This window comes from Pygocentrus nattereri, chromosome 6 (assembly GCF_015220715.1).
Source record: "Pygocentrus nattereri isolate fPygNat1 chromosome 6, fPygNat1.pri, whole genome shotgun sequence".
Lineage (NCBI taxonomy): Eukaryota > Metazoa > Chordata > Actinopteri > Characiformes > Serrasalmidae > Pygocentrus > Pygocentrus nattereri.
The window spans coordinates 19,854,497-19,998,675 of record NC_051216.1 but is presented as its reverse complement, the minus strand read 5'-3'; the positions used below and the strand labels follow the sequence as shown (position 1 = coordinate 19,998,675).

The 144,179-nt window shown below is 39.7% G+C and overlaps 1 protein-coding gene across 4 annotated transcripts; it reads right to left on the bottom strand.

The window, feature by feature from the left end:
• Positions 1 to 57,401: 57,401 nt before the first annotated feature.
• On the bottom strand, positions 57,402 to 115,879 carry fign (fidgetin). 4 transcript variants are annotated; one of them, XM_037538954.1, is made up of 3 exons: positions 115,674 to 115,879; positions 114,606 to 114,781; positions 57,402 to 63,217 (listed from the first exon to the last, which is right to left on the bottom strand). In XM_037538954.1, the coding sequence occupies exons 2-3, from the start codon at positions 114,628 to 114,630 to the stop codon at positions 60,984 to 60,986; spliced, it is 2,259 nt and encodes a 752-aa protein (XP_037394851.1). In that variant the 5' UTR covers positions 114,631 to 114,781; positions 115,674 to 115,879; the 3' UTR covers positions 57,402 to 60,983. The 4 variants fall into 4 exon arrangements, with proteins under 4 accessions (XP_037394851.1, XP_037394852.1, XP_017547735.1 ...); XM_037538955.1 differs by lacking the exon at positions 115,674 to 115,879 and adding an exon at positions 115,384 to 115,543; XM_017692246.2 differs by lacking the exon at positions 114,606 to 114,781.
• Between the last annotated feature and the right edge of the window lie 28,300 nt (positions 115,880 to 144,179).

Below are 144,179 nucleotides of genomic sequence, written 5' to 3'. Positions count from 1 at the left end.
GATATTGTATATCATATGCCAAAAAGCAATGGTTCTAGTAATTTTAGCCAGAACTGACCATTCTGATGTCCATAATTTGACTATTTCTTCCAAAATCAGTGGTTTAAATGGAGTTTGTCTCCCTTTGCTGCAGTAACAGCCTCTGCTCTTCTGGGAAGGCTTTATGCTTATGTTTAGTGTTTTCCCTAGGCATTTTTTTTCAGGTTAGGTGGTAGACTAGGGATGTTGTGTATATGTGGTGTCATAAAAGACGTGTGGGGCCAGAGTGGCATCATCACTTTTTTTATTTTATCTTTCTATGCTTTCATTTTCAAGAAGTGCAGTTCTGTTATTAAGGAGTTAATTAGTCAGGTAGTTTTAATCAGAAGAATTAATGTGTGACTGAATGCCTGGCATTTCATATTGATTCAAAGAATAACTACATATATTTCTATGGATAAGGATAGTGTTAATGGTTTTTAAACCACAACTATATACTGTTTGAACAAGTCGGCAGGAAAACTCAAATAGATCCCCAATTATTAGTGTGAAGAATGTTATAAATGGCTACTTTAGGACAGTTGCTATGTTTGCAAACATCCAGAAGGGAGTGCTCACACTGGTTTTACTCATTGAAAAAATTAAAGATGAAACACTATTTTTCAGTTTCATCGTAGTCCTTATAGGGAAGTCTGTTCACCCTGCAACGTCTTTGCAACGTTTATTTCCAACCATACAAGACCAGGCTCCTGTCTCTTTGAACAGGAAGAGACCAAAGTACTCAAAACTGAAGGTCAAATTACTGTTTTAAAAACAGATATGAACTTACCAGTGAAATCCTGCAAACATCCTTTGAATAGTTTGTAGAATTTGACTCAACAATGCATAAAAAACATGATTTTTTGGCTTGTTTTCGCTGCTGTGCTTGTGCAGATCTTCATGGTCGCATCTCCATTGCTAGCGCTACAAAATCATTAATCCTCTCAGGCCAGCAGCATAACCTGCAAGCTGATTGACTTTTTTTAAATGAAGGGCAGGTATTTCTTTGCAAAGTTGTGCATGTTGAACATTACAAGCTTTTTAACTGATATTTTAACCAGTAACCGGCCTGCTTGTTACATGTTTTATTTTATCCCCATTCAGCAGTACAACACTATACTTAAATAAAATCATCTTCATCGTTAACTATTGAGCAGAGAATCCCAGACGACCCTGTCTCTATCCCCTGCAACTTCCTTCAGCTCATTCCCAGGGACTCCAAGCTGCTCCCAGCCGCTCCCTCCAGCGGGCCCTAGGACAACCCCAGGGTCTTGTTCTGGTAGGCCGTGTCTGGTACACCCCCACCGAGAGGCGTCTAGGGGCATCCAGATCAGATGCCCGAACCATCTCAGCTGGCTCTTTTTAATGCGGAGGAGTAGCGACTCTACTCTGAACTCCTCCCGGATGACTGAGCTCACATAGAGTGTAGCCCGCCACCCTGCAAAGAAAGCTAATTTCTGCTGCTTGTATTTGCGATCTCGTTCCTTCGGTCACTACCCACAGCTCATGACCATAGGTGAGGGTCGGGATGTAGAAAGATTGGTAAACAGATAGCTTTGCCTTATGGCTCAGCTCCCTCTTCACCACTAATGTCTGGTACAGTGACCGCATTACCGCTGCCGCCTGTCCCAGCCTGTGGCCGATCTCATGATCCCTCTTCCCATGACTTGTGAACAAGACCCCAAGATACTTAATCTCCTCCACCTGTGGCAAGTCCTTTCCCCTTACCTGGAGTGGGCATGCCATCCTTTTCCAGGCTGTCCATAGACTTGGAGGTGCTGATCTGCATACCAACCTCTTCACACTCCAGTGAGCGCTGGAGGCATCCATGTGAACCAGCTAAAAGAACATCATCTGCAAACAGCAGAGATGCCACCCTCCACACATAACGCCCTCCTGACCTTGGCTACGCCATGACACTCTGTCCATGAATATCGCAAACAGGAGTGGAGCCAGGGCACAACCCTGGTGGAGTCCAACACCAACACTGAATTAATGCCGAGTATATGAACACAGCTCTCACTCCGGGAGTACAGAGATCGAATGGCCAGGAGTAGTAGTCCCAGCACCCCATACTCCCGGAGGACCTCCTACAAGATATCTTAAGGAACACAGTCGTAAGCCTTCTCCAAACCCACAAAACACATGTAGACTGGGTTGGCAAACTCCCCTGCCCCCTCAACAGTCTGTGAGAGAGTGAAAAGCTGGTCCATTGTTCCATGGCCAGGACGGAATCTGCATTGTTCCTCCTGAATCTGAGGTTTAAGTATCGGTCGAAGTCTCCTTTTTTAGCACCTTGGCATAGACTTTCCTAGGGAGACTGAGCAGCGTGATACCCCGATAGTTGGCAAACACCCTCCAGTCCCCTTTTTTAAAAATAGGGACCACCACCCTGGTCTGCCAGTCCAAGGGTACTGTTCCTGAACTCCATGCAATGTTGCAGAGGTGTGTTAGCCACGACAGCCCCACAATATCCAAAGCCTTAAGCATCTTCAGACGAATCTCATCCAACCCTTGTGCCTTGCCACTGTGGAGCTTGCCAACTACCTCAGTGACCTCCACCAGGGAAATGGAGCTTGACATGCCAGAACCCTCTGGCCCTGACTCCTGTAAGGAAGGCATTTCTCCTGGATTAAGCTCCATCCACTGACCAACAATATCCTCATTTGAAGTCAGTTTCTCCACCCTTGCCGAATACAGCTTGGGCACAGCCACCCCGACTGCTCCTGAATTGCTGGACAGTTGTCCAGAACTTCCTTCAGGCCGAACAAAAGTCTTTTTCCATGGCTTCGCCAAAATCCTCCCATGCCCTGGATTTTGCTTCTGCCACCATTGTGGCTGCCATCTTTTTTGCCTGTCGGTACCTATCTGCTGAGTTGGGAGTCCTTCAGGCCATTTAGTCCCTAAAAGCCTCTTTCTTCACCTTGATGGCCTCCCTCACCACCGGTGTCCACCAGGGGGTTCTTGGGTTACCACCCCAACAGGCACCCACAAGCTTTTGGCCACAGCTATGCCTGGCAGCTTCAACAAAGCAGGTTTTGAACAGGGTCTATTCAGACTCCATGTCCCCTACCTCTTCCGGGATATGAGAAAAGCTCTCCCGGAGGTGGGAGTTGAAATCATTCCCAACAGGGGCCTCCAACTGTCGTTCCCAGCACACCCTCACTTTTCACTTGGGCCTACCAGGTCTGACCATCAGTCTTCCCTGCCATCTGATCCAACTTACCACCAGATGGTGATCAGTTGACAGCTCAGCACCTCTCCTCATCCAAGTGTCCAGAACATATGGTCCCAAGTCAGAGGAAACAACAGCAAAGTCGATCATTGACCTTTGACTCAAGGAGCTCTGGTACCATGTGCACTTATGAACTTCCTTGTGTTCGAACTTGTTGTTTGTTATGAACAGTCCATGCCTGGCACAGAAGTCCAATAACAATTAAACATTCAGGTTTAGATTGGGCAGGCCGTTCTTACCAGTCACGCCTCTCCTGATCTCCCAGTCATTGCCAACATGAGCATTGAAGTCTCCCAGTAATACTATGGAGTCTGTAGGTGGGACCCTTTCCAGAACCCCGCCCACTCGCTCCAAGAAGGCAGAATATTCCAACCTGTTGTTTGATGCATAAACACACACAACAGGTCAGAGTTTTCCTCTCTGCAATTTTAATTTACATTGAGGCGACCCTCTCGTCCATCGGGACAAACTTCAACTGCACAGCCGCCAGCTGAGGACTCGTGACTATCCCCACACCCGCCCGGTGCCTCTCACCCTGTGCAACCCCTGAGTAGGAGAGGGACCAACCCCTATCCAGGAGTTTGGTTCCAGAGCCAACACTGTGGGTGGAGGTGAGCCCAACTTTATCTAGTTGGTACCTCTCAACCTCCTGCACAAGCTCTGGCTCCTTCCCACCAGTGAGATTACATTCCACATACCAAGAGCCAGTTTCTGCCGCAGGGGCCTAGGCCACCAAGGGCCTCCCCGCAATGTCCCACTGCCTATACAGCACTGCACCACTCCCCCATGCTGGACCTTGCAGGTGGTGGGCCCTCATGGTCTCCCCATGTTGCCTCTTCAGACTAAGCCCAGCCAGGTTACATGGGCTGCCCAGCCACCAGGTGCTCGCAGAGGCAAGCTTCCCCCAGGCCTGGCTCCAAGGGTAAGTCCCAGTGACCCTCTCCCAGGCAGGGTACACAAGTGTCTGTGTTTGTTTTTCATGGAGTTTTTGGATCAAGTTAGTCTTGGTCTTCACTTCAGATCTGTGCGCCCTTGGAGACCCTAACAGGAGCATATTGCTCCCGACGACTTAGCTCTGAAAATCCCTAGACCACACAAGCTCTATAAATAAAATCACCCCAAACTAATATTTCAGTTTGTAGAAAAACTTACGTAAAAATTCTGGTACAAACCAGCTCGACTCTTTCACAACATTGCTATGTCACACTGCTATATGTAATCGGGTGTGGGCACAAGTGAGTTCAGAATTTTGTGCATCATGTTAAAAAACAGAATGAAGATTTTACTATGCTAAAAATGAGCTCATACCATACAAAAAACAAATGCTACATCATTTCATCCAAGTTGGATCACAGGGGTTTGTAGGCCGCCTGGATTGGTTTATCTCAGTGTAAACCCTTATGTTGGAACATTACTGTGAGGATTTGATTACATTAAGCCACACAATAGTCAGTGAGGTCAACTAATGATGTTGTATATTTAATTCTGGATGCAATGGTTGCACCTTAAAGTAGCTAAATTGTGTCTGAACACTTTTGAACATAGAGTGTACTTTATATATCCTCAGTGGGATTTTGGGTACAACATGGTAGAACATAGAACATTATATACAGGATATGTACTCATTATTAAACATTTTAAACATCAGTCTACAAATAAGGCAAAGTCAAGAAGGCAGTGTGAACCTAAACAATTTCATTATGTGTGTGGAAAATGGGATCTGTGGTGAAAAAGCTTCCTCTCAATGCTTGCCTTCTCTCTGTGGGTTTGAGGAACGCTCTGTGAGACAGTGGAATCTGTAGGGTGGAGTAATGATGATGATCCTAAATCCTGTTCTGGGTATGAAAAGTCGCAAACAAATGGGTTTCATATACAGCCAAGAGATTAAACAACTTTATTTCACCTGTTTGAGTTCTTTTCCACTGAAAAAATGTGCTGTGATCTTTTAATGGAGGAAGCTTGGCTTTGGTTTAATTAAATGTGTTGTTTTTGTCATTATGGATTACTAATGACATGCTGCTTCTGTTGTATTTCTTGCAGTGCCTCTATTTTGTAGTGTGTGTGTATATGTCAGAGAGAGAGAGGGAGAGAGCCAAATTTAATTGGTGTTGGTGGAGACTTGATTCTGTAAGGCAGAACAACTGCTCATCACAGAAATCTAATAGGATAATAGTCACAGCTTTCAAGCTGCCACTGAAATAATTTTGTTGAGTTATTGTCAGGGTTTACTGGTACAGCCGCAATCAGCTTAATGCTGTGTGGCGCTATCCAGGCAGGGAACTCTCATGCCAATTAATGCAACTTCTGGGTTCTGGTCCCTCCCGCTGGTAGATTCCCATACACTGCTGATTGTTTTTGGCCACAGAAGCCCAGGCTCCCTCGTTAAGGCCACAGCAGCATAGCTGGCCAGCCAGGTCTGGGCCTGTTACTGTGTGCGCGGATTGTCAGCAATTAGCTGAGGCATGGAGGCAGTGGGGTGATGGGACGGGGCATGGCCATTACCATGCATGAGCCAGTGTCGGCCTACACACAGCCTGAGAAACCTGACAATGTTTGTTAACCCTGGAGGTCAGAGGTGATTCATTTCTGTTGACAGAAAACAAGATTTATATAATTCAGATCGATATCATCACTGGTACTCTCATTGGACTGAATGGGTGACTCTCTATCAGCTTAACATGACACTAATGCGTGTGCATATTTACGTCTTTACATGTTGCTTTATCCACCCCTAATGCAGGCAGTGATAAATCTTTAGGCAGGGCTATGTCGAAGGTGGCGAGAGACAATTTGGCCTTAATTTGTCTGAGGAGTCATACCGACATGGCAGGGCCACTGGTGCTGCTGTTGTGTGTGTGATGGCCGATCAGTCTTCTCCTTCCTCTGCGCTCTTTTATCAGCAGCTCGACGTGTCTCAGCCTTCGAGAAAAGAATCAGTAATTTGCATCCTTCAGGCAGGAATCAGGAGGACTAATAGCAATGCTGCTCTCCATGACTGTGCGTAGTAAATTAGAGTGAGTGTCACTCGCAGATAGCCGTACAACCACCGTGCTTCATGGCACAAGCATTCCTCTGGCACAAGCTCCTTTATGCGCCGGACCTGCGCCTGTGATTTCATTAACACCACTTGTCAGCCGAACACAATGGGGCACACACCTGGCAGTGTGTTGGCGCAAATGGATGCAGACAAATAGGCTACGCACATACACCGTACTGTACATTACAAACAAAAACCACATGCTGCCCTCCATGCAGCAGCGTACAATAATGTACAATGTGTTTAATTTCCTCCACGCTCAGCGCAGGGGAAATTGGACCATGTGCTGACAGACGCACGCTATTCTCCGTGTATTGAACAGGCAACACAATGGGAGAATGCAGCCTCATGCCAAACTCTATTCTAAAGGGTCTGCTCTCCAATTGATTAGAAGGCTTGTGAAACAAACGCTGGAGACAGAAGAGGGAGCACGGTGCTGGTAACAGCTGGGCATGGTGCCAGAGGCAGCGCTGGCGCGCTGTTGGCCCACCTCTGTGCCAACATCGCGGTGACAGGCATGAATGGGACGGGCAGGAGGATGCCTCAGAGTCATCCTCTCTCCCAGAGTACAGCCCATGCCAAGCCGTCAGAGCTCTTAACAGACATGCCAAAGACCAGAGAGTTGGCTTTGCTGCTTCAGTGTCCGCACTAAGCCAGATTCAGGCTGGCTCTCAGCTGTAGCAGCATCTGGGCATGCAAGGGATTTTAAGATACACCTTCTATTAGTAACCAGCTGAGGCATGAAACTCAACTGAGGTATCTCTCACACTCAATCAATCAATCAATCAATTACTGTGTGCACTGAGCTGCATTACTACCTAGTGTTAGTAATTCTTAAAGCTTTCCTATCCCTATTGATTTGCAGTAAAATCAGCCAATCCAGCCAAACCTTGGCTCTGTCATCAAGGACTGTGCATCTACATCAGCAAAAGTGCTTTCAATATAAATCCTAAAGAGCAAGCTCAGAAACTGGACACTTCCCTTTAATATATTGACTTATCCTACTACCTAATCTGCATTTCCTGGACAACATGTGTTTTCAGACAGATTTTAAGTATGTAAGTGTAGTATGTTAATGTAAACTGTTTAAATCATTGTGGATTATCTATAAAGTGTAAAAAGTAAAATATCTTACATGGTAGCCAATGCTTATTTGGAACAGCCCTCAACTGAATTTGCACCTACATATGTCTTTGAGGGGCAAAGTTAGAGAGTATTTTTTCTGTATGCTCTCTTTATGTTTCCAGTGAAATGTCCAAGATTTGCTGCCCAAGTAAGGCACAGAATCAGGTTGGGGTAAGTAATTTATGAATAATATAATTTGAGTTGGGTAATGTAACAGAGAATGTTTCTATTAGATGAACAGTCAATTATTCTACATGTTTTCATATTAAAGCTGCACTGTGTATGATTTTTTGTTAAAATGGAAAGAATTAGCATTACTGAGACAAACAGAATACGCTAAAATATTATGTCCATATAGTGCTGCTAATATTTTTTGGAGGACACTATATTGCCAAAAATATTTGCTCTTCTGCCTTCATATGCATATGAAAGTGAGTGAGATCCCATTCTTAATCCAACTTCAACTCTTCTGGGAAGGTTTTCCACAAGGGTTAAGAGTGTGTTTATGGGAATTTGTGAAGATTCTTCCAGAAGCGCATTTGTGAGGTCAGACACTGATGTTAGATGAGAAGGCCATAATCCCCCCTCCACCAAACTTTACACTTGGCACAGTGCAATCAGACAAGTACCGTTCTCCTGGCAACCGTCAAACCCAGATTCGTCCATCGGATTGCCAGATAGAGAAGCATGATTTGTCAATCCAGAGAACACGTCTCCACTGCTCTAGAGTCCAGTGGCGGCATGTTTTACACCACTGCATTTGATGCTTTGAATTGCGCTTGGTGATGTAAGGCTTGGATGCAGCTGCTTGGGCTTGGAAACTCATTCCACAAAGCTTTCTACATGGTTCTTGAGCTAATCTGAAGGTCACATGACCCCACGCTGTCATTTTACGTGGCCTACCACTTTGTGGCTGAGTTGCTGTCATTCCCAATTGCTTCCACTTTATTATAATACCACTGACAGTTGACTGTGGAATATTTAGTAGTGAGGAAATTTCATGACTGGACTGGTTGCACACGTGGCATCCTATCAGGGTAACATGCTGGAATTCACTGAGCTCCTGAGTACAATGTTTTGTAAATGTTTGTAGAAGCAGCCTAGGTGCTTGGTTTTATACACCTTTGGCCATGGAAGTGGCCAGGAAACACCTGAATTCAGTGGTATGGTTGGATGAGTGAATACTTTTAGAAGTATAGCGTACTTCCTAATGCATTAACGTCACACTCACAGGCTGAAAAAAAGATCTCAAGGCTCAATGTTTAGGTGTCAAATGCAAAATCTACATTATACTGGTGAAGATATTGTGACAATAGTAGATACTTCACTCATGTTCCACATAACACATCTTTTACTAAGTTTTGCTAAGTTCTCTTTGAATAATATTTCCATATGCTTGCAATCATTAGATTCATCCACTCAGCAGGGAGTGAGGGGTTTGATGCAGTTACACGTTTCCGCCATTGAGGTGGAATCCCCTGATGTTCCTTATTGCAGCTTTGAAACAGAGTGAAATAGAATAACTACAAAGTGAGAGTATTCCAGAAAAAAAAGTATTCGATAATTATAATAGCATTTCACTTAAGCAGTGTGTAATAAATAACCCTTATAAATTGTTTCTACTTCAGTGGTCCTGACTGCATTAAAACGCCTTGGTGTAAGACAAAGCCAGAATGGACTGCTGAAGTTGTTTGTCAAATGAGTGCCATTTTTACTGCTGTTATCACATCCTGTCGTAAACAAAAATACAGTAAACAAAAATGTTACAGAGCTGTAACCTTTTGCCTTGCAAACGTTTTTCATTAGAATGTCACTGAATACTCTAAATACAAAGTTAAGGAGTCGAAATGCAGTTGCTATGTGCAAGCTAACACTTCTGCTCATTGACTTGGCATCATATAATTAACAACTTCAGCAAAATACCCCACACAAACCAAAAAGCTTTGTCAATTGTGGTAGTTTATGCTATTTCGGTCCTGTCCAAAATAAAAAAAAAAGTCTGGACCAAACAACGTAGGTGTGAAAGCATGCTTAGAAAAGAACACAGTGTCACATAAGTAAAATGAAGACAAGAAAGAAAATATAACTGCGAAAAAGCTTGAAATTGCCTAAAGAGGGATGGGATCACTGCTTTGGTAAAGAAGTGATCTGAATTCATCTGATGTGTTCTCTGAGTAATCAAGGGAATTTAAAAATATAAAGCCACACACAGTGATGCATGCATGAAGATATTAGTTGATTAACAATCAGTCATCATCCATTAGAGGCTACAACTTTAACAGACAAAGATTACTCTCTGACCATCAATTTAATCACACATTACATCTGTGACAGAGAATGTGATACAAATGAATCATGCAGCACTTAAAATATTGATTGCACGTATTAGCCCTGGGGTCACAACGGGAGCTGAAGCACAACTCAGGGCTCCGAGAGGCCAGCGGCACTCTGTAATGGGGGCCAGACACAAACACTTTCTGACTACACTTGAGTTTGCAATCTATGATTAGTGGCCACTTCAAAGTGTGTGCATGCTTCTGCTCTCTCTCTCTCTCTCTCTCTCTCTCTCTCTCTCTCTCTCTCTCGTTCTCTCGTTGTAGCCAGTAAAGTAAAAGTTGGTGATTGGATAAATAGTACTAGATTACTGTGCTAGAAAATGAAAGCATATGCACAATTTGCATTTTAATGAGCTAGTGAGCACTGTAAATAAATAGCAGTGGAAACACAGCAGCTAGCCTCCCATAAACAACAGCAGCTTGGGTCTGTCATTGTTACCAAGCAGCCTTTTCATTATGGCAAATGTATTGTTGTGCATATACTATAAATGCGTTCAAACTAACAATGTGATCTGTTTTTCTAATAGCAGCCAGTGCATATGGGTAAATGCTGAGGTAACTGCAGCAAGTAGGCTATAGTTCAAACTTGCTCATTGTTCCAGCAACATGTTTCTGTTCATTTGGAAGATGTCATGCATCAATACGCCATGCATGAAATTAATGCATGGTGAACAAGATGTGCAGTGTGCCTAAAAAAAACGTTGTTCAATTAAATGAAAACTAATGGCATCCCATACAACAAAGGATATCAGTGCATACATATACTGACACTCAACCATGATGCCTCTAATTCACTGGTGCTTCATGCTATGCAATTTAGCTAATGCATTTTCTCTTGCTCTTTAAAACACATTCACATTCATATTTGCCATCATAATCTCTATGACAGAAGTCATTAATTATGGTCGTCAGATGATCCTTGTTTCTTCACAACATCTCTGATTAAAATTTCACACATTGCAGCGATGTGCGCCAGAGCCACAAGCTGTGAAATGTCCCTCTGCAGTCAATGAGCTTGAATTCTTATTCTTCAGAGATTCCTCAAGCATGAAAAAGATGACTTGCGATCCGCGACAGTCAAATCAAAGCTCTTAAGTGGCTGAGGAAAAGCTTTATTTACATGCTGATGGTAATATATCTCTGCTACGTGTTCATTAAAATATTGTGCAAATGAGGGAACAACAAAGCAATAACTTCTCTCCTTATACATCAGTTCAAATTTCATATTTGGGGAGTTTAATTAAGCAATAGATTATGTTTTGAAGGGAGTGTTGGGCCTAATGAATCCCATGAGACGACCGATAAACACTGCAATAGTATCAAAGCATTCGTCTCTTTAATGGATGGGAAAATTATGAATGTAAATGGACTTGAGCTTTTCTTTCCAGTGCTCGTGGGAATGTTTACTAGATAAAGATGACACTTATGTAACCTGCATTATACACGTTTTACTTATTCATTTATTTGGTGATTGTTTTTAATATGTGTGCTATTTTAGGTTGCTAATGACAGTTTCAAGGACAAACACTGCTGAAGTTGTGCAGCGCATCATGTTGAAATGAGCACATGAAATGTAAAGATAAGGAAGGTGATTTTGGTGAGATTCTTAAAACCATTAGAGCTAACCCTATCAACATAGGCCTAGTTGCAGAAACATGGCTGACATCTCTCTTGTCCTTACACTGAATCGAAAAATGTGTAGTAGCTGTAACCAAAATAATAAATAAATATATAAACAAAAACAAGTGAAGGGAAACCATTTTCTCAACCTTTCACTTGTGTTTGCCTTTCAGTGTTAAAGGTCCTATATCCTGCATTTTAATTTTTTTTTGTATTTCATTTTTCCACTGGGTCCACTTATGGCATCTATGTGTATTTAGTTTCCAAATGTTGTCTTAATTATTTTGTACATAATCATTTTCCAACCTCTCTTCATCCCGCAGAATTAAAAAGATTGATATATCAGCCCTCTCTCACAAGAACCGTGTATCTGCATTTTTTATGTTTTTCATTTTTATAGTTACCCTTTGCCTTGTATCAAAATTTCATAATGAAAGGACCAACATAAATTGTCCAAAATTATATGAACTTCTATTAAAAGTTAAAATACTTCTTTCTTTCTACTGTAAAGTTATCATTTGGGAGATACAGCAACAGTACATAAATTACCTATGTTGTGATTGGCTGCACTGTTTTGTGCCTTATTTAAAAAGCAGTTCGGGGTAACACTTCATATAATTAGCATGAATGGCTGGAGCTAACCTGCAGTAGACTGAATAGGCAAATGTATGTGGTTTGGTTTTTCATGACATCACAAAAACAATGAATTCAAAACAGGCTGTAGTTAATTTTCACATATTGACTCAAACTGTATCTCATATACTGTATTCGTATCTAATGCTATATCAAGCTTTCTTATTTTACAAAGTGAGGAAAGTTTACTTTGGCTTTAATTCTTTGCTAATAGAACCCAGTAACACTTCATTGATTAACGTAAGCCTTTGTATGGCGCAAAAATAATCCATACACAGCATCTCACCAGTGCACACTGTACAAATAATTACACTGCACCTCAGCTAATGATCGCACTTCATTAAGGGCATCTGGAGTAAAACTCGTCATTTCGTACAGATGCTAAAGCCTTCATCAAAGCCTAACCCACTGCACTGTGACTAATATTTTCTTGGCTCTGCACCTTTACCAAACAGAACAATAAGGTCCACACCTCAGTTTGAATCCATCCTGCAATTTCTGAAACAGTGGAGTCAGTGAACCCTGCAGCACAGTGTGATGGAAGTGTGCAGTATGTGCCTCACATCCAGCCCTCTCAGACGTGAACGTTGTTTATCTCTGTAATGTCCAGTTGATTGTGAATCTCCCCGAGCCTCCGCAGCACCTGCTGTGCTCAGCAGAGTGGAGAAGCCAGGGCCAGTTGAGTGGTGGTCAGTAGCTGTCAATCACTGTGGCAGGGATCAGCTAGCTGCCGTCCGTCTGCAGCTCCAGGTTAGACTGCAGGCTCTCCCCACTCTGCTTGGGCTGGATATGATATAGTTGAAATGCTCCTAATGGATTTGGTTGAAGTTTTTGATTTTGATCTCTTCAGATATTGCACCCGACGAAATCTTTGCTTGACAAGCGATATAAAAATAAACGTATCCTGTCCTGCTCATTTTTGACAATCACAGTTGATTTGTTTGGGAGCCAGTCGTACACATTTTCATATTTTTCCTTGTTCTACTCATAAGGGAAGATTTTCTCAGGATTGGGCATGGCAGGTGTGTTCTAATTGTGCATTTCTGAGGTGTTCATGCTGCTGGGTAGACAGTGTGAAATGTACCGTTTGTACACAGGGTTCATAAGCAAGAGAGAGGGAGCCTGAAGAAGTGAACCAAGGCAATCTATTCTCTACCCGCTGTGGCCCCACAAACAGCAAACTCTCAGCTGGTGAAAACACGCACACAGCCTAAACATATGACCATGTTTTTCTGTCCTCTTCTTCTTCTCTCTCTCTCTCTCTCTTGCTCTCTCTCTCTCTCTTGCTCGCTCTCTCGCTCTCTCACTGCCTCTCTCTCCCTCTCTCTCACAAAACACACACACATACTCAAACAAACAATACACACTCTCCCTCACACCCGGCCACAAACACATTGATTACCTCATCTGTACAGAGATGGAAAGCCACTAGCTGCTATTTACTTGAACGGAGGTAAACAGAAGGGCTGACAGTAGACTTGTCCTGGTTGTTTCGTTTGTGCACTGCCCTCTCTGCCGCCGTTCCCTGACCCCTGCCTTCATCTAATTTCCACCATCACATTCAGATCAGACGGCCAGCGGTCAGCCTCATTAGAGCCAATGTTTTAAATCACCTCTCGTGTGGCTGTGCAGCGGCCTGCGCCCGCTCTCTCCTGAATCATCAGCATTTAGATTTGGCTCTGGTGATTGCAGCTGCTGGTGGTAATACATTAAGGGACTGAGACGGCCAGCCACGCCGGGATGAAAGCACCTTTCCCCATTTGCACTAAGTTTCACTGCACATTCTTAGGCATGTAGCCCCCTAATTAAGGCAATGGTTTTGGCTGTTGTCATATTCAGTTGGGGCAATTTAGCCTGTGTTGTACTACAGCGTGGTTTTATAGAATACATACACACACACACACACACACACACACACACACACACACACACACACACACACACATATATATATATATATATATATATATATATATATATATATATAGAGAGAGAGAGAGAGAGAGAGAGAGAGAGAGAGAAGGATAGATGGTGAAATGTTAAATGATGTCATGGAACTGGGGAATTTAAAGAACTGATTCTAGTTTGGTTAGAGGCAGAAAAAGAGCAGGGCTCATTTTAAGCCTCCCAGGCTATGGAGCCAAGCGGGACTGCTCTCAGCCTGCGCTTCAGATGACAAACGCAGACATTCAATTTGAGATGATCGACTGAACATACTAAATGAGATATTATGAAAATAGTCATTCAGCTAGTGAAATGGCATTGTTAAAGAAACAGCAAAAAAAGATTACTTCCATTGAATCTCTTATGCAGTTGAATGTGGAGCTGAGTGCTTTTAGCATGCTGAGGTTGATTTCAAGCAAAGGTTTATGGTTCAAGCAAAGGTTTACAATGAGTGCATGCATATATGTGTATATATATATATATATATATATATATATATGTGTGTGTGTGTGTGTGTGTGTGTGTGTGTGTATGTATTCTATAAAACCACTGAAATCAACAAAAAGCTGCGACCATTATGTGGAAAATCTGGACGTCAGTCTGTGTTGGTCAGTGTCTTTAGCTTGAGAGAAAGAGTGATCATGTCTTTGTCCAGATGAGCTCCAGTTGCCCCCTCCCAACTCTCTCTCGCAGGGTCTCAGGGCTGGGAGGGCCTCAGAGCCTCATGGGGATGCATGGGGGGTGGATTATGGAGAGTAGGCTTCCCCCAGCTTGCTGCCTCAGGCCTGGTCGGTGCCTGCTACCTCTGCCAGCAGCCCATGGAGCAACCCACCAAGCAGCCAGAGAGCAAAGAGGCACTGGGGACTCCTCTAATTGTCCATGCTCTCGGCAGCTCTTGAGCATCACAGCATGAAACGTGGACTCCCCCCTCCACCCCCCACAGTCCTACTCCTCCTCTCCCAGTCCCACAGCAGGCCTGCTCTTCCTCTCCTTCTTCCTCTTCTTCTTCTCTCTCTCTTACTCTTTCGCCCCCCCTCCCCTTTTAAGAGATAGACCGTTTGGTTTGAGGTTCTTAGGGACCAGAGCCCGCAAGTCCACCTGGAGATAGTGGAGAAGAGCCCAGAAATACTGCAATCAATATGGCGGTGTGCCAGTGCCATCTCAGAATAACAAGGTCAGAGCCTCTTCATGCTACTGCTGCTGCTGCTCACTGTACCACCCATAGGAGAACATTTCCATACCTCACTTTCTTTTCTGTTCCTCTTTTTTCAGTTTTTCTCCAAACTTGCAACAAATTGTTCCAAATTAATGGCAAGCAATGTGGTACCAGTATGAAATTTAACAAAAGAAGGGTTTAGACATGTATGTATTTAGACCAGTATGTGGCCCTGTGCTTATAATCTTCACTCTCCTTACCACATATCCTGTATATTAGAATCATGGTAGAATTTTAGTGAAACACTATAAATATAGTTTCATATAGTTGCTCTCTAGCCATTTGTCATAATTTTAAAAATGATAACAGCTGGCACATAAGGAAATTGGTATTATTTTCTAATAGCAATGACATTTTTTGTATCAAGCCCATTCTCAACAACATATGTCAAAAAATCTTTTAAATGTTTACTCCTATGTCTTCTCTTATATCTTGTATCTTGTATATATCTTTTATATTCAATTTGGATCAAATTAAAACTCACAGCAATGTTTCAACATTTCTTTTGTAAAACCTTCCCAGAAGAGCAGAGGTTGTTAGTGCAGCAAAGGGGATAAACTAAATAAAGAGCAGAGGATGCACATGAGATAAGTGATGTTTTTATCTGGTTAGAAGCTTCACATAGCATTTGCTTATATATGTTTTTTTTTCTTCACGTGTGGATGAGAGTAAGGATATTAAAAAAAGATTTTAGCCTCCAGGCTCGCCTGCATGTTTGGAAGTTGCATAACTAAAATACAACCATTTTTCAATACAACTACCAGAGGCTAACTGTGCTTTTTTGATGACACACCCCAACTCAGAAATTCAAGGCTCATTGAAAGTGTTTTCCACAATTGAATATAATATTCTACTGCTGTCCATGTGCGCTCATCGACTTGAAAGCGGGATTAATACATGCTAGCTAGTCCCCTTTAAGCTGTAACTAGACCCCTCCTAAAATGAAATTCTGGCTATGCCACTGGTCCATGTAAATGTTTATGGGACTGAGAAATGGAGAGAAAAGGTTAAACTGAGGTTTATAGTATTGCTAGTGAGTGTTGTGTTGGGTGATGGGCAAAGGTTGATGTGGCCACCCATTTTAAGACTTCATAAACATTTGGAGAGACTTCCTGCTAAACTCAGGAGTTTATCCTCCACTGGATGACTGCTGGTATAGCAGTGGCTTCGGAAATATCACAGATATCACTGCATTTCTACCTGACAGTCCACGCACAAACAGGCCGAGGCTGGCCTGTGTGCTGACATGGCGCTCTATTGCGGCTCTGCTCAGATTGTGTGCACTGATCTGAGACTATTCCATGAATAGTCAGTACATCAGCAGGAGCACAAACCATTGTTTCCCAGCACTACAAACCCCCCTTAGTGATTTATTTATTATATCAACAATCATATTCAGGAATATGGAGCTGTGAGGGTCAGCTTGCTGTGGCCACATGAGTGTGTGAGTGGGGGTATGTGGGTATATGTGTGGATATGTGTATGAGTGTGTGTTTGATCACCGATGCGTGTTATTTGGAGTGAAAATGAAGAACTGTGTGGTGTGATTGTCTTGGAAGCACATGGAACTCACTGAGTGGGTAAGCTAGAAATGAACAGTAGTGGACAGTAACGAAGTAAATGTAATTCATTACTGTACTTAAGTAGTTTTTTCCTGTACTTTACTGAAGTATTTCCATTTTGGGTGACTTTTTACTTCAAATATCTTACTTTTTACTGCACTACATTATGTGAAGCCTGTCATTTCTTTTGGTTTATGTGTGTATAAAAAAACAACATGTCAAAAGGAAAGAAGCATGAAGCAAGAACACCAGTCAGGGTACAGCACACACTTTGTTTTGACCTTGTTTTGACCTGTTGGACATACCGACCCAGTGCAAGCATACGGTTCAATGTCATTGCAGCAGTGTAAAATTTTGGGAGTGTCTATTCCAACATAAATGATGGAATTAACCTAACTTTGTGCAAATAGACCACAATAAAGAAATATGTACACACATGCAGTCACATCCTGTGACTGGAATGTGTCTTTTTTTCTGAATTTATACAAACACTTTCATTTCATGGTAAATTTGCTAGTTTATGTTTATGAACAGAGACCTACATATGCAATATAGTAAAGTAAAATTCATTTGTGTTTTTTTTAACATAAACTTGTAACTAAGTTACAAATAAACCTTAAACTGAAACTTTGCTTGTTCACAAAAGGTTCTTTCCCAGCCATGTCATTCTACCTAATGCAAATTGCCTTCAGTGTTTTGTGCTTATGATACTTTTAATAGACATCAGTGATCAGTGACTCAATGATGAAATTCTATTAAAAGACTGTTTTACCAAGAGAGACACTAGAGTATTTTCACCTAAAATGAGTTAATGAAGCAAGAGTTACAAAATTGTTAATAGGACATTAGAACCATAATTAATCTTTTGGTACTTTTACTTTCAATACTTGAGTATATTTGAAGGCAAATACACTGCTCAAAAAAATAAAGGGAACACTCAAATAACACATCCTAGATCTGAATGAATGAAATATTCTCATTGAATTCTTTGTTCTGTACAAAGTTGAATGTGCTGTCAAAAAAAAATCACACAAAAATCATCAATGGAAATCAAATTTATTAACCAACGGAGGCCTGGATTTGGAGTCACACACAAAATTAAAGTGGAAAAACACACTACAGGCTGATCCAACTTTGATGTGATGTCCTTAAAACAAGTCAAAATGAGGCTCAGTATTGTGTGTGGCCTCCACATGCCTGTATGACCTCCCTACAACGCCTGGGCATGATGAGGTGGCGGATGGTCTCCTGAGGGATCTCCTCCCAGACCTGGACTAAAGCATCTGGCAACTCCTGGACAGTCTGTGGTGCAACCGTCGATCGTTGGTGGATGGAGCGAGACATGATGTCCCAGATGTTCTCAATTGGATTCAGGTCTGGGGAACAGGCGGGCCAGTCCATAGCTTCAATGCCTTCATCTTGCAGGAACTGCTGACACACTCCAGCTACATGAGGTCTAGCATTGTCCTGCATTAGGAGGAACTCAGTGCCAACCGCACCAGCATATGGTCTCACAAGTGGTCTGAGGATCTCATCTCGGTACCTAATGGCAGTCAGGCTACCCCTGGCGAGCACATGGAGGGCTGTGAGCACAACCCCCATCTGTGGACAACGGGCCCTCATACCATCCTCATGGAGTCGGTTTCTAACCGTTTGTGCAGACACATGCACATTTGTGGCCTGCTGGAGGTCATTTTGCAGGGCTCTGGCAGTGCTCCTCCTGTTCCTCCTTGCACAAAGGCAGAGGTAGCGGTCCTGCTGCTGGGTTGTTGCCCTCCTACGGCCACCTCCACATCTCCTGGTGTACTGGCCTGTCTCCTGGTAGCGCCTCCAGCCTCTGGACACTACGCTGACAGACACAACAAACCTTCTTGCCACAGCTCTCATTGATGTGCCATCCTGGATGAGCTGCACTGCCTGACCATTTGTGTGGGTTGTAGAGTCCGTCTCATGCTACCACGAGTGTGAAAGCATCACCAACATTCAAAAGTGACCAAAACATCAGCCAGAAAGCATAGGTACTGAGAAGTGGTCTGTGGTCCCCATCTGCAGAACCACTCCTTTATTGAGTGTGTCTTGCTAATTGCCAGTAATTTCCACCTGTTGTCTATTCCATTTGCACAACAGCATGTGAAATTGATTGCCAATCAGTGTTGCTTCCTAAGTGGACAGTTTGATTTCACAGAAGTTTGATTTACTTGGAGTTATATTGTGTTGTTTAAGTGTTCCCATTATTTTTTTGAGCAGTGTACTTTTATACTTTTACTCAAGTTGAGGTCTAGAGTAAGGACTTCTGCTTTTACTGCAGTAATATTTTACCTTGGGCATCTCTACTTTAACTTAAGTACATGATTTGTGTACTTCGTCCACCACTGGAAATGAATGTGTGACTTTATTTACGTAAGGGTTGATCTCTTATATAGTTAAATTCCTCAGTGTGTGTGACACTTGCTCAGTTGCTCAGGGTCTGGCTTCCTCTGCTTTTTGGTGCACTGTGAAAAATGATTAGATGTTACTAAGAAAGTAATCTGGTTGCCTTAATATTTCAAGTTCATTGAACATCTAATAATAAGTTAAAAGAATAATAACCTGTATTTGACATTTGACAAGTCTTTTGTTGTTCAGTTTTTAGATGATTTGCAAAATGAGCTGGTCTTTACATTGTGTGGAACTTACATGTTGTATGGACCAGATGCGGCAAGAAGTAGCAGCAAATCATAGTAACATCATGCTGCCAACAGAAAAGCAGAGAATGATAGTGTTCAAAATACAAGACAAGATCATGGTGAATATTTTATTTTATTTAACCTTTGCTTAACAGGGTAGTCACATTGAGATTAAAAAATCTCTATTCAAAGTGAGCCCTGGCCGAAAAAGCAGCACATAAAAATTAAGACATAAAATGTTAAAACATAGAGCAAATAATACAATAAAAGCAATAAAAGTAAACTTAAAACACCACTGAAGGTGAAGATGGATTAATTACAGGTGCAGACATAATGTTTATAATTGCACAGATTACTGTTTATCTGTTGAAAGTGTTGAATCCAACCTACCCTACTGAATGTAAGGGATGTAATCTGAAAACTTTCCATTACTTAAAGATTGCTCTGAAAATATAGGTGAGTTTGTTGGACCTCCCATTCAGACTTTTCACAAGATTTTGGAGTGTGTCTATGTAAATTTGTGTCCATTTAGTCAAACGAGCATTTCTGAGGAAAGGCACTGATGTTGGAGGAGAAGGCATGGCTCTTAATTGACGTTTCATTTCTTCACAGAGGTGTTCAGTCGGGTTGAGGACAGGACTTTGTACAGACCACTGGATTTCCTTCACACCAGACTTGTCCAACCATGTCTTTATGGATCTCCATTTGTGCACAGGGGCACAGTTGTGCTGGCCTACCCTTAACCTTTTACCTCAACATTGGAAGCATATAATTGTCTAAAATGTCTCTTTGTTTTGTAGCATTAACAATGCTCTTCACTAGAACTATGGGGCTGAGTCTAAACCCTGAAAAACAGCCCCAGCCCATTATTCCTCATCCACCAAACTTTACTGTTGGCACTGTTGGTATTTAGGTAGTGTTCTCTTGAAATCCGCCAAACCCAGATTCATCAGTCAGACTACCAGATAGTGAAACGTGATTCATCACTCCAGAGAACATGTTTCCACTGCTCCAGAGTCCAGTGGCAGCATACTATACAAAACTGCAGCCAACACATGGTATAGCACATAGTGAAGTTAGGCTTGTGTTCATGCTGCTTGGCCAAGGAAATATATTCATGTAGCTTTTGACACACATTCCTTGTGTTGATATTGCTTCCAGACTTTGAGAGGCAGTTTGGAGCTCTGTAGTGAGTGATTCAACAAAGGATAGGAAATTTCTGTGTGCTTTGTGCTTTAGCACTTGATAGCCCCACTTAGGAGTTTGTATGGGCTAGTGCTTTGGGTATATGTGATATATGTAATATGATATAATAAAGGACATGTAATATATATTCAAATAAACCTTTCAATAAGGTGGCTCTTACTTAACCCAAGGCAAACTGAAAAACTACAGTTTGAAGAAAGAATAAGTCACATGGGTCCTCTGCTCTCTGAATTTTCTGGTCACAAGTATTTACATTTATAGCATTTAGCAGTCTCTCTTATCCAGAAAGTGCTTTGTCTACCTAGAGAAAGTATATTTGCTAGTTACAAATAAGTTAGAGAGAAACATAGTCCTGATCTCAGATATTGCTCAGATATAGAATCAAAAGCGCATGTTCATACCTAGAAAAAAGGAACATAATTAAACACAACACATTGCAATACATTTCAATAAGTGCAGTACATATTTTACAATAAATATTTAACTCAGTGCTCACTTAAGTGCTGTAAAAATGAAAATGAAATGAAAAAGATGAAAATCTACAAGAGTTTAAATGACTAAAAATTGTTTCCTGGACAAAAACAAACAAAATGATCTTTTAGCAAGATATATCACTTGTTTGCATTATTAAAAGGAAGGAAACCCACACCAGTGTTTGCATTTGTAAGTTGTGCATACATGAACCAGAATGCCTTAAACATACAAACATATGTTACATAAAATGGCATGCTTTGACTCTCAAAGTGCTGTCAAATTAAACGGCCAGTACCCATTTGTTGAATAATAGGTTAAATGCATGTAAATAAGCCACATATATATATACTGTATTTTAATACTTCTAGTTGATTTACAGAAGTTTACAAAACATTTCACAGATATCTGCATTTATTTAAATGGTTGTTATTGTCATTACTACGGTAAAATACTATGTCAGTCAACTAGTAAAAGTGCTGAATTACAGTAGAAGTCTTTTTTGTTTTGTTTTTTTTTTCTTTTCTTTTCAGGTTTTTACCATCATTGAGAAAACATATTTTTACCATTACTGGGATTTTGTTTAGGGGGTTTGTTTAACTCTTTTATAGTGTAGAGAATGTTCATTAAAAGTCCCAATACTTCAGGTAGGCTGTGGAAATAACCAAACCAAACCAAACCAAAAACATGCTATGTGAGTGTCCTTGTTTTAATGAAATCCTGCTTATGTTTGATCAAATCGTATCACTAGAATGCCAAAACACCAAAAAATATTGAGGCTATTAGACTTGTTCTAAAATGTGAATATTTATTCTTGAAGTTTGAGCTATCTGAAAGTATGAGTGAACATGCAGTTCAAACTGAGGTCGGGTGCAGCTCGGGTGCTTTTGCCATCACCACTGATCCCCAGAGAGGCTCTTCCACACCGGAGGCCCTGAATAGCTGACACCAACCCAAATTAGACAGCCCATATCTTCTCATACTGCACTTATTGTCAGACTCTTTTTTTTTAAAGAAGGCACAGGACCTAAAATACAACAGGCTCCAAATGCTGGTCATGCCAGGAGTAGGCCAGGAAGAGGACAAGCAGACAATACCCGCTAACTGCTGTGTGACAGGCTAATTATTGGCTTACTGTTGTAAAATTCTCTCTACATAGGTCACTTGGACAGTGTAATTAAAAATGCATTACAGAATCTTTTTATTGAAGCAATTAAATCAAAAAAGCAAAAAGTAATTAAGCTTGGAGGTAATGATAGTGTTAGTCAACAGCATTTATTGCGGAGATGAGTGGTGTTTGCCTTGCCTCTTAATGCGTTCTGTGGCCGTATTTACAGGCAGCGATTTGATGAATGTGTCACGCAAGCTTTCAGTAAGAGCCAATTATGTTGATAATGTCAAATTTTGAGCAAAATTAGTTCTACAGCCGTATTGTCATCCAGGAGGTAATTGTGTGCAGACTCCAAGCGTGATTCCCATCGCCAGTGTACTTCACTACATTACGCCATTTAAAGATACTGTAGCACAATTTGTGCCACCCAGTTTATAATTACATTAAATTGCTTGTCTTATCAGCGCTTAAAGAGTTCGGATTATCAGAGACCGCGCTGTATGGACTATGCCAAATTCCTTCCAGACTCTTGCCCACAGCCTGTACAAAGAACAGAAGAAGAGAGAAGATAATATTCTGAGGTTAAAAACCACAATTTCCTCTTTAAAGAGGGTCTCCAGTTAAAGGAGCCATCATATTAAAACAGCCAAGCTTTGTGAAGTAAAGCGGCAGGGCTCAGGCCTTTTTAGACATATTAAGATCCACTTGACTTTCAGTGTAGCTGACTTCTCATGCCAACATATACATGGAGCTGACGCATCGTCCCCACACATCTCCTCCCAATTGTGTCAGGTAACTGCATTCAGATGATATGGTAATGGGGAAGGAGTTGTTGGGGGTGGAGGTTTGCTGTCCTAGTTAGCATATGGAACAACTGCAAAGCTAGACCCTAATTAGAATTCTATGCGCGCATTTATGAACAGCACAATAATAATTTAATTGTCAGAAAAAAAAGGTCTATTAGGGTCAAATTTGTAGCTTCAAGGAGGAGGTAATAACCCCAGCCAAGATGAAGGTGGCAACAAAAGACTTAAACCAACCTGTGCACCTTCTAACCTAGACTCATCACTATGTCTAGTGGCAGAACGTTTGAAATTAAAAGCATTAAATAATACAGCCAAACCATAATGATGCGGTTCTACTGTCCATTGGAGAGAAAAATGTCTGTGCGTTCGTGTCCTTGAGGGAAGCTCAGAGTGTACGCTTGTAAGAGTAATATTCTGCAGACATAAAGTGGCCTGAGGCTGCTGTCCACTACATAGAGAGAAATCCTGATCCCTGTGTTTACAATCAGCCCTATCAGTAATAGCACTTTTATCCTACAGTCTGCATTACACAATACCACAGGTGCTTAACGGAGCTGCTACATTGCTACAGGGGAGGAAAAATAGCATCGGGACTTTTCTCTGCTCTGTAAATTCATGAGTATCAGTTTAGTCCTGCTGGCTAAAATGGCCAAATATTTCCTGAGAATTATCCTGGCTTCATGGGTGCATTAATGTGCATGAAGGAATACAATGCATTTTCAAATTTCTCAGTGAAAAAAGCAATATTTCTTCATAATTGCTTTCATATATTTTAAAACAAAACAAAAAAATACTACAAGTGAAAATCGAACTTAATCAATTACATGGAATAGAGATCCAAAAGGATTGTCAGCATGTTGTGTAAATAAAGCCTACAGCATTACATAAAAGCAAATTGCATAAACAGAATACTGCATTGCATACAGGACATGCTACTTAACTAGAGCATACCTGTAAATTTTTGTACAGTCATTATTGCACTGCATTTCTCATCTCAGGTTATAGATATCACAGACTGTTGTATTTTTTTTTTCTATTTGTATATATGCCTGTAGATAGGATCTGGTTTATTTATTCTTGTTATATGTGTACACCCGTTTACGGTTACTGTATAGTGTTGTGTGTCTGCTACTGCTACTGGCTGCTAAATTTCCTTCGGGATCAATAAAGTATCTATCTATCTATCTATCTATCTATCTATCTATCTATCTATCTATCTATCTATCTATCTATCTATCTATCTATCTATCTATCTATCATACAGAATTACGAACAGCATACAGCATAAACAATACTGCTTTACATCTATAAGGATAAGGCATAATAATAATGCAGAGAAACAGAGCATAAGATCTTATATACAAAGAGTGCTGCATAAAAGCAGGCTAAGTAATCACATTACTGTCTTACAGGGAGCACTGCATAAATAGATCATGCTATGTTACATACATAGAAAACTGTATAAAGTGCTCTGTTCTTGGAAGTACTGCATAAACGCAGTATTATACAGAGTGCAGTGCATGAATTGAGCTGCTTCACTGCATGAAGAGCACACTGCAGAACATACTACTCCCAAAGTGGCTCTAAACAAGCTCATTGTGTTCATTCAGCACTGGTAATTTTACCATGATGGGATTTCATAAATCCACAAGGACAGGCCAACTAATACACTATGGTATATGTGTATATTGTATATATCAGGCCTTACACTATTTTGAACCATGACCATGCTAAGGGTACATGGTCAGCCCTAGATGCTTTGACCCACATTTTTGCATTCAATTTGTAAAATGTGTAATATAAGTGTTGACTTCAATGTTGAAGCTGTTTTGTAGCTTATAGAGCTTTTAACTGACTGCATAGCAGGGTTCTCCTGTCCAGTGGAGGGCTAGCCACCTTACACAAACACATGAGAGAACAACAGCTCCCTGCTTTTCCTTTTGTTCCTATCCCTTTGTCTTGTCATTGAGATTGTGAACAGCAGAGGGCAGCTTAAATACATACATATGTACTTCCTAACATCATACGCACACTGCAGCTTGGCCTCCTTTACATGTCCAAGTTGGCCCACGGCTAGAGATGCCCCGGCTGAAAGTCTAGCAGCAACAGACGAGCAGTTTGATTGACAGTAACGGCCCAGTGACAGGGCAAGAAGTCAGCTATAAGAGATGTTATGAAACTGGGGAATTTCACCAGGTCCCATTCTGTTTCATGTTTTTTGGGGCTTTGTGTGTCTTTTACAAAAACCTATTATAACATCTCACGACAGCCCAAGTTCATGCCAACTAAGCAAAGCCCACATAATGTGTTGTGTTTCAAAAGGAGCCATCAAAGTGAACTACTGTCTAAGGAATGAAAGTGAGTGAGGTGACTAGGAAATAAAGTGACAAGATTTACTAGAGCACTGGTACACTAAAAATCTTTTGATGTTGCATTTAAAGGAAATACATGTTTAAACATCAAATGACTTAATAGCAAACAAAAGGCTAACAGTTGTAAAAGTTACTGGGATATTAGGACACTCAACACTTCCAATAAACCTAAACATCACACTAAAACAAACCATGTGTACAAATTTAGTAGTGTAGGTGTTACTAACGGTTAACTAACTGGGACTGGGAGCTAACAAAAGCTTCTCACCATCTTACACTTCTTACTGATTAAACACTCCAGAGTTTAGAACATATTTAAATGCATCTGTATACAAATGTTGCTGTGGTTGGCAGCAATTTTGTTTTTTGAGTTTTGTTGTTATGTTGTCATGCATTCTCTGCACAATGCTAATCCAAGTAGATGTAGTCCTGATTTCTTTTATTATTATTTTCTTATCAATTGTGTATCTGTGTGTCAGCATTGACAGATATGTGAGAAATCAGTTCATCCCTCTTGTGCACCTATATCTGACTTTGACAATGTAGCAGTAAGCTAACTGCTAACTGGCTGGCAAACAGTCTAAAAGTTAACCAAACTTTTTGACAACGCATTACATAACATTTAAAAACAGAAAAAAGTAATATATACCAATGCTAACTGTATATCTGGTCTGCACCATGTTTTACTAACTACTAACTAATTAAAGTAGCTTTGACTAACTTGCTTTGAATCACATTTTTGATTTCAACATTTTTTAATGTAAAATATGAACTGATTTTTAATAAGGTAAAGCAAAGCAAAAAAAAAGATAAAATAAATTTACCAGATTCCACATGTGTGATGTGCGTACACCCACTAGGGCAGTGCCCTCTTTAGTACCTTTTATTAAGGAACGTAATTGCATCACATTCTATTGTAGTTATATGTTTTAAGTCTCGTGGACTCCATACACCCTCTTTTCACTGCATGCTTTTTATTTTATTGTTCTTTTTTAATGTTATGAAAATGTACAAATACATACCTTTTCCTTGGACAAAACTTATTTAAGGTACACAGTTGGACCTTAAAACCACTCTTGTACTTTTGAGGCTACATTTACATTGTACCTTGATGCACAGAAAATGTAGTGCTTTTTTCTGACTAATGGATTGTTAACTTTATTATTGTTGGAGTGGTTGCTCCCTCTTTATCTAAGGGTTTTGGTTTGGTTTGCAGTGCATTGTGAGATAGTTTAGGGCGCATGTCGTCTGGATTTCGAGGTGTTGGAGGGGTAAATATTACAGTGCACTGGTGTAATGGGTCGCTCTAGAAGGCTCATTGGTTAGTTTTATATATACGGGAGAGCGGCTCGGTAAGTGAAACGCTTTGTAAGCCGCTGCTCGCGCAGTTGCGTCCTCGAGCCGGCGCGGGTGCGCGTGCCTCTGCTTCTCTCGGCTGAAGATGAATCTGGCGACGCGGGGCTGCGCGCTCTATCAGTGTCACGCGCCCGGCGGTGGTCCCCCTCCCCCCCCCCAAACCGGGTACCAACCGCTGCCCGGAATTATCCTTCAGCAGCAAAAGCCCTGCTTTAAATAAACAGCGCGCTCAGCGGCCGCCCATCCATCTTAAAGAGTGAGCGCCACTTACTCAGAGCCCGCGAGCCGAGCACTTTACAACAGACACACAGGACACGCGCGAGGAGCCACCGCGAGCCCAACGCTGCTTTATACATCTTAATAAAGAACTAACAACTCAGCTATTAACAGTTTAAGTGCGTCCCACGTGAGGAAAACAGTCAGACTCGTCGTTTAATCAAAGTGATCAGTGTTGTTTTTTTATATGTACAATAGGCCAACCACATTACAGAAAACACAGTCCAGCGTTATTATCCGAGCAAATAAATTAGCTCAAAAATAAACTCCACTCTTTTCACCTTTTATTAGGCTATTAAGATAAAATATTGTCTCATAAAATCTGTTTATCTCTCCCTGTATGTTTCGATTTTTTACTAGATGCTGAGGCATTATTTTGTTATTCTAATATTTGAATACTTCTAATTTAAGCATTAACCACATTAAACAAATGCCCAGCAGTCCACAAATGTAAGCAGACTTGAAGGAAAGGAAACAGAAACTGTGCATTTTGTCACTTTCAAGTAAACACAGCATGGAATTATAGTTAAATGTACATTTTTAATCAAGCTTCATACTTTAGTATTTAGATATTTAATGGCTGAAGAATATAATGTGTGGGGGGTGCATGTGTGTGCATAGTGGAGGCGGGAGGCTCATTTGCAAAGATGACATTTGATTTGTAACTTTTTAACAGGCCTACTATTAGGTAAAAGAGTATTTTTGTTTCGTGTGACTGGGTAACGTTTGCTGATAATAAAGTGCTAATAGCAACACAATTGATTGGTTAGCTCCACCAGTCATTAGTGAGGGGGGTGTGGTGGAGAACATGGCAGTAAAATTATAGTGTTCTCCCAGTCCAGCAGCATTAGTCATAGGCTCGCCTGCTCTATGGGAGGGGCTAGAAGGGCCAGACCACCACATCTGACAGCAGCTTCAAAAAAACCACAGGAGGGAACCCTGTTAATTAGACATTTATGAACATAACACTTAGTTCACTTCAGTCAGAAGATCCATTTCTAGATATCTTAATTTGCTAAAGGTAGTAGAAGTCCCTCTAATTGAGCTGTGGAAAAGCTGCTCAGATACTCGCACCACTCGTGGCTTTGTAGATATGCCGTGACTCAGTTTACTATTTATTAAAGCAGATTAACTCATAATACACTGTTTTGAGGAGTGGTGTTAATGTATTTAGTGGTATATGCTGAACTTGTTTATTAGGTAGGTTCACATGTTTTCATGCTCCAAAGCCTTTGTTATGTGTCTTAACAGAAGAGTAGTGAAATTTCAGAAATGTCTCCTTCTTTAAAAACAATCTGATTACTTACGCATGGTCTGGGATGCTGTGTTAATTGCCTGTTCTTGGGATAGTGCATAAAATAATGAGTGTCCCGCATGAGAGAAGCTGGTCAGGATGCCCTCAGCCTGCTGCAGAACGTGATTTCCACAGCCCGACCCTCACTCAATTTACCAAAGCGCTTTTGCCGCACGTTTTGTTTAATGGTGGGAGATAATGCAGTGCGAGTTCTGTGATATTAACGCAAATGAAAAGAGCATGAATTCACAGTGCATAGAAATTAAGCAGCAATATGAAAGCTATAAATCACCTTAAAAGGAACCCACCTGGAATAGCTCCTGATTAGGAGTTAAATAAAATGACCCAGAATTCTAGACCTTTAGTCAAGCTCATGTGAAAAGCAGGCGCCAAGATCCTTTTCTCTCTCTCCCCCATCACAGCTAAGAACACTTTCTAGCCCAAATACGTACTTATTAAGTTCCCCAAGTTCAATCTGAAATGAGTTTGTAATTAACAAGTAAAGCCAAAGCTTTAAAATGTCAAATGCATTGTATTTCTATATCTCGGAATTTCTGAGGGGAGGACGGAATGGCGTGTGTTTCACAGCAGTCTTGATAAGAAGCTTACACCAAGAGAATCTCAACATAGATCATTCCGCTAACGACTTTGGTGGCCAGTAGTTAAATTGGTTTCACCCTCCTATTTGGGGCCTATTGGAGCGATATCTTTGAATGGTAAGCAGTTTAGCTCATCTGAAAAGAGGAGGTTGATGCAAATGAACTCAATTTCTGCCTGTTTTGTTTAATGTTTAACATTACACGTTCTCTTAAATCTCTTCCAAGTGCACTTTAGACGTTATACACCGGCACAGATTATCAAAGCTTAGGCTCTCCTATCTTCCCATATATTTAGTCTTAAACCCCTCATTGCATACCAAGGACACTGGAACATAGTATCTGATAATTCCATGCATTCATTACATTAATGAATCTAATATGAATAACTGTCCCTCCACCTCCCCCTCGCATCAAGCTTAACTCATTAGCATAGTCATTAATATTAATATCAATGCAGATTTGTTTTTAGGCGTAGGCCTACAATGTATAGACTATATAAAAGCAAGCATCTTCTTAATCAGTAAGTTGTATTGTGGCATCTGGCAATTTACACAAAACCGTATAGCAGAGCATGGCTCAGAGAAATAAAACAGTGTTATTAATCCTTCAGAAAGAATATGACTGGTATGCAGATGAATGTTAAGGAGCAGCCACATGTCTGAGGAGGCACGGGAGGAATGGTTTGAGCCCTCTGACTCATTGGCTGGAACCGTCACTGTTCACACAAAGCAGCACCTCCATTCTCTGTGGGTAATCAGAAATGCCAGATGTGGTTTAGTTAAAATACAGAAAACATGCAAACGTTATTTCCCTTTGTGGTTGACTCACCTTCACTAGTGCTTTTAGTTTACAACCCCAATTCCAATGAAGTTGTGTAAAACATAAATAAAAACAGAATACGATGATTTGCAAATCCTTTTCAACCTATATTCAATTGAATACACTACAAAGACGAGATATTTAATGTTCAGACGGATAAACTTTATTGTTTTTTGCAAATATTCACTCATTTTGAATTTGATGCCTGCAACACATTCCAAAGAAGTTGGGACAGGGGCAACAAAAGACTGGGAAAGTTGAGGAATGCTCAAAAAACACCTGTTCAGGACATTCCACAGGTGAACAGGTTAATTGGAAACAGGTGAGTGTCATGATTGGGTATAAAGGGAGCATCCTTGAAAGGCTCAGTCATTCACAAGCAAGGATGAGGCGAGGTTCACTACTTTGTGAACAACTGTGTGAGCAAATAGTCCAACAGTTTAAGAATGTTTTTCAACGTGCAATTACTAGGAATTTAGGGATTTCATCATCTACAGTCCATAATATCATTAAAAGATTCAGAGAATCTGGAGAAATCTCTGCAAGTAAGCGGCAAGGCAGAAAACCAACATTGAATGCCCGTGACCTTTGATCCCTCAGGCGGAACTGCGTTAAAAACTGACATCATTCTGTAACGAATATTATCACATGGGAACACTTCAGAAAACTACTGTCAGTGAACACAGTTCGTCGCTCCGTCTACAAGTGCAAGTTAAAACTCTGCCATGCAAAGCGAAAGCCATATATCAACACCACCCAGAAACACCGCTGGCTTCTCTGGGCCCAAGCTCATCTGAGATGGACTGACGCAAAGTGGAAAAGTGTCCTGTGGTCTGACGAGTCCACATTTCAAATTGTTTTTGGAAATAATGGACGTTGTGTCCTCCGGGCCAGAGAGGAAAAGGACTGTCCAGTTTGTTATCAGTGCAAAGTAAACATGCCCCTCTCCCAACTTTTTTGGAACGTGTTGCAGGCATCAAATTCAAAATGAGTGAATATTTGCAAAAAACAATAAAGTTTAGTCATTAAATATCTTGTCTTTGTAGTGTATTCAATTGAATATAGGTTGAAAAGGATTCGCAAATCATCGTATTCTGTTTTTATTTATGTTTTACACAACATCCCAACTTCATTGGAATTGGGATTATACCTTGCAAAAAGGATGAAGTTAAATGTTTTGTAATTCTTCATTTTGTTGATGTGTGGGTGCATGTGTAGGAGTGCATGTGGGTGCAGGCATGTTCGCATTTCTTTGTGTGTGTGTGTGTTTTGCCCCAAGTCTGCTTAAGCTTGCAGCTGTCAGGTGAAATTTAAAGGGCCCTTTTTGGTTCTCATTCTTTAGCTTAGCTTTCCCAGAGAGACATCTAAAATCACTTACAGGGACAAACTGTTTGGTCAAAGCAAGCTCACAAAGCCTCGGAGCAGCTGTTTTTTCAGTCAATCAATTCATTGCAACCATCTGGGAGAAAGAACTCTTTACAAACATGATGTTAAGAAGTGGCTTAGTTGTATTACAGTAGTATAAAATTCGCTTCCCACACATTCATATCACACAGCACAACATTTTGGATGAATGGTGTCTGTTTAGGTTGAGAGAAAACAGAATTCAGGCCAGTCTCTTCATAATCAAAGGAATTTGAAAGAGCCATCTGTTTTTTACATGGTTTGTCTCTGTGTATGTAAGTTTGGTCTCTCTAATACTGAGGATATCATTTACATGGAATCATATGATTGATGTGCAAAATGGATATTGTGATTCTTTTGCCATATTTTATGTTTATGTAATAGGGAGCAGACACATGAGCATATTCCAAGGAATAGTGAAATTCACAATATTAATTTCTTGTTCCTAATTTGCAATGTTTATCCCTAGATGTGCCTTTACTGAACTTACATTTCCTAAATGGTGATGATAAAGCACTGAGAACTAGATTGGTATACTGTATGTTATATATCATGACCAAAACGTCCTGTCTTCAAAAAGATCACTTTTCAAGAGAAGTTAAAAAAAACAACATTTAAAATGAAAGTTAATGGAAAATAATTTATGTCAATTTTGGACCATTTCTACTGCAGCATTCCTTATCTTTTAATGGAAGTTGATGTAAAGAGGTTCTATTCCAAGTGAATGTGAAGATTTTCTGATGGCCCAATCATTATGAAATATTCATATAATGTAAAGGACAGCTGCTGTGTTAAAATGATGTAGAAACATAAAGATCTACAAAAATGGAGATACATGTTTTACTTTGCACTTATATATAATCATGATGTATATAAATATCAATTCAGGTGATAAATGTCAAAATGAAGAAATTACAATAGTTTCTAATACTACTAATACTTCTACAACTTGACTTTTTGGCTGTTCTAGGTGAAATACCTAGTTCTATGAATCTATGTTTAATTTCAAGCTTGTAACAGTCATTTTTATAAATTTTACCTTGCATATAGTAGTTCTACAGTGACTTCTTCAGTAAAGAGTCTTGCCGCTGTTTTTAACGTCTGACTGAAATGATTTGGTTAGGCTACCACTTTCATCTCTGTCTAATGAAAACCTCTAAAATGGGTTTTCAATGCAAGTTAATATAAATAGATTTTATTCCATGCAATTTTGGAATATTTCTGTTTGTCCATTCATCATCAAAGTTTCTCACAATGTAAAGGGCAGCTGCTGTGGTCAAAAAAAACGATAAAAAGAAATACATATGTTTTAGAACAATGTTTAGAGTTCACAAGTCTTCGAAAACTGAATAATCCTCGTGATTTTTAAATAAAACAGTCTGATGTTGTATGTAAGCTTGGTTAAAGTTATCACTTGCCAAAAACGTATAAAAGCTGCAACAGCCTGTTTTGAATTTATATGAATTTGTGATGTCAGATGACATAAGTCAAACTTATGAATTCATATATATGTACAGATGTTTATCTTACCCGTTGACATCAATACAGGCCAGTGCAGACCAGCCAATCATAACAGACCTAATTTATAAATATGTCAATCTTAAATGCACAGCAACAAAGCAGCCTGTTTAATTTTTGAGATAAATGACCTTTTGGTACATAAACCTAAACAGTTTGGTAAAAAAGAAAAGGGAAATGCAGAATGGGCCTGTTCAGAAATCTCACTATACAATACTGCTTTTCAGTTGTCAGTATAATTAATTGATATGCATACTCATTGTTCATTAATTTCACATGACATGTGAAACACAACTTTAAGGGATTTTTCAACATCACATTTTCAGAGCCAAATTCTCCCAAGCTTCATTCTGCAGTGATGATCAGAGAGGAGGGTGGTGTAGTCTTGTAGTCAGGAGGCTGGTTGGTACCATCCTGTGCTTTGGTCTGGAGGTCTGTCACAGTCCGCTCTGTTTCTGGTGGCCACACACACACACACACACACACACACACACACACGTGGAGGTCAGAGCTGTCACTCAGAGGGCACTGTCAAATCTTAGCCAGCCCTGTCTGAAGTGGGAGGGCCCCTCCCAGCTGTTTCCCATCAGCTGGATCCCCCCCAGCTGGGTAAAGAAGAAATAGTCACTGATCTGAATAAGAAACAAATCATCACTGTCAGAAACAAAACCTTATGCCTCCATTTTTTTTCTTTTTTTACATAATTTATAGAAATAGAAATGGTCCAAAATTGCTTAGAATAAATATTTTACATAAAAGTCTGCAAGGTGTTGTTCTGAAATGTGAAGACAGAAACAGCAATAGTAAAAATAAAATACATGCAACTGTAAAAACCACGGTATCTCATACTGCAGTACAAAGCAAAGTACACTGTAATAATAACTTTTTGCAAAATTTTTAAAGATATGCTTTTGAAACCAAAGCAGTCTTGCTTGTACAAGAAAATATTGTTCTAAAAACACATTGCACTGTTAAATATGTGAAATATATCAGTACATTGACATGGATCGTTGTGGAATACTTCATAATTTGAGAACATTGAATAAGGAATAAGCTGCCTCAATTAAAAATGCAAAATATAAAATGATTATTTTTGTATAATAGTCACCCTGAGTCTTCAGGGCAATCTTACACTGCCATCATCCACCCCAAAACGTCACAGTATTTCTAACCCTCTCATAACGACGTATATTAAATGTGACGGTTGGCTTTATTCAATTCAGAACACTTGTACCTCATGGAAGAGAAATGAATCATCCCTGACTTCACAATAGCAAAGCCCAGAGACAAGGCGGGCCTCAACCATCCAATGCAAATTACTCCAATTTGCAATCTTGTATTCTGCGGGAGACCATTGCTAAATGGTCAGGCTAGCTAGTCACAGATATTAAAATAAATTATGTCTAATTTGAATTTTAGTCACGCTACATTAACTAATAGAAAGTTATTAACATTTCAAGAGAGAGAAAAAAAAGCTTTTGCCTGCAAAATTAACAGTGGCTGCGCTGACCTGTGCGGCACACGGACTGATCACTGTAATGACAGCGTAATGGCATATTTACATTAAAATCTCTGTAGCTAATATGGGATTCAGAATGGGACGCTAAGTCAAGGATTATTTGGTCTGGCCTGCTGGCCTCTCCTAGAGTATTGCTCTCCGACTTCAATCCACAGAAACTTCTCATTTCATGACTATTTATACGAGCAGCCTCTGCGGCCTAGCGCCCCCTCCCTCAGCCTAATATGTTCTTTAGTGCGTATCTTTTATCTTCCTTCCTCTCCTCTCTTTTCTCCCTTCCTCTGTCTTTAAAGGCAATTATCATCACGCTGCATGCGTGTCAGAATCCTGCTCTTCTTGCGTCTACTTGGAGGAGTCTCGTTAGATGAATGGAATTCCTTACAGAGAGTGACGGCTGTTCAATCCTAAGACACCCCTCCCCAAACCACATATCCTAGTTTGGGCTTTTAGAAAAGAAGTTTTTTTTTCTTTTTTCTTCGTTCATTTGGCTTTGACTGCTCTCATTCTTGCGCTCTTTTATCCGTAGTGTTATTTTAAGGGCTAAGGGCTGTTAAACAGCTCTGAAATGATGGGAAGCTTTCAAACCTCCCTCTTTCTCACAATTGATTTCTCATTTGAGGTTTTAAGATGCTGCTATGAAAGACGCTGTGATCTATATTATTGCCAAAATACTTGAAGCAGAGAAGCTCGTCAAAGCAGGCTGATATGTTGGCAGGATTTGCAGTGTGTGTTGTGAGCATGACCTGCACATTTAAATTCAGAGGCGAATAGACAGACGCGAGGTCTTTAAAGAATAGTCCTGATTTTCTTGATTTAAAAATATATATATTTAGGGTTTTGTGATTTGATGAAACTGAAGGGGTTACTTGGTAAGGAAAAGGTTATCATACAAAGTGTTGTAGAGTATAAGAAAGGAAGAAAAGAGAGAAAACATCACAGGACGGGCTGCAGAGCTGACAGGATCCACTGACAGTGAAACATCCCCGCTGGCCCCCTGCATGAGGGCAGCATATCAAACACACAAGCATGCATGCATGGATACTCGCACTTCACATGCCTCAGCATTAAAAATATTTTTCATCACATTAAAACTTTTTGCCTTTATTTGTCTATTATTAGTTCCCAACTACTTATGACATTCTGTATGTGTCAAACACATTGCTATACTCTCTGGCTCTGTGGTACAGGGGCTTTTAACATAAGAAAAAGTGACATATATGTCCACGCAGATGAATGTGAATTTATTGCAACACAATAGATAACACAGTGCAAGAATGGCTACTTGTGCATTCTGCAAAGCCAGTTTCATATAGTCAAACACATGACTGCTTCTGATTTGCTTATCTGTCCTCATTTAGAACAGGTTCCCCCATGCTCTTTGTAAGATGGCATTTCAAAATAAATCTATTATAGGGGGCTGTGCACCCATGGCTGCTGTTCCTCGCTATCTGCCTTTGACATTCTGCAGGTGGGGCTGGGCAGAGGGGGGGATGTGTATTTAAAAATGCTAAATGACATCTAATGTTTGCGTGGTAGCTTGTTCCTCAGACCCCGAACGTAGCTGACCATCTGCTGATCTGGTCAGATGAGCAGAGAGCTGGCAGCAGTGCCCAGACTCTGGAGAGAAGAGGAGTGGGGGATAGGAAGAGGGGGAGAATGAGGAAGAGAAGAGATTAGAGAGAGGTTGATAGTAAGACAGTAAAATGCAAGAGAGGAGAAGGAAAAAGAGAAGGGGAAAGGAGAAATGAATGGATCAGAGGTTGATTGAAAACAGTAAGATGTAAGCGGAGAAAGGAGGAGAACGTAGTAGTAAAGAAGAGCACAAAGAGGAGTAGATGAGTGGACAGAGGGAAGAAGGATAGGAAAAGAAAGGAGTACAGAGAAGAAGAAAGAAAAAAGAATAGGACTAGAGACTGTGATGGTTAATGAAGAAAGAAGGAGAAAAGAGAAAGAAGTAGAAGAGAAATGAGAGTGCATAGGAACAGGAGAACATGAAGAGGACAGGAATTAAGATGAGATCATAACAGAAGAGAAGAGTAAAGAAGCAAAGAGAAGATGAAAAGGAAGGAGGGAGGAAATGTGTAAAATAGAGTGGAAGACAGTAAGAGAAGTAAGGAGGAGAGGACAAAAGGAAAAAGGTGTAGAGAAGAAAAGGAACAGAGAAATAGAGAAAATTCTAAAAGTGAGAAGAGGAAAAAGGAGAGAACATGGAAAAAATATGAGTAGATATGAGAAGAGTGGAGAAAAGTAGGGAGGAGATGAGAGAATCGAACAGAGGAGTAAGGAGGAGAGGACAAAGGAAGAAAGGAGAGGTAAAATGAGAGAAGAATGGGGGAAATTACACAGTTGTTAGTAGTAAGACAGGGATAAAGGAGAAGAGAGACAGGGATGTCAAATGGAGGAGAAGAGAAGGGAAGAGAGGAGGACGTGTGCAGTGGGATTTGTTGAGAAGTTCAGTATTATGTAGTCTCTCTGTAGAGCAGCAGAGAGGTGGCTTCTGTAAAGAATAGCAATCCAGCCATGGGGTGAAAACAGGTTGTCTCCAAAGCAGCAAGGCTCAGTGACATTACAGATGAAATCACTTCAGAAAACACTGGAAATTAATATAATAATGAAGCGGAGAGTGGCCATTAGGATGGCGTAATGTGGCTCAGGAGAGCAGTGATAGATGTCCAGCAGCTCCAGGCCCCTATTTGCACACAGGCTTCACAGTGGTGGCTGTTATTAGACCGGTACAGGAGGCACAGCGAGGGAGGGTGAGAGGGGAGAGAAGGGGGGTGTGGGGGGGTGGGGGTTGGTTTTGAGGTAGGCTTTTATTAGTCTGCCTTCCACAAAGCACGTCTCACCCTGTCACCAACTCCACTACACATGTTTTAGTGCGTTTTCACTGCTAAACGTCCCCCTCCATAAACTCCAATAATATCCCCCTCTTCATCATCAAACTGGAAGCCGTATCAGTTTGTCTGTGCTTCTCTAGCCATTTCCCTATAAAGCGCTACTTATATATGGCTTTCACACCTTCAAACATAGATTTACTCCCCTGCTCCTCTCTCTCACTCTCTCTCTCTCTCTCTCTCACACATACACACACACACACACACACACACACACACCCACACACACACTCTCGCTCTCTCCCTCCTCCTTTGCTCTTCTTTTGACAGCACTATTGCATTCTCCCTCTTTTTATCTCTGCACGTTTTAGGAGAATGAATTGGCCGCCGCTGTCACCGGGCTCTGGCCGAGAATTCATTTTTGTGGGTCAAGTGTTTCAGAATGTCATCTTTGACAGGAACTATCCAACAAAATGAATACAGGCACAGACCTTGGCTCCTCTCATCCCTTCATCACCCAACACACAAACACACAGGCCCCTTCAGAGCACCCATGACCATTAGCTGGCAGAAAATATGCAGGATTTTTTTTTGTTCACTAGAAACACTGAGCAGCTTCTGAATTACAGCAACATTACAAAGGACAAAAGAGTGATGGGAAGACAGTGGCTCTGGTGCACCGGCTGTAACCTTTTCGCTTCCACCAGCTTTGAAGCTGAGCTAAACACTTTCTGAAGAATTCCCCTCTTTGATTTTGGACTAAATCTCTCTCGGAAGATGCACTCCTCTTTCCTGCTAATTTGCTTTCACAGAGTCTTTTTCAGCCCCCTCAGTGCTCCTAATGAAGTTGATGTGCGGCAGTGATTTAAGCGCACAGAATGACGTATTAGGCCCAACGTAGCTAATGGAAAGCAATCATGTCGGACATGGCTGCTGGATGCTGAGCGTTCAATAAGTGAGCAGCAGCAGAATGGCTCCCAGCGAACAGGAGGCAGGGGGGCTTCTGAGGAGTGGCTTGCGCTCTAATGCGATCCGACTATAACGGACAATCTATTTACAGTGGGCTCTGGGGAGCTAATAAACAAATGTTGAGTAATTTCAGCCAGCAGTAATTACCCTTGCAGCTGACAAGGAGAGTGTGATCGTTTCTCCTTCACCCCACGCTCTGAGCAGGAGGCACGGAGAAGCCAGAGCAGGGGACCCACGCTGCAATGTGCATGTGGGCTTCCAGCCAACAGCCAGCCCTGCAAGATCACTTACTGAAGAACTAGCCTACAGTCTATAGTATCAATGCATCTAGCAATGAAAACAGACCAGACTGAACTTTTATTGTGAATCCGCAGATGCGTTGTGCTTTCTCTGCTTTTCAGAGATGACCTGTGTAATTTTCTTCCATGAGGCTGTTAAAGAATTAAGTGGGCTGGTTCGCTTAACATGAACATCAACAAGAACTACCACTGTTGAACGAACCAAGTTGGCGACAACTCATAGTAATTCCAACCTGTATTTTGAGTGGAGGTTGTAGTCTTAAACAGATTCCTAAATGGTTCTTGGCCAGCATGTATAGTTTTAGAACCTTTTCTTTTAAAAGAATTCTTTAAAGAAACATCGACTGAAATGATCTTCAGATAGATTTATCTCAAATAACTCTTTTTTTCCAAGAGCATAAATGGCCGATCACCTGGGCTATCCCTGACCAGAGAGTCAGATTGAGAGCTGGCCATCCCAAGAGCTGTCTTTCCTTCTCTTGCTGTTCACTGGTGAGGCCACAAAATAGATTTTTATGTAAATTCCTCTCTATTGATTACTGTGCCTCTCATCGAATGGCCAGGGGTTTGTGGAATGCACATGTAATTAGATTATGTGATAATCATTACAGCATAAACATTGCTGGATAAACCTGTTAAAACCCGTTACATGTATCTGCAGGGCAATCTGGCAGTAACAAACTAGAAAAAAAGCATCTGAAATCCATCTAATCTATCTTTCTCTCTCTCTCTCTGTAGTTTTGGATGGAATAATAAGCTGTAGATGACGTGACAGGACAATATGATCCGCTGACAGATGGACAGAATGGCCGGTGAGTGGCTCTCTCTCTCTCACAGACAGGCAGATGTCCCGCGTCTGGGCACGGGAGCGGGCTGGGGGACAGGGAGAGCAGCCGGCCGCTGAAACGAGGAGGCTGCAACTCGAGCGCTCCTCGGGGGGTTTGACTGGTCATTTGATGTCCAGCACAAGGGCAGTGTGTGATGGTGAATGAGCTCAGGGAGAAAGGCCGACGCGGCAGTCTGTTGCAAAGCTGGGCTAGCAGGAGAGAGGGACAGAGGGGGGCAAGTTGTGGGGGGGTGGTGTTGGGGAGAGAAAAAGATCCAGACACTTTCTTGAGTGTTTTTTTTTTTTCTCCTTTATTCTGCCTGACAGAGACAAAAAGTTGCACACACAGGACATCTGCAGTGGGCATGAAGACAAAGCAGCAAGAATCTATACATTGAGTGCAATGCATGTGCAGTACAGTGTGCGGTTTGAAAAGCTTTGTTTTGAACCTTGGTTTTGCAGATCAAAAGGCACTTATGTTTCAAGGTCAGCACTGTTATTCAAACACAAGTACAAAATGCTGAAAAAATACTCATCCTGTTTAGTGCAGTATAAAGAACCTGTACCATCACTCTGCACATCATTAGAAAATATGTGAAGAGCATTCTCAGGCTGTTCAGTCCAAATAATTGTATTTTGGAATGTCCACTCTGATAGAAGAAGACGTGTTGAGTGTATAAAGTCTGACTCATTCCTTGCATTACACTTTTAAAAATAAAGGTTCCTAAGTGGATATACAGTTGTAAGAAAAACCTTCAAATGATGTAAAAAGGTTCTTCACTCTTAAAGGGACCATATGCAACTTTTTAATATTCAAGTTTCAAGTTTATTTGTATAGCGCTTTTTACAACAATGTTGTCACAAAGCAGCTTTACAGAAGTTTGAAAACATACAGTTACAACATATATCCCCCACTGAGCAAGCCAGAGGCGATGGTGGTAAGACTGTGGCAAAACTCCCTCAGACTGGAGGAAGAAACCTTGGGAGGAACCAAGACTCACAAGGGGAGACCCATCCTCCTCTGGTCAAACAGTATTTACTAATAAGCTAAATACCAAATAAAAGCTAAGAGGATCTCTGAACACTGGATGGTAAAGCTTTAGAAACTGCACTGGTCTTTATGAAAAGTGGGCGTGAGCTGAAACAGTCCCATCCTATCTCAATGCTGATACATCTGGATGGCACAGTGATGTAATTGAGGGTGCTGCAGTTAGCACAAATGAACAGGAGAGCGGGTTGGTGATAGGTGAGGAGGAGGCCCTGATGGTCAGTCTTCCAAATAATATAATTTTTATTAGTAACTGATAGGCCATTTCAGCCCCATAAAATGTAAATACTAAAGTACTTAAAGCTATTTTTAAATACCTATATACAATATCCAACTCTTATTTCAATCATATAGACCTCTAAAAAGTGCTTTGAAAGGTCCTTTAGGTAAAAAAAAAACATTTTTATGGAATTGCTCCAACATTTTTTATTTTTAGCAGTGTACGCTGCATGCTGTGACTGACTCTCTGTTTTAGGTTGCACTTCCTTGACTTAAGCTGCATTGCAAGATGTTTCATTAGCGTGCACTGTACGATTGTTTGCTTTTGGTTGCACTGTATGGTGCTTTGCATTAGGATGCAAAAATACACATCTAGGAGAATACATAAACAAACACACATAAAATACACAGGCATGACAATCATAGGTCAATCAGTTTGTCATGTACAACTATTACAGACATTGACTGACAACATGCATTGTAATTAGTGGAGCAAGAATTATGACTCTTTATATGTTGTTGCACAATATTTTTGTTTATATTAGGTTGTATTAAATAACCATGTTAGACTGTATTATATAACTCATTGCAATAGGTTACACTGTATGACTTGGTAAAGTAGGTTGTGACTCTACATTTTGGATGCATTAATCTTTGCATTAAGTTGAGCTGTATAACTGTTAACATTAGGTTGCAGTAAATAGCTTTGCATGAGGTTGAACTTCATGACTGTGCAATAAGTTGCACTTTGTGACACTTTGCATTAAGGTGCACTGCATCTTTCTTTGTATTAGGTTGCACTGTAAGACTCAGACTGCTGTTTTGCAGAGTAGGTACCAGAGTATCAGGCAGTATTATGTACCAGAGGCCGAATCCGCATTTAAATAGTGCGGCTAAATGTCACTGCTAAGCTCCCATCCAGCAGGCAGGCAGGTGCAGGGCAGCGAGCCGGGCGGTGTGGGGTGGTCTTTGATTGCCTGAGAGGGGCTGAGATGAGAAGAAGGCCAGCCGGGAGGGAAGCGGATGTGCAGCCGACTCTAACTCCACAGCTCCCGCTCTGTAATTAATCGCCAGTGATCGGAGGTGCGGTCCTGCCGCCCCGTATAAAAGGCCCTCTCTCCCTCACGGCCCAACCCGCGGTCAGCAGACGTTAGGTAACATTAACCGCCTGTGCCGCTACCGCCGCTGTTTCATTGAGGAGGGATGGAGAGAGGGGAAGTGAGAGAAAGAAAGAGTGAGAGAGAGGGAGGGAGGGAGACGGAAAGCTCCAGAAGGGGCTGGGAGCCCCTGGAGCCAACACGCATGAAACTGTGCCTGTGTACCTTTCATCTTAGCCGAGATTTGGAGAGGGTTCAGACCGCCGAGGCTCCTTAATTCTCACTAATTCATTTGCGCTCCAGATTCACTTGGCTGCGGATAACCTGAGAATGATAATGAACTGGAGAGAGCCGGAGCACGGACCCCTCGCCTTTGAATGTGCCTGCGTGGATTGAGGGAATCTTTCTCTTTGAATCTCGCAAGGGGAGAAGAATCTTATTAGTGTCTGTCATGAGATGTCCTCACCATGGAGTTGGGAGGTTTTAACTGTTTAGCACTCGCTGTAACATGCACACACACAGGTTTGTTCTGAATACAGTGTCAGGACATGGGGTGATATGTATGTCCCATTTATTACATGTAAATATATATATATATATATATATATATATATATATATATATATATATACACACATATACATACATACATACATATATATATATATATATATATATATATATATATATATATATATATATATATATATATATATGTAATAAGAATGTAATTACCTATACGTAACAAAAAATGATCCAACCTGACCTATAAATCTAATCTTAACCTTAACCTCAGTAGCCATAATCCTGTGCCCTGAAAATGTATGAAAACAAACATACACACACACAAAACACACTCTTATGCCCAAACTACCAGAGCAAAAATAAAGCTCCGCAAAACTGTGGGCGAGTTGAACTGGAGCCCGTTGATGTCGACGCGAGGAAAGCAATCCATCCGAATGTTGATCACCATTTCAAAATCATATTCTCCAATGAATATTTATCACTTTAGAGACGTGTGAATTTTCAATCAATAGATTTTACCCACCAGCAGAAAGACGCTATTTTTTTTTTCCACTCAACACCAACCTACATCCAAATAATACATAATCATTACTGAAGAGAAGCCTCACATTTACATTTATGGATTGAAACGCCACAGTTTTCCATAACTAAACACAAGCGCGAGAGTCTCTCCCCTCTCATGCTTAGAGAAGGAAGGAGGCTGTATCATCATGTTTTACTCATCTGCAATTCATCAGGAACACTCAACATAGAACAGTAGAAACATTTAAATTGCACAAACCTGGCTTTGAGTCTTAGAGTTAATAATAAGCCATAGAATCCTTGTGAATACAACCCCCGGCCCACATCTAGGAGGATGAAATAATGTATTCCACTACGGATTCTGGCCTGGTTACAAAATGATTGAAGGAAAGCACGGTGTAAAGATGTCTTGGAGGCAACTGCAGGTTTAGCAGAAGAATTTGGGAGAAAGTTTTTATGAAAATAAAATTGGCATTTTTATAAGCAGAGCCGATGCATTATGTATTGTAAAATAGAATAAAATCTATTTAAAGGTTTGAGTTTTTTCTTCTTTTGCCAGACGTTGGTAATAGCATTAATTCAATAACATTGAATTACATTGTGAACATTAAACACCCCATTGTTCCTCTGTCAGCCTGTGTCGGTGCAGCAGGGAACTGCATAACTAAATACAGATCAATGGCACATAATAGCTCTCCAATCCCCATCAATACTCAATTAATGAAAAGCATGGGGAAAATATCAACCAAACAGCACTCCAAAACAGTGAGTAATGATTGCAACGCTACCACTTTACGGCCCTGGAAAGGCCCGGCAGGACTCCGTACATGGTGCTGGTGTGGGAGTTCTGATGATAAACAGAAAGATTCAGTGCAGATTTACGGGGTGGGGGAGTTTGGAGAGTGGACGGCTGATTGGTGAGGAGAGGCAGGGAAAAGCCTCCATGGTACTGCACTGTTCTCTTTTTTACTCAAATAAAAGTGAACTTAATTTGTGGTGCTGTCTGGAGAATTTCAAAGGCAAGGGTTCCCCCACCCCCTTCTCTTGCCCTTCCTCTCTCTGGACAGGCTTTTACTGTGCGGTGGATCAGACCGCACTACATAAGGGCTGGCACACTGCAGTGCTGCCTAACCCATCTCCTTCTGTGTAACACAATGAGTGCATGATGAAAACCTTGTACAAATATTTGAACTGTTGTCTTGACAGTTAGTTGGGAGTAATTTTTCACTGTTATATTTTAGAATAACTACAATCTGAAAACAATAATAACTGAAGCCAGTCCTAAATTCTGCTTTCTTCTTGTATTTTAGTTTTTCCCATGTAGGGGATTAGCTATAGTATTATAAGGGGTGAACCTCCGAAAAAAATGAAAAAAATAAATAAATAAATAAAATAAATAAATAAATGCACGTTTTAATTACAAGCACAGGATATTTTACCTAAGTTAGCAATAATACACAGGGGAAGCCAGTCAACGGGGCCTTTTTATTTAGTGAGAAATGAAAGGGGGTTCCATTCAACTATTTCCATTTAAAGCTAGTCTACAGATACATTCACTGTTATATAGTTACTTTTATGTAGATTATGCTTAATTAGTGCATTTCACAATAGAATGTTTTTCACAGGGCTCACTGTATTAAATGGCACCAAAAGGTTTGTTTTTAACTTAAAAGAAAGCAAACGCATGTATAGTAAGATACTATAGAACGTTAACTGCAGTCTGTCGTTTGTGTTTAATAATGCTAGTAATAAGGTCAGTATGAATTGGCTTATGACCAGTTTACACTTTGAACACTTTTCTGGCATCCATATACAGTCCATATCATAGTTGTTAATGACACTGATGTTAAAGACTGTTAGTTTAGTATTTTTATGTTTCCTGTACTCCAGCACAGTTGCAGTATATCAAAGGTTAGCTCTGAGTTTAGCTTAGAGCTAGCCAGAAAATCTACATACATTTGGTGCTTGGCAGGTGTTAATTGTTGTGATGAAGCCAGTGAGCTAACCACCTGTGAACAGCTAATAAAACAGTGCAGAACTAGCAAGAAATTAGAGTTGAATCAGGTCCACCTTATCTCTTTGATTTTGAGAACAGCTGTTGTATATTCTGAGAACATAAAGCTGCCTGCTTTTCTTTTTTTCTTCTCTTTAGTCCACTCTGTGTGTGTTTAACACATAAGTGAGGTAATGTCTGTTCCACCTGCTGATAAATAACAATAGGTCTCTGAAGAATCAGAATCCAGCGATTTGTGCATAGGTCACATTGAAAAAAATGGTCTATTAACCATTAAACTAACTGCGAATTCACCCCCCACATCATATAGCAGTGACTACATGGTTATGTTAAAGTAACACCATGATTTAATATGAATGGGTTCTTTTTTCCTTTTTTTTGTGTATTTAGGGTAGGTTGAATTATCTACCTGACTGCCACTTGACTACACCTGCTGCCCTGAGGTTCATTTATAACATTTATTTAGTTTTAATGCCAGATTAATTTTACCTAACCAAATTTCTAACCTGTATCACTTATAATCCCTTTAATTAAACAGTCTGTTTTTCTGCCTTAAGAGTGATATATGTAAATACGTTCTGTTCTGATTGACTGCCCTGTATTACAGAAAGTAGTAGCTGACTTAATTGTGAATGAGCAGGTCCGGGTGCTGTAAAGAAGGCAGTTATATGTAAATATCTTGGTTTTGTGACATCACAAAAACAACAAAATCAAAACAGTATGGTTTTGTACATCAGATTGCTTATATGAACATGCTTAAAACATGATGAAGTTAATTTAAAGAGACATTTAACCCTTTACACTCTCAGAAACAATGGTACTAACTTGTCACTAGGGCAGTACCCCTCTTGTCACTGTGGTGAGACCCTCAAGGGTACATCTCAGGACCTTTAGTTTTCTAAGTATTGACTCCACACACCTTGTATCATCTCCAGGCTTTTTATTTTATTATTCTGTTTTAAAAAATTATGCTGTATATACCTTTCACCTGGAAGAATTTATTAAGGTGCCCAATTGGACCTTAAAACCACTGTTTTACCTTTGAGGGTACATTTACATTGTTTGTACCTTGATGAACAAAAAATGCACCTATGCACCTGCACAATATCTTTATTTCTAACACTGTATAAGGGCCCTTGTGTGGGTTTGTCACCCATGTTAATTTCATAATAGTTCCTGAAGTTTATAATAGTTGCTGGATAATGAGTACTAAGATTAATAACTGAATAATATGCTTATATTTTAGGAAAAGCATACAAAAGAAGCTGTCTGAGACCACGAAAAGTATTTGATCAAAGCAAATATCAAGCATAACCATTTTGTTCTGAATAAGGAAGTGGTTATCCCTCATCTGTTAATACTTTATTAATGCCTTATTATTGTATTTCATGATGCATCAAAGGGATCAGTGTTTTGGGTACCAGTAAATGAGTGCATGTGTGTGTGTGTGTGTGTGTGTGTGTGTGTGTGTGTGTGTGTGTGTGCGCAAAGCTCTCACCTGTAGCACTCAGTTTGTGCAGCTCTCCTGAGATTCTGACAAGTCAAAAAATAAATCCCCTCTCTACTCTGGGTGGAAAATTCAGCACAGAAGTGTCTGTAATCAATAAAGAGACGAGTGCGGCTGGGTGATTTACGCTCCATGGCCCAGTGGTTTATGTACAAAGAAAAGCACGGATCCCTCCACGGGCAGCAGCCATAATGGAGGCCTCTCAATCTTAATGGATGGCTTCGATTGTCACGCTTGTTGTAGCAGTATTCAAAAGTGCTATCCGATCAGGCCGCGAGACAGCAGCGAGCAGACGGATGATTAGGTGCTGCAAACGAGGCTTATCGCCAGGGGAAATTGATGACTCAATACAGGAGAAGATGGACGACTTCATTTGTGTCATATAAAGAGGCCCAGCGCTGAATCAGTCATAACAGAGTTATGATTGAGCTTAAAGGGAAGTATTTGTGATATCATTACATCCAGATCCACTTCTCCTCCTCATCTGGCACCCATCCACGCGTGAGTGCAAAAAGAGAGAAAGCAAGAGAGAGAGAGAGAGAGAGAGAGAGAGAGAGAGAGAGAGAGAGAGAGAGAGGTGTAAAGGAAAAAGGGGAAAAAAACGGGAAAAAAAGAGAATTGGAAAGGGACGGAATGAAGGAAAATGGGAGTGATAGTGAGGAATAGAGAAGGAGTGAGGGGAGAGGCGGAGTAAAGCAAAGAGGGAACAAAGAAAAAAAATCACTCCAGGCGATCATTCCTGGCAGAGTGTTGGCAGGTCTCACTTTTTTCCCCCTTTCTTTTCTTTTTTCTTGTAATTTTAAAATGTTTCCCTGCACCTCCAGTAAAGGGGCAGTAACGGTCTACAGATTGCTTATGTCATCACATTTTGACAAACTTCTCAATCGAATTTGACCTTCATCTTTACCCATCTGCTTCTCTTTATTTTGCCACTCTTTCACTTCATATTTCCTCTCCTTTTTTTTCAAATCTTTTTAGCTCTACATCTATTAATTCCCCCTCACTCTATCTCCCTGTCAGAATAGAACAGCAGACATTTCACAGTACCACTGATGCTTGATCTAGACCTCCTTTGTTAGCACCTGCTTCTTTTATTTCAGTCCTATTCAATAGTTAGCTACAAATATGTTGTCATTTTAAACAACATTCACTCACCTGTTGAACATCGGGTTTTAGGCAATTCATAGAGTCTTTGTCTGCTAAGCTGTTCCATCACCTCCGCTGCAAAATGGAGACACCACTCCTTTATATAATCTTGTCATAATTATTGATACGATAATAATACTGAAATGAAAATTGAGTAAAACTATTATTTGACACACAAAAGCCCAAAACCTGGACCTGATTTTCCAAAACCAGCTACATTTTTAGAAGAAGAGATAAAAAGCATTATATATCATTCTGTACGTACTTGAGTGAGGGCTCAGGGGTAAAAAAGAGTAACTTTTCCTCCCCCACTCCACCTTCACTCAATACAAAGATCACCTAAGGGCAGCAGTCGATGATAATTACACATTTTGTGTCAATAAATTATAGACCTGTAATAATTTATATAAGAAAGCAGTGTACTCACTCATTTCTACAAAACCCTCAATTAACCAGCCATACACAGAAACCTTGCTCGTGATAGTGGTCCCCACATGACCCAGCATGGGATTTGAAAAATCTACCTTAACTGCAGTGAACAATACAAACTCTCCAAGTTCAAGTCTTAGAATTTGTGTATTTTCTTTGAAATGCTCTATGTCTTCATCCATAGCATCACAGTGTATCAGTGTGTTCACTGTACATAATATACAGTACTGTGCAAAAGTCAGAGACCACCCTTCATTTTTTTAAATTACAGCCAAAACGGCTTTAAGTACAAGTTATTAATTTTTCAAGACATATTTCTGAGGTTAGACAGAAGATAATCCACTTGCATATGGAAGAGGAAAGTCAAAGTAATAAAATAAAAAAAAACAAAAAAAACAAACTGGAGTTAAAAAGTTATGAGAAAAAATAAAGAAAAGGAGAAAATGATAGTAAAAACTGCCACCATCAGATAAACAGTTCATAAAGCTTTTATCAAGCTCCACTCTTGCTTCAGATCTAGAAATCCACAAGTGTTTCTGTCTATCCTTCCACTGTGAGAAGAGAGCTCACCAATATTGATCTGACAGGATGTGTAGCTGTCAAGTACCAAATCAAACAAAGAAGCTACTGTTCTCAAAACAATGGACTGAGTCCAGACCTCACCATCACTGAATGTATTGGGGGTTATTTGGTGAGAAACAGAAAATGCAACCAACTTATATGACCAAACTTTGGAGATGTGAAAAAAATATCCCTGCAGATTTCTTTAAAAAACTGAAAGCACAAAAAGAATGTAAACTCCAATAAATGCATAGGACACAGTAAATACTGACATTTTTTATATTATATTTAAATGTTGCTTTTCTGTAATTGCAAGTTAAATATACATATAATATATATGTATATATATATATATATATATATATATATATATATATATATATATTCTGCTTTTGTACTGATACTGAAAAGGTAATCATTTGTACTTATAATTGCTATTTCAACTAAAAAAAAGTACAGTTACATTAAATTTACAGTGCACTATACCTAAAGAAATTAGTTTGGTAACAAATCTGGTGAAAATATGTTATAATTTCACATTCTAATTGAGCTTGTATAATTAAGTCTGACTTGACTTAAAAGATAAGGTGTATTTTTCATTACACAGAATTCTGTTGAATGCCTGTGTGTATGCGTATGTGATAGAGCAGAGCACACTGGGGAGTGTGAGGGATGAGCAATAAAAGCGCTCATATCAGACGTGCCTGTTTAACGGTGTGATCATCACCGTAAACACACAGAGAGCGAGATGGAGTCTGACATTTCTCTGTGAGTCTGCTCGGCAGGCCTAAAATGACACAGCGCCGAACGTGTCGGGGGCTTCAAAAAATGCCACTTCAGATGTGGAATCAATTTGCATTTCCCCCGAGCCTGGCTAACATGGGGCTGTCAGACGGGCCTCCAGATACGCCATCGATAATGATTTTATGGAAGAGGCTTGCTGAGGGGAAGAGAGATCAAATTCAGAGACTGATGCTATATGTTTCAAATGATTGCCCTTCACTTTGGATGTGCACGTGTATGTATATGTATGTGCATGTATGTGTGTCTTCTGTCCACATTAAGAAACAAGAGTGCATCATGTCATCTCTGGCATTTTAAGCACAGAAGAAAGAACAGAATAATTAAGAAGAAGTAAAAAAAGGGAAGAAAAAAAACAATAACCAAGCTGCCATAACTCTCCGCTAGACCTGCTTCTATATTTGAGATGACCTACAATAAAAAGAAGTGCTAAGTATTACAGTCAATTAGGGATTTCCAAATAGTAATTAAGGTATTAATGAGAAACCAAACTGTCAGTGTGAGTGCCGTCCTGCTCCTACATCTTAATTTATTGTTGTAATTAAAATGTTACTTGGAAAGTCGACTCTCAAAAAAGGATAATTGCCACCAAATTAGAACAGAAAAATTGTGTCACTACTCAGATCAAGGAAAAGAGGGATTATTAAGACATAACTTTTAAATAATGGCCCATTCTTTGGATTCTTGACATTAATGAGAATATTTATTGCACAGTGGCAGAAGTACAGGTATCAGCTGTGATCAGCACATCATTAAAGTGGCCTTGGCACTGGCTCTCACCATGGTAAAAGGGTAACTACATGACACTTTGGCCACTTTGTGAAAATGTGGAGCCAATGAGGGATGATGGTCCAGAATGTTCCATTTTAAGGTGGCGGTGGGGGAGTGGATGGAAGGGTGGAGGTGGTTGGGGTGCATTCTTATGGCTTGTCTTGCCCAATGTGTGGTGTAAATATGGGATAGGAGAAGTGGTGGGAGATGACCTCTGAACCATACTGCTGCATGCTCGTTATCAGGTAGAAAGATAGATACATACATATAGAGAGAAAGAGAGAGAAAGATTGGGGTAGGAGGAGTGGAATGCTCCATTTCTGGACTGAAATGGGGAGAAATAACACACTGACCCTTAGCAGCAGCCACGTACACTTGCAGGTGATACATTAAAATCCCCCTTACACTATAACCCCCCCAACCATTCCCATCTTTCTAAAACCTGAGCAGCCTGACCCCCTGACCCACGCTCACACGCCTCTCCTTCTCCATGATGGACAGATGGAGGGAGGTGTAAAAGTTGTGTGTTTTAGAACTTCATGGAGCACAGCTGATCGCTAATTGGAAGTGGGTAGTTGTGCCGGTTTGGCTGGAGGCCTCAGTCACCTATTCTCTCTGACACGTACATACATGCGCACACACATGCAGCCAGCGAGTCGTGCCTGAAGCCAGACAGAAGCCCCGGTGGCCTCTCACTCCTCCTGCATCACTGAGGAGGGTTTCAGAGCTGCTGTTCAATATCGATTATTTGAGCAGTTTTAAATGCATTTATAAATGCACAGACGCACCAGAGCTCCAACCCTGGCTTGTTCTTTCTGAATACATTCACATTCTATCAAACTCTCTTACGCTCACTCTGTCTCTCTTTTATAGTATAATAAAGTTTATAGTAAACTTGTGTATTTGCATTTTCCACAGACTAGAAATTTAGTACAAACTCCTGTTAAAAGTGACTTAAAATCTGAGACCCTTCATGTCTTCAAATCCCAGTCACAACAGCCATTAAGTACAATTTCCAGTGTCAGGAAAACATATGCATTTTACACAAAATTGCACAGAAGACTGAACAATAAAATACATAATATTGAACTTTTATTTATTTTATGTGACCACCCTTTTCCTTCATTACAGCTTGCATTCTTTTTGGGAGCAGTGCTTTCAGTTTTACAAGGAAACCTGCAGAGACATTTATCCTCACCTCCCAAGTTCTGTCTGAGGTGTTGGTTGCATTTTTTGCTCTTCACAATCCAACTAATCACAGTGATGTTGAGATCTGGACCCAGGGGTGGTCATATCATTGTTCTGAGAACACCTGCAGCTTGCTTAACATGCAGATTATTATTATTATTTTTTTTTATCTAAGGGCTTCTTGACAGCTACACATTCTTCCAGACCCATAGCACTGAGTTTCCTTCTCACAGTGGACAGAAACACCTGTAGAGCTGATACATTTTCAGCTCAGAAATAAGAGTGGAGATTTAGGTCTCTCAAAGATGACAGCATTAAGTTTTGATACAGTGTAAAGGACAAAAGCTATTTTCAAATTATGTTAATCCAAAAAAAGACAACAATGGAGATACAAGGTTTTGTTCTGACAGCAGCAAGATATATATATATATATATATATATATATATATACACACACATATGAAAAACATCTTGTTACATTGACTTATATTAGAAGTAAAGCATTTTTTTTCCTTCTGTAAAGTCGCCATTTCTTCCAACTTTTTTGAACTTTTGGAAACTTGTTTTTTTGCTTATTTTACTTTGACTTTCCTTATATGAGTGTATTATTTTAATTTGCAACTACAGCTGTTTTGACTAGAAATTGAATAAATGAAGGGTGGTCTCTGACTTTTGCACAGGGTTGTAATTCCTGCTGTAATGCAATGCAAATGCCTTGTTTTTGTGGGCCGTATGGCTGTAGGGCTGTTCAGGAGTGGAAAACATATTTCTGGTATTTTGATACAATGCTGAAACTTTCCTCACTGTGCCAAGGTCCATCATTATGGAATAGTGAGTTGTTTATACTTTCCTGGTGCTTTTTTTTTCTCCAGGTAGAACACATTTTCACTGGAACACTTCAGGTGAATTCTCATTCTGCAGAATGAAGTCTCATTAAAATAATCAGGAAACAAACCGGCTATGAGTGAGAGAGTGAGTGAGTCAGACGGAAGAAGAAAAAAGGGAGAACAAGAGAGACTGAAGCGCGTTAAACTCACTGCCTGCTTTCATCAAGGAAACTACAACCTGCTACAAGCTTTAATAACAAAAATAGCAAAGCCTGTTAGCGCTCCATTCAGAGTAATAATGGGTATTGTTTACAGGTGGGTTTCAGACAGACAGATAATGAGCTGTATGGGTTTTAAATAGGGGGAGAATGAGGCGCTTTATGAATATATTCGCAGGACAAGCTGCACTAGTCACAATCTGCAATCAATAAGGAGCGGCCTCTGTGTCTTCGTCCCCCTGGATGGGCGTTGGGTGTCTCCCCAGGGTCTGAGAGCTGAACAATTCGGATGGATTGCATTGTCTGACACACAGAAAAATAATATTGGAAAAAAAAAGAGTTAACAGTCTGTGTCTGGCTGTCTCATATACTGTACATATAAGCACATGCTATCAAGCACTAACATATGCTCTTTTTGTCTAACACTCATACACACGCACGCGCACACACACACACACACACACACACACACACACACACACACACACACACATATGGTTGTGTGCATGGCTTGTTAGAAGTGGGGAGATAAAACTTAGCATAGTGCTCCCAATTAGCACAGCAGTGACCATGTGCTGCCTCAGTCTAATGTCCTCTCCTGACGAGCGGCTGGAGGAGACAGAGCTTGCAGGGCTGAATGTGTGCTTGTGTGGTGGAGAGGGGGTTGAGAGGAGGGTGAGGGTGAGAGAGAGAGAGAGAGAGAGAGAGAGAGAGAAAGAGAGAGAGTGATGGAGGGCTGGGGGAGAGCGTGAAGGAAAGACAGTGGGGGGGGAGAAAAAGTGGGAGAGAGAGAGAGAGAGAGAGAGAGAGAGAGAGGGAGAGAGAGAGGAAAGCAGCAGAAAGAGATGAAATGGCTTAAGCATTCATTTTGAGTAGAGAGACAGGTCCTATTAACATTTAACAGCATTTGTGCAACTTGGTGCGGAGGTTATGATGCAAATGAGGGAGAATTAAAAGTGGCCAGGGGTTTGGCATTGATGGATTGCAGTCTGGCAATGTTCACACTTCCCAGTGTCCATCAGAGGCGATTACTATGTAATTAAAGCTTATTTCTGGACTCTCCGCCGCATAATTACTTTGTGAATGTAACCATCATCTAAAAGCTAGAGAAAACGCTTTAGCATTTAGTCCGGCAGTCATTTCCACCAGCTTGTGTCAGATATAGCCATCAGACAGTGCAAAAGAACTGTCACTTTTAATAAGAGACAAAAATTAAATGAAACAGTATGCTTATTACAGAAAAATTAGGCTTTCAAGAGTCCTTTCTGCTATTTGCATAATTTATTCTCTGTCTCTCTCTGTCTCTGTCTCTCTCTCTCTCTCTCTCTCGCCCCAAGCTTTAGGCAATTTCCCTCACATTTAAATAGATTGCACATTTAAGGCTACTTAAGGAAAATTATCACTTTGCATATTTTAATTGTTATGAAGGAAGTGATTTGAGAGAGGTCTGTGGCTCATCCTCTTGAGCGGTGCTGGGTGTGTAAGTGTGTGTGAGAGTGTGTGTGTGTGTGTATGATGTGGGCGCCGGGCGTTGTGGCATCGCAGATAACCCCCAAGTTCACACACATCCACTCGACTTTCATCAGAATGCTAATGAGGAAGCTAACACTGGGACAAGTGGATCTTTGATATTTACAAAATAGGCACTAATAACTGGAGTGTAATTTGTTTGACACAACTTTATTTTCCTCTTTTCTTATCGACAGTGGGGTTTTTTTTGTGGTGGGTAAATTGCTTTTGTTCAGAAACAGAATGAAACACAAAGGTCCATTTAAAGAGTAGACACGCATGTGCACGCACACAACAATGCAGACAAATCAGATAATCAATAACAAAGGAACAGAAGTCTGTGTCTGCATGAGACGAAATGAGGTGTGTATAAATATATTACACAATGGTGTTGAATGGGTATTTTCTCCAACCAGATGCAGTTCAGTTCAGAGTTTGTGTCAAAAGCTTCATTTTTAAAATTTATTATTATTGTTATTATTATTATCATTATTATATATTTTAAATTATTTTTTAAAATAATATCAGACCAGGAAGGAAGTTTTCCCCTGTAGCACTGGCATGCTGTAGAACATCAGTAAACTCTGGTAGAACATCAGTAGACCCAGAACAAGATGCATGTGAGTTTACATACAGTGCAGTTTCTCAAAAGCACCACAGAAACTCAAAACCATCTTAGGCATTAGAGAAATATTCATTCTACCAGCTTACCATGATTTCCGAGGTCCAGCTTTTTGTTGGCTCTGTTTGTAATTCCAGCAGAAAACAGAGGGGGAGCTGTGTGTCAAGACAGTAAGAAACAATGTATGATCAGAAATCCCATCATAAAGTTCTATTCTGGTTGATCTGCTCAACATAAAATTCATAACTTCATTTCTGATGATCAAACCAACCTTTAATTTGAACTCTTTTGCCATATATACTGAGACATTCCCACCTAAGTACTCACTACAGGCACTACATACACATAATGCCTTTGAAATAACGTCTGTGCTTAATCATGATATAAAGAAGATACAGAAATGACCCACCTTCTTTGATGGTGTGAAACCCTCTCAATCAGGAAGTATAAATCAATAAATCAAAAAAAGAATGACTCAGCAGATGGCACAGTAAGAGTGACCCGTACTGGAGGCAAGGTTCAGCTGTAAAGCAACCATTCCTTACATTTCATTAAACACTGACTCAATCAACCAGTAATTAAAAATAAAAAAGAAGATACTCAGCCAGACAGGTGAGAGAAAAAAAGACGTATATATCCAGCACGCTTTAAGGGTGACTGTTAAGAGTCGGATGTATAATGTATAGAATTCATGTTAGACATATGCTTAAGTATCCATCTCCAGAATGTTTATTTGAGGTATGCGTCTTCGTACACGTCTGCTGTTTAAGAACCACAGACAGAAACTACAAATATGAACACAGGAGGAGACCTTGACAATTTTAAAAAAAAAGAAAAAGAAAAATCAACCATCGTCGTCCCTTCATCTCCGGCTCTGATAACCTTTGTCTTTGTGATTCTGTTGGAGTGTGTTGGCGGTGTCTCTGAGGGGAACCCTGCTGAATTGCATCCATTAGGAGAGGCTTCTTTTAATGTGCACAGCCGTGGAAATGACACACAGTTGATCACAAATGAAACGGCGATGGGCACCAAATGCACCTAGTTCCCAATGTTAATTGTACAGCAGCATCCTACGCACAAACCATCAACTACATAATTATGCCTTCAACACGGAAAATATAAAGCATTAATGTCTTATTCACAATGAAATGAAAGAAGATTTGTTTTAAAAATGTGAAATAATGCAAACTGTATTTAAGAAACACAGAAAATGCTTTTGGGAAAGCAATAGGGGTCACCTTTCAGGAAGATGATTAGTGGGCGGAAAACAGATTACACCGATCAGCCTTCTGAATATATTCAAGGTGCATTGTGAATTTAGGAGAACAAAGTGTTGAAGAAGCTCCTTGATATGTTCTGGAGGAATGTTGTTTTCTCTAAATTTTTAGCAGTAATCAAGAATCAAAAATAAAACCATGGAAGAATTTTTTTAAAGATCTAAGAAAGCTGTAATGATATAAGGTCCAGGGACCTGCAATAGTAAGATGCATTAGCTAATTCACACACACACACACACACACACACACACACACACACACACACACACACACACACACACACACACACACACACACATATATATATATATATATATATATATATATATATAGTACTGTGCAAAAATCTCAGGCACCTAAGCACTTTGTTCTCCGCAATAAATGTGTACTTGCTCATAAATTCATTATATATTATTAGAAAAGATAGATGCCCATAAATACAGTAAAGTTCCACAGGTCTTCTCAGTACCTTCAGACAGATTGATTAAACTCCATCGCCAGAACTCGTTTCATTTAATGCAGAACTGATTAGCCAAACAAAGTATTGGATGATAACTAAAAAATAATACAATAATACTGGGCTTCTTAAAAGAGAGATTTGAAAATAGCTGAATGAACACAGTGAAATAGGAAGAATCACTACATACTGCATTATAAATTCTGTTTTTTGTATCAATATTTTTCTATGCAAATGAATGCATCCTGGCCATTTACATGTTTAAATATAAGTTACCTAAAACATTTGCACAGCACTGTATCTCTCTCGTGCACGCTCTATATATATATTATATATATATATATATATATATATATATATATATATATATATAATGGAAATAGTTATGCTTACAGATATAAACAATGTGTTTCACTTGATTTTGTATTCATTTTGTGTTTCTGTTGTTGTCCTTTTGAACAAATGAATGCTTCTTGCACAGACAAATCTCTACATAGTTTCTCAGATGCCCAAGACTTTTGCACCATACTTATGTGTTTAAAACCTCAAATCTTCAAAATAGTAATTTTAATAGGAGAAGGACTGGTGATTTAATAAATTGTACTGGGATGAAATTTTATTCTAAGTGATTTGAAACCATTTATATACTGAGATGCTATACTGATACTGGATAATTGATGCTTACGTATGAAAATCAGAGCCCCCCCCCTCAACAACTAAGGGTTAAGTGCCTAGCTCAAGGGCACAGCAGCAGTAGTGGAATGTTATCAGTTGGGCTCAAATCCATGACCTTACAGTTCATGGCCACATTCTCTGACCACAGGGCTAAAACCACCCCATTATTACATTACAAATGCTAAATACAAAATTACTTCTTAAACAGCAGTTTGCAGGTTGCACTGCAGTTTCTCGTGATGGCTGACAGAGTGCAGTGTGTTTTCTATACATGACAGCATAATATACTCAATCTGTATTTTTATATATCCAGGAAACATTTAATGCTTCTTGTCTAATTTGCTTAATGTCTAATTTAATTGCATGTAGTTTTAGTGACTTAAGTGACTTGTAAATGTCTCTAACAAGTGGGATCAGTTTAGGCATCATTTCATGGATATTATGTGTAGCACTCATTGTTGGGCTGCATGTAAGCACAGACAGATCTAAACGTATATCAGTACACATTCACAATAGGAAAATCCAAGATGATCTTCAAATGGAAGCATGTAAAAGCCTTGGAATATATGAAACATACATGACAGTATGTCAGTGTTCCAGTTCCAAGTTTTACTCCTTAATCGATTTCTCAATATACAGATCTCTCATCAGTAAATGTTTTCAAAGAGAAATGAAGTTAATAAGTTTTGAGAAAGGTTCAGTAAAGAAGCTATGCTATAAATGTTTATTGTGCAGCGTATAGGTCTTTCTCAAGAATTGCACCTCTCTAGTCTCAGCCTTGCGTTAAAAAGCTCAACACACTAAATGAATAGTGAATACGTAGGCTTAACGTTCTAATTAATGACGCACAGTTCAACTCATTAAATTTGTTTTGATGTATCTGGAATATAGCAAGAAAAAAAAAGCACACACTGCCGTTTCAAAAACAGTTTAATGATCTTTTATTGTCCTTTGTCCCTATGAATACATGAAAATACATTTACGTCGACTGTAGTTATGGCAATATTGTACATACACACACATAAACATGTATGTGGTGCGTTTCAAAATGTTATATCAATAGCAAATGTACATTAAGTACACATATGTGCAAGTGTATCTCATGTACAAATACAGTATATGAAATGTAGGTACATTTCATATAGAATTTTCATATATAAAAATGCACACTTACACACTTAATAATAAGTGCACACACGTTCACATGCACACTACAATTCACAAAGGAGTAAAGCGATTTATTATAATCCAAAAACTGAATCTGCATTTAGAGACCTTGAAGAAGACCTATACAGCCCACAATATCCTTACCCATTGTGGTTTCGTAAGTAGATTTCAAAGAGTTTCAAAGTTATGTCTGTATCTTAAGTAAGTGTGCAATAATTTTGCCTCAACACTCTGTGGTGTGTCTCATCATTTGTGCAGCTACTAAACTGCTCAGTGTAGGGACAGTCTTTCTGAGGTAGACTGCTCAAGTCAAGGACAAGCATTTTTTTCTTTCACTTTTATGTTTTTCTGCTTTTTTTTCCTTTTATACAAATGCATGACATTCAAAAAAGACAGAACATAGGTACTACATGTATGTATGTAGCAATGAGGTAGAAATGGTTTTAGAGAACAATGTTTGAATAAAAAACTGATACACCAGCAACATCTGGAAGAGTGCCGAAGAACGCAGGACACAGAACATATATATAGGAAGGGAGAGGAAAAAAACAAACAATAATAATACACAAAGCAATATTCAAGTGATTCGGGGTTGTTTTGTGTGCTTTAAAACTTGTACTTCAGAGTCTGTTGCTTTTTCCATTTAATGCAGTTTTAAACTGAACGCTTTTGCAGTCGTGATCATTTCCAAGTCAAGAGTGGCCTGTCCAGAGATCTTTCAGAAGGGGTATATGTAGGGGAATGCTGGTGGCTCGTTCACACAGCACAGTGGTTTTCTGCAAGCCTGTTAAAGATAATGACAGAGAGATTCTATCCACGACATGTCGGAGCGGCTCTGTGGATCAGTGCTATTTGGCTTAAGTATACACAGAACTTTTTTTATTATGAAAGAAAAAAAAACAATATACTAAGGTCTATGCTGTGGAATAAGCACAGGCTAAACTGCTGTCAATTGCCATATATTTTTATAAGCCAGTCGAGGAGAGCTTACATTTCGGATCTTTACGTAAAATGGCTGCATTTGCTTTGGTGCCAAGATAACATACTTGAATTTAACACATTTGAAAAGTGCATTTGACAAATTGCACAGTAACATTTACTTCCTTTTTTTTTCCAAGATGGAATACGTTATTACAGGCCAGTCCAAATCCAAAGGTGATCTACTGGATAGACACCAAACATGGTTGGCATCTCACATCAAGCAATGAATGCAAAATGGTAAAACAAGTGGCATTTTACAGCTAATAAACGACTAACCGCACGTCTGTCGTAAAATGAAGGGATATGTGCTGGCGGAAGTCAGATATGCATGTAGTGGAGGGACTGATGGCTTTAGCGGCTAAATAAGCACCATCAACAGGGGAAAATTGCAGTGCTGAAGAGAAATGTCTGAGCTCTACATCAGCAATCCCGACGCATTATGTTGTAGATGGGAGCAGAGCAGTAAAGGCCTGGGAGAAACAGAAACAAGGCAGCTTCCCTCAGAAAGCCTGCAGGATTCTCCTTCAGTGGCATACGCTGGCAGCTCTGCACCACTCGGCTAGTGCTTCACAAAACGGCATACTGAAATGCTCTGAAAAAATAGGGTGAGAATAAACATAAACAAACAAACAAAAACATACATTCAACACAAGGCTTTCTGTTACTTTTCCTCGTGTGCAGTAAACATAGGTGCAGGCTTCCTTAGCCTCTGGTGCTACTGCCCAAGCTGTTGGCTGTCAGTTAAGAAAAGAGCTGCCAACAATAGAGGCAGGGACACCAAAAGAGGAGTCCAGAGAATGGTGCCCTCTGAGTGCTACACAAAACCCATGAAGCATGTGTATGAAGGGGGGTAGTGCGCACTATGTATTGTGAGCAGAAGAATTGCACAGATAAGTGTCAGAGTAGCATTTGTTGATTCTTTTGATGGGGGGGAAGCAGCTAGTTGTATGAGCAGGCTTTCTAGCTGAGTGAGCCTAAAAAAGGTTAGGACATCAAGCTAGCCTCTTTAATTCTGCTTTCAGAGGAAACAGTGCTAAACTGAGGTAGAAAAAGAATGCAGGGTACACATGATCCTTCAGGATTGTTACACGGATGACACACAGCAGCAGAACAAAGTCAAAAACAATAAAAGAACATAAACAACCTCTAAAGATAATATCTGGTGGTCTTTTTGGAAAAATGTTTTGGTTCACCCCAGCATGTCTGTCTTTTCTGTCCGTTGACAAGTGACAAATACAGAGTTTTACAAAACACAAATATCGTGGTCCGCTGCATCTTCTCTTTTGTGGCTAAGGCTTCAAATGAACCTTATCAGCACAATAAGCTGTGCCCATTACTAACACATGAGCTTGCGCTATAGAGTCAGTACTGTGCTATGCATGAGGACAGGGTGCTGTAGTCAAAACTGGCACACAATTCAGAATTCTTCATTCTTTAACCCTCTATTTCAAGCAGTACTCAAAATGGAATAATTTTTTGTCAAGATTTGACAATGTAAAGTAAAGAAAACAAAAGAAATACTCCTCCACTTTTTTTTTCTCCCAAACAACCCAGAAATGCTCTGGTTACATTCATAGTCATATCCTTGTCATTTTTTTAATCAATTGAGGTGAACCTTTTTACCAAATCCAAAACCAAACCCAATGTTAACTGCAATATGTAGTGCTTTGACACAATCTTTTGAGGTACTGTACAAATCACAATCACTTTCCTGAGTTTTTGATGAAAATCAAAAGCAAATTAAGTTTATAAATTAGGGTCCAGATTACAAATGCCACAAGAACCTTATTTTTTCCCCACTTAGGGCCTGCAGATCAGACTCAGTTGAGGAATACTGTTGTTTTTTTTTTTTTGTTCTTTTTTTGACAGAATTGACAAAAAGCAGAACATGTCTATTTTAGTCTCAGGTTAAAGCTTTCTATATTAGCACATGCCACCAATGTAGATTGTGAGGCAAACCAACCAAAATACAAAATAATAAAGCACCACTTTAGGCACTTGATAGCAACAGAATCTCAAAAACAGCAGAATGATATTTACACACAACGGAGTTCATCTACGCAGTCATCTCAGGACAGTGCACCTCATTAAGTGACACTCGGGTTCAGCAGAGTTGAGCCCAAGAGTGGGTTTCTCTGTTGCGCTATGTGCAAAGGGCCAGACATGGACTTAAGCATAGCTATGCATCATTCAGGTCTATCTGAGTGTCCTTACTGCTGTTCTTTAAGGGTCACTAGCATTTGTAACACCCACCCTTCAAGACTGCATGTTTCACCCAAAGAATTCTGAATTGTATCCTCTCCTTAGAGCAGGAGAGTTTGTCCCCATATGGTTCCCCTTAACCACCCCTCTTACTGACTACAGCCAAACATTTTATTCCACTCAGTGTATGTGTCCAGTTCTTTCTGTGATATGCTGGGCTGGATTTTGCAAAAGACATTCTCAAAGTCTTGGTACGACAGCGGCCTCATCTGACCAGGCATGATCCCGGAAAGGTCCGCACTGGACATGCCATGCAAAGGTCCCACAATAGCCTCCTGGCAGAGCCGGACTACGTCCAGACCCGAGAATCCTTCGGTCCTCTGGACGAGCAGCGCCACCTCTTTGTCGGTGAGGCAGTAGTTGTGCTGGGAGAGCACCTGGCTGATGAGCTGGTGCCGTGCCGTAGTGTCTGGGAGTGGAATGAGCAACCTCTTTACAAAGTACCTCCGCAGAGCCTCGTCGATCTCCTCTGGCTTGCTAGTGGAACAGATGACCAGGACATGGTCTTCTGGTGAGCTGAGTACCCCATCCAGCTGCAGGAGCAACTCACTCTTGATCCGGTTCACCGGGCTCTCCTCGCTTAGCTGGGCCGACAGCAGCAGATCTACATCACTAACAAAGACTACTGAAGGCTGCCGGCAGCGAGCCACAAGAAACGAAGCCTGAACCACCTTATCACCCTCCCCCAGCCATTTGGTGACCAGTGCTGAGCTGCTGAGCTGGAGGAACGCAGCGCCCAGCTGGCTGGCCACGCAGCGGGCCAGCAGTGTCCGCCCTGTGCCCTGAGGTCCAAAGAAGAGTATGCTGCGTGGCAATGGCGCCAGGCCGCTAAACATGTCTGGTCTCAGAATGGGCCACAGGACCTCCTCTTTGACGGTGGCCTTGGCCAGCTCCAGCCCTGCGATGTCACTCCAGTCAACAGGGGGCGTTTGCTGCAGAATCTCTGTGGTGACCATCTCCACCAGGCCGGCATCACTGTTCTTTAACTGTTCCTCAGCTGGGTGGCCACTTGAAGTCACTGTGCCAACGGAATGGGACAAGTGTTGTCTGTGCTCCTCACCATGTTCGCTCATGACTGGGGAGCCAAACTTTCCGAATGACTCTCCTGATCGGACCGAGCCCACGGATCCTTTGGAGGACCCATAGGATGGAGGGGTGATGGCTCTGCCAGACTGGCTGCCAAATTTTCGCTGCTGGTCTGAGGACATTGACTGTTTTGTGGGCTTAAATGGCAGAGATGACGTGTCAGCACTTCTGTCAAACCCATTCCCTCTGCTTGAATCAGCAATGCTGTTATCTGGCATCCTGTACATGGGGCTTTGAGTCGAGCGCTGTTGACTGTAGCTGAAATTTCCATAACTGGAGTCCATGTCGCCTTGCCCCGTCATGTAAAAAGCTTTCCTTTTCAGTGAGTTGGCCGAGCTGCCATTCAGAGGTGTAGGTGCGATTGGTGCATGGCTATGTGACTGGTAGGAGTAGCCAGGGAGAGTAGAAGGGGGCAGTGGTGTAGGCGCTGCAATGCCTGAGGGCAAGTAGGCTGAAGGAGGTGGGGCTCCCCCGGGGCTGTAGCCGGGAGCAACAGCAGCCTGGGGGGGATAGCCTGCAGGAGGGTAGTTGTAGCTGGAGAGGTTGGGTGAGCCTGCGTTGTAGCTGGGCACCAGCGTTGGAGGAGGGGGAGGAGGAGGCGGAGGAGGAGGCTGGAGGAGCCCACCACTGTGCAAAGGGGAGGGGTGTGGGGAGGCCAGGGATGGGGTGCTTTGCCCACCGCTATAAGTGGAATGCAGGTACGTGCCATTGTAGCCACCAGCAAATTCCTGAGAGGGGATCCCCGAGTGCAGGGCAGCAGGCGTGTGGCTCCCGCAGCCACTGCTAGAGTAGCTGGGTTCGCTCAGGCTGCTCGGAACCCCTGCGGCGCTGCAGACACTTGCCGTTGAATCTCCCGGGGGCAAAGCAGCCGGAACAACAGCTTTGCTCGCAGATATCACATCTGCAGAGCAGTTCATTGGGTAGATCCCCTCTTGCCAGGCCTCGCTTTCTGATTTGCGCCCATTCAAGAGTCCTGCGGCACCTTCTGGATACGAGCACAGCAGAGCCCTCTCACCGGGACCCTCTAGGATGCCAGAATACTTCTCGGCATACTTCTTCAGGAGGTTAGAAGCAGTCAGAGCTGAGATGTCATCATTTGCCCAGGCGTACTGGTAGGTCCTCTGCAGGTGCCCGCGGTATGCCTCAGCCTTGTGGGCCGGGGAACGGGTCGTGGAGGAGATGTCGAAGTGCTGCTCTGCCCACTGCGCATGCTCTGGGGTCCACTGCATCTTTAAGCCTAAATATACCCAACAAACAAAACAAAACAAAAAAAAAAAAACAAACACCAGTGTCAGAAACTTGATGAATAACGTTCAGAGAGCAGCAAAGGCCCCCCTTTTTTTGAAACTCTGCAGAATCAATGATCCAATACATGATTGCTTTTAAACAGAGAGAGAGAGAGAGAGAGAGAGAGAAAACAGCAAGAACAACACAAAAATATTACTTTCTATTTCCTACTCTGCAGCTCTCCTGGAGTGCAGGCTACATATCACAGGCCCTGCTGACAGTTAGTATCACAGGAGCAGTGCGGATTTGGGCACCCAGCACCTGGTTAGCACAGTATAATGCACCCTGCACAGAGCGGAGTGACACAGACATCGCAGGTCACTCTATAATCCAACTCTCATCTAAAGCAGTCCCAGACAGTTTCAAATCTGCTTGGAGGAGTGCAGCAAAGCAATCTCCCAGGCAGCGCTCCGCTGCTTTCATCACACAAACCCCACAGCACGGCATGAATTACAACAGCTCTCTGTCTGCCTGCTGCCTCCTGGAGCACTGCGAACTGGAAAAGGGGAAAAAACATGCCTCTCTTGTCTTTCTCTCTCTCTGGCTCACTTGCTCTTTCTCCCTCCCTCTCTCTCTGGCTCACTCTCTTCTCTTTCCAGCCTCTCTCTTTTATTGCCTCCAGGGCTCAAAAGCCACCATCAAGTTTAATCCCAAACTCCATCTGCAAACACAAGTAGTTACATATGCTGTCATCTTAGACTCAGCATGGGATTATCAAAGAGACATTTACTTGAGAACCATCGGAATGACACAAGCGGTCCACACACACACACACACACACACACACACACACACACACACACACACACACACACACACACACACACACACACACACACAGTATGGACTACTGATGAGAGTGGAAGTCAGCCCTGCTATCCCACAGGCATGTTGTAGCCATGCTCACACAGTTGCTGCTTATCTAGACTCACTGGACCTAAACATGCGCACACACACACACACACACACACACACACACACACACACACACACACACACACACACACACACACTCTCTCTCTCTCTTTTACATTTACATACACACTGATCTAGCACTGAAACAAATAATAAAAATACAGAAACTTACACTCTGTTCCTCTGATCTCATAATTCTAAAATATTTAACATTTTATTTGATAATTTTGTCCATGACAGAGTAAACACGGCCTAAGATTAAATATTTCCAGTAGCAGCCAACAGAGGGGATGCATGATATTGGTATCAGCAGACATTTGCTTTAAAAAAAATATTGGCATCAGAAAGATGTTCGAGCAATATGTCAGACTGATTTTAGAGCAAAACACAGAAGTGTTGTGATGCTGGACTACTGCACTAAATTGTCTGCATTTTATTCATTTTACTGCATTTATGAACCTACACAAATAAATAGCTTTATATTTCTCCAGATTGTGCTAATCCAAGTGAATATAGTGCCAGTTTAAGTTGTGTTTATGTATCATAAACATTACTAAAATGTATCAACATTGGTATCATCATCAGCAAGCATGTAAACAAAAATGATTAGACATTTTGGCCTATAATTCTTATATCAGTGCATCACTAGCCAACAGTCCATACATGATACACTCAAATACAACAACACTCAAATACAGCAACATAGAGCTTTCACAAAACTTTCTCTCCCTTATCACTGTATGACACAGGTGCAGATTGTTCTAGTAATGTCAAAGATAATGCTATATAGTACAGAATTGCGCCTGAACGATGTGAATATTTTTGGCTGATATCGATACTAATTTTAACGGGCTAAAAATTCAGATAGCTGATATCAGATTATATCATTTTATACACATCTTTTTATTGTATTTTATATTTTTTACTTTGTAGCTATGCAGTGCTCTCCTGACTAAGCAGAACTGTAGCAGAACTCTCTTTAATATCAGTTGATATGATCAGCCAGCTAATACCTCAGACCACAGTACTACATAAGAACAGTGATTTTTGGTCTACACAGATCAGGTGAACTGACAGGTGGAACAAACAGTTCTGAAAAGATGACTTCTGGAGTCTTGGACAAAATTACAAACAAAATCCACAGTGCTGAGTTAACACCTACAGTGTAGATTTAATTGCTGCAACACTGAAATTAAGGCTGTATGAGCACAGCACTAGAGATTTTGCTGTGTACACTGCAAATTGTGATTCTCCACTGTTAATGCTTTTAAGTCTGGGACCGAGTTAAGCCTGTGTGTGCAACACTGACCCATAGTATAAATTTCAGGGTCCATTCTAGGAGGCCAGTATAGCCAGTATTTAGCAGCCTTTTCCCACTACTGTAGCAGTCAGGCATGTGGTTTTCCCCAACAACCACCTTCCCAGCAGCCTGCCTGCACAGCACACACACACACACACACACACACAGAGCGCTAATTAGCAGGATGATGCTGCGCTAATTGTGTTAATTTACAAGGTTTTAGTCAAAGGGATCGGTGCTATGGCTGGCAAGGCTGTCAGGCCTGCGAGCTAATGACTAAGAAAGGCTAAAGACAAAGCGCTGGCATCAACATGGCAGGCATGCCAGGAAGCCCATTAATAACATCAGCAGTAAAAGCTGTACACCAAACAATGGCAGGAGTCAATACTATTACTCTGACAAATCATACGCTTAGATTATTAGGAAATTAATGCCACATTTTATGCACTTTGCTGGAACCTGCTTTTGATTTGCTATTATGTTGCATTTTGCAGTGTTTTATGTGTGCTCCTGGCCAGCGTTTCACACATCAGGCTATGCCTGGTTACTGCTGTGGGACATGTGGTATTCCCACAGCAATCCATTTCAGATGTATGTAAAGATTTATCTCCAATAATAATGTTTACTGAGTGGAGGACATATATTTTCCTTGATCTGAGGATGAGCTTTCATTTCTGCGTGCAGACAATAAACTGTGGCGTGTACTCCAGAGCTGTTAAAGATTACCTTGGGAATTTGGCAGCTCAGTTATCCTTTGAGCCTCTGTACATCCACTCATTAATACATTTATTACTCATCTTTCAAGTTCCACTTTCAAATATATATATATATATATATATATATATACACACACACACACACACACACACACACACACACACACACACACACACACACACACACACACACACACATTCTGCTCCTCTCTAAGAGGTAAGTCTTTGTGGAGGATGTGGGTGTTGACTTGTGCTGGAATAAAGTAAGACGTTTGGAGAGCCTGAAATCCTCTGCAGCACAGTGTGCACACGGAGACTTCAAACAATACTCCAGTCTCTCATTCTAATGACTTTTATGAAATGCACCACACGCTAACAAAAGAGCAAATTCAGCTATAGTCATTTAACAAGCCTAACAAATTACCAGCTTCTTACAATAATAAGACAGGAATGTCTTCTTCAAACCGTTTAAAGTGTTTAAGTCGACTAAAATGAGACATCAAGAGATTTAGTTACGGGGTAACATGGGGGCTGAGCGAATGCACTGTATTATAGCACAACTAAATCCATATAATGCTCTCTAAGTGACAGTGTTTATGCACGTATTCCTGCCATTCTACCACATAATGCAGAGTCCCATCTAGGTTATATGCTACTTTGCATGATCTTAGCCATGCCTGTCTTCCAGATTACACGCTAAAATCTGATCAGGTGATTCGTGAGGTGAGATTTAAATAGACAAAACAACTGAACTATGGAGGCCTGAAGGAAAGGGGGGAAAACAGAAAGAGAGTGATTAACAGAGGACGAAGAGACGGAAGATGCAGAAAGAAAGCGAGTGAGAGTGAGAGAGACAGAAAGGGAGAGCAAGAGAGCAAGGGAGAGCATGAGAGAGAGAGAGTGCACTGCAGAAGATGAATCATCTCCAGTTTAGTTTTAGACTGCACTAAATCAGCTCTGGCTCCTCCATGCTCTTCATGCTTCTTCAGCCTGGCTTCTAGAGCTGTGACACAACAATAAATAACACAAACACAGAGACAAACCTATCTCTTTCTCCAAATATAAAAATGTCACTCCTACTGCTCCCATATGTCATATCCTGCCATTGTTTTTGGTGAGAATGTGTGTGCAGCTCTAACCACGGAGCCCTGTTTGATTGTATTGTGTGTTGTAGAGTGTCATCCTTACACAACTGCTGTAGCATGCCTTCAAGTTATATTTCACTACAGACAAATTCACTTATGTACACATCCTACAATGTTTATTTCACATGCATTGTGTATTTAAAACAAAATCAAATAGTGCTGAGGGATATTGATAATATTCAAAATCATGTTTCCAAATATATCGCAGTATCACGATAACATTTACATTTCATTGATAATGACCCCGCACTTCATGAACACTGTTAAACCATGTTCATACTGACTGTGAGTAAAATTTGCCAGGTTAAAAAGAAAATAAACTTTAATGGGAAATGGAATTTGTTTCCGCTACCATTTAATTTTGTTTCACGGCAAGTTCATCTACTGACCTTGTGAATTATCGAAGCTCAAAAAATATGAGCCAATAGAAAATCAGGAGGTGATCCATGATGTCTTCTTTCACAAAAAAACCTCTAAACCATGCCTCACTCAACATAAAGTCACTTGTTGCTTACAGTTGCAAAAAACTAACTAGCTAAAGTTAGCTGTTTGCTGACCTATATGCTCTCTGCAGAATCACATCATAACAGGACTGCCCATGCTCACCTGCTATTTCACTCTCCCCTGATGAAGAAAATAGTGAGGCGACATTCTGGTGCAATTGCAGATTTCCTCTATGCTAAATGCATAGCATAAATAGCTGGTTTTCACTGGACTGTTCGATTTTCTTCTCTTAAAATTACACCAAAGGGAACCTTACAGAGTGTTGTAACCAGACAGAAAGCACATTTCCAGAAAAAAAAATCACTATTTATTAGGGATGCAGATCATAATCGGCCAATTTATTGTTTTGATTTTGGCCGATCTGTGTGGCAGTTTTATGATGTAAATGATGTGAGGCAGGTAAGAGCATTTGCACTGTATATGAATGCTGTTGCTATACCTGTACCAAAACATCACAGTATAATTATGCATGACTCATTGTGCTACATAGCCAGTTGTCTCTTACTCTCAATGTATCACTTTATCTGATTTGTGTTATTTAAATTGGCAACTGCTTTTTCATGTACCAATTTAAAAAATCAGTTTACTCCAATAATTTGGCAAATAATGTTATATATTGTGACACTGGCTAATATAAAGTACTGGAAATGTACAATTGCGTTCATTTCTTCATTTAGCCCACACAACGTGAGCTTTGAGTGTTCATTTTTTTTAAATCGGCCATTGGCAAATTTGAGGGTGAAGCAGCTGTGAAAATGTGTGTGTGTGCATTTTAAACTTTCTTTAAAACAGCATGAAGCAGCCAGCAAGTCATATGTACTGCAGTTAACTGACAAGTCCTAGATGTGTAAAGCGCACAAAAAGCTATTTAAAGAGCTAGAAACAAACTGCATGGGACAATGCTGCTTCCTGGAATAGAAAGTTATTATAAATATAAAGCTCATTATCTTTCAACACCTTTTAAAATTTAATTAAAAAATAATATCACAATGTGTCAATATCTCATTATATCGCTCAGCATGTGCCAATATGAAAAAATGACTATCACAATAATTACCTAACCTTTTATTACAGTTTAAAATAGTATAATTATTTTGTATTTAAACACAATGCATGGAAAGGACAAGCATTGTCGTGTTCTGTCATTTTAACAGTAATAATAACAGTAGTATAAGAATCTTATAGTGGATCCTATATGAAACACATTATCCGAACTTGGCTAAAATGCAGTCACAGTATTTCAGTATCCACAGTATTTCAGTGTCTGTATATCACAACATACCTTATTAGTAAATATCAGCACAAATTCCTAAACACAGAAATAGAATCTGCTCAGTGTTCCAGATGTTTGCATCACAAATGGTCACTGAAACAGTCCATTTAGTCTATCCACAGACACTGACCAGAAAAAAAATAATAAAAGAAAACAAAATTAGTCACAACAAGCACTGACCTGCTCTCTCGCCTTAGCTGCATTTGGCATAATTAGTGCTCATTTCATTAGAGGATGCCTAAAGACAGGCGGAGGACCTCCGCTCAAATTCCACTCATTGGCTCACCACAAAAGCCCTTTGTTTAATTTACCAGTGTCTGCGAGGCTACCTTTACAGTACGCCTGGCAAATCTTAGATTACACTCACAGTCAGAATTCACTTAGCTAAGACAGACAGTACAAGGCATGCAGCATTAAGAGCGTTTATAAGAGCAGCTTTGACATTAAAAACAGGTGAGCAGTATGGAGCTGACAAAACAAGACTATGATGTTGTTTAGAGTAAAATGTGCAAATTACATAGAAGCAAATCATTTAGAGCATGAATTATTACAAACACCCACACAAACATAAGTCACAACGAACAAAAACACAGAAGACCAAAAAACACATATGAAGTATGTGGCTGAAGTGTTAATTGCTCGTCCAAATAATTAAAGATGTGCAAGTCCTGCATCACCTTTTATAGGCTGCACAGTCTTCCCCAAGCCCGACAGTAATTATGTATGGTTTGTGCAGGCATCTAATAGGTGTGTTATTAGTGAGAGTGATCAACAGTAAACCCCCGGAGAGGAAGCTCTGCTACAGCACACTGTTTAATTTCAGACACTGTGATCATGGCCAATGAAACAGAGAAGCTGACCTTTTTGGGAGCTATTAATCTGGCTAGCCTTGGCCGATTTTAAGCAAACAGCGGCGCGCCCGCGCTCTGTCCGTCCAATTTCCCAGTGCGTAAATTGGACTGCCGCTTGCACAATTCTCTATTCATTACTGCGCAGCTGAAAGGAAGCACAGAGGTGGCGGAGTGGTTTTCTTTTCCTTTTTTTAGTGTGTGCGTGTGTGCGGGAGTGTATGAACATGCAATGGCTTCTAGCAGAATTCCCAAGCTCTCTCCCTCTCTCTCCCTCTCTCTATCTTTCTCTCTCCCGCTCTCCTGCTCTTACTATCCCTCTTGCTTTTAGGCTTGGGGGGATGGGGTTGCTTTAGGAGGAAGCTGTCGTAATTGAAACGTGGTCTAATCAGACTCATTACCATTTTGGCCAATTTGCACCACCAAAGATGCTTATTAGGTAACTGTGTTTAATAAAGCGCTCTTTAGAAAGCTAACTGTAATGAGCTCTTTAGAGTCAGGTCCGAGCGTGATTATGCCAGTGAAAGTGTTTAGCTGGGCTCAGGCAGACGGCTACATTTAGTCATGTACAATGTCATAATTAAGCCACACAACCTGCTTCCCCAGCGCACAATGAACACGGCTGCAACCGGAGAAACTCTGAAAAATATTTATAATTACTGATCATTACAGCCCAGGGATTTTTTTTATCTGTGGATGTAAACATAATTATGAGAGCCTCTTCCTTTCATAATGCGCACACAGCACACTCAACATGACAAGCGTGCGAATACTGTGGACAGACATTAATTACATTTATAAATAAAAACAAGCTCATATTCCTCTTCTAATGCACTGTGGAGATGTGTTCCTTTCTCTCTCTCTCTCTTTCTCTTTCTCTCTCTCTCTCTCTCTCTCTCTCTCTCTCTCTCTCTCTCCGTCTCTCTCTGCCCCCCTCTAGGTGGGGGGATGGGATACAGTTCTAATTCAATCTCTGCTGGTAATCGTTATGGCAACAGAAGGCCATTCATCTTACATATCAACTTAAAACCATTTAAAGTCAATTTGGAAATCCATGTCCCACTCATTCTGATGGGTCCGTGAGACCAGAGGGCATCATTAAGCTCCTAATTTAGCCAAGAAATTCAGTCAATGTCCTTTTTCCTGCTGTACAGCACACGTTAAGACTCCCAGCACCCAGCCGATGGAGATGATGGAGGAGAGATCGTGCAGTGTAATGCGTGACCACACACACAACAAACAGCATTTCAAAGAAAAAAAAAAGAGAGAGAGAGAAAGAAAGAGAGAGAGAGAGAGAGAGAGAGAGAGAGAGAACCTGCATAGTCACCCTACCTCCAGGGTACAGTAATTTAATTAAGCATTCTAAACACAATTAATCAACTAATTAGCCTTAAATGCATGTCACAGGATGAAGTCCACATCATTTAGTGACTTGGCTAATTGTGATCTTGAGCTACCCTATGAGAGGAAAATTATGATAATATAAACATTCATAAACACTCTCAATGGGGGGATTTTAGATCACTTTAACATTAGGAGGTCTAAATAAAACTGCAGGGACATGTGTTCACATGAAGAAAGTCAGATCAGAATGTGAGAAGTGCAGGTCTTTACCATGTCATGAATTTGCTTAATGTGTCTGTGTTACGTCACCCTACGAACAACGTTCGAACAATGTTAAAAACAACAGCCCACATTTATCATGTATCTCAGGGTAGGAGCACACTGATCTAAGATCAGATCTTATGATGCCATGGAATTTTATTCACTGTTAGTTAAAACGCATGAACTTATCCTAGATCAGCATTATTACTCTAAGAAGTCTGATAAATATGTGCCAATGTTAGCAAAAACAGCTGGGTCTGAATAAAAATACTACTTTTGGACAGAATTGTTACAGTCCAGATGCATGCAAATGTAATTAAATCAAAGCTGATTTGGTCTCTGTAGTATATTTTCATAAATCCTCTCTGTAAAGCTGAACCTCACATACTTTCCAACTAAAAACCTGCACCAGTGTTGTTTGTAGAACGAGCCTGCACAATAACACTAGTGATTACAATGGAAAAAAATGGAGAAACTCGTAGTAAATTAGTCAATGACACATTTGCAGTTTCACAGTTTCAGCTTTAGTCCAGTTATGCTGCCCAACGATTGGTAAAGTGGCATCGTCCAGCTGTCTGTACTCAAACTAACAATCATGACACACATCAGCAGCTAAATGAATGCTTCTGCTGTCCAGTCTCAAGCACAACAGTTAAAGTGACTCGCATCATTTGTGTGGACTGAAAAAGGCAAATGAGTACCATCTGATTTTTAATGCAGGTAACAAATTGTTAGGAAACAACAAATAACTATAACTAGAGATGTATGATATTAGAATCATATCATTACTGTCAGTTATTTGTCAAAATGAAAAATATCCATCACTGTGCAAAAGTGCACATAAGTTTTTTTCCATTTTTTCAAACATTTTATCTTAGCAACAAGTCAGTTTTGCTTGGAAAATCAAGACAGATGCAAATAAACATTAAATAGTAACAAGAATGTCTTATTTAAGTAAAGCAGTTATTTAACTAAAGTATCTATTCCAAGGAAAGATTTCAAAATGGTTAAACAAATGCACTGATATACATTAAACAACTACTTATTGTATTACTATTATTTGTAATCACTCTAATATTAGTGTTTTTATGTGTAAATAAATGCTCACTGCCCAGATAAACAGAGCCTTTGATTAAAATTTTACACACACACACACACACACACACACACACACACACACACACACACACACACACACACACACACACACACACACACAACTATCGTGATAAATTGTCACAATGCAACACAATATGCTTTTCTAAACACACTGTGAATATTGTCAGTACAAACTGCACGTCTCATCACAATAAGAGCTAAATTAATCTGGTTTAATTGAATTCAGTGCAACACAGTATATGAAATATTTAATAAAAATCACTGTATTTAGTTTTAATAGGTTTTTTTTTTATGTAGCACTACCAGTTCTTTTTCCTCTATCCCAACTGATCAGATGTCTGAAAAAAATTTATATTCTGTATCTTTGAAAATTTCTTGAAATATCACAGTATTATATTTTTGCCATATCGCCCACCCCTGGCAGCATCGGACAGATTTTCAGATTTGATGTTTAAAACCACTATTTGATGACGTTTATTATACTTCAGAGGAGTAGTAGGTTTAGGTGATACTGGGCTTCTGTGCTAAAACATTGCATTTCAATTAGTTTCACTGCAGTTGAAAATCTAAAGAAAAGTTAAATTTCTCCATAATGCAGATCCACCTGAAAAATAAGGCGTTGACACTGACCTGCAATTCCAATATCAGTGCATCCCCAAACATAATCAAACAAAAATTCCAGATATGTAGTGTGCCAAGCCCAGTGTTCCAGTATATCCTGTGGAAGTGTATACTCAGACACAAGGCAAAACACTGATTTTCCATTCCTTCAGCTCATCACAGCTTCAGGCTTTCTCTACCCTGTCTGTTTGCATTTCCAGACCCAACGTCTTAAGAAAATGTGAACAAACCCTCGGCTTGAAAAGTCCCCTCGTATTAATGGTAACATTTACCACCATGAAATGGAACAGCATTAGGAGGTATAACTGTGACAGCAAATTGGGCTGAGCGGGGAAACTGCTTTATCACTCTTCTCATTCTTCTAATAAGATTACCCCTGTATTTAATAAGTTCTGTTCCTATTGGCATCCTTTTGATTTTAAATGTTAAATGAGATGCTTCTCCTCACATACGACATCCAGTGTGACGTTTGCTGTGTTCAGATGAGATCTGCTGTATTATATGTGACGCACAGGACCCCAGATGATGTCTTTGCTCATTCTGAGTGTAATCCAATGTAACAAACTATGTGTTACAGAACAAACAGGATGATATAGATAGAATGGTAGAAAAATATCTGAAATAAAAGCACACAAAGCCACTGCAGAGCCTGATGCAACACCACGGATAAATCCACTAGGAAAGAAGGCAAATGGGAACATATAAAATATTAGTTTTTCTCTAAAAGGATATGCTGTTGACTTTACTAAGCTTAACAACATTTCTGTCTTATAATCTTCTGCCTAAGTTTAGAACCCAAGCGCTTGCTCGGAGCTCAGTCAGTCAAGCTGTCAGTTAGACAAGTCTGCATGTTGGTGTATGAGAAGAGAGTACCTGGAGGAGGTTAATAAGGTGATTTACTTCTAATGTGCCATCTGCTTTTGTCTCAGCGCCACTGTCAGCATGCTACAACTTAACTCCCTGTATGTAAGCGTACATCTCGCAGCAGCCGCAGCAGTCTGTGATGGAACGGCTCCATTACCACTTGCGCAAGCTCGCTAAAGACAAATACCACGCCGGGCCAGGAGACATTTGGAAAGTGAGAGGTGGCGAGCGGCCGAAAGTGAGCAGATGCGTGCCGTATGTTAGGGGCTGGGTGTGAATTTATATGGGGCACTTATCTTTAATGTAGTTGGCATGTCAGTCAAGCAGTCAATTTCCGAAGACAAGGCCACTCTTTGTAACTGGGCGTAATATTCATGATTGTGTTCGTAGAGAAGACGCGGCGCGCGCGCAGCCTGCTGTGACAGAGCTGTAATCATTTCAATCTGCTAAACACCGATTATGCCTCTCAAAGCGGCTGACTGTTTCACTGATGCAATGCTCCCTCTACTCTCCCTCTGTTCTCTTGCCCCTCCTCTTCCCTCCTCCTCTCATCTGTTCCTCGTCCACTTTTTCTCCTCATCATGTCCTCTTCAGCCTTTTCTCTTTTTCTTTCCTCTCTTCCACCAAGCTTGTCAATATTGATATATGGATGAGTAGATAAAGCATTATGCAAAAGTCAGAGACCACCCTTCAGTTATTTAAATTCCACTCAAAACAGCCATCAAGTACAAGTTAAATGAAAAAAAAGTGGAAAAAACATTTTGGAAACTGGAGACAAAAAAATTATTAAAAGATAAAACGGAGAAAATGGGACTATTAACAATCATGCAAGACCTGGTAAACACTATCGGATTAAGAGCATTTAAAGCTTTCATCTTTGAGAGGTAGGAGAGAATGAAGCTCTACTCTTCCTTCAGACTTCAAAAATCCATATATTTCTGTAAGAAGGCAACTCAGAGCTATGGGTCTAAAAGGATGTGTAGCTGTCAAGAAGCCCTTACTGAGAAAAGGAAATAGACAAAAAAAGTGTTAATCACACAAAGAAGCTGCTGATGATCTCAGAACAATGGACTGATCACCCCAGATTCCAGACCTCAACATCACTGAATGTGTTTGGGATTGCTTGGATCATGAGATGAAAAAAATGTAACCAAATTATAAGACAAATTTTTAGTGAGGAAAAATACCCCGGCAGATTTCTTTGGAAAACTGAAAGCAAGGCAAGAAAGAATGGAGGCTGTAATAGAGGCAATAGATGGACACGCAAATACAAAAATAAATGTATATATTCAGTTGTTGAGGGGTTGTTTTCTGTGTTTTCTGCTTTATTCCAGATGCTGAAAAAAAGACATACATTAGAAAATGATGAAAGGAATTTCACTATCAAACTATCAAACTCAAATCTGTTTTCCTGTGCACTATACATATCGTAATGCCCTTTACCAGCCTTCTGCCCCCCACCCCCTCACTAGGACCTTAACTCCTCCCCTTCTTCGTTGTCATCCATCAGTCCTAACACAATGAGCTAATTATTTAGCCAATAACCGCTCCACAACGCACATTACGCTGAGGTAATTATAAATCATTACACATGCTGCGCTTTCTGATATTAAGTGGCTGGTAAGTACAGTGGATGCATCATATTTCAAGAGTGGACAATATACGTGAACATGACAGCAGGGAGAATAATGAGTATCCATTATCTTATATTGCTTGCAATAATAATTTTCAAGACCCTCGTTTCGTGAAGGGTGGTTCATCAGATGCTTAGCTCAAAGACTTTCCTACGTAATCCAAAATGGATCTTTAAAGGTCATTAGCAGAAGTGAGGTAACACAGAATCCACCCCCCCCCATGCCCCTGTTTATCTATGCGCCTTCTAGAAGTGAAAAAGGTACAAACCAGTTCACTCACACACACGATGCACAGGCTATGTGGACCTACTGTACAACCTAAATTGAGCACTGATTTGAGCTTTGATACTTGCTAAAGCAACAAATTTTGTTGCCTGTCCATCAGTGGACAATTTGAAAAGTACATCTTTGATGCCATAAAAATAAAATATGCTAAAGATTTTTTTTAAATCCAGCTGAAGGTTAACAAGAATTCTGTGTCATTTTTCTTTTATTTCTTGTCACTATAAAACATATCTTGGCAACAGGGATGGATTACTGACCAGGTCTGTGGGCCCAGTGCCCAGCAGCCTCTAGTTGCCTGGGGACTTGGGGGCCTCAAATACTTGAAACAGTCCACTGCATATATAAACATTGAATATGTACAAATAAGGGTGGACAACATGATGATATTTTATTGTTATCATGATAAATTATGTCACAATATGCATTTCTGAGCATTCTGTGGATATGTAATTAAAGACTGTCATTACAAAGAGAGCATAATTAGTCCTATTTAATCCAATTGAATGCAGTGCAGGGTGTGAAATGCTGATAAAATCATTGTATAATCATATTCATAGTTTTTGACAGTATTCTTTCAATGTGGCAGGGCTTCTTTGTCTGTTCTAATAAATCAAACATATCTTTTCCACTTATCAAATCTCTAATGTTGTGATGTGTAGTGAAAACATTTTCAACTATCGTGATTTTGTATTTTAGCAATATCACCCACTACTATGTCAAAATGATTAAATACATATAACAAGACATGGTATTAGTTCTCAGGCCCCTTAAGCTTTATCACTGATCACTGACCTGCAGGACTCTGTTGCTATTCAAATGGGATGGATTTTCATAGTAGCCTTCAATGCGTGTAGTACAGCTTCAGTTTTTGAACTGTGACTCAGTTTGGCTTAAAAGAAAAATATAATTTTTAAGTCATATTTGTCTTTTATTTTAGTCATACACACTTTTTAACATACAAATCTTACACACAAAGCATAAACTGCTACAATGCAGACACAATGTTATTGTATATTAAATTTTCAAAACAAACGAACATATGTCAACTACCATTTAATCTCATTAATCTCTTTTCATGTCTCGATTTATTAATTTATTTAAATTTGTTGGGGGGCCTCACAAGACAATAATCGGTCCTAGCTTGTGAATGCTGAGGTGTCTCTATAGCTGAATACACTAATGCAGCCAGCTCTCAATTGTGCACCTAAACACAAACCAAAAAAAAAGGCATATAATCCAACATGGGTGGAAATTTGGTCCAAAAACATAACTGTATACTGGTTAAGTATAAAACATCATAGCTGTCTAAATATGAGCCACAGTTTAGATAAATTGCAGATGGTCAGATGTGCCATCTAAGTGGTCTATCAAACAGAGCGTGTCTGCAATTCTGAGTACCAAGTCCATGAAAGTGAGGAGCAGATGCCTGTAAGCACTTATTTGTCAATCATTTTTACCTCAGGGATAAAGAGTATACTTGTGGATGGCATTGGCCATTATTGATATTACAGGAGAGAGAGAATGAGAGAGAGAGAGAGAGAGAGAGAGAGAGAAAGAGAGAGAGAGAGAAAGCAGGCCTTCTTAAACTCATTCACTGTAATAATAAAAACAGATAAACCGTGAAGTAAATGAACGAAATGCTAACGCATGAGAGGGTCTCAGAGTACACGGCAATCTTGGATGAAGTCAGAAGATTAGCAACAGAAACACACTCATGGAAATGTTCCTTTTGTACATAACCAAGGTACTTTGGGAAAAACAGTGTTGTGAAGAGCACTTGACCTTGTTTGTAACAAAGACTTCTTTTGTAAGTACAGAAAAATAGCTTATTGACTACGGACATGAAGTTTCTTTTGCGGTTTATCAAACCTTTGAATTTAGTGAATTCAAATGCTTTAAAACTTAATTTCCAAAACTTAGTAATTTAATTTCAATAAAGGAAACAGAAATGCGAAGTGAAGAGTGTCTTCCAAGGACGGAACGGTCAGAGGCACTTTGAATAAAATAAAATATCTTTATATGGTCCTCTATAGAAGAGAGTAAGCACAGCCAGCAGACAAAAGACAGATCCATGTTGATAGAGTTCTGTTAAAACATTTAAATAACAAAGAGGAAGAAATAAAGACCTTCCCTAACAACTGATAATAACTTATTAAATGTTAAACAAGACTTTTTAACAAGTGTTCTCTAATAGCAAATGGGTAATTAAAAACAAGAAAGAGAGAAAAAGTATTTGACTATGTTGAAGAAAAAGTTTCAACCTCCAATGTACACAAATATTTTTTAAATGTATTTTTCTTATGCCACAAATACTGTTTATATTCACATGCATTTAATATTTTAATCAGATTACTCATGCCAATATCTGATCATTTCCATGAGCATATTTGCCAACATAGATAAACATTTATAAAATGTAGGAATAGGTAGTGAATCTACCCGGTTTTGCATTGCAGAGAAATATAATGCTTATTTCTGTAGTGTTACAAATGCAGTAAAATAAATTAAATGCAGATATTTTAGCACAGTACCACACAGTGACTTAAACATTATGCTCTTCTAGAATACAGTAAATGAGTCATGAAATATCAGTTTGAATATCAGTCAAATCTAATCTGTCCGATGGCTATATAATTTTCTTAGCAATTGTCTGCAGATGCCGATATGATTCCAATATCATTGTGCATTCCTGAGGATAATACTTTGCTGATGCCCGATATGCCATGTTTAGGCATCAGATCCTACACTAAACCAAAACAGGAGGGTCAGCTCTACAAATTTCTCTCACTTTTTTTTTTTAACAGGAATGAATGACGAGAATGAATGATGATTGAGACCCATACAAATATTACAAGTGGACATATGTGTGCATAAAAGAAAAACCCAAAATCTAATCTAAACCTCAGAATCTAGCTTGCTGTATTTTTATGAGGGCTTGACTGATATATCATTGGTTGATATCTGTGGCCCATGGTTTTATTAGTATCAATGAATATGCTGCAGAAAATGCACCAAAAATTAGCAACATTTTTTTTTTAGGTTGAAGCATCGCCAGGATTCAAATTCCCTTCTGATGACGGAGTAAAACCTCAAACAGATGTGTTGCCAGCATGAGACACTCACTGTTTAACTATGTGACACCTGTACAGGCTGAACTGAAAAATCCAACACAACACAAAACACCAGCATGGCTAGAATAACAAAATCATGTTAAAATCATGAGAATAAGATATTATAACACACAACTGACATCTAATGAAGAGAAAAATAAAAAAATAAGCAGCAAGAAACCCAAACTGAACCCACAAAGAGTATCATGGGTAGCTAGTTTTATAATTTAAGACTGTGAATTTTTGCTTTTTATGAGTTTTAAGAAGTCTGACAACAGTCAATCATGTCTGGCAGTAAAGTTCTATTTGACTATAAATAGTGATGCATAACATTTAAATAAAACAGCTAAAGTCAGCATCAACCACAACATTTTTTTTCTATCGCTCAGGCCCTTATTTTTAATCATGAGGGCCTTGCAGATCTAAAAATGTGGCTGACAGCAATTGTCTGTTTTCTTAGTAAATCAACAAAACAGAATTTGACACAGCGTGCCCATAGTTCTGCGTAATAGGTAAGGTGTGTCAACTTTGCAACAGGTGTGCAAATGTGGTGCTTTTGTTTTTATTCCAGTGGGTCAGCAACCCTAAGACACGGTGCAAAAGATAACAGACAAATAAATCTGAAAATTAAAATAGAATTTGCAGTTATAGCACATGTGGTGCAAGAGAATTTACCTTACAGCTCAATTTAATGACAAATGAAATCAATTTCTGTGCTGGAAATGTTAAATCTTTATGGGATCTGTACAGCAAAATGTAGGTGGAGAAGCTGGATTTCTCCAACACTGAAGGAATTTAATAGAGATGAACAGCCTCTATAGAGAAAATGAACCAGCTCTATAGAGAAGAGCTCTACTGAAGCACTTAAGCACTAAATGAATCAGCAACATTATGCAAATCATTAGCACATAATGCTTTTGGTGCTTCACCATCAGACATTATAGACATTAATAGTTTTCAACTTCAAGACTTTTTGCAAACACTCACAACACTTCTGCAAAGTTCTGTGACACAAAGGGACATTTTGATCCGTTCTTAAAAAGAAACAGTAATAGCGCTTGGGGAAATCTAAAAGAGATGCCATGTTAAGGCCCCGCCGCTGGCAAAGGCTCACACACAAGCAAGTCTTCCTATCCGTGAGCAGTAAGAGAGTGTGAAAGTGATCTATCAGTAAGACCTGCATGGAGCTGAACTCGTTTTGGCTAGCGAGCTTCCAGCACTGGCTCGAGTTTGTCCGCAGATCAGAGCAGGCAGCTTGTGTTCAGCTGCTGCATATGAAAGTGAGCTGGCCCAGACTCAAACTCTCCCCGCAGTCGATGTGTTGAATAATGTATCTCGAGGTGTCACAAGGGCCTCTGCAGCCTTTTCTGAGCCAGATTTAAATGTTTACACTCAATTGAGTACAGCTATGATACATATACACTACCACACACACTCATGCAAACAAATATGTACACATATAATTGGTGTTTTACTGTTTGATAGAGCACATGCTGATTTAGGTAGATCAGAATCTGTACGCATATAAGTATCTGAGTGCTTATCATACCGCATTAGTGCCACATTTAATGCTGCCTGTGTAAATTACAGTAGGCCTCCCCTGGATACAAAGTCAGAAACAATTAAACATTTGCTTCAATCGATGCCAAATACAGACATAATCATCAGCAAACCCAATGAATGTCTTTGTTAATTGCAAAATATTTACATTTTAATTACAATCAGTAGAGAAATCTGGTGTATTAATAAAGGCCTATAGTTGCCAGACTATACTGCACAGTCACATGCAAATGTATGAATACCTCCCGGTCAAATGACATGTTTTGTTGATTTTCTAACTGAAATACATGGCCAAAAGGGGACAAATTTAAACAAGGCATTTTCTGCTAATTTCTATTTATTTGCTTTATGAGTTTAGCGTAGTAGAAAAAATAAACCATAAAATACAAAATGCACCACAACTTTTGCACAGGCTACATTTTATGTTGTATTTTTTCCAATATGTTATATTCAGCAAATAAGTAATTGTACATTAAAAAGTGCAGACGTGTGTGGTCTGTAGATGATGTGTTAACTTACTTTCATTGTGAAAATCAACAAAACATCATTTAACCAGGGTTGCCCAAACTTTTGCACATGACTGTGTATCAGCGCTGTCCAAATAAAACCAAAATATCTCTAAAACAAGAACTTCAAAAGAGAAGGCAAACTATTTTTAATGCATGTTAGAGTAGAGATTTTATTCCATGCAATTTTGAAGCATTTCTATTGGTCTGTTCATCATGAAGGTTACACACCATGTAAAGGCAGCTGCAGTGCTCAAATGATGTAAAAAATAAAAAGTTTGTTTTTTTGAACAGCACATTTATGCAAATTTCATGATTATCTTGTGCAACAAAAACATATGCAGTGACGAAATGAGATGTCTGAGACACCTGGTCGTACTGAAAACAAATAACTTTTCAAATGACAAGTTTGTTGCAGTTTACAAATTTTACAGAATCATTTAGTGTTTCAGCAACAACAACCTTGAGATGTTCCAAAATAAAAATGCAGGGATACACGATGATATTGGAATCATATCGGCATCGTCAAATTATTGTTTAAAAAAACAATCACTATTGGACAGATGATGTGACGCATATTTCAAACTGGTATTTGGTGGCATATTCATTGTTCTTTGGATAGAGCAAAACATTTAGGGTTATAGTGCTACAATATTTGCATGTTATTGCTTTTGCAACCCTAAAATATAAGAGTTTTATTTATCTGTAAGGCTAATCCAAGAGGATGTAATGTATCCATTTTTTTAATTTATGTTTCAGCAGGGGCATCAGCCAATATATACAGTTGTATACAAAAGTTTGGGCACCCCAGGTCAAATGACATGATTGATTTTCTGTTAAATTAACATATTCTCTACAGAGAACACACTTCTGCACATTTTAATGCACAAGTACTGTTTATTTGCTGAATTATGGCACATTTTATATGTTTAACTCAGCAAATAAATTATGTACAATAAACATTTTAAAACATTAAAATTTGCAGCAAATTGCCATATTTATATCTGTTGGATGAGTTAACTTATTTTCACTTAGAAAAAACATGTAATTTGACCAGGGGTGTTTAAACTTTTTGCATACACCTGTCTGTGAAAAGTATTGTTACTGGCCCACAATTCCGATATTGTTTCATCTCTAAAAAATCTGTCTGGTAGAATGACCTCCTGTCAAAGTGTAAACATAAAGAGAGCCAGTGTGCTGGAGACAGGCTGAAATGCACTTACTCACGAGACACACTCCAAGACAGCATAAAAAACATTTCTGAATAAAACGACGCATGGCCTGGTCTTTCAGCGAACAAATATAATAATACACATCACATCACACCAAATTCTTCATTACATTGTTAAATGTACTTGCATGTCAGCATTCAAATGCAAATTTAAACGTTCCAACCTTTCCACATAATCATAGATGATTTCAGAGCGGATGAGCTGCTGGTGTTGACAGAGCTGCCTGCGCAGCCTAATAGCCCATGATGGTGCTCTGTCTGCCTAGCGCTCGGCTGGCGAAAGAGACAAGTGTTTCACATTTGGCATTTTCTTATGCAAAGCAATAATTCACGGGGTCCCGGGCATATGTGGAGCGCCATTGTTCTGTCCAAGCGATGCTCATTAAGGCATGACACCAGAGGCCAAAAGACTAGCGAGCCCGTCTCGCCACTCAAGAGCTCTAAAGCACGTTAAACACAGCCAGCGCCACCGGAAAGGCCTGATTCATTACTATAGAGAGATTAGCACCCAATAGTGTCTCTATCTCTCTCTTGCACACTCTCACACAAACATAGGAGGGCAGTATGTGGAGGCCTTTTTATCAGTATGACAGCAGCATGATCTAATGTGGTCAAATACGTATCTGTGTCTATATGTGTGAACAATTTTGACTCCAGCAAGGGGCTGACACTAGATATCTGACGATACATGACGAGTCTGTAAGAACTTTCCCGGTGGCTCCTGTGTAGAATCCCTCAGCCAAGCATTGGTGTTTGAACTGGCAGAGAGTGGTGGCGTGGGTGACAGTCAGCTTGGTCTGAGGATTCTCTCTCACTTTCTCCCTCTCTTTTTCTCTCCCTAGTCTCATGCATACTCGCTCTCTCCCTTCATGGACATGCTAAGTCTCTAGGGATCACTTACACACTTCAAAGGAGAGAAGCCCAAGACTGCGACCTTGCTACATGAAGCCTCATTGACCAAACCCCACTCTCTCCCTAGACGGGCCCAGTCCCAAGGCCATAATCCCCTAAAGGATGACTCCAGAGCACCACCCCAAATTGCTGGCTTCAGAAAACCACCCCAAACCGCTACTACTGGGGAAAAAAGCCTAAGACAAAGCAGGTCATGAACACAGAGGGGATAAGGAGAAGGAAGCTGATTATACTAGGGGTTCATGATATATCAGTGACTGATGTATTATTTGATGATAATTAATAAAGAAATTCTCAGTTTTTCAGTTTGTTTTTGAAGTTAAAACTGATATTTTAGCACCCTGTATTTGAATAGTGTTGTAGTCAAGACCACTAGAGGCAAGTCCAAACCAAGACACATCAAATCCTTGTCAAGACCAGAACCTCAGAACAGTCGAGCCCAAGTCATGACTGACAGTGAGACAAGACTGAGATCAAATTAAGAATTTTTCAGAATATATAAAAAAAAAAGAAAATCATTTGAAGTTCATTGCACATTTATTTTCATTCATTATACTTGATATATATTAGTGAAATAATACTATATTTTCTAATAATAAATAAATATCTATTGTAAAAATATAATTATTATTAGATTATAATCTTAGTCCAACTTTGAGTTGTAACTTTTGGAAGCAAATTAAGGTAAGGTTTACTCTGTACGTTCTTATCTAATGCCTAGTTCACACTAAACGATTTTAGGTGAGTTTTTCAGTCGCCGACTGTTTTTTGTAGATCGCCAAAAGAAAGCTGTGGTCAGAGGCAAATCGGAGATCACTTGCTCAGTTGTGTAGTGTGAACGGCTGAAAGATGCTCGCCGAGCCGTCGCCGACTAATCGCAGACGCCTGGCAAATATCTAGCATGTTTAATATCTAGCCCAGTCGGCGACTGTGAGTCAACAGCAGTGTCTAGCTACAGCCAATGGGAACGCGTAGAGAGAGAACCGCGTCACCGTCAAAAAATAATAACTAAAATATGGAGTACATGTACATATACATATGCTTTCTCACAGTACAAACAGACAGGTACGTTTTCATTGATAAAATATTCACCTCCAACTCTCTCTGCAGAACAGACAGTCCCTGCTGTGCCTTTATCCATTGTCTCGTCCATATTCGTTCCTTTTTCTTCTTTCTTTTCTCACTACAAATCAGTGCAGTGACAACTCGGATTGCTTGTTTTTTGACGTCCATTTTGGAAATGACCTATCTTCTACGTGGTATTGCTAGTTCTCACGAGAGTTTAGTTTTCGTGTGTTCTCGTGTTTTTGGACAGCAGCCAGATGAGTCGGCGATTCCCCAGGGTGAAAGTCGTTTAATTCGTGAGCCCGTGTCGCCGATCAGTCATGTAGTGTGAAAGCCACAACAACTGAAAGACTCGCGATTACAGCACAACCAGTCATGTAGTGTGAACGGCACAAAAACCTGACGACTGAAAAAGTCGTGTAGTGTGAACCAGGCATAAGTCTTATTCAGAAGTCACCACCTAAAGTCAACTGTACAACTGAATATAAACATACATCCATTTTTATCATTAAATGAACTCTTAGTAATAAAACTATTCTGCCCTGCACTCTGGGACTGTCTGAATTTTCAAGCCTACATCAACAAACAAATAATACCCAGTTAAGAAATCATGCAAAGGATCAGTACATTGTTAGTTTTAATCTGTGGAGGTTTATATGGACTATAGAGTGAACTTGTTTCAAAATGCAAAAAATACAATAATCGGTTAATATATCAGTATTCAGATCAAATATCAGCATCGGCCCTGAAACTCCTTATCAATACAACCTTCATTTATACTTCCTGATTAAGTAGACACTCCTCTCCTGAGCAACTCACAAAATGTGCAGACAACAGATAACAGTGATACAAACAAAATAGGCCCTGCAAGACCTGCAACTCAAGGACAAGTGCTTTATATGGGCTTGATCAAGTGCAAATGCAACTTAAGTGCCATGTAGGCAGAATAATGTACCTCAGGCACTGTGTAGATATAGAAATAACTCAGTAACAGCAGTTACTATACAGCAAGTGCAACATATGCAACCCAACCTAAATGCTTTAAAGCAGGGTTTTCTCTGTCACATTTGAGAGAATACAGGAATATAATGATGAGGTGAGCTGGGTTATTGCTGGATGTGTGTACACCGCTGCCTTTCATTGCGTCTGTGCAAATGCGAAGGCAGCAGGCAGTCATTTGAATTACAAACCAACAGGCCTGGGCTGCTGCAAATGAGCGCATTACCTCGTTCAGTGGTCCGATTCAGGCCTGTGATTACTTCACACTCACCCTCCATTACACACACTGCAACAAAAGTGATTGTGAAGTGGAAAAATAAACCCGGCTCTGGATAATCTGATTCCTGTTAACATGTTGTTCATGTAATTAATGAAACCATTTTAGGATTGCTCTGCTGTTTGTGCACATTTCTGTTTACTAAAGAAAAACAAAGTTTGCACTCTACAACAGGTGGAGAGAACCAAACCCTTTCTGATGAGGTACGAGAGACACATGTAAAGAAAACAGAAAAAAGAATTGTCAAACATTTACATCTAACCCCCTGCGAGAGTGCAGAGGTGAACTTTTGACCAAGCAGATAAAACCAGGGAAGTGAATTATTAACCCATTTAATGCCAATTTCATCCCGGTTATGCAAGTACATGAATTTTACTCCTTGTGACAAAATCTCTATGAATTTTCAGAAAATATTTTGGAAAAGGTGGAGAAATAAGTTTAATTCTTGCTCACAAGTGTGACCAGTGGGAAACTACAATGTTACACCAGTAGTTTCCCAGTTTCCCCAACTAATTAGATCCAATAACACGAGAAAAAAAAAATTTAAATAAATGACCTGACAATTGGTAAAAACTGTGACAGTATACTGACATATGATGATGAAAATTCCGTATGTAGTCTCCATTTGGGTCATCATGTTTCAGTATGACCAACAAATCAGCCAGATCAGACTCCTGTGAGCATGAAATAACCATGATAGCACAATCTTATTGTAAGTGAACAATTGCAGCACATGTTAACTAACTTCCTTTTGTAGAGCTCCAACAGCCAGTTACTTTCATTCACGCTTCTCAGGTGAATGAAAGTAACTGGCTCTGGTCATGTGACTAAGTCATAATCGCTTACTTTGGGGATGTTTTTTTCCCCAAATAAATATAGTATAATTTATTTGTTTTTTTGAGGCTTGCAAAAACAACCCTACAGTTTTATTTAAATAAAGTCCCCTGAAAAAAATGGAAGTTGTAATAAGGCACACAGTAGACACACTAATAAAAATAAAAACATGATCAAATAAGATATTTAATCACTGAGGCTTCTGCATAATTTTCTGTTAATAGTACATTTTCTAACAGAAAAAATGAACAACATATAATTGCCATTTTGGCTGAAAATTAATGGTGGTCTCTGACTTTTGCACAGTAATATATTGACATTTTGCACAGTCCTTTTGTGTTGTTGCTGCTTCAATCCTGCAACTTCCTTCAGAATCCAACCATCCATCCATCCATCCATCCATCCATCCATCCATCCATCTATCCATTCATTCATCCATTCATTCATTCATCCGTCCATCCATTAGAATCTTGCAATGTATCTGGCTATTCCGTGGTCTGTGCAGTGTACAGTGAGAGCCACTGCCAGTGCCATGCAATGGTAAAATATGCTCTTTGGTGCTTAATGCTCATCACACAGAAGCACACTCAGCCAGTGAAATGCAACCCTACACAGGCAGGCCTGTCGCCTCTGTGCCTCACATACTCCCTAACAATACCCCACAGTCCATCACCCTCCTGTTCTCTCTTTCTCTCTCTCACACACAGGATTTTAATGTGAGTCTAAATTTAGCTGAGAGGAACCCTCAGTTCAGAGTTAATTTGCAGGTGCTGTCCCTCCCTAAACCTCCCCACAGAAAACACACGGGCAGCTGTACTCAGACCTGCACCTCCTGCTACTTAAATAAACATTATGCTCCACCTAAAGGTTTTACCCAAAAAGGACTATGCAGCTATAATGCAACACAGCAGATGCTACAAGCACATGACCCACTGCAGTCTCCTCATTATGATCATCAAAAAGGTTTCAGCTGAAGATGTAGGTGCTATGATCGACCTGAGCAATATGCTGATATATAACATAACATCTCTTATGTATTTTAAATATCATCAGGAATTAAACATCATAATATGATCTACTGGAACAGACTGCAATGTACTGACTTGACCCAAATGATAACCTGGAAAAAAATACTAAATACTAAAATTCAGCAACCAAGTAAATTAGTAGCTGGTATTAAAACTCCCAATTTCAGAACTTACTGACTAATAGTGAATTACTGAGTAATAGTCAAATTCATTTTCAGGTTTTCACTATATTTTGCCGGTTTTATTATCTAATTATATTATTATCAATGTCATTACTGTTACTATCTACAAAACTGTTCAGCATTTCTCATTATTCCACAGCCAGCTACACTGCAGAGGTATCCTGTTTATGTGCTAGACAATGTGTTGCTTGGTTGTGTGATGGATCAGTGTAATACAAGTAGAGAGATTAACCAAAACACTTTCTTTTCATTCTTTGAAAAACAAACCAAAAATATGGACATGGAATGATAATAATAAAGTTAAAATGCAGAATGCCAGCCTTAATTTGAGGGTATTTACATATATACATCTAAAACCTATGGAAATCACAGCCCTTTCTAGCTGGAGCATACATCTCTGACCTCACAATGTGATTGCAGTTACTTATTAAACAATTCAATGTAGCATTAAATCTCACAATTCACTCTGATTCTATTTTTTGGTATAATTCAGATTTTAAAAAAAAATTATTTAAAAATGTATTATTATAAACTATTTGCACAGTAGTGGAATACAGATAATAAATAAATAAATTAATTAAAAACTACACCAGGATTTGTATTTCTTGCACATATTGTTCAAGTCTACTTTTCAACAAATCTGTAAAATAAAAATGCAATTATTGGATCTTAAAATAAAAAAAATAAAAAAAATCCAATATTCCTTTCTCACTTGCCCAAAGAATTACCATTTATTTTATAAAATAGTTGTACAATCAATTTTAACATTACAAAAACTATACACTTATAGTGTAAGCTTTAGATCAATGCATCACAATTAACCTCTGAAACTAATGAATATTATTCAGTCACCACATGGAAAACAATGCAAACTCGCCAAGTTAAAGGAGTGAGGAATGCAATTCTGGAAGCATGGGTGTTTCCATGGAGTTTAATACAGTATCAGAGATTTCAATACGGTATCAAAAAAAACAGTCTATCGAAATGTAAAACTGAATTGCTGATTTACCCCTCATTATCTTCTTAGGGTGTCTCATTTACTGTTTTGGGTGGGAGGAGGACTCAAATGACTGAACTTTTTTATGAAGTTACTTACAGATTCTAAGGTTGTGATCTGTATATAATTAGAGCTCTGTACAATCAATACAATCATACCGAATCTGAAAATGTGTGTAATCACAATGTACTGATGTATTTTTGTACTCCTAATTCATCCTGCTGCCATCAGCAATGACATTATCAATAATGACAAGTAAGCCACAAAGTGATGAGACATTATGCCACAAACTGTGACAGTTCCTTTATTCCCTACTACACTTTTCTCAGCCCTTCACTCTGCATGTTAATCTTAAAACTTTGTTCCATGTTTCTGAGCTCTAAAGGCTTTTATGTATTTTTTAGCAAGAAACCTGACCTTTCTGTTCTTGAGGCTTACCAGTACTTTGCAACTTGTGTTAAATCATTTAAGGTCATGCTGATGTATTGTTCACTTTACGGTAGTCCTCACATGTCTATGGCTGCATCCTGGAAAGAAGTCTTAAACTGTTCAACTTTTTTTTTTCCTGCAGTGAATTAAAGTAGTCTTTGTTCAGCTACTACTGTGGTCATCTGTGGTTTTGCTAAGTTTACTGGTGTGATCCTACTATACAAGAATGCATTAAACATTTGATTTTGGCACATATAATGTATTGCTTATGTTTCAATGGTTTATTGTTTATATTTAACTCACTGGTGACCTATCCACAATGTTTCAATGACTGCTGGGATAGGCACCAACACCCCCACGATCCAGAAGGATAAGCAGCTTAGATAATATATATGTGTGTGTACTGGCGATATCACTTTTTTGGGTATTTTGAGAGACATCAGCAACAAACACCGAGTAAAAGTGCCAGATCTAGAATCAACTCTAGACTGTCTGCTAGCACTTGTGCATGACCTAATATCTGTTAAGCTGGACAAAAAAACAACTGAGCAAAAACCTGTCCAATTACTTTTGGTTCCACAAAATAGTAGAACTACGTACAAAAAGTAGTGTGAACAAAATGTATTAAAGTCCTGCACAGTCCACTCAGCACAGATGTGAATACTCTTGAAATTAAAGCCGAAATTCTGCACTGTAACCCCGCAAAGTTTCATTTTTGTCATATTTTCATCAAACTGTGTCACTGTCCAATTACAGTAAGATTAAGTCTAACTACTGCCATCCAACAGGTACTTTTTATACCTTTCCTTTTTTTCTGGTACAGACTAATAAAAACTGAAAGATGTGGTGACTGAACAGCCCTGTGGCTTATGAAAAATGTAGAGCTTTGTGGCTATTGGATATCTGAATGAAATTTAAAGAGCCTCAGTGGTACGGCAAAGCTCCAAACCACTACCTTGCCTTGGTCGTCTACTGATCGCTAGAAAGAGGACAGGCAAGAGAGAGAGAGAGAATGAGTGAGTGCGAGGGAATGAGTGAGTGAGAGTGAAAGCGAGAGTCACTTGGGGCTCATTTGATCAGTCTGACCAGCAGATCAGAAAATCAGTTTGGATTCATATTATATTGATTTCTAAGTCTCTCCTGATTGAAAATCCTTTTCAAAGTGCAGATCCAGGCTTAATCTGCCTCTGGGAAACCGAACTTGTATATTTCACAGAAAGCTAAGACATACCTAATGTGCTATGAGTTAACCAACTTTTAATAGAACAAGTTTCACTTCGCTAAAGCTGTGGGAGAAGTGACACTATGGAGGATCAATATATGCAAATGAAATGGGTCATTTACATATTTTACATTTTAAAGGTAGGCTTATATCTAAGAGGACGTTCAGTGTACTGTACATCAAGGTCCTACTCAAGCTCTTCACTATACAATAGTAGGCGTTAGGAGCAGACAATTGTCACTTATATGAACACAGCTCTCAAAACTCCCTTCTGTTAGAGCAGCCTGGGAAAGCTTTTTCAGGAAAAGGTACACGCCTGCAGAATGTAATTACTGCCACTGACCATACATCAAAATGACACTCTGTTTTCTTACCATTAACACACAAGTCTACTTACAGTGGATTGACAAAGAGAACACGTTTGGTACAAATGTTCAGCAAGTGACCTGCATGTCTTGTATTTGTGGAGTTAATGTGATCAAGCCAGAAGTAACACCTTACAAAACAGAGTCTGGTGCTGAAAATGTAAAGCAGGAGATCATGAGGCATGACTTAATAACACTTACTTTATACATAGTTAAACAAGTGACTGCCACATGCAGCGTCATCTCTGAAATCTGACGTCTATTCAACTAACGTTTCTTGAGATTCACCCTGAAGACTTTTTTTTTTCATAAGCATAAGTCACATAATTAACATTCTATTATTTTAATCTCCCACTTGGTGGCTGTAAATTAGCACCAACTTACAGCAAGAGCATAAAACTAACTCACAGTGAGCGCTAGTCAGGCTAAAGTACAGCCTCCACATGGCAGGGACAGTTTGAACTTTTTATTCACAGAATGAGTACAAACATTTATTATGTTAAAAGGGAATACTACCATTTTCTCAACATTTCTGCAAAAAAAATTCTTTAGGGTGAAAACAAAGTCAACAAAATAGTTTGGTATAAAATGCTCCATTCTAGAGAAACTTACCGAGAATTACGTCAGAATAGTTCACAGCAGTTCTGATGGGAACCAGACATCTGAGGAATTACATACCACTGAAAGCTCCCTCACGTAAAGTTAATTTTAATTAGTTTTAAGTTAAAACTAATTTTAAAACCTCCATTCATGGGGTATGTATGGGCAAAACTGCCCCCAAAAAGTTATTTTTTCCCTCATTTATCACTATTTCACCATCATCAACATTACATATAAAAACTCAGAAGACAGGGGCAAGTTCACTGGTGGTGTTAGATAGTAAATAAAGTGGCTCTGTTTGTGAAATAGATATTACACCCCCTGGTTCCCATCAGTGCCTGGTGCGTTTTTCTACAATTAAGCATTACACATTAAACCACTGATATATACATAATACATAGTTTACCTGATCTTCATGTTGATTAGCTTTTTGTGCTCAAAAATAAATTTACCAGTATTTGACACTTTATTTTATTTTATTTGTATTTTATGCATGCAGGTTGGAATGCACATTTGGTTCAAACAATACAGAACTGCTCTGAATTTAACAGGGTAGTGCTTGTTATGGCTGGCCCTTCAGTCTGTTACAGAGATGTGGAGGGTGCTTGTCTAAAATGACATTGATTTGGCTCAAATATTTTAAGAACGATTGCATGAAAATCAAAATGTGTTAGGTCATCCCTGGTGCTCCCCTTTAAAAGAGAAATGGATAACAGAAAAGCTGTAAGTGTGGGTGTGCTGTCCAGACATTGTTCCTTCAGTACTGTACAAACAGACTGCAATTAAGAATCCCAATAATGCTTTAATTGAACGATTAAGCATTAAGAGCAGGAGACAAAAGGGACAGACAGCGTGGTGGTCAGCTGTAAATAGCATTGCTCCGTCTGGAACCCCTGGTGTTCAGCGGTCACTATTGACTGCAGTGGCCGGGGAAGGTCAGCTGTGGAACACGAGCCGCTCAAAAGGTGGAATGAGGCAACTGAAGCAATCTTTGGTCAATATGAAATAGAAATCTCTGGACTGTACTGCGCCAAAGTTACTGGAGTGAGGTAGCCCTGCTGCACAGGGAACTTTCCCGAGCGGAGGGAGTGTTATGGGAAATTGGCTCACCCACTGGCACGCTCTAGCATGACTCAAATGGAGGAACATTCTGAACACATCGGAGAATACAGATCTGAGCTCAGAGCCACCCTGTATTCTGCACACAGGACGCAGCCAAGTACATTTCAGCACTGTGGAAAACTACTGTGTGATTTATCAGTTAACAAGATTATCCTTCAGACCTACAGGTACATCAACAACACCACAAATAAACGAATCTATCAGACTTCCTATCAGCAGCCATTCAGACCAACAACAAATATCTCAACTGCATCCTTCAATCCAATATACACTCTGAAAATCCAGGAAGAATAAACTGATCCTTCAAGTAGCAGCAGCCATGAATTTGTCTTTTTTCTTTTAAGCACTCCAACTAAAAGGTGCATACACTAAGTGCACCCCATTGTACAAAGCCACAAAAAAACGGGAGCTTCCTCAACTTATCCAAGAGATATAAAGAGCGATTCTGAAAGTATTCAACAGATATTTTCAGATATTAGTGGGGAAATTCATGTTAGCTACGGTCCACCTTCTATTTTCTTTACCCTCCTTTTTTTTTTTACATGTTGCCTCTGGTCTCTCACAATCTTGATTTGACTGTAACCATAACAATGCAGATTTGATTGGTCAGACAAATTTTTTACAATGCAGAAAACTGAGCTGATTAAAAATATTTCAAAGCATCACAGTCGGTCAGCTTCGGGGTTGCTGGGAAACATGGCATTAATATACATGTGTCACACTTGATGTCTGTGTGAACAGGCCTTAAATTTAGAGTGTGTGGTCCAGCACTACATATAGATCCAGAGTGTAATGTAAAAGCTGGGTAACGCATCATGTGCTGGGTCAAACAACAACGCTGACTGTGGCATTACAGTCATGACAACACTATCTCACAAAGCAGCGATATCTCTTCCACACCAGTAGAAATACACTGCATAAAATTTAACTGCAGTAATTTTAAGAGAAGAACAGAAAACAAAACATGAAGTCAGAAAAAGTCAGGTTCATGAACTACATTAACACTATTTTGAAGTAGAAATGTTTATAGCAAAACCGAGTGGCAGATTTAAGAAAACTAGAGTAGCAATATGTACAATATTATCTAAATTTAATTTCTGGCCTTCTACTGTTTCCTTTCTCTCCTAGTGTATCCCTCTGAGCAGAACAGTGTGTTGTGCAGAACAGTGCCACTCTGACATGTCTCCCGCATAACCACTCATCTGTCTCCCTCATTCTCTCTCTGACAAAGCAACAGGTCTCTGGCACACACTGATCTATTTCTCTCTCTCATGTACTCTTTCTCTCTCTTTCTTTCTCTGAAAGAGCGATACCTTACAGCCAGGGTTCGTCTGTCATCCCTGTATCGATTTGACGAGAGAGAAAAGGTATAACTCACAGCTAATGCAGGTGTGAAGACTAACGCTCAGCTGAGCAAAAGCACAACCAGTCTCTACACACGCACATACACACACTAAACAGCGAGGCAACTACATGTTTCTACATGATGATACTTAATGAATAATTGTCAGAACTGTAGCATATACAACATACATTACTGTGAAAAAGTCAGAGACCACCCTTCATTTATTTAATTTCCATGGCAAAATAGCCATTAAGTGCAATTTATTGATTTGATTAGATAAAGAAGAAACTGAAGCAGACTGAAAACAGCAGTTTCCAAAACTAGGGTTCAAAATATTATTTAAAAGATACAGAGGCAATGGAGCCCCTAACAACCATACAAAGCCTGGTAGAACACCAAACCTATTACTATTAGATAAACAGTTAATTAAAGCTTTCATTAAAGAGAGAGGAGAAGGATCCACAGGTGTATCTGTCCATCCTTCAACTGTAAGAAGACAACTCAACACCATGAGTCTGAAAGGATGTGCAGCTGCCAAGAAGCCCTTACTGAGAAAGGGAAATAGACAATAAAGAAGAAAATTTGCTACTCAAATTCAGAAGCTGCTGGTCTTCTCAGAACAATGGACTGACCAACCCAAGTCCAGACCTCAACTTTGGAGATGTGGAAAAATGCTTCAGCAGATTTATTTGAAAAACTAAAGAGCCCAGAAAAAATATTGAAAAAAATATTTTATATTTAGTGCTTTAGGTTTCACTGTAATTACCTGGTTAAATATGCATTTTTTTTTTGCTGATGCTGAAAAATGAATCACTTTTATTCAATTGTTCGTTTTGACTGCAAGTTAATTATATGTAGGGTGGTCTCTGACTTTTGCATAGTACATATAATGCATATAATGTGATGAGTCTTTTGAAAAATGACTTGCTTTCAAACTATAAATATAACATAACAAGTCTCCAACATCTCCAGCTCTGAACACTGATGTGTAAATAATGTGATTTTTTTTACAAATGAAAATGACTATGATGTTTCTATAAGGGCCTGGCCATATGAATGTGACTGCTACGTCAGTGTGTCTAACCTTCGACGCCACAGCTGGGTAGTCCATCAAGAGCACAATAAATCAAATGGCCAAACAAAAATGCTGCTTTTAACCTCCCGGCCCAGAGTGTTAATAAATATTAATAGCTTTCATTTGCGCGCCACTTTCAGCTCTATTTAAGAGCCATAAAGGCATCGTCAGCGCACATTCACAGCGGCGCTCACATCCCAGCCACGTGGCAGAAAATGCCGGCTGACAGCACTACTGCACTTCTAAGTGGATGAATATTAAATTGACATTTTGTGCTCTCCTCTGATCAAACACAGTTTTCCTTCCTGCTCATGAAACCAATCGCAAATAAAGCCACTTGGCTCATGGTCCTGTTGCTCTTTCCCCAGATAGAGCATGTGACGAAAGCAAAGCGGGTTTATAGTGGCTGAGGCGGCTCACTGGCTGTCTCAATGGCAGTAACTTGAAAGCATTAGCTGGAGTGAGGCCTGAAGGACAGCTAGAGAGAGAGAGAGAGAGAGAGAGAGAGAGAGAGAGAGAGAGAGAGAGAGAGGAATAGAGAGCAAAACACAAGACAAACGAGAGACTCCAAAAGAGGGACAGTGGAAGCTGTGATGCAGAAACATGAGTTTGAAAAAAAAGAGAATTAAATCAAATGATCTTGATTAAGAAAATAAAAAGCAAAGCTAAATTGCTGAATGCAACAGGTGTTTCACCTTCCATCTAGAATGCAGACAGCACATTTAACTTAATATCTTCCTACGTGCATCGTTTAAATTAGGGATGCACTAATATGGGAATTCTACATAGATGTCCATATCCAAGTTTTTATGTACTCTGAAATCATTTATAAAATGTAAAATCCACCTGTATTATCTTCATAGAGAAATTTTATATTTGCTTGTATATGGCTAAAAAAGCAGTCAAAATGCAGAATTTTTACAGTAGTATCCCAGCATTGCCTAAAATGATCTCCTCTTCCACAATACAATAAATTCATCATCAAACTCCTTTAATGGCCAAGGCGCACCAATGGGTTCAAAATGTTTCTGTATAATTTTATAACTTAAGAACAGCTCAGCCAGTTTGCATTAAAGTACCTCTAGTTACTGGATAAGTCCTGAGATTTCACAGGGTTAAAAAAAAATCGCATAGAATCTAAACATCTGTCCAATTTTATTGTTAAGCAAGCATCTGCCAGTACCAACACGATTCTGATAGCACTGGATATTCCTTCGATTAATAACTAGGGATGTATGCTGATATTGGAGTCATATGTGCACATATATATATATATATATATATAATCAGCATCAGACAGATGTTTAGATTTGGATGCTTCATATGTGCATATGTGGATGTTTAAATATGTGCATTTTATCCATTTAACTGCATTTGTAACATTATACAAATAATTGTTACATTTCTACATAATGCTAATCCAAGTGGATCTATTGCTATATTTTATAAACGTTTATCTAGGGCATAAAGATTGATCATATTTTAAATTAAACCTGCAATTTGAATGAGTACAATTGTCAAACTACAAGAGCTACAATTTTAATTATAGCCTTAATAGGCTTAAGGCAGGACCATTTAACCTAATAACACAGTGTGTGTGAAGCACCTGAAAATGACTTAGACTAATCCTGCTGTGCACATGACAACCACAAGCACAGCTAACTGGCAGTCTGGCATGCTCGGTTTTCAAACCTCAGTCCAGACAAAGTGGATATGCCAAAAAAAAAAAAAAGGCCTTAATATATGATATTTTTCGCAAATTGTTACGTATCACCTTTGGCAGATATGTACATGTAAAAATATTGGCATGAACCCGCAATCACCATATCATGCACCTATCACTCTTGAAGACTAAAATAACTTATTTACAAAGATAGCAATAATTTGTCATTAAACAATGTAATGAAATATACAAAGATGTGCTGCTATTGAAGAGGCTTTAACGTCACATTCACTGGCATTCTGCTGGTCCACTGAGCGTAATGAGTTTGTGTAGAGCAGAGTGCGACCCTGACACACACACACACACACACAGGTACTGATCAACAGCTCAAATAAACCACAAAAGGCCTTCAAGAACGGCCACCTTCCATTAAGAGCAAATGAATGTACAATTATTTATGCAGTTAAGAAACGAGTGGATGTGAATGTGCTGTATTTGCATGTTCTGTATTCTCTCAATTAAAAGCTAATTAATTAGATACAATTCTATTAAGGAACAAATCCCACTCATCAATAAACACAACCTGGGGTCTGTCGCTGCTCAAATGAGAATCGTTTTCTTGTGCCGCAAGCCGCTAAAAATAACACATCATTTTCTGATACTAGAACTAGAACAGAACGGCAAAGAAATAAACACTGCAGACATGCAGAGATGACCCTTGCATTCACTTCGACATAAAGACACTAATGTAATTTAACATTAGTTATTTTGAAAATGGAAACATATGGACACGTACATGAAATGTATAATCAATTTCCTCTGTGGTTATGTTTAACTTAACATTTCTATTTTTAACAGCAGAAGCCAAACAGAAATGTGGAAAAAGGTCCTGAAGGCTAAGGAAGATACAGTAGCTAATTTCATACAACCTGCCAAACCTGCCTGAAATACATGATCTAATCATCATTACCTGGATTCAGGAACGTAATCTGAAAGAGAGTTAAGTGATATTAAACAATGCATCAAAGTCTATCAAATGGAAGTTGAAAAAAAAGAAAGCAAAACAAATTAATGGCAAATTAACTGCTAGAAAAAATGAAGCAGCTTTTCACCAAATACAGTATAAACAAAGTTATTGGAAGAACTGAGATGTTCATGTTTTGTCCATAAAATGAATACTTGTCATTATGTGTGCCTTCAGCTTGTTAATGGTGGTCTTGGCTGTCCTTAAATGACGTTTACAATGTTACCTTTTTTCCTTACAGATAATGAGCATATTTGTTCTCAGTCTGTCATGGTTTGCTTCAGTCATGGAGTTTAGTGAGACAAAGTGAAGATGCTTTAGAACTAACTTGCTTGCAAATTTTAGATTTGTCTGAAATATGTACAAGCGTGTATTTTTCCAGTAAATTTCAAAATGTCATTAAAGCTAAAATATAATTTTAGGGATGCACTGCTATGAGGACACTGGGCCTATCCATTGGGCCAGTCTCCGATACTCTTCATGTTCATATCAAATTTTTTTTTTTTTACACCAGATCCACTAGGATTAGCATTACAGAGAAATATAATATTAATTTTTGTAGGATTAAAAAAGCATTAAAATGTATAAAATGCAGACATTACAGCACAACAGCCCAGCATCACCTAAACATTTCAGCTGTTCTGAAGTTCAATAAATGCGTCTTCAAATATTGGTTTGAAATACCAAATCTAAACATCAGTCCGATGTCGATACTTATATTTTAGTCAACTGTTTGCCGATACCGATATGATTCCGTTATATGCATCTCTGGATGATTTCTCTGTTTAATTTAAGCTTCCACTTTAATCATCAAATTCTTAATCAAACAGGGCTTACAGCAGAGTTGAGTCTGATATTGCTGTCTACTCTCTCCATCTTTCTGTGCTAACAAACTGATGAGAATCCTTATGAAATTACACACACACGACACATTTTGTGACATCACTGCATGCAAACAGATGTTAATCTGAAGAACTTTAGTGCAATGCCACACTATCTTACTGTTTTCTTTCTTTCCTTCTACCACTCGCAGGAAATTACAACATTGTATTCCTCTTCACCTAAACACTTGAGTGAAATGAGCTGAAATTCACACACACACACACACACACACACACACACACACACACACACACACACACACACACACACACAGCCTAAGGGCAGTAGGGAGGTTGCATTCCATGGTGCTGGAGGTGGTATGACGTTGCAGGTTCTATTTCCAGAGAGAGGGTTGAAGTGAGGCTGCGGAGAGTGTAACACTGACCCTCGTGACCTTTGACCCAGAAACATTGCCCGAGGCTCCTGCTCGCCAAATCCTCATTCGTTTGCAATTACCACCATGGCCCTTTTCTCACGAAAGAACTCTACCTAAATCCGCATGCCGGTAAGCAAGATTTTAGTCAAAAAGGCTTTGAATTGGGGCCACGCTGTGAGCTCTGCTCTGTAAAGGTGGGCAATATGGCAATAAAAAAAATCATACTTGACAGTTTGACAACACACAACATCTCTCACAAAACTGTTAGTAGTGCCACATTTAAAAAATTACAGAAAACTGTGAATACAATTGCTGGTCATCAGTTTTTATGTCCAATTCCAATACAGCCAAATTAGCTGATGGGCACTTTTTGGGCCAATTTGCCTTTATTTTTAAACCGACAGCTCCTACTGTGCTGGCTAAGTGAACACATGAAACACACTAGCATGTTTTTAGTACTCTCTATAAGCCAAAGTCGCAACATAAATAACTATTTTCTCTTTAACAGACCAAACTGGTATTTTAAATTCATAAATGAAAAATCAGCCAGCTATTCAAATAACATGAATCAAAAAGTGCTACACTGAAAGTTTTTTAGCATTTAGCACAATGTATAATTATGCTATATGTGAGAGCACTGACATAACTCCTGTTATTTACCTCACAAAATTGCAACATAAATCAGCCAATATTAAAATTAGAAACTACCCAGTACCAAAATAATAAATGTGTGTATACATTTGGAGAAAAAATCTGTCAATTCCAATGTCGGGTGATTGGAATCAAATCAAGTCACATTTATTGTCACATCACTTTTATGTGGAAAGTGAGTGGAAATCTTAAGTGCGTAGCCCCCTTATAGAATTATATATATATATATATATATATATATATATATATATATATATATACACACACACACACACACACACACACACTCACAGTAATAAGTTATGAAAGAAAATTATTAAATGTGCTGTTGTAAACATTCCATATGTGCAGTAAGTCTGAGGTAGACAATAAATGAGATGCAGGTACACAGGGATAGAATATTGATATAGAATCTTCCAGATTATACAAGATATGGATGTAAGATGTACAAGACGTCAATCTATATGTGTAAGTACAGATCTGCTAGATTGAGGGTGCAGAGGTTCAGAGTGAGTCTAATGAGATGTGGATAAGGTGTAGATCGTCCACTGAGATGATGATTCATAGGTGCAGTGACAGGCCTATGGACCGATACACCAGCATTGCTGACTGTTCAGTGGCCTGATGGCTCGTGGACCCTGCAGCCTGATGGCTCGTAGACCCCTAAATAAATGTATTAAATAATAATAATAATAATAATGATCATAATAATTAAGAACAGAGAACATTTTAAAAAGTAGAACCAATAACTTAAGATAACAGCATTATGGGCTAACATCCAATTAGTTACTTGTTTCTGTTTATTGTACACTGGTTGTTGTTTATAGGCCGTCTATAATAATTGGTCTAAATATACCTTTATGATGCACACACTTGCACAATATACTGTGATGTAATATATCATAATAGCTAGTGGTGGGTGATATAATCACAATACCATGCTTTTGACATTTTCCTCATTTACAAAACATGATACACGGTATTTTAGAAGTTTTATATATTTTTTAAAATTTCATATGGCTCTATGCTGGATTTCAACTCGCTATGTCCTGACAAGGGGGAGAGGCTTTAGACAGCTATGAAAGTAACACAGTATGCTTTTCTGAGTGTATTGTGGGTCAGTCTGTACTTATGAAACACTGAAAACACTCATAAAGGTATATTTAGACCAATTATTACAGACAGCCTGTAAACAACAACCAGTATGATAAACAGAAAACAGAAACAAGTAACTAATTGGATGTCAGCCCTTTATGCCATTATAGTAATTATTGGTGCTATTATTTTTTCTCTCCTGTTCTTTCTTAAATATTCTTTTTTTTCTTTTTTGAATAATGAAAAAAACAAAACAGTCATTGTATTTAGGGGTGCACGATTAGAATTGGCCAACACTGGCATTGACAGGTTTTGCTCTATACACAGATGATTATTACTTGATATTAGCCAGTTTATAATTTTAAAAAATTACATTATTTGATAGGGTGATTTTATTTGACTTGCTTCACAAGTTAATACCAAGGTTATACAAAATAAAAAAGCTTACTGATCATTACAATGCACTGTTATCAGAATCATACCTGTATCGACAGCTATGCCATAAAAAAAAAAAAAAAAACATATCGGCATCAGACAGATGTTTAGATTTTACCAATATTTCAAACCAATAACTGATGACGAATTAATTACAGTCTGGAAGAGCAGAACATTTAGTCGATGCGGAGCTATGCTGCTAAATGTTCATTAATTTTACTGCACTTCTGCAAATAAATGTTATACTTCTCTGTAACGTGACTCCAGGTGGCTTTTGTCACAATTTTTACACTCTATAAATGTTTATGTATTGATGAGATTCAGCAGATTCGTATATGAAAAACAGTAATTAACAGCTTTGGCCCACAATTACGATATTGGTGCACCTCTACTGATAATGATTATCATATTATAATATCACCCACCACCAACAATAACGTATTGTCATTTTGCCCACCCCCAGCACCATGTGGATCTGTGTGTGTGTGTGTGTGCGTGTGTGTGTGTGTGAGAGAGAGAAAGGCACGGGGCTTCACTGTTTTGTTTCACTCTGTCAGTGCTCTAGTTGCATGTGAAGGGAGATGAGAAGCAGAGTTTTCCTCAGTGCGCTGGATCCTGCAGCCTGCGTGTCTGCACTCATCTGTCACTGCTTTACATACATGCAGTGACACCTCCAGTCTCGGTGGGCAGCCGGTGTCAGTGCGCTGCCCTGCTAAAGGCAGCCAGGCTGGGTACGCCTCTCCTCCAGGTACCCCTCGGGAGAGGCATTAGGACTCAGTGACAGCATGACAGGCCCGCACACGCACACGCACACACACACACACACACACACACACACACACACACACACACACACACACACACACACAAAAGCCTGCCACACACACATGAGCATGCTCAGGCCTCCTACACATCCCCCCTACACTCTCCCAAGGCAGAGTAGAGTTTTTTGCATAAAGCGCTGACTTAGCTCCACATAAATTTCGTCAGACACAAAATTATTTTTCACCCCCCCTCGGCCTCCAAGCTACATAACTTTTGGAATGAATAATGGAAACAAAGAGGTAAAAGGCTTTTGGGAACATTAAAAATATGTGGGGGATGAAATGTCGTATGGGTAGGAAATGGGGGAAAAAAAGTAGGAAAAAATACTTCTGTGGGCAGATCTCTTAAAACAAAAGTGAAAAAAAAAAGCAGCACTTACTGGTCCAAACAAGTGTTCAGTCTAGCCTCAGCTTTGCCTCATCATTAACATGAATTATGAAATTCATATTAGAGCCTGCCTTATATAAATAATTTGTGAACAATACTGATTTTATACTCATTTTTTTATTCATTTTATTTTTTATAGTTTTCTGTTTTGTGTCAGATCTGAATCTTGCTAAAAGTTATGTGTGTTCAATTTACCAGTTTAGCCGCCATATAGTTAACCTATGGATTAGTGCTGGGATAAAACTCAATATCACAACATTTTCCAAACATGTCACAATATCTGATTATATTTAATTTCATATTAATGAAGTCAGTACATTAACATTGATAAAGTTCATGAACTTCTATTTTTTTTTGCTAAAAGATGCTGTTCTGTTTTCTCAAAATGACACCAAGCAAAACATTACAGAGTACTATAACTGTTAATCAGACAGAAAGCACTGTAGGAAAACTGCACTATTCACTACATAGTTTTTAAGGATTGAACTGTTCAAAATAACCTGAAGCACTCAGCAAATTGCATACATTGCAGTTAATGGCCAAGCCCAGAAACACCACTTGTATCAAGTGCACAAATAGAAATACTTTAAGTAAATTACTAGGAATCTAGTATTTTATGGGATTTATCTTTCTGGACCTAATGCTGCTTGTTAATAACATATGTTGAGAGAAATATTGCTAAAACTGAAAAGCAATATTATGGTATGACGATATCATGACATACTGGTATAGGCTCTTATTGGGCTCTTAAGTCTCTGATATTTCACTCTCTCAGGAGATCATGATTTTCAGTACTGGCGTTGTCACAACAGCAGCAACAGTAAAAAACATTTTGGCTAACACTAATAAATCTGTGGGTCATCAATCTCAGCTAAGCGATATATCGGTCAGGCTCTAATTCAGAATAATCTAGATCCTGGCCTCCACCTGCAGCCTCTCTCTCTGGTCCTCGAGGGCCGAGTGGAGCAGGTGAGCATGGTGCCACGGAACCTGGCTCTCTTCTGGAGCTGCTATTTTGGATGGCGCAAAGTCAACATTACTCCCTGAGGTGTTCTGCTGATAATGAGCACAAAGGAGGCGTCAGCCCTCATAAACCTTGGGGATGATGCTGAACTCCTTATGAGTGCTCATTTTTTTCACTCTCTCTTTGTCTTTTAAATTAATCTAATTCCATGTGGACACTTAAAGGAACAGTCATATAGGCCATATTCTAAACAAGCTTTTTATTGCTAGCTGCTTCTTAAAGGGGACAACACTCTTCCACTTGGCATCTCTGATGCAATTATTTGCATATTGAAAATCACTGAGAAAATCCATTATTCTTTTTCTAATTTTCATAGGTTCAGTAGGTGACACAAGCTGACAAGGACCACAAAAAATTCTGTCTCCAAAAAAAGTTGTTTTCCTGTCTCTTTTTCTTCATTTGTTTCATAAATAATGAATACTATTTAATGTTTAATGTCTCAGTGTCAACCTCAGTATTTGCACTGTTTAATGTTTATCACCCTGAGCACTGTCTATCTATTGCTTGTGTCTGCTCTGTATTGTTTCTCACTGCTTAATTATTGTCCTGGTTTCATGTAACACCATAACCTGAGGAGAGTACTGAATTTCTAATGTACACACATGCACAAGAGACATGACAAAGTAGACTTTGACCATGTGATGATCTGGATGACAACTAGATCTATAATACTCCTAGTACGCTGAAAGATGAAACTCCTATCTAGACCCCTTTGATAGGTAGATAGACAGATAGATAGACAGACAGACAGACAGACAGACAGACAGACAGATAGACAGATAGACAGATAGATAGATAGATAGATAGATAGATAGATAGATAGATAGATAGATAGATAAAGAGTTTTGTCTGTTGTATTTTGTCAACATTGGCAAGTTTTGGCTTGGTTTGGTCAAGATTGATTTTCATATAGTTAAATTCAAACAATCACTAAATGCATAACTTGTAATACCCACAGCAGCAGTGACTTTTCAGCACCTGAAAAATAATTTATTTGAGCCATCTAGATGTTACATGTTCTGTTGATTAAGGGAAAAAACACATCATCTACAGGGAACCTATTTTCTGTAAATTGTAGTGCACAGTTTTTCATATTTTTTGCTGAGGTTAACATATTGGGAAAAATAAAATATAACAGTTCCACAATAACTTTCACACAGGTCATGTTTTGTTTTTTGTTTTTAATAGGTCAAATTCAGCAAATAAACAGTAAGTGCGTGTTGAAATATGCAAAAATGTGTTCTCTGTGAATGATGTATAAAATCAATAAAACGTCATTTGACCGGGGGCACCCAAACCTTTGACTGTATGTAAATATATATACAGTACTGTGCAATAGTTTCAAGTGTCTGAGATGTAATGTAAATCTGAATATAAAACATGCCATTTTACATATGTCAGTCTGTCCCTTTAACCATTTCCAAACCTCTCAATTGTGATTATCAACACCTGGTTTAGCTAATCAATACTTCATTATGTTAAATCAAATGTGCTGGTGATGAAATGTAACAATCTATGTGATGATTTTACTCTTCAATTTTTATCCTTCAGACTACAATGTATCACAAGGTATCTACTTTTTGCAAAACATGAAATGTGTGTTGTTTTGTACTGTATTTATGATATAATGATATAGAATATATCTAATGATATAGAACATATCTAATGATATAGAATATATCTAATGATAGAAAAAATACAGTTAACACTTAATGCCAAGATAAATGGCTTTAAATAATGTGTTTAGGTAAGTTAAGACTTACACAGCACTAAATATACACTATAAACATATAAAGTGTGTGCGGGGGAGTGCATGCATACAGCACACACACTTTTTTAATCCATATCTTTCACACCTAATATAGTGGTTTGTACCAGAATCTCATTAAGTGAAACCTTGAGGCTCATTCGAAATCAAATTGGCTTGACTTTCGAACATGGAAACAGGGTCATTTTCAGCACTTCTTTAAAAGAGGTAAAAAAATAATAGCAGGAAAATGGAAAGAGGAGAAAGTCAGGCAAGAAACAGCAATAACAGAGTATTGAGTAGTATGAAAATGATAGAAATAAAGAGAGGCCATTGGGGGGGGGGGGGGGGGGGGGGGCTGGCTTTGGGGGTTGGTTGCAGTTGCATCCCAAAAAATAAAAACACATCCATGGCCCAAGGGAATGGTCATTATAGCCCTGCACACCTAAGACTCTAAGCCCTAACTGTTAGTGACATTAATCAACTGACCCACAAACTGATACCCCATTGTTTAGGAACAATTAATATATGGTTAGGAAATTAACAGCTTGCATTAATGTAACTGAAACACTGAGGGATGCTAAAATGTGCCCTGGTTGACAGTGCCATTGCTTATCCAGCACTAGTGTGAAGGTGGACAGTCTGTGCAACAGCCTGCTTCATCCATGATGTTGAATTAATCAGAATATTTAGATATATACAAAATGCATGCAGGGCAGTTCCAACAATTAAATTCATCAAATGCACATTTACTTTCTAATTACCTTAGCTGGAGGACATGCATGAAGGGCACTCAAGCTCAGACAGACAGGCAGCTTATGTGGCATTCTTTTATGCAGATTTGCTTTAATAATTTATGGGGATTTTAGCAGATGCAAATAATATCAGACAAATTTTCAATGGTCTTTACATGAGATGTACGTGCAATTGGTATATTTCAGCAGTAACCATGAAACAGGGGAGACTATCACACTATAATGCATGATAAGTGTGTCCCAATTAAAGAATTGGTCAGACAAACTAATATTCTCTACAAACAACCACCCATGTGACCAGAACAGAGCCTGTAATATGGCACTGACACACAAGACATACAACTCCTTCTTATTGCTCCATTAAAGCACCTTCTACAATGCAGTAATCACAGAGCCTCAAAAAAGCCTGGTACAGTATAAACCGTCTGCAATTTATTACATGTCTGATATAAAAGTAGCTTTCCGGATCCTGACACAAACAGGAATATAAGCCACAGACCCAAATAGCACCACAGAGGCCGCATATTAAGGTGGCTCTGCTGAGGCGGCAGGGTAATGCTGGGGAGAGAGGAGGGGGGCAGTAAAAAGCAGGGGTGAGCTGGGGTCAGCGGTGTGCCGGTGAGCACGACAGCTGAAAAGTGCTGCTCCGCAGACGGCTGAGATGAGATAATTACATTACGGCCCATCATTAGTGCCGGCCGTCTCCCCACCAGCCAACATTAGAAGCCTCCAGTCAGAGCCGCCAGCCAGACGACTAGCCAAGAGCCCTGGTGCAGCTTTAGCTTCCAGCTAAGCTTCTACAACACTCCCAGGCCAACAATCGTAGACCAACAACTGTGGCCTATTAGCAGGGGATTGCACTCAAATATACTCCAGCATGTGGTCTAGCTCCAGCTTAGAATGTTTCAATGAAACAAATACTCTTTTGTGATCAAATGGATGGTTACGTGGCTTCCTTAGCATCGCCTTTTACATCTTCTAATTCATAGACTACAAATAGCCCGGGACAGCATCCAGAAAGCAGTACACACTGGTCTAAAGGTCCTGCCAGCACCCCCGAGCCCTAGCCGGCTACCCCTACCTCGGAGTGTTGGTCTACCAGTGATGTACGCTAACCGCTAACCTCCCTCTGAGGCTCCAGATGCTTCAGGCAGCCCTCCCTCTACAGGCTTGACACCTTAAACCTACATGGCACTTTACCAAGGCTCTCTCTCCTCTCTGCCTCCAACCCTTTACCGAGCCCGCGTGCACCCTGCCTTCAGTCCTTCAGACGGGCCTCACACGGCGCCTCTCTCCACTGCACCCCAGCTTCTCTCCCTCCGTCAATCCCTGGCACCTTGCCAACCTGTCAGCCAGCCGGGCCCTTCTGAGGATGAATGGAGCGTTGGGAAGTTAGCGTGCAGCGCAGAGCGGCAGATAGCACACATCTCCCTATGATCATCATCCTAATTAAGATCTGACTGCTTTTATGTGATCTTTAGTAGTACATCAAAATATCAATTTGAGACAATTAGCTGCTGAACGTGAAGACTCAATTCATCATTCCTGAAGGATTTCTCTTTTCTTTTTTTGCCAATAAGGAACGGGGGGGAAAAGGCAGCCAAAATATTGGCACTCACATTCAAGCACATTAATGTTTTCTGTCATGCATATCAATGGACAATTTTTCTCAGAGGCTAATTTCAATACATTAATTACAATTTTATGTTCTCATTAGATGATATAATTCGCTCTCGAAGCTGAGCTCAGAATGACTGTGATCTTCTAAAGCCATGTTTTTCCCCGGCTTAGTGTAATTTACAAGGCTTCCGATGAATTTAAATGTCAAGAAACATCAAATAAATGAATAACAGCGAGGGGGTTTTTAGCACCCAGTAATAAAAGCGAGCGATGCTTGTTGGAAGGAATGGGCTGACTTTTTGCTCTGCACCCTTTATGCAGTAATAGACAAGAACTATTTCACAATTTTGCATCAATTAAAACCCTCAAAATGTTCACATACCGAATAGACAGAACACATGAGAGGGATCCAATGAATACTTATCTGACCAAGGATGAGAGGTCTTGCAAGCCCACAGAGAAAAAACTGGGTGAGTAAAAAAAAAACTTGGTGTTCTTGCTGATGTCTACCAGTTAACCAGAAAAAGCATTGTGGATGCTTGTGTCAACAGTAAACCAGACTTGTTGCATGTATAGCCTCTGAGGCCACAGAACTTCCAACCATCATGGAGATTTTTTATTTTATTTCTTACGTTCCTACATTTCCAGACACTTCAGCAGCCATTGAAATCCTTCCTGGAGTGCACAGCAAAACACCTTGAAGGACAACTGAAAATGCACGTCTCATTTTTCAAGGTTGTTCAATGATAAAAGCACGTATTCCTGCAGCGGCAGACAGCCACGGACAATCCATCTGCGCCCCTGATATTCTGCACTCTATAGAAACTGTTGCTCTGCTGTGGGGCAGGTCCTGGTGGAGTTGTGATCAAGTCATTCAATTTCACATTTCAGAGGAGCGCCAAACAAGCAGCAAACAGAAACAACATTTCCACAAAATGCTGGGAACTGCTTCAAATGGCAAAGACCAGGATGAGACGAGGGTTAAAAGAAACCCTATCTTAGCGAGAGCAGAGACAGAAATTCAAACTGCCCTCTGATCAGCCCTGAAACAGCTTTGATTTCACTCTCTGACTATTAGAACATTTTGTGATTAGCTGCCAATGTCATTATAAAACCTAATTCACAAAACCTTAGCACACGGGTATTCATCATTGGCAGAACCCACAGCATTTCTGGCCATGCATCAAAAGCATATTCAAAAACCACTAGTCTTGCACTCTAGGTCAATGCAAAAATAATTATTTTGATCTCAGAAATATTTTAAAAAAAGGTGCAGTTCCTTTTTTCGTGGCAAGCAGAGCAGTGCAGAGAGAAAAATAAAAGCTCCATTTCCTGACTGTCTCTCTCTCTCTCTCTCTCTCCCCCTTTGCTTCCCCTTGAACTAAAGAGGATAAAATCTCCCTTCATAAAGGCCATTAAAAATCAAAAGTTTATAATGTCTAATTAGAATGTAAACAGAGAAATGAAGACATCAGTGATTTAGGTAGTCATCTCTGCTCCTGCCACTGGGGGTATGCTAATTGCTCCCACAAAGCTGGGAATGCGGGAGGATCTTGGAAAAGGCCAGATTAAAAAGTATTACTGCGAAACCTAGTTTTGCACACCTGGGGATTGGCTATTCTGAACCAATCCCCAACAGGCGCTGTGCTGTCTCTTTGCTTTATGGGCAGTGAGACAGCTCCAGTGAGGACCAGCTCATTGTTTGAGATGGCAGGAAAAAAGAAAAACAGCACTGAGGTCTTCGCTTATGCTCAGTTCTAATGCTCTACAGCACTTGTGTCAAGAACACGGACTACGTTAACAACTTTTCCCCATGTGTTAACTACATCAGAGGACACCATGTTTAGTCCTTGTCTAATCCATCACTGCAAATGTCCATCAGCCAGATGTATAAACCAGAACAGAACCTGCCGGTTTACATTCCTGGGATACATACTGCTGAGAAAACAGCCGTGCTTTAACAGTTTCTGATTTCACCACATAAAACTAAAGCTAACAATACTTGATTACGTCTGAATAAAACAACACACCATCTCCTCTGACATCTTTTCTCCTCATCTATTACAAATTCCATTGTGGAAAGCTGGAAAAAATCTCAAAAAGGAATGTATCTCAAATCTTGATGTCAGCTTAACGTGATTGCTGTGGTTATGATGCTGTCAGCTTGTGCTGCCTCTGCCATGCGTTGTAATGAATGGAAGTCTAGTGCGAACAGGAACACATTTACAGCGATCTGTCAATCATAGTTACTGCTGAAGATTTCAGTGCTTCTCTCAACACACAGATATAACAGATATGGATCAAGCTGCTGATCAAAACACGTTCCAATAAAGCACATTCTTTAACTTAAAAAGGCCTAAAAACATTATCCATATTACTTTAGATGCTCTTGTTTATGAACATTCTAAATAGACAAAAGCAGAAAAGTGGAATAACTGTATCTGATAAAAGCTGTTATTTACAAAAAGTCTTAAACTGATTAATAAAACAGACAAAATGCCACTCTTTGTTGTGAATTAAGCCACACCGGCATTCTGTCACATGCACAGTCAATTTAGCCAGTTTACAAATGTGTCTGTGCTAAATAACAAACATTATAATTGACTGATTAACAATATATAATTTATTCATATATATTTATAATCTTTATTCACAGATTTCTGCAGAGAAGTGAGCCTGTATCTCAGCTATTTTCTCAACAGGTCATTCCCTTTTAGCTCAAAGGTACTAGTCACTGCGTGCATTTTCTGCATTATGAAATACTGTGTTCAGAACTACTTGCAGATTCTTATCCAAAGGTTCTGCAGCCAAAGAAAACAGTCAACATCAGTACCTCATGATGTCTGGTGTGGTAATAAATCACTGCATGCATTATTATTATTAAGTTATAAAGTTACAACAGTGTTATGCTGGAACAAAAGCTGAACTTAACATTTAGGCTAACAACAGTATTCTTTTCTGTTTACACAGGCTACAACACCAAAAAAATGCCTGATATCCAAATTTGATATCAGTTTGCAATGAATTGGTTGGATAGGTAAGAACTGACACTTTGGTGTACCAAGGTTTGCTAACTACCATTTAGATCACCCGACTGGTTTATGAATGAGCACCAGGCCTGAAACAGTGGAAGAAAATTCCCCTTGGCTCCACGACTCAGGAGATAACCTGTGATCGGACAGCAGAACAGCATGCAAACAGCAGCCGGAGTGCACCGACACAGCACAGATAATGGACAATATGCATTTAAAAAACATCCACCCTGTATGCTGTCAGTCACAGAGAGGACAGAGGAAAAAAATACACGCAGAGCCGACAGACAGTGTGTCTAAATGAGCTAGTGTGTGTGTGTGTGTGTGTGTGTGTGTGTGTGTGTGAGTGTTGGGGGAGGGGGAAGCAGAGGGAGCATGTCAAGGATTCGAGGTCCTTCATCTTTGCAGCAGAGCATACACACATTATACACACACACACACATCTCTCAGTATAGCAACAGACAGCTGCAACCACTTTCTAATGCGCCCCAACTTAGATCAGTGAGAGAACTGACAGAGGACTCAGAAACGCACAAAGATAACACAGCCAGCTGCCATGGGAGAGAGAAAAGGAGAGAGAGAAAGGAAGAGAGAGAGAGAAAGGTTGGGGGGGCTCTCTCTCTCTCTGTAGAAATGGGATTTGTATTTGCATGCGTCTCTCTCCCTTGGGGTTTTCCTCCGTTTTCAGATGAAAAGCACACGAGACAACACTTAACATATTTGCTTAAAGATGACAACCCGGTACTGATTTCATTTGAGCTGGGCTTTGTCTGGAATGAAGATGGGGGAACTGAATGAGATTTGTTACAGAGACTGACAAATGTATCCGTCTGTACGGATGAGTGTTTCATCAATTTGAAACAGCCCCCGAGATCCCCCAAGGTGCTCGTCCGCCGGCGAGCCGACTTAGTCTGAAGCTTCCTTTAATTGTCACCATTAGATTGAGATAAAAACTGTCAGTCTCATTTACACAAACAATCCCGAGAGGACAGTGCCGGTTAGACGCCAAACAGCGCGCACTGTGCCGGCTTTTTATAACACTGAGGATTTAGTCAAACTACTGACAAATGAGCACAAAGAAAATAGTTGCAGCACAAAATCATCTGTATTAAATTAACTCCTGCAGGTTTGAATTTGACTCTGGAGGACTTAACTGCTAATGTGTGTGTGTCACACTGTACATGTGCATGGGTAAAATGTCAAAGGGATCAGACGAAAAAAAAAAACATACAATGATGCCTACCTTTTAACTGACAAACACGCAAAGATAAATTTCCTCTAAAACAGCATGTTTATGAAAAAAGTCAGTCTTTAATAGAACGAGCCTTAACATTTGTGTTTGTGTGTATGATTTAAAAGACTCTTTATGGTGAATTAATGCATAGTCTAATTAACAATAAAATAGTGTAACTACATAAATTTACTTTGGATCATAACTTATACCTAACACTACACATAATCATCATGAATGAATTTAAATGATAGCTTACAGATCAATAAATCAGTACGGACAAGTATTACAACACTCATCAAAATCCGCCACAATTCATAGATAAACAATCTATATGAGTGTAAATTTGCAAAGTAGAGTCTGAGAGTGCGAAAAGGGGGAAAATGTATACATTCATATTCATTTATATTATTACACTTACACAAGATCCAAAATTATTTCAGAAACAATGTCTCAGCAGTTTTCCATAGCAAAATAATACTGGATACTTAAGCATTCAAGCATGCAATTGTATTGGGCAGAGTGTAATATAAAGTTACCAAAACTTGCAATGGCTGGTAGGTTTTCACTCTACTGTGAATTTATAGTGTGGTCATTAAAACCTGATGAGTCTTGGACAGCTGACCATGTCCAATCAAACTAGTCATAACAAATTCTTATATAGAACAAAATCTATTAAAGAGAAAAAACATACTAATAGATTTTTTAAAAAACATACTGGAACAGAATAAAACAGTATGTTTAAAAACAGACAATAAATAAATAAAAATAAATAAGGGATGTCACCTGTAATAATAAATTCTAAATGGAAAAAAAAAAATCACAATTAACAGCTGCCTCTCGCAGAACATGCTTGCACGCTGTCACACTATCACGCAAACAAAACGATTAACGCACTACAGTAGCATCAGTTAGGCTAGCCTCGCTGTGTGCCCGCTCTAGTGTGTGTTCCATAGGTGTGTATCCCCAAGGCTGCCTGGCCGCCTGCTCTAGCATGTCAACACAAGACACATCAAGCAAAGAGGGTGCTGAAAAGGGGAGGGGTCAGCATCTGTCATCAAGCACACCACAAAACTCAACATGAGCTTTCATGTCAACACATACACACACACACATACACACACACACACAATCAGAAGTGAGTGCCACTGTCACGTTGCTTAACATGCTGATAAAGCCGGGCCTGGGGTTAAATCAGGACTAAGCCCGACCTGAGCCAGCACCACACACGTCCTCCGCTCACTGTGTTAAATAAGCAGCACCACTGCAGGCTGCAACCCACCGCATCCTACCAGCAGCCCAACAGCACTTAACAAAAGCACTACAATAGCTGCAAAGACTCAAACTAACATCTATCCAAAATATGTTTGACTGCTATTAGCAGATTGCAGCTGGTCAGATAACATTCATACACTTCACAACAGCTTCAATTAGGCCACTAGGTCCTGCTCAGCTACTACCTACAAAAAACGATTGTTGCGTCTGCTTTAATAGCTCAGGTATCATAACGTCTAATGGCTTCCAGAGAGAAAAAAAACTGTTGCAAAACACTTCAACTTCTGAATATAAAAGCTTGTGTAAATGTAAATGTACATTTCTCTATTGATGGATCCTCAGGGCTGAAGAGGAGTGGAAAACACACTTGAGTCCACGCCTGATGATTTTAACTGTGTGGTTAAATAACAAAATGCAAATGCTATTGATGTGCACGTTTCCACTTTATCACTTAAGACTGATATTCTTTCAGGAATTTATACTTTTTATGCTTTTAACCTACTCATGTAAGATTATAAAGCTGGTCAACATTCTGCCGCAATAACGCCAACCAGCCTTACTTTTAAGGACCTGTTTGCATCTGCTTTATTGACTGTTTATGAAACTAGTGAAACACTAGTGTTATAACAGTAGCATAACTGTCAATATGTATAACATCCGACCTCCTGCCACAACAAACAATTCGGATACAGAGAGTGTTAGTGGCAGAAAATGTCAGAAAACAATGGACATGTACTTTTCTGGCAGGTTTAGGTAAAAAAGAAAACACCTCTCAAATTCACTGAGAGCCGGACAAGGGCACAGTTGTGCATATTGCTTTTTGCACAGCTCCGCTCTGCACGCTTGATGGATGAAGCAACATGGCCAGACTGAATAATGCATGCGTCCACATTCAGTAAATAGTTCTGCTAACTTTGCTCCACTTCCAACATGAGTGCAGCGAGCGTGGAGCACATTTCTAACACTGGATGCAGGCAGAGGCAGAACACGAAAAGATGATTATCAACCAAAGTACGTACAGCAAGGAAAACTGTTGCACACAATACAAACAACGCATACACATCCTTGTGTTGAGCACAGTTCAGAAAATAAATGTACATTTACAGCAAATTCAAGGTTCTGTTTTTGTTCCTTCAGATCTGTAAGGATTGATGATGTGTAATATGACTACAGGCCTAAAATGCACTGAAAGCTTGTCTGCTAATTAAACCTCCAAAATGTGTTATTTTGTGTGTATTTCAAGCTTCACATAAGAAGATGTAGCACTGGGGTGTGAGCTTAATGACTCTACAGACTATCACACACAGATTTGAGAATAATGAATGCTAAAACACATCTGTCAGTTTTGAAAGTGCACAAACTGAATGAATGCAGTCTGATGAGATGAAGGCAGTCTAAATAGACTGAGACTACGGCGCAGAGTGACTCGCTGTAATACTACACAGAGAACACAGTTATTACTTTGTAAACACTTTACAGTCCTAAAAGCTGCGTTTTGTAAAGCATTCAAACAGGTAGGCGAATCTGTCAGTGGCGTTCAAACAGACCTTTTCAATGCCAAAACAAATCATGCATTTTAGAAGGAAAGACTGGAAATAACAGACATACAGAAATAATAATAGACGTACCATACACACCGGTGCTACTGATCATCTCTGCCACGCTAAAACAAGGGAGAAAAGGGGGGAACCAGCAGAATGGGAGGAATTCCAAAGGTCGGCTTTCAATACGGCCACTTTTCCTCTCCGCTATCGCATTTCAGCGCCGTGAAACGGGAGGCCTTTTCGTCAGGTATTCATTTAACCTACATGCATATAATTAAGGAGAAGAGAAAAGCAACAAAAGCTCTTGGATAACGTGGAAGAGAAGAGGAGCTCGTACAGAGAGAGAGAGAGAGAGAGAGAGAGAGAGAGAGAGAGAGAAGGGGAGTGGAGAAGGCTAGGAGGGAGAGAGAGAGAGAGACTGGTTGGGGGAGAACACATGACCACGACAGCAAGCTCATGTCAGTTTTTCTCCCACCGTCTGCTTAAAACTAGCAGAGCTCCAGCGCGCGCTGCGGATTGCCTGAAACTGACATTAAAAAACCGCCACGCTCTGAACTCCTGCTCTCTCGGCATGATGTCCTCAGCTTTAAAAATAGCTCCCGGTCCTGCTGCCAGTCGGCGGCTGCCCTCAAACAGCCAAGTAGCAACAAAAAAAATCTGCACGTTTGCCAAACAGCGTGAATACAAAAAAGGGAGGGAAACTTTTCAGAGAGCTAATACTGCAAGAGCCGAGCTGCCTTTTGCCAGGAAAGTTAGTTTGGAGCAGCCCTAACCCCACCCCACACTCACTTTCCCCCAGCTAAAGCCCCCTTCCTCCTAACGATGGACTGCAACACAAGCAGCGAGGTCAAACTTCACCTACCCAGGCGCGCTCTCGCATTTTCACGCTCTCCGCAAAGCCGTGTTCAGAGGTTCGGTTCGCTGGGATGTTGCAGCTGGGGCTCGGTGCACGGCAGCGATCCGGAGAGGTGGTTTATTAAGCACAGCGATAAGAGGAGAAGGAAAAACACACACACAAGGCAGAGCGCTCTTCCTTCCGTAGTCCAGCAGCTCCCGTTGCTTTTCTCCTCTCTCTCTCTCTCTCTCTCTCTCTCTCTCTCTCTCTCTCCTGAAAACTGTTAATATCGTCGAAAGAGCCGGATTAACTCTTACCTGTGTGTGTGGCAGGGTGAGCTCAGGGCTTTAGGGCGACATCGATCCGCGCAGGCTCGCCGACGGACGTGTGGTTGGGGCTCAAGCGCAGATGCTTGCGATTTGAAACCATTCCAAGTTAGTGAGGGGAAGACTGACCGCTGCCTCTGCCATGTTGGAATTTCAAACCCCAAACAGCTGCTGCACGGAGGAGCCAGCGCGCCGCGGATTGCGCATGCGCCCTTCTGAGGAGCCAAATTCAAAGCAGGGGCTGCACGGACGAGGCTGGTTTAACCGCAGGGGTCAGTGTGCTGAGCAGATCACACCCTCACTAGTAGCGCTCCCCCTTTTCGCTTACATGTTCGTGTTTGAAGCAGTCAGTTAATTGTCCTGAGCTATTAGTGAACATTTGTGACGCTGCAGTCCGCTTTATTAGAGAAACACTCACCCCTTAACATTCCCTGGTCACTTTATTAGAAACACTTACATTGTAGTTAGGCTCACTATCCACTTCATTAGAAACACCTAACATGTACTAACATGCACTAGCCACTTTATTAGAAACACCTTTAAGCACCACATACTGGCTTCTTTAGTGGAAGCACCAACCTTGTATCAACCACTTTATTGGAAACAAGCACTACATGATAAAGATGATGATAAACACTGTGATAAACATTACATCACAAAAAATCTTAGCAAGTGAAAGATCTAGTCAATATATCTAATATTTTTCATTATGAGTTTATTGTAAGAGTTGCCAGATCATTTTACTTAAATAATGCAGATAATTTTGCAATTGCAAATTATGAAGTGAAGTTCATGAAATGCAGTAGAGTGAGACACTGTAATTACATAAAATTACTTAAAACAAGTAAAAACGTCTAAAAATAATCGTAATATTTACACAGCCATGTCATAATGAGAAATATTAGATACAATGACTAAATTTGAGATGGTTTCACTTGCTAAGATATATTTTTTTTGCAGTGTAGAAACAGCCACCTCATAGTAACTGGCACTAGCCACTTTATCAGACACATACCTTGTTGTTACACTGACTGACCACTTCACGATGTCTATCCACCTCATAGATCCAATATTTAGGTGTACAATTACAGACTGTAGCTCATCTGTTGCACAGCCTGTAATTCACCCTCAACCCCATTCATCACCAGTCAGTTTCTGACCACAGGATCGCTGTTGACAAGATATTATTTGTGTGGTGGACCATTCTCAACACAGCAGTGACACTGACTTGGTAGTGGCATGGGTAGTCTGCTACTATAAATATCCAGCCAGGAAAGAATTCATGGACAGAAGCTGACCATGGATAAATGACCAGAAGATTGCCAAGACAAACTATGCATGTCAATTGATATATGATGTCAAAACAATAGGCAAGGTGAGCCTACAAGGTAGATATGTCTAATTAGTGGCTGGTGAGTGTTTGAATATATTTTAGGATGGAAAGAAATGCTTTGATCTCTTATGATTCTCAGATTCTTGTCACAATTTATTAAAATGTCTGCATCATAAAGGGCCCATTTCATGGAAAACCAATTTTCCTCTTTTGTGGAATTAAAGAGTTTCACCAATTCATATATGAAAACTAAGCAAAAACAACCCATTTTGAATTAATTGAAATCATCTCCCTACAACAATTTAGCTCCACCCATTCATGTTGAAGTTATAGAATGTTTCAGCCTGAACTGCTCTTTGAATGAGGCACAATACAGGACAGTCTATCAGAGTACGGACCACTTATCAGTCTTATACATATATCAATCCTAAAAGCATGGTCGCTAAAATAGCCTGTTAAATTCTAAGGGATAAAATGAGAAAAATGGTCATGTGAAAGTTAATTTACATAAAATCACACAAATGTTAAAAATTAACCTCAGAGGAAAAAATGAAAAGTAAGAAAAATGCAGGATTTGGGTCCTTATTACTGTAATAAAATATTACAGTATGTTAGAATAACTTGTAAACAGACCCATACATAGAGAGGCAGCTGTAACAGAAATATATAATTAGTAGTCTAGAAATATTGTACTGGGCAAAAATCTTGTAAGCTGATTTATTTGGTCAGCAAGTGTTTATATAACACTAACATGAGAATAATAAATTAATAAAAAATAAGAAAACTGTACATTGTGATTATATATACATGTGTGTCTGTGTGTGTGTGTCCTTCATTAAATTAAATCATGTGTGCTGCTATGGAATTTGACAAATCCATACAATAGTTGGAGTGCACCGAGTAGTGAGGAACCTTATGGAAAAGGAAAGTTATGTTTTACTGAATTTATGTTTATTTATATTTATTATAATGCACTATAGTGTTTTTACTGGCTAAAACACACTTACAGTCGAGATGAATAGTTTTAAAAACATTTCTTGGCTGCCTAATAGTTCTACACTGTACTGTACATGTGTGTTTGTTATATTTGGAGCAATTTACAGTGAATCTGTGTGCTCATGGCTGCCACTTTGAAGTGATCTCCAGAGAATACTGAAACCTGTTTCTTCATTAAAACAGTGAGTGGAATCAGCTCTTTTATGATATTCATAATGTTCTCAGTTGACGTCTAATCACACTCAGTGATGCTGTGACTTGCCTAGAATTATATATTGCTTTGACACTCAAGAGTGAAAGCTCGTACATCACAACAGGCCACACTGCACACGTCTGTCTCTGTTTCTCCTGCAGAGGATTCCAGTGTTTTCATGGACTGAGGACGTAAGACACACACTACGATGCGCGTCACCCATGCTCCCTCGTGCCTCTTCCGCTCTGTATGCCGGAGCCTTGGAGTGATGCATTGATCCGGCCCTGAGCGCTCCCTGGTGAGCTCACTGGCCATTTCCAGCACAGCCTTCAACCCCTGAGAGAATTCCTGCCCGCTGGGCACCCACCTCCGCTCAACTCATCCTCCCTAACAAATGACCGCCCGCCTCACTCCAAGGTAATAATTACTGTCCTGGTCCTGACTGTGTCCGGCTGCTGCAGCTGGACTCTCGACTCCTCTGTCTTTCGCTGCTGTAGCTAATCTCGATTTAATTGAGTCCCACCCTACCTTGCTTTTTTGGCAGAGAGGAGTGTTCATTATTGAGAAACAATGTGGATGTGATGATCAGAAGAGAGGATGCAATGGGGGGGAACTTAGATTACACTCAGAAATATAATCCACATCAGGCCATGAACTAGACTGTACAAGAGGGAATGTGTGTGTGTGTGGGGGGGGGGGGGGGGGGGGGGTGATTAACAGAAAGGGAGAGAGAAGAAGACAGAGAGAAAATGAGAACACAAGAGGCAAAGAAAGAATGGCATAAAAACAAGACATGTAAAAAGCAGAGAAACAGAGGGAGAGAGAAGGAATGGAGAGTGAATGAGGGATGGGTAACTGGAGAGGACAGGCAAAAAGGTAAATTAAGAAAGAGATTGAGAAATGGAAAGAACCGAAGAGAGAGAAAAGTGAAAACAGATGGAGAAAAAGTGAATGTCAGTCAGCTTTATTGTCTTTTCTTCACAGTTGTGTTAAGAGAGGAATGAAATGTAGTTTCTCCACCACACAGTGCTACATTTAAACACAGGACAACAGACAGATAGACAGTAAATACAGTTAAATACAGATGAGAGAGGAAAGAAGAGAGGTACAGAGAGAAAGAATTAAAGAGATTGAGTGGTGGAAAGAAAGGAATAGAGAAAAAGGATTGAGAGAGGGAATATGAAAACAAGAGAGAGGGAATTAAATTATATCTATAATATTATATTTCTCTTATTTATGTTTACGTGTTTCGTATTAAATGTTTTGGCAATAGTGTATTTTATAACATTCATGGAAATAAAACACTGTTGAAATGAGAGGCAGAGAAAGAAGGAAATAAATAGTGAGAGATGTAAAGAAGGAGAGGGAGAGAGAGAGAGAGAGAGAGAGAGAGAGAGAGAGGGTGTGGGGTGGTAAAAGAAAGAGAGTGGCAAAGATATAAAGAAAGAGTAAGAGATGGGAAGGAAGTGAGAATGAGAGATGTACAGAGTGAAGGAGAGAGAAAGAGAGGTAGAGAGAGAGGGGAAAATAAAATGAGAGCAAGAGATAGACAGAATGGAATAGACAGAAAAAGACAGAGAGGAAAGAAGAGAGGTACAGAGGGAAGGAATTAAAGAGATTGAGAGGAATGAAAGGAAGAGGAAAAAGGATTCAGGGAGAATAAAAGAACAAAAAAGAGAGAGGCAGAGAGAGAGGAAAATTAATATAGAGAGATGTAAAGAAAGGGAGAGACTGATTGAGAGAGAGGGGAAGGAAAGAATGTGTGTGTGTGTGTGTGTGAGAGAGAGAGAGAGAGAGAGAGAGAGAGAGAGAGATAGGGTGGAGGATAAAAAGACAGAGAGAGTAGCAATGATATAAAGAAAGAGAGTAAGAGATGGGAAGGAAAACAGAATGAGAGATGTACAGAAAGTGAGGAAGAGAGAAAGAGGTAGAGAGGAAAAAAGAGAGAAAAAAATTGGAATAGACTGAGCAAAAGACAGAGCAGAAAGAAGTGAGATGGAGAGAGAAGGAATTAAAAAGATTAGGAGGTAGAAAGAAAGGAGGAGAAAAAAAAGGATTGAGAGAGGGAATAAAAGAACTAAAGAGGGGGAGGCAAAGGCAAGGAAATAAATAAAGAGTGAGAGATGTAAAGAAAAGGAGAGAGAAAGAAAATTGAGAGAGATGTACAGAAAGTGAGGGAGAGAGAAAGAGAGGCAGAGGGAGGGGAAAAGGAGAGCAAGAGATAGAAACAATGGAAAAGACAGAAAAAGACAGAGAAAAGAAGATAGGTAAAGAGAAGGAATTTAAGAGATTGGGAGGTAGAAAGAAAGGAAGAGAGAAAAGATTGAGAGAGGGAATAAAAGAGAAGGGAATAAATAAAGAGTGAGAGATGTAAAGAAAGGGGGAGAGAGAGAGAGAGAGAGAGAGAGAGAGAGAGACAGAGAGAGAGAGGGAGGGAGAGAGAGAGTGTGAAAGAGGACGACCGGTGCTGTAGATGTAATCAGGACAGTTATTAATCTCCTGGTTGAGGTGTTGGCAGTGGAGGAAAACGCTGCTCATCAGTGCTGGAATTGCTGTACCTGCGTGCAGCGTGGCTGCGGCGCTGGAGAAATTCAGGAGCGGCCGGCCGGCTGTCTGCTGCCTCCAACCATCACTCTGAGGACGAGAGGTCAGCGAGAAAACAACCGCTGTGTAGTCTGCAGCCTGAGCCGCCGCCATTGTCTCGCCACCACATATGAGAAAGTTCTCCCCGTGCCTTTTGTCCTTGTGTCAGCAGGCAGGACATTCTAAATTATTTTGCTCAGCTGCCTCCCTGAACTCTTGCTACGGCACGTCAACACACACATCATCCGCACACACACACACACACTCATATTTCGATGCAATGTGTGTGTGTTTCTGCTCTGTCCTACAATTCACCACAAACCTTCACACACACACACACACACACACACACACACACACACCCACACCCACACACACACACACACACACGCACACACACACCCACACACACACACACATACACACACACACACACACACACATACACACACACACACACACAGATGCACATGCACACACGGCTGATGTTTAGGAGTGAAGTTATTCCTTTTGTCTGCTTGTCTGAAACATTTGCAGCTTAAGGAGAGAGAAAAAAACATACAAAAAACAGAGGCTGAATATTGATTTTTACAACATGTAGCAAATCTTCAGTTCTATGCAAAAGTCAGAGACCACCATTCATTTATTTAATTTCCAGTCAAAATGGTTATTGTGCACAAGTCATTTTTCAGCATCAGGAGGAGAAAAGCTGAAAATGTACATCTAACAGAAATTACACCGGAGCCTCAACAAATATAATATCAACATTTTTGGTATTTAACATGTGCACTTTTTATTACAGATCCCATTCCACTTTATGACAGCTTAAGGATATTTCACACCTCCAGAGTTCAGTCTTAAAAGTTGGTTGCATTTCCTAATTCTCATAATCCAAATAATTTCAAACACATTCAGTGATGTTGATGTTGAGGTCACTCTGGACTGATGTTGAGGTCTGGACTGGGTGGTCAGTTTTGAGATGATCATCAGCAAATTTTCTCTTTCTCAGTAAGGGCTTCTTCACAGCTACACATCCTTTCAGACTCATGTGTTGTCTTCTCACAGTTGGAGGATGGACAGAAACACCGGTGGAGTTTTCAGATATAAAAGCAAGAGTAGAGCTTGATTTTCTCCTCTCTCTCAAAGATGAAAGCTTTAAATACTGTTTATCTGATGGGGACAATGTTGGTGGTCTTGCATGGTTGTTAAAAATCTATTTTTTTTCAGTATCTTTCCGTAATGTTTTGAACTCTTGGAAACTCTTGGAAACTTATTTTCCTTTTGTCTAATTTTTTTTCAGAAATATCTCCTGAAAAATGAACCTAATGACCTGGAACTTAATGGACTGGAAATTAAATAAATGGCAGGTGGTCCTGAGTTTTGCATAATACTGTACAAAAAAAGAACTGAAATCTAAACAATTAACTGTACTGTTTTTTCCACATGATAGAAACACAACAAAGCTGAAAAAGTGAACATTAAACACTGGCTGTTTACTCTTGAGTTGCATGCCAGACTCCAAAGCTGTGATTAAGAACAGCATTTATCTAAATGGATTTCAACTGATTAACCAGTTAAGCAGTAATGATCGGGGGCTGTGTACATGCCGCATCAGGCTCTAATTTGATAGGAATGTGTTGCCATGGTTGTTCTCTCAGACAACCCCCCCCCCCCATGCTGAAACTGTCCGTTTCCTCAGGAACAAGGTTAGGGGTTTACCCAGTCACGTGATGTGCTGTTTTTTAACCTTCTGCCTGCAGACTCCTCTGTCATCTCCCATCACTTCATCCAGGCTTGGACTAGGGTCTTTTTTTTCTGCAGTGGAAAACACATGCTTTGGAGGAAAAAGCTAAGCAGCGTCTGCTCACAAAGCCTGACGTGCGATTTGTGATGTTTAATCTAATTCGTTCCAATGTAGTGTCTAACGCTTTAGATCAGTGCCCCATGGTGGAAATAAAGCACGCCTTGTTCTTCATTCAGAGTGAAAACGCTTTGATTCTCTATCATTCTGCCTTTGAATCAAGCATCAAATGTATTTTAATTGTGCAACAGGCCCAGGATTTGATTCTGCTGTCACACAGATCAGATATATAGTTTAATATGTAAAGGATGCACCATTATGAGCAAGATAGGAGAGGGAGGATTCTGTTCTGATGATTTCCATTCTTCATTTTATCAAGTGTGTTTTTATGATGCAACAGCATTGTCTAATCCAGGACTATAAAAGCAACAGTACGCTGAAAAACAATGTAAAAATGGTGCTTTGAATTTACATGATTCAAATGTGTCAAGTGGTTGCACATAAATAAAATATGTTACATCAACACAATTCTTGCTGGAAGAAGTAAACTGAAAGACAGCAATTGTGCTGCACATACAACCACAGGATATATTTGAATCATGTAAATTCAATTCTAGTAGTCTGTTGTTAAATGCAACAGTGTACATATATGCTTCTTTTATTATGTATTTTTTGTTGTTTTGTTTGTTCTTATCCCAGTGTATTCAGCGGAAGACACAATTTCATATTACTCATTCTGGAAATAAAATATTAATCTATTGGTCTCCAGGGTAACATCCAGTTTTATATCACTCAGATTTTGTAGGCAGTAATTGGAGATGCTGTAGCCGCTTCTTATCCAAGAGGTAAAAACAGTCATAACATTTTATGCCCTAAAAAAAGCGAGAGATCCAGCGCCGTTATGTTCTGACACATCTGTATAAATAACGCAGGAGCAAACAGCCAAGGTCCATTAATAGAAATAAAGGAAACACTGATAGTGACAATCCGCAAGGGGGAGGCTGCAGCCTCTTCTGAGTCCAGCTGTAAGACTCTTAGCAATTGCTGAAGAATAGGCTTAAAGGAGGAATAAAAGACAAGCAACAAAAGGGTAGAGAGGAAGAAAGAAAGTGGGAGAGAGAGTGAAAAAGAATGAGAGGGAGACTGAAGAGAATGAAGAGCAGTGAGAGAAGGAAACAGAGAGAGAGAGAGAGAAAAATGAAAGGTTTGGTTTCACATTCTATGATGATGTGTAGCCAAGTCCCTTTATGGTCTGAGGCTAACATCCTAATGGGGACAAGCTCGAAGTGAATGGAGCCCACCGAGGATAAGCTACTAAATCTTGCAATAAAAGCAATGTGATTTACAGTAAATTCCAGGCGGCTGACAGCGGCAGAGCTGAGGGCATAAACAGGCCTTTCAGCACGGCTCCTTCCCCTCGCCTCTCTCTGCTGAGAACAACAATCGCACAGCCAGGCAGCCTGGCTCACCAGCAATGACTTTGATAAATAACCAGGAAGTCTCACTGTTGGCTTAAAACTAGAAGTTGTTCAGTTGCAATTCTGCATTTGTCCTCCTTTAATGGGTATGGAAGTGGCTTTAGCTGTAATCTGGCATTGATTGATTAGGTCTCACTATAGCTCCCACTCTCTCGTCCTGGCTTTGCTCGGTGGGGTGGGCGCTCGGCCGCAGCTGGGCTCCTGGCTGTATTAGGGCCCTGCACGGCTTATTTACCTGCAACACAAACACAGTTAATTCCACTTGGGTGGACGGACGCAGCGGTGGACTCCAATAAAATGAGAAACGAGAAGTGACATCCTCTTGTTGGTGCTGAAGACATCCAGTCAGGGTATGGAGGGAAAAAAAAGCATGGATTCATAAAGCTGGGAGAGATCTGGAAAGGAAAAGTGTCCACAGTTTTTTTTTCCCAACCCACACATACAAACTCAGAACAGCTATTAAAGCTGTCCACAGGCATTCCGTTTGGGTTCAGCAGTACATCATTTTCTGTTCCACAGCTGAGTTAAAATCAACAGCACCTGGATTAGCATTAACTGACCTTCTGGAAAACTTTCTGCAGTGCTACACTGCAAATAGTAGCTCAGACTCAGACTGAGATGCATTTTCCGTACCATGACGTATTTTCGAGTAAAACAGTGTTATGCAGGGTCTCTGAGCTAGCTGATTTCACTTAGTGGTAAGTAGGAGTGGTAGGAGAAGAAACATGATTAGAACATGACATATTATTGGTCGATATAATTTTCCCTGCCCCGGTGCATGGTGATGTAATCACTTCTTAGGTTTTAAAGGCAAAAGTTATTTTATTTTTATGAAAGACAGGAATCGTGACTTTTTTTAAGTGGAATGACGATTCATAATATGACCAGGCACATGAACCAACAAGGTGAAAAGGGTGCATTTTGATTTGTGGTTGACATTCATCTTGTGTCTGTAAAGGAATCATTTTGGAGTCAGGTTTCATAATTGTTTAAACCATGCTTTGGTCAGAGCTGGTACCTGGTAATGCATTCTCTATAGTTGTACAACCACTAAAGCAGGGAGTACAATGAATGCAGACTAAAGTGTTAGGAAAACCTGTGGGGTTTTGCTTTTTTCTTAAGTGTGCCATGAAGGAACTTGAACCTTCACTTTGGTGACAGTAACTTCTAGATATCGTTAAATATACCACTGTTATCTTTTCAATGCTTTTACAGTTGCTGCAAAAAAGGCTGCAAAGCGTTACATGTGTAAATGCTGGCATCCTGAACCCCATAACCCCACCAATTATCCTTTAATAAGTCTTACTCTTGAGTTTTCCTTTAGAACCCCAGTGGTCCTTTACTAGGTGTTGTGTTGTCCCTACTGAGTGGCCCATTCCAGGGGCGTGGTAAGGCTAGTATTGTTGTATAAATAATGTGTAGCCCCCAGTCCCCTCCCCCCAAATAAATGTACATTATTAGTTTAAATCAACAGTATTTTGCATTTATTCTTCATTATTTTACTGTGCCATCATGTCTCCTAAATCAAAATACCCTGTGATAACAGGGTGTGAACCTGGGGAGGTGCTTCTGCTGCCTTAATTTACCTGCTTCAGTGGTGCTACCTGAGATTTTCTAACAGGAAACGGGAATCCTCTTCTGTTTAGCATTGACCAATAGCTCAACCAATCATATCAGACCTCTTACGCTGTAAGCTAATCATCTCAGACTCGGGGGAGGGTCTCTGGTGCCATTGACTCTGCAAATTAACATCAGTTAGCAACCACTAAAGTTTTGACAGAATTTTAGCTAAAAGTGCACTAATATAAAGATTAAGCCTTGTTCAAAATATGTAATATACAGTCTGAATCAGCCTGTAGGTGCTGAGTGCAGTTTTGTACCTACAATATGGATTTGTTCAAATGGTGGTCATTATAGTTTGTTAGCTAGCTAACTTTAAGTTCATGTGAGGTGCAGAAAACAGAACTGGCCATAAAGCATGAATGGTAGTTAGCTGACGAACCAACAATTTTAAGAATTTTACAAAACTTCACACATTATTTGTTTTCATGTTTCTATTTTAAAATAATCAATGAGAAGATTTTTGTCAGTTCAAACAACAAATAAACTCTCTGATCCTTGTAAATCTAAGTTTAATGAGAATAATGTAACTAAACACAGGCGAGGAGAGGGAAAGAAAGAAATAACTGAAGAAGACAGAGAAGCAGGTCTGATAAAGGATAGTGATCAAGAAGAAAGCGAGTGAGTGTTTAAGTTTTCATATAAAATGAATACTGAGTTTGTAGAAATATTATAACATATTATAAATAAATAATATATCCTTAATATATCCTCATTTGTGAGACTAAATAAAAATAATTGATAAAAATATCATTTTTGTGCTGCCAAATGACACTCTGGCCATGTCACCTAGGTCAATAAACATGTAAGCATAACTACAGAAGAAAATTGCTCTCTACCTATTTGCACAAACTGAGACTACATCTGTAATCGGTGTACTTGAATAACATGTTTAGGAGCTGCAGCTTATCTGAGAAAGAGGAGATAGCACTGCTTGACCTTAATACCTTTGTTTGATCTGTGATCTGCGTAGGTGGATGGACATAGTATTTAAATCGTAAAAAAGATCCGTGCATAATACACCACAAGGAGACAGACCTTCTGTGTGCCAACTTGATCAAATAGCTATTTTTAAAAATATTCTACATCAAGTGCTCTAAAAGACATTTTAGGGCCATTAAAAAACATCTTCCTGGGAATATGCTCCCAGACTCTCTTAAGGCTTAGCCCTTCATCTATAAATCTCTAGTAACGCCCTGGCTCATTCTCTGTTTGCTCACAGATCCTGCCCAAGTAGACTGAAGTCTCTACTATACGCCACACCTACACTTCTCTGTCAGGTATCATACATTCTGATAGTAATTGAACTGAAACAACACAAAGCAATGACCATGAAGAGAACAAGACTTCTGGATGATGTCGGTTATAATGAAATAGCGTTGTTTATTTTGAATGAGGCACAGGAGGTTGGAAATGCAATTTAGACAGAAAGCTGGATATTGATTGTGTTTTACCAGCAGATCCATTTTAATTAAATATTAAATAAGAATGCAGGGACACGGGAGCTACAAGTTGTTTTCGACTGATCATCAAGCATCTTCTCAGAAATCATAATCGGTGTGGACAAGCTATTCTTTAATCAAGTATTTAAATCAGGCTTGGGTTGAAATGCAATTCATTTGACATGCAAAGAATACTCTAGTTATTTTTAACAGGAGGTCTGGCCATGAAATTCGTGTATGAATTTTAATGGAGACACTTAAATGGTAATTATTCTACTGCGGCTCAAATGCAGGTAACAAATGGAATTCAATCAGTGGCCGTGCATAATGACCGTCATTAGGAGAAAGAAAATAATAATGACATCCTATCTGCATTAGAGTCGTATGCTCTCCACACCCCGATCCCATAGCCATTATTGATCGCCATGGAGATAAGCAATTGTCACTTTCCCACAGCATTGAGTGTGAATGTTAAATACAGCAGGATATGTTTTTTTTTTCTTCTTGTGTGTCTGAGTGTTTTAACAGCATGATTATTTTACAGAGGATTTTCAGTTTACAACATGCATTGTAGACTATGTGAAGTTACTGAAATCTGAAATAAGAGAATTATATTGTTAGTGCTCACAAGAGGGACAACAATAAAGAGATTTCTTTGAAGACAATGTGCAAAATGTGCAAAGGCTCCCACATGTTCGGACAGCGATAGCTCGGTTTATTGTATGTGGGTGTCTTAGCGTTTTGCAACTTACTTTGAAAGAAATGCAGCTTTGGAGAAGTCAATATTTCAGAAGAGCAGAGTTTGTATATATTATTGTGAAAACTAATGATATACTCTGCTCTTGGCTCTTTAGCTAAAGCCTAAGCTGTTCATTTGAAAGGCAATGTGATAATCGGGGGGCAGGGGGTGGTGATAAAGGTACCGAAATGTAATTTAAACTTCACTCATGCTAACTATGCAGTAACAAATGTAATGTTGGGTGAGGGGGTATTATAACTTATTGCAGACATTAGCTTAGCAAATGCATTCATCAAGGATTGATCTGTTAATCAGAACGCAGGGTTCCATTTTCCTGTAGTTTTAAAAGCTGAAATAGAAAAAAAATATTCTGCAATTTTTTGAAGCGGTATAAATCTGTATAATGTGGATTGATGATGTAAGCAGTATAAGTTTATTGAAGTTCCACAGCTTTCATAGATGATACAAAAGTGCTTTTTATTGAGGCGTTTTCTAAGTGGTCACTGTAAAGTTATTGTAATTGCACGTCAGGCTGCTGCTGGGGAAGGTGAAGGACAATGGTGTTGAGTGTAGTCTGGCCTCGTGCCAGCGGACAGCACGCTACACCCCCTCCCCTTTCTCTCTCTCTGCTATATGGTCTTTTTCTCACACACAATCTCTCTCACAAACAGAGTTCTCCCTCTCTCTCTCTCTCCCTCTCTCTCTCTCCCTCCCTCTCTCTCTCTCCCTCTCTCTCTCTCTCACTCTGTCTGCTGCGGACTCTCAGTAGCGTGTATACGAGCCCACCCCAGGTGAGACAGGTTCTGCTGCTTTGATGGATCTGCCATTTCAGCCCTGTTCTGTCGGACAGCAGGAGTCAGGCCTTCACCCTCTCCTCCTCTCTTTCTCCTCTCCCCCACCCCCTCCTCCCCTCCCTGCTCATCTCTTAATCTCAGAAAAAAATATATATCCTATATCTCGCAGATATACACCCCCAGAGGTGCCTAGAAAAGCACACACCAGGAATGCAGACAGGCACGACATTATTTATTTAATGGGCTGATAGAGAGAGAGACAGAGAGAGAGAGAGAGAGAGAGAGAGAGAGAGAGAGAGAGAGAGAGAGAAAACAAACAGAGTAGCAGTGGAGAGGGTGCAGGCATTGAGCTATGCTGAAGAGCCTGGAGTAATTAGTGTCATGCAAGGAGAAAGTGCAGAGATTCTTCTTGCTCCTCATTCCTAGATGTGAAATATTTGTTTCTGATTATTATGTACATTTTCTTACAAAGACACTTACTGTATAATACTTCGGCTTGTGAAACAGGCCCTATGAATATGCAGCCATGTTTGATCTGGATTCTCACAAATGTCTCTTGGTCAGGTGAAATGCATCTGGACAGACAAATTTCGCCGCCACTCTTTTGTGGGTTTCAGGCATGCTCAGTGTGGCCCATTATATTTAAACCTCTCCAGGAGACAGCTGAAGAAGGTCACAACTGTTAACCAGAAAATGTCATTTCCAGCAACATTGGTCAGTATTCAGGGAGACATGGTCAAAGCGTGAAATTTTAAAATACCAACTAAAACACAATTTTTCGTCCCTCTCGCTGCTTTCGATGCTGAAGTGGATCTCCTTGTGAAAAGCCATCCATGCCAAGGTCGTTCAATTAATGCTTTTCTCTTTCATCCTGTGTTGGAAGCAGGAGCATGCATGCAGGAGAAAGATTCTCTGCCCATCACTGTAAACTGCCATGCTCACAGTGAAGGCCCTAAATCCATGTCCTTTTTATAGTTCCACAGAGCTGAACTCAAACATGCCTGGCATGTCACAGAATAATGTCAACAACATACTAGATACATTAAAATATTTTAATGGATGCTACAAAGGTTCATAAATATACTATTTCTACTAATGACACCACTACTACACTAATACTTGTTGATGTATTTATTATTATTATTATTATTATTATTACAACTTATTAGAACAACAACAATAATAATAATAATGATTAGCATTAGGCGGCACGGCGGCGTAGTGGGTAGCGATATCGCCTCACAGCGAGGAGGGCCTGGGTTCGATTCCCCGACCGGGCGGCCAGGGTCCTCTCTGTGTGGAGTTTGCATGTTCTCCCCGTGTCTGCGTGGGTTTCCTCCGGGTTCTCCGGTTTCCTCCCACAGTCCAAAGACATGCAGTCAGGCCAATTGGACATGCTAATTTGCCCCTAGGTGTGAGTGTGTGAGTGACTGTCTGTGTCTGTCTGTCTGCCCTGCGATGGACTGGCGACCTGTCCAGGGTGTATCCTGCCTTCCGCCCGAAGATTGCTGGGATAGGCTCCAGCATCCCCCCGCGACCCTGACGGAGAAGCGGCTTAGAAAATGGATGGATGATTAGCATTAGTATTATTATTAGTAGTATATTTCATTAACAAATATGTATACATTTAAAATGACTGTGAATAGCCTACATAAAAAATATACCAAATATACCAAATATATAATAATTAAACATCATATTAAATGTATTGACTACCTTTAGGGGAAGTAGAGAATTAGATTTGTCACTGAATTATTGCTTTAAGAATATTTTTTTTGTTAATTTGTCTACATTTGGCAATGGCAAAGCAGCATTGTAGTCCATGTAGTTACTTAATAATAAGCCAGGGACGTAAAAAGACTGAGAGCAAAATAAATTCTTCCAACAACGAAAGCCCGCAGCCTATGATGGTTTTAACAGCACAGCATGATTGAGTACACTCAGTCAGCTCTCAAAGTCAGTCTGCTGGAGGAGGTATGTGTTTGTTTTGTGTGTGTGAGGCTAAATTTTCTGTTCCATTACAATTAAAGAATTTCACAAACAGAGACATGGTCAGTAGCTGACCCTTCAGCCAGGGTCATTAGTACAAGCCAAAAGAAACATTTTATGGATGAGATTTACTCAGAATTTAGTCTATCAAATCCACTGTGAGCGTTTTAAACATGCTAAATGGCTCAAGCTGTGATATTTAGTCATGTGTAGGCAATGTTGGATTGGCTAATCGAGAGAGTCTGGAGAATTTCTGGAGGGCCGGCAACTTTTTTTCCAGTTACTGTGGAGTAAAATATATAAACCCACACATACAAACATGAGTATAATATAAGTCTAGAATTCTAGTAAATTAAATAATTTAAATCCGTGCCCCCTTCTCACCATGCCCCCGTGGTACAGGCCTGGGAGAAAATTCCATATGTTGATCATATGATGGTCGGCACCAGTGGCAAACTCTTGAGAAGCATGCAGTGAAATTCCACAAAATATAGGTTGTTTCTGAGCAGGTTTGTAATGAGAAATGCTGGCAAGAATCTTAGTGAGCTACAATAGTGCATATTTAAAAATTCTCCAGTTTTCATTTCATCATTAACTTTACAGTGTAGTTATCTCAATGTAGCAAATAAATAAGAGTAGGAAATGAAGAAGATGAAAATGGCTAGAGTAAAGCTCTTAGCAAACCTAATTTGAACAAGTGTTTAACCCCTTACACGATAAAGGGCCCACCAGCAGGCCCAGAGCTACACTACATTACCAAAAGTATGCGCAAGTCTGCCTTCACAGCTTCAACTCTTCTGGGAAGGCTTTCCACAAGGTTTAGGACTGTGTTTATGGGAATTTTTGACCATTCTTCCAGAATCACATTTGTGAGATTAGACACTGATTTTGGATGAGAAGGCCTGGCTCACAGTCTCCGCTCTAATTCATCCCAAAGCTGTTCTGTTGGGTTGAGGTTAGGACTCTGTGTCCAAAATTTCTCATCCATGTCTTTATGGACCTTGCTTTGTGCACTGGTGCACAGTCATATTGGAACAGGAAGGGGCCTGTTCCAACTTTGTGGGAGCATGAAATTGTCCAAAATCTCTTGGTCTGCTGAAGTATTAAGAGTTCCTTTCACTGGAACTAAGGGGCAGAGCCCAACTCCTGAAAAACAACCCAACACCATAATCCCCCCTCCACCAAACTTTACTCTTGGCACAATGCAGTCAGACAAGTACTGTTCACCTAGCAACCGCCAAACCCAGACTCATCCATCGGATTGCCAGATGGAGAAGCGTGATTCTTCACTCCAGAGAACACGTCTCCACTGCTCTAAAGTCCAGTGGTGGCGCTTTACACCACTGCATTCAGTGCTTTATACTGTGCTTGGTGATGTAAGGCTTGAATGCAGCTGCTTGGCCTTAGCAACCCATTCCATGAAGCTCTCTATGCTGTTCTTGAGCTAATCTGAAGGCCACATGAAGTTTGGTGGTCTGTAGCGATTGACTCTGCAGAAAGTTGGCGACCTCTGTGCACTATGTGTCTCAGCATCTGCTGACCCTGCTCTGTCATTTCACGTGGCCTACCAGTTCATGGCTGTGTCACTATCATTCCCAGTCGCTTCCACTTTGTTATAATACCACTGACAGTTAACTGTGGAATATTTAGTAGTGAGGAAATTTCATGACTGAACTTGTTGCACAGGTGGCATCCTATCATGGTACCATGCTGGAATTCACTGAGCTCCTGAGAGCGACCCATTCTTTCACAAATGTTTGTAGAAGCAGTCCGCAGGCCTAGGTGCTAGGTTTTATACATATGTGGCCATGGAAGTGATTGAAACACCTCAATTTAATGATTTGGATGGGTGAGTGAATACTTTTGGCAATATGGTGTATATTATTACACATTTCTATTACCCAAGAAAAGCTCAACCTGTTTGCGATTTATGGTGTCAATTATTCATTCTATACTAAGCTGGCTGTTAGCATGTACAAAGTTAGATATAAGCAACTTTAGAAAGTGAGTAGATTTTACTATCAGCATTATTTGTGATGTCTGTAATCTTTAGATTAGCTGCAGAACCATAAACAGCCATGGATGAAGTAAAGTGGTTTTGAGCATCATGAAAATTGATATACAAAAACTTGAAAACTGATATACATCACCATGAAATCAGCCACAGGTCAGTTTAGGTCTGCTGCTATTGCAGCATGTACACTGTAAAACTCCCTCTGTGTCACTCTCTCACTCTCACTGTTGACGTCCTAATATGAACCTGGGTAAACTGACAGTTGGAACTTATCCAAACTTTAGCATTAAAAAAACAAACAAAAAAATAAATAAAAAAACCTTCCTCTGTGTTTCTCCAGCTATTTTTCTTGGAATTGATCGGTGTATATCATATGAATAAATGGACTATGGATAGAGAGAGTTTCACCTGCAGGACCTTCCTCTAATACCTCTATTACACGTATGTTCATTCGCTCAATATATTGAGTGTTGTGCTTGGGCCGAGCCTATAGAAATCGCATGTTTTCAATGTCAAAACAACAAAGTAGCTCAGCCTCCATCTGCACATATTTTGCATTATAGATCTAGAGAATAGCTTGCGGATGCTCGAGATGTGTGTGGGTTCTGTGCCTGAGTGTGTGTGTGTGTGTGTGTGTGTGTGTGTGTGTGTGTGTGTGTGTGTGTGTGTGTGTGTTTGTGTGTGTGTGTGTGTGTGTGTGTGTGTGTGTATTTCTGCAAAATGTTTGAGACTTCTTTAAATAAAATACTTTAATTTTGCTGAAATATAAAAGAATAATAACACAATAGTCACAGTTGCCCAGTGGTTCCAATGTACAGCAGAATGAAATGGAGGAGCAGGCAGACAGACAGACAGACAGACAGACAGACAGACAGACAGAGATACATACAGAGATGACTGTTTCCATTTGATCTGAAAATGCTCTTGTTTTCTTCTACACTGGATTTCCTCACATAACTTCTGTACGTCCTGCTCACCATTTCCTCCCTTCCTCTTTGTCGGTCTCAGACACACACACACACACACACACACACACACACACACACACACACACACACACACACACACACACACCATGTTTGTTTTAATATCTTTTCAGAACGTAATGTCTTATATATGACCCATATATTTATTATGTACAGTATTGTGTGAAAGTATCCAGTATCCAGAACCTTCATATGTTTAATTTCACGTCAAAACAGCCATTAAAAATAAATTATTCATTCTTCAGCATCAGGAAAAAGTAGGAGACAGGTACCAGAAAGTTGGGTTTCTGTTTATAACACACTCTGTAACCTAAGATGCACACACACACACACACACACACACACATACATATATGTGTGTGTGTGTGTGTGTGTGTGTGTGTGTGTGTGTGTGTGCATCTTAGGTTACATCTTAGTGTGTTATAAATAGAAATATATATATATATATATATATACAAATATATATATATACACACACACATACACATATATATGTATATATATATCATCTTTTTGTCTTTTTCACAGCTTCCATTTTTTTCAGGTTTTTTAAAGAAATCTACGAGGGTAATTTACCACAATTTCAGTCTAGAAATTGGTTGGATTTTTTGCTTTTTACAAACTAAGTAATCCTAACACATCCTTTTAGACTCATATTGTTGAGCTGTCTTCTCACAGTGGAAGGAAACATCTGTGGATTTTTTCAGATCTGAAGCAAGAGTGGAGCTTGATTTTGTCCTCCCTCTCAAAGTTTAAAAGCATTGTTTATCTGACAGTGACAGTTTTGGTGGTCTACCAGGTCTGGCATGGTTGCTTCAAGTTCTCTGTACATCATTGCTATCCAAATAAAAACAAGTATCCCAATATGGTAACTTTACAGGAAAGGGCAGAAACTTTCTTAACTTTTAATGTAAGTTAATGAGTTAATGTAAAGAGATGTTATTTTAAGTGATTTTTGGAGCATTTCTATTGATCCAATAATCATGAAAATCTTACTCCTTATAAAGGAAGCTGCTGTGCTTAAATAATGTAGAAAAACAAAACAGAAAAATTCATATATATGTTTTTCTTCAGACAGCAACAATTTTTAAATTGTTGACTTCCTCCTTCCTTATCCCCCCTTCCTTATCTAATCTCCTCATAAATATCTCAAGAAAATCTAATAACTTAATGGACATTCTGACTTAAAATTAAATAAATGAAGGTTAGCCTGTACACGTTACAAAGTTAGGAGCATTGTGTAAGCCTGACGCTGTAGGTTCCTATGAGTTTCTCTGGTTTTCTCACACTTAGTACACTTTGGTCCTTAGTATATAGGAAAACAATGACACACACACACACACACACACACACACACACACACACACACACACACACACACACACACACACACACACACACACACACATCATTGCAGGCGATGGAGTCCTCTGTGTTTACTCACACCAAACCAAATGATCTCTCTGCAGTGCTGCCACTTCAGATGTGAAATGGAATTTGCCGCTCTGTTCTATTCAGACTTCATTTCTCTCTCTCTCTCTTTCTCTCTCTCTCGCTCTCTCTCTCTCTCTCTCTTTCTCTCTCTCTTGCTCTCTCCACGCGCTTTACCACTTCCCAAATAGAGTTGGCCTGCTCACACATAATGTGTGTGAGGATGGAGTCGGACTCCTTGGCTCTGGGGAGGACTCAGGGGAGCGCTGGAGGAGGATTGGACAGCACAGGACGCTCAATTTCATTCTGTACTATTTGCCAAATTGTGTTTGTTCATTTGAGGATGGCTGGATATCTACATTTAGTGAGGAGCGAGTGAGCAGTGAGAGGGAGATCCAGCCGAGTCACAGGTCACAACACACACTTGCATTATAAACACACACACACCCAGTAGAAATGCAAGAAATGCGAGTCTATCTGAGCATTGGCATGAAAACAGAGATAAAGCACATTAAGAACACAGAATGTGTCATTGCTCCTCACACAAAATCACTCTTAGAAAGGGAAAAAAGAGCAGCAATTCACCACTCGCTCTGTGCCTATGCTGAAGAAGTATAGAGTAAGATTTTAATGGGAGAAAATGTGTAAAATGTAATAAAAGTACATAATATATACTTTTATTACACTATATGCACTATATCACATCACATTACTCCATACTGGATTTTTTTATATTACCCCTTTTCTTGAAGTCTGTCAGTTAATTAAAAACATTAAAATGAGACTAATAATAAATCATCAGAATATTTTTGTATGTATACTAAAAAAAATATAGGAGGAGAAAGTCATTTAATAAAACAAGAGTCTTTGAAACAGAATAAAACTAAATAACAAAGGAAACTCTAACAACTGACATGGCAGACCCTATTAAAACTGTCACCATCAGATAAGCAATACTTAAAGGTTTAATCTTTGTGTAATAATCAAAATCTGGCTTCCCTCTTACTTCAGACCAGGAAAAATCTAAAGGTGTTTCTGTCCATCCTTCCACTGTGAGAAGACAACTCAACAGTATGAGTCTGAAAAGAAGTAAAGCCATTGAGTAAATTAAACAAACAAGCTGCTGGTTTTCTACGGTGGACTGACCACCCCAGAGTCCAGAGCTCACTGAATGTGTTAGCAATAATTTGGATCGTGAGAAGCAGAAAATGCAACCAACTTCTAAGACTGAGGAAAATTATCCCTGAGGATTTCTTTGAAAAACTGAAAGCAAGTTTCCTGAAAAGAATGGAGGACAAAAGGTAAAATAATGGAAGTTTTAAAATTTTATTTGGTTGTTGAGGCTTCTGTAATTATGTGTATATCTGTTAAATATGTGATATATTCATAACCCCTTAAATCCCAGGCTTTTTAAATGCTAAGGCTTTCAGTAATTACCAGTAATTACCGGAACTTCAGTGCAAACTGGCAGAGCTGTTCTTGGGTTATGGAAGTGTGTAATACAATTTTGGGCCTGCTGGAGGGCCCTGGCCATGTAAAGGGTTGAGTTAATGGCCATTTTCACTGGAAAGCAAAAGAAGCATGTAGCTGTACAAAGCCGAGACCATTTTATTTATCCCTACATTGTAGGTTCCCTCGTTATTCCCTGGCTTTCCTCCAAAGTGTTTCAAAAATGTATGAAAACACACACACACATTTACACCCAGACAGAAAGGAAGACAATCTTCTCAGCACCTGTCTAAACTAAAAATCCTCAACACTGTGCTCGAGCCCAATTAAAAGACAGACAGGATAAACACAGCCCTGGTGTCTCTGTGCTTCCGGAAGCCATGATTAGCTATTAGCTGATCTATTGTATTTCTGCTCCGCTATCTGGCCCCGAACTCAGACACTGAGCCTCTGTATATGTGTGTGTGTGTGTGTGTGTGTGTGTGTGTGTGTGTGTGTTTGTGAGTGTGTGTGTGTTTGTGAGTGAGAGAGTGTGTGTGTGTTAATTGGGGAGCAGGGGGAGAGAGCATTGATATGTTCTCCTCTCAATCTGTGGATCAGGCCTGGACTCAGTAAAAGAAAGGTCACAGGCTGAAGCAACACTTCTCCCTGTGGGGTTCCAGCATCAGCCGAACCAACACCACAAACAATTACACGCACGCGCTTCTGCCGGCCCGTGCAGAAGCAGCACTGGAGGCTGGAGGAGCCGGGCCCCTGCGGGTTGTTGCTGGTCACTCCTTAGAACAATAAACTAGTGGCCTGAGCAATCAATACGGCCACAGCAGCCACCGCTTCCATTATCGTCCCCACTGTCCCCCAGAGCGTGCGTGCATGAGTATGGAGAGACATGCATTCCTCACCACCTGTGTCTCACACTACCACTGACTCTCTCCCTCTCTCTTACTCTCTCCCACTGAGACCAAGCAGAAGCCACCACTCAGTGCTCTCTTTAAAATCTTTCTCTGCAGCAAAGTAGCTCATCATGACCCTAAAACACAGACTGCTGCATATGACTGCACACACAGAGCACTATAGAACATCGGTAACACTGGCAAGTACCTAAAGTTATCAATGGTTATCAAATGGTCATTTCATTTTAACACTGCTCATACCAGATGTGATCCATCCTGACATTTACCAGTAATGGTAATATGACACTGTAATATTACATAATCCGTCATAACAGCATATGACAGCATATGACCAAGGGTGGTCATTGTAAAGGTAGGCAGCTGCCTAGGGCCTCCAGGAACATATAAACGAGGCCCTGTTTGAGCTGGATTAGTTTTACCAGTGGAGGTCCAGTAATGTAATTTGTGTGTGATTTGACTGGCTCTTTTCTTATGGCATAAAGAATCAGTACAATTTTCCCAAATTACCCCAAATAGCCTGGATAAAAACATAATTGCATGGATGTAACAGGCACCACACTTCCAAATAAAACAATGTCATGGCATATAGATAATGGCAAACATACTAACATTAAGCTTGTACAGCGGCTTCATTCAACTTACCAAATGCTGATCAACAGGGCTGGAAATGCATTGCCTTTTGAAGTACTTTCTAAATATTTATTTTTTTCCCTTCTATTTCAATCATCACCAAAATTGTTGGGGATTGTAGTAGTCTTGTAATGAACCTGAGGATAAATGAACAGGGTCAAATCAAGCTCCAGTTTTAGCTGTTAGCCTTGTCTTGTCTTTTTTTTAAATTACTATTATTATTATTATTATTATTATTATTATTATTACCTACAGTAATTACCATTACTGCGGTGTTGATTCAGACTACTACAGAGGGAGCTCCAAATTTGGTGAATTATAGAAGGTAATTTGCTCCACAATTATTATTTAGCAGACTTATAAAAACTATGCACAAGACATTTTCATACTGGATTAAAATCAGGCATCTTGTAGGTGATTACTTAACTGCTTAAATGGCTACCAGCAGGCCCAAAGTTCTGTTACATACTCCTATAACCAACCAACAGCTTAGCTAGTTTGCATTAAAGTCCCTGTAGTTACTGAATAATAAGCCTTAGTATGTAAAAGCCTGGGATTTAAAGGGGTTAAATTATAGCACCTCCACAGACAAAATTAATCCAGCTTGAATAGGGCTTTAGATATGTATATGTACATGATGTTAAATAACCTACCCTGAAACATACATACATTTTAAAAATAAAAAAAAAATGTGACAAATCAATTGTTCTGCACATTATCAAGTAGCAAGAATGTACCGACAGGCCTAGAAAACAACCTGGTTGACCATGGAAAACCATAGTAGTGACTAAAGAGTGACTATTTTCGAACATGGAGGCAAAGTATTGAACACTTTCCAGAATGTAGGCACAAATGTATCAGAACTACCATAAAGAGATGAATATACCAGAATGACCTTCAATGGTTTACCACAGGATGCAAACCACAAGCAAGCCTCAACAACAGAAAAGCCAGTTTGTTAAAAGGATATTGAAAGTCATATAGTTCTAGATACATTTTATAGAGAGATGAGACAAAGATTAGCCTGTACTAGACAGATAGAAAGAGGTTTCGAACAAAAGTGCTCATAATCCAAAACCATCTTGTCTGTCGTACTGACATATACAGCTGCCAGTAGACCTTGTTCACTTTTCTTTATTGATGAGGAATGCTGGAGTGAACAGGGGCATCTCAACTGAGATCTAATACAGTGCTTCAGAATTCATTGGGCAGAGCTTCAACATACAGCAGGTCTATGAGCTGAAACACAATAATAAGGCATGGTGTATTTTAGGGTTAAAAAGTGATTTATTTTTCAGCAGACAAATCCATCATCGAGCCTGAATCTAATTGGGCATGCACTTTACTTACTGAAAATCAGTGGTGAGCTGTGATCATTAGAGGTAGACCTTATGTTTGAGCCCTAAATGTTAATAAACCAGAATGTTGCCAAAAAATGAGTAGAAAAGCACCTTTACAATAATGCTAGAGGTGCTTGCTTTTTCCTGCAAAGTTGGTTTCAATCACTGTAAATCAAAACATGATTTGTTGCAGCTCCTAATTACATGATTACATACACAAAGTTAGTGTAATGTGTAAGACATTAAGTTAGGTACTGAAGTCCTAACCAATAGGCAATCTCACATGCATTGGCTGTATTTACCAAGACAAAAAATCCTGATTGGACAATTTTTCATGTCAAGCTTTTAAGGTTTTTGTTTCTCACTAAAACCTTATGAAATACATGAAGTCTTAGTACAATACCTGCACAGTTTAAATACAACAAGCATGAGTAGGCCTTATGTCAAGGCCCCAAGGCTTCTCCACTTCTGAAAATAAGACTGAAGGTAAAAAAAGACCCTAAAGATCGGGGCAGTCGTGGGCTGGAGGTTACAGATCTGGCCCTGTAACCGGAAGGTTGCCCGTTCGATCCCCAGGGCCGACAGTCCATGACTGAGGTGTCCATGAGCAAGACACCTAACACCCAACTGCTCCCCGGGTGCCGTGGATAGGGCTGCCCACCGCTCCGGGCAAGTGTGCTCACTGCCCCTAGTGTGTGTGTTCACTAGTGTGTATGTGGTGTTTCACTTCACGGATGGGTTAAATGCGGAGGTGGAATTTCCCTGGTTGTGGGATCAAAAAAAAAAAAAAGTATCACTATTAAAATAAGCAGGTACTGGGTATCTGCTTTACAAGCCTGACAGAGCTTCACTACAGAATATTAAGCATTTGCAGACATATTTTTACATGTAAAGTTTACCCTGAAAGTAAATTTGTCCTACCCAAATGCTATATTTAAAAAGGAATGTGATTCATACATCATTCAATTAAATCACATAAGAATCACATCACTTTTTATAAAGAGTTTGGGAAGTAACGGAATACAAGTATTCGGAATATGTAAGTATCTGTATTAAGTCTAAGTTACATTTTGTAAAGGCAGTATTCAAAATACAGTTACTTTTTACATTTTTATGAGAACACTATTAAAGTACTCACACATAAATCAATGTGATTATCACTTATTAATCTCAGTGTTACTGAGCTCTGCTAAAGCCTGAGGAGACTATAAATCAATGTGATCAGCTATTAATCCTAATGTTACTGAGCTCTGTTAATGTTACGAGGCAATAGAACTTAGACAAATGCAGATCTCGTAAAAGGTCGGGTGTAATCTTAACCAGAGGGAAAACCAGAATCGTAGTCAAAAGACGGTCCAAAAAGTCAAAACACTGATCAAATAAGAAAAGCAACAGTACAAAAAGGACAAGGCAAAAACTCGAGAAATGGGAAGACAATGCAAAGGTCAAAAAACAAAAACAGACAATCATCCAAAAACTGCTCAGTAGATCACAAGGAATCAATACTTTGCAACCATTCTATTCTAAGCCCAGGCTTATATACTAACTAAAAGAGGTCATATGACATAATCCACAGGTTTGGATTGTCAACACTGATAGCAGCGCTGAACTGAGTCATTGGTCATATGTGTCCCATGTGACTCCTGGGAAATGGAGTCCGTGTCAGACACTGGTTGTGACTGAGCTGTCACATGATTTCCCAAAGGCTGCTGGGAAATGTTGTCCTTAAGTGTGTCCATGTAATGCGTGACAGTTAAAGCCTGAGTAGACTAATAAATTTATGTGATGATCACTTATTAATCTCAGTGTTACTGAGCTCTGTTAACGCCTGAGTAGACTGATAAATCAATGTGATCAGTTATTAATCTCAGTGTTACTCAGCTCTGTTAAAGCCTGCGTAGACTGATAAATCAATGTGATCAGTTATTAATCTCAGTGTTACTCAGCTCTGTTAAAGCCTGCGTAGACTGATAAATCAATGTGATGAGTAAGTTATTAATCTCAATTTTCTTCTTTGAAATATGGTCAAACTACTAATAATAATAATAACTAATAACCCCCACGCGACCCTATCTGGATTAAGTGGTTAACGACGATGATGATGATGATGATGATGATGATAATCCCCTCAGTGGACATGTTTGTAAGGGATAAGTTTAATATGTTCTGCTCAGGGGATTGTAGGAACAGTAGTAGAATAAAACATTGGAGAATTTCAGAACTTCATTTCAATGATAAGTACATTTTTACATTAAACATATTAACAGAAGAATTTCATGAAGAAAAGTGCCAACCAGTTAGAGTGAGGAGCAGTGTAATTTAAGTAAAAATTACAAAATACATTATTAAATACATTTCAGATAGTGTATTCGATATTCACCCATCATTACCCATCACTACCAAGCATTTTGTCCAACTCTGACTGCATTGTAAAAATTCTCAAAAATTCACATATACTCAAAGAGATTTACAACTGAAAGAAATTTAGGATCTGAATGGTCTGAATGTGGTGAAAACCATTCTTCCTTAAATATGCAGCATCCAGCACTGCAAACCTGCTCTGTCAGATCCACTCGAAACCTCAATGATCACACTGTGCTCTGCTGAGAGCCAGGGGGCATTTAGTGCTGACTGAAGATGACAATTTGTGTGTTTGTGTGTATGCCAGGAAGCCCATGTGTACCTGCTTTGACACACCGGCACTCTGCCTGGGGGAAAGCTAACGGAACTGCCATCAAAGCCAGCAGACACAATGCACCAGCTAAGCCAGACAGCACACTCATCTGCAATAAAGAACAGAGGAAAGAATGAAGGACACACAACACAGAAACAGAGAGAGAGCAAGAAAAAGAGAAAGCAAGGGAAGGGGTGGATAAACCCTGAAGCAGAACACAGAACCTAGCCTTAAGGCCGTGATCACACAGTGCATTTTGATTGTTTGCTGATATTGTTCTGTCAGAAGAGCATGATGACAGAATAAACCAGCTTTTCTAAAGGTGAGGAGGAATTATACAACAGTTAGCTCTGATGGCATGACCGCTGAGAAGTGTTCTACCCATTCTTTTATTTGTAATAACAGCACATCAATTCTTCCACAAAGCTAACCACAACTAATTTTCTACAGGAAAACAAAAAAATTTGATCATTTCTATGAGATAATATTTGATCTGCAGTCCGTTTGCTCAGATTATGAAAAAGAGTGTAATAGCAGGCCTAAATTAAAATCTGAACCTGTTACTGCCGGAAAAGCCCCGGTTTAGCCCAGTTTGTTTGGTAGTTCCACCATCACAGCTGGTGACCAAAAAGCCTGCTTAAGCCCTAACTAAGTTTCCCCTCAGGGCCACTGTAATTTGAATGATTAACCAATGAGATCCAATGATTTTAATCCAAAATGAATCTACCACATTTGTTCACATTTTTACATGTCTGTAAAAATGTAATAACTCTGGAGTGAATTACCTTCTATAATTAGTCACTGTGCTTTTACCTTCTATAATTTAAAACTGTGCTCTTTTAGTAATAATAGTCTCGTTTGAATCAACCTCACAGTAATATAATAATAAAATCTAGCACTTTTTGGTGACCAGGAGACCAGACTAACTGCAAAAAATGGAGCTCTCAGTTTCTTTATCCTCAAGTTTAAAACACGACAACTGTAATCTAAAAGGGGAATTAAATATCAGAAGGCACCTTTAGCAAGACAGAGTGATTGTTTTGTCATGTTGGACAATACTTGTTAAGTTGAATGAGTGCACTCATTACTAGCCTAATGATAATCTATCTGATTGTAAGTGAAAGTTTATTTTTGTTGTTTGCTGCAGTTTTAATCTGACACTGGAGTAAATGTCCAGGCTTTGACATTCTGATTTGGGCAATCCGAGCTAATTTGGCTAAATTACACAGATACATTATCTTGTTTGAATCCCTTACATATTATTACCAAATCTTCTCTGGTAAAACTCAAATAGGGTTTCAGCAAGCTTTTTGGTCTGTAGCTGTGATAGTGGAACTACTAAAGTAAACAAACTGGAATTAGCCAGAAACTAACTGAATACAATTCATCAAACAAGATGCTTCACAGACTGCCTGGAACAAAGCGACATTCAGGATAATCTGGTAAGTAGTGAAAAAGATAAACTGAACCTGATATTGTGACCGCTTTATGGCTCTATCTGTAATGCAAAATGGTACTACTTTTTTGGTGTAAGAATTGTTTGTAGCTTCTTAATTTTGGTGTATAAAAGCAAGGGAACCCTGAAGATTATATGTTACATGGAATAACATAGTGGTTATGATAATCAACAGTCCTTGCCTTGTCTCTGTGACCAAATCACAACCATAATATTATTCGCAATAAAACATAACACACATTCCTTCTTGTGTCCTTTTGCTTAACTAATGGATGGAGTAGTTTAGCTTCTAAGGTACAAAGGACCTTAAAAATTTAATAATTTTATATAAATCTTGCATGGTTTATGATAGAGAATTATTTGAGAAAACAATTCTGACAATGCAAGTTGTTTGTTAGCTGTGATTCTGTCAATATCGCTGCTGTAGGAAAAACTCGTAACTCCGTTTTTGTCGTTTTTCAGTTTTTTGACACAATTTGAAAAGGTCTGTTGTTCTTTACTTTGTATGCAATTTTCATGACGAATTGACCAGAATGGCCCAAAATTATTTGGAAAAAAATCTGGTTCCTTTGACTTACATTAAAAGTAAAGTAGGTTTTTTCATTCTCCTGTAAAGTTACCATTTTGGAGATACAAGG

Bases quoted from the DNA above. Each gene is read 5' to 3' on its own strand.
- fign (XM_037538954.1), bottom strand. From the start codon at position 114,630: ATGATCAGTAGCACCGGTGTGTATG. The intron at 63,218-114,605 runs GTACGTCTATTA...GGGTATATTTAG, and splicing joins CAGTAGCACCGGTGTGTATG to GCTTAAAGATGCAGTGGACC.